Below are 144,179 nucleotides of genomic sequence, written 5' to 3'. Positions count from 1 at the left end.
CTAATGAACGTGGATGCCAAAATCTTCAACAAGATCCTGGCTAATAACTACTGGGTATTTACCCCAAAGATACAGACGTAGTGAAGAGAAGGGCCATATGCACCCCAATGTTCATAGCAGCAATGTCCACAATAGCTAAATCGTGGAAGGAGCCGAGATGCCCTTCAACAGATGACTGGATTAAGAAGTTGTGGTCCATATATACAATGGAATATTACTCAGCTATCAGAAAGAACGAGTTCTCAACATTTGCTACAACATGGACAGCACTGGAGGAGATAATGCTAAGTGAAATAAGTCAAGCAGAGAAAGACAACTATCATATGATTTCTCTCATCTATGGAACATAAGAACTAGGATGATCAGTAGGGGAAGAAAGGGATAAAGAAAGGGGGGGTAATCAGAAGGGGGAATGAAACATGAGAGACTATGGACTATGAGAAACAAACTGAGGACTTCAGAGGGGAGGGGGGTGGGGGAATGGGATAGACCGGTGATGGGTAGTAAGGAGGGCACGTATTGCATGGTGCACTGGGTGTTATACACAACTAATGAATCATCGAGCCTTACATCGGAAACCGGGGATGTACTGTATGGTGACTAACATAATATAATAAAAAATCATTTAAAAAAAAAAAAAGATCCTGGCTAATAGAATCCAACAGCACATTAAAAGGATTATCCATATTGACCAAGTGGGATTCATTCCTGGGATGCAAGGGTGGTTCAACATTCGCAAATCGATCGGTGTCTTAGACTTTATCCGGAAAGAAAAATTCAAAAATCATATGATTCTCTCAATAGAGGCAGAAAAAGCATTTGACAAAATACAGCATCCTTTCCTGATTAAAACCCTTCAGAATGTAGGGATAGAGGGTACATTCCTCAATCTCATAAAAACCATCTATGAAAAGCCTCGAGCAAATATCATTCTCAATGGGGAAAAGCTGGACGCCTTTCCCTTAAGATCAGGAACACGACAAGGATGCCCACTCTCGCCACTATTATTCAACATAGTACTAGAAGTCCTTGCAACAGCAATCAGACAACAAAAAGAGATAAAAGGTATCCAAATTGGCAAAGAAGAAGTCAACATGTCTCTCTTCACAGATGACATGATACTCTATATGGAAAACCCAAAAGAATACACTCCCAATGTATTAGAAGTGATAGAGCAATTCAGTAATGTGGCGGGACACAAAATCAATGCTCAGAAATCAGTTGCATTTCTATACACGAATAATGAGACTGAAGAAAGAGAAATTAGGGAATCCATCCCATTTACAATACCACCAAAAACCATACGTTATTTTGGAATTACCTTAACCAGAGATGTAAAGGACCTATATTCTAGAAACTATAAATCACTCTTGAAAGACATTGAGGAAGACACAAAAAGATGGAAAAATATTCCATGCTCATGGATCGGAAGAATTAACATAGTGAAAATATCCATGCTACCCAGAACAATGTACACTTTCAGTGCTATCCTGATCAAAATACCGAGGACATTTTTCAAAGAACTGGAACAAATAGTCCTTAAATTTGTTTGGAACCAGAAAAGGCCCCGAATCACCAAGGAACTATTGAAAACGAAAAACAAAGCTGGGGGCATCACAATGCCGGATTTCAAGCTGTACTACAAAGCTGTGATCACAAAGACAGCATGGTACTGGCACAAAAACAGACACATAGACCAATGGAACAGAATAGAGAGCCCAGAAATGGACCCTCGGCTCTTTGGGCAACTAATCTTTAATAAAGCAGGAAAAAACATCCAGAGGAAAAAAGACAGTCTCTTCAATAAATGGTGCTGGGAAAATTGGACAGCTACATACAAAAGAATGAAACTTGACCATTCTCACACCATACACAATGATCAAATCCAAATGGATGAAAGACCTCTATGTGAGACAGGAATCCATCAAAATCCTAGAGGAGAGCATAGGCAGCAACCTCTATGACATCAGCCACAGCAACCTTTTTCATGACACGTCTCCGAAGGCAAGAGAAACAAAAGATAAAATGAACTTATGGGACTTCATCAAGATAAAAAGCTTCTGCACAGCCAAGGAAACAGTCAGAAAAACTAAGAGGCAGCCCACGGAATGGGAGACTATATCTGCAAATGACACTACAGATAAAGGACTGGTATCCAAGATCTACAAAGAACTTCTTAAACTCAATACACGAGAAACAAATAAATCAAAAAATGGGCAGAAGATATGAACAGACACTTTTCCAATGAAGACATACAAATGGCTGAGAGACACATGAAAAAATGTTCAAAATCATTCGCCATCAGGGAAATTCAAATCAAAACCACAGTGAGATACCACCCTATGCCAGTTAGAATGGCAAAAATGGACAAGCAGGAAACAACAAATGTTGGAGAGGATGTGGAGAAAGGGGATCCCTCTTACATTGTTGGTGGGAATGCAAGTTGGTACAGCCACTCTGGAAAACAGTGTGGAGGTCCCTTAAAAAGTTAAAAATTGAGCTACCCTATGACCCAGCCATTGCACTACTGAGTGTTTAACCCCAAAGATACAGATGTAGTGAAAAGAAGGGCAATATGCACCCCAATGTTCATAGCAGCACTGTCCACAATAGCTATATCGTGGAAGGAGCCGAGATGCCCTTCAACAGATGACTGGATTGAGAAGTTGTGGTCCATATATACAATGGAATATTACTCAGCTATCAGAAAGAATGAATTCTCAACATTTTCTGCAGCCTGGACGGCACTGGAGGAGATAATGCTAAGTGAAATAAGTCAAGCAGAGAAAGATAATTATCATATGATTTCTCTCATCTATGGAACATAAGAACTAGGATGATCGGTAGGAGAAGGAAGGGATAAAGAAAGGGGGGTAATCAGAAGGGGGAATGATCCACGAGAGACTATGGACTATGAGAAACAAACTGAGGGCCTCAGAGGGGAGGGGGTGGGGGAATGGGATATGTTGGTGATGGGTATTAAGGAGGGCACGTATTGCATGGTGCACTGGGTGTTATACGCAACTAATGAATCATCGAACTTTACATCAGAAACCGGGGATGTACTGTATGGTGACTAACATAATATAATTTAAAAATTAAAAAAAATAAACTCTTGTGCAAAAAACAATGGATTCCAACTATTCTCACATAAATGTTCTTGTGTTGTCATTTCCCAAATTTCAGGAGAAAGAGAGAAACTGCATATTTCTAAGATCTCAGATCTCATGAAATTCTCATTAAAGCCCAGGATGGCACCAGGGGGCATGGAGAGGGTTGGGTAGAGAGCCAACTGGGTCTCCTGGGCCACACGTCCTGACCCACAGCACTTCTTGTCATTGTCATCCAGCAATTACGGGGGCCATTTTGCTTCCAGAAACAAAGTAATTCTATTGCATTGGGAGACCAATACGTATAAAAGGAGAGAAGATATGTGACGAACACCTCTCAATTCTAATTTCTCATTAGATGGTAAGAATAACTTTTTCCCCCCTAAATCAGAACCATATATGAGATGTTTTAGGATTACTTTCGGGCAATATGACAGGACAAATTTGAGAATCTAAGTACGTGTCTCTACGTGTGTAAATCTAAAGCTGAATGGGAATGCCACCTCTGATCTGAGCTAGGACCTTGAAGGTTGGGGTGACTTCTTCAATGCATACGATGTCACACAGTCCTGGGGGACACCCTATACTGGAGCTGGCTGAATCACTGCTTTAATCCTACCCTCCACGCCTCCACCTTGTCATCTCCTCTACCCCCTGCAAGCCATCCAGTTACAGACACAGTTCAGTAAGGAAGCCTGCCCGCTGCACCAGACACCCCAGCCCCCTTTTCTAGCCAGTTTGCCACCTCTGGCTTCTTCCTTTGAGAAAGTCCAGAGCTCTCACTGGCTACACTGGAATGCTTATCAGATGCAAAAATCACACGACAGGTTGCAAATAAAAGTTTTCAAAAAGGGTCATTCTTATCTGCCATCCTGCTACAAAGCCCCCACGACAAGGGTGCTCTGCCGTCGAGTCGGGGTGGGGGCGAGCAGGTGCACACTGCCCAGACTTCGGGCAGAGCAGGGCAGGGCCTGTCTATTTTATACCCCGCTTTCTGCATCACCTTCCTTTCAAAGAGAGGACTGTGAGAAAGAAAAATGTCTCAAGAGCACTGCGCCAGGCAATGAAACCTTTCAAATTCCGTTACTGTTGGGTATACACACACACACACACACACACGCTCTTTTGGCACAACTGTAAGAAAAATGACTTTCTGAGAAATCTAACACATATATTTTCCTTTGACGCATGCTTAATCGAATGACCACATAACAATATTTTAAAGATACCTATATAGCCCAAACAAGAGAAAATTACTATTCATTTTACCGTCTCACATAAGCAATACCGTTATCCAAGGAATTAGGAAAGCAGCCATAAATACTGCAGATGTGAAGCAAACCACGTTTCTTCCTATCATAGAATAAATATTCAGAAGTGATCTATGTTATTTACAATGTGCATTCTCTTCTCACTTGAGCCATGGGATGTGCATCTTAAGAGTGAACTGAATTCTGTTCTACTATTCCCACGGAAGCAGTTACTTACCATAAATATTTCTCTCTGCTCATGTCATTTCTATTCTGTTATCTGCTTAATTGTTAATTTAGGAATACATGTAGGAAAAAGTACTATCAATATTTCTTAAAGGTAGGCTATCTTCCTGATTACCAACCTCACCAATACATTCATAAAAGCATTTCTTAGCCATTCTATTGTCTTCAGCATTTTTAAACCAATGTTAATATTTTGGTATGAAGGAAAGCATTTCTCTTAGGCAGGGGGCTAGATTCTGAAGTCAAAGATAAAATAATAATTAACATTGCTTCTCAAGCAATCTCATTAAAAATGGTTCTCTCTTTCACCATTTAAAATATTTCAAGAAGGATTTACTTACCTGGGAATATTCAAAGTCGGTGATAGGAGCTATACTCTTGATATAGTCTGATCGAAATTGGTTTTCTGGGTTGGCCAGTGGAACTGGAGGTATGATAGTACTCATCGCTGAAACAATTGTCTAAAATGGAATGAAGAAAAAATATGTGGATAAATACAACATTTAGGCTCCTCATAGGACAACTAGATATATATACTTTCTGTCTATACAGTTTTAGAGAGCAGAGTATTTAACCTTTCTACTAACCCAACATTTAAAAAAAAAAATCCTTACCACAATAGCATCTTTAACATTTTTCCTGATGTCCAGAATTTTCTGTTTCTTTTCCCTATATTAAAAGAGAATTATTATTAATTTAATTTACCTTTAGCACTGACTTGAATCAGTTGAGTGGGATTTTAAACTTCCAGCGGCAGCATGGGGCTAGACTGGTTTTCCTAGAGGTCAACACCAACCCCCAAGACAACAGCTGTGAAGTTTTTAACTGGGAGAGGAAAACGTACCTTTTTTCCCTAATCTGTATATGAAGCAAACTTGAATGCACACATTACAATGTGTGGTTTTAAACAACTACACAAGTTACACAAAGCATGGCAAGGTTGTTATGAATAATATTGCATATAAAAACTATACAGCTAAACTTGTAATTATATTTTATTTGAATTATCCATACGTTGATAGTTCTGAATTGAAATAGAGGCAGACCAAGGATATAGAGAAAAGTATATACTGACATATTGGTTAAGTCTGCTAAGTGCAGTACGGATAACACAGACCCATACCGCAAGAATACCTAATAAATCATATTTTGTTAAGGAAGTTATGCTATCTTTTCATCTGGACGCTACCAAAAGAAGGATTTGCCTAAATATACCAGATTCAACAACAGGCTTCTACCCCCCGCCCCAAAGGTCTACTCAATGATCAGATTAACTCTTCAGAGAAAGCACGTTTGGAAATGCTGAAGAGACGTGAAATGCAGTTTGGGAGCTTGCATGCAGTTTGGAAGCAAAAGCGAAATTGATCACTCCTTACTCAGGATTAAATCCATTGACATGCAGGATCCTCATTTGTTTGACAATAGTACTCTTCCCAGACTCGCCAGCCCCTGCAAACACAGAAAAAGAACGCTGTACTCCGTGGCCCAATACCGTTGCCATCTCTCCTGCCAACCCAGACAGTAATTACTCTACTCCAGCGTGGGCATTTTCCAGTACACGCCAGCTGGCGACTGGAGGAGCGGGTCCCGGTGGCTGGCGGCGGTGAGGGCGGCCCCCGCCCGGTCCTGCCCGCCCGGCCCCCGCGCTCGCCGCGCTCCGGGCTGTGCGCTCCGCTCCGGCCGGGAGCCGCCGCGCGCCCTCCGGCCTTACCCAGTAGCAGCAGGCGGTGAGTCGCTTTGTAAGCCAGACGCTCCTTCTGCAACTGCTTCTCGATCTTCTTGTTGGCCTCGCGTCGTTCTTTTTCATCGACGCCCTGGTCTTCTGCCGTCTTGCTGTTGCCCAAACACCCCATGCCTGCCCGCTTGGATGGACTTCAGGCAGAGTTAGGTATTTGCACAAAAAGCAATAGAGAGTTGTAGATGTGTGTGGATCCTGGACGGCTTCTTTTCCTTGCCGCTGAAAGAGATGCTCTGGTCTCTCGGTGTTTGCCGATCAGAACAGGCGTTCCTTCTCCCTCCCTCTGCCCACCGCAAACTCCCAACTAAAAAGGATGCGAGAAAGTCGCGCGGAGCCAAAGAAATGCTTTTTAAAAATACAGGTTTAGAATTTTCTGCTGGACAAACCGCACAGAATGAAGGGAGACGGGGGCCGAGAGCACCGGGCTCTGCTGGAGCCAGCCAGGGTGGCGCTGCGCCCGGAGCTCGCCCCTGGTCGCCGCGCCCGCACCGCCCGCGCCACACTTGGACCCACTCAGCCCCGCCCCCGCCTGCGCGGCCTGGGAAGCGCCCTGCGGGAGCGCGAGGATGTCCGGGCCCTGCCGGCTGCTGGCCGACAGCGGCGTGGCGGGACGGAGCGCGCCGCCCGGTCCCCTCAAGGCGACCGTGGGCACCTGCCGGCCCGCTCGCGCCCCGCGCTGCCTCCGCCGTCGGACGCGCGCCCCCTCCCGGTTCCTAGCGACCCCCGGGCCTCCGCGCGGCCGGGAAGGGAGCTGGCCTGCTCGCGGGGATCTCGCTGGGCCACTAGCGCTGTCAGTGCTGGAGGGGTCGGGAGCTGACCTCTACGAGCCCGGCCGCGTGCCTCTCTCGCACCCCGAGCCCGGGAGACTGGGTCTGGGCGTGCGCTCCCCGCCGATGCCTCGGACGCCTCCCTGCTCCCAGGCAGGCGAGGACTCGCGCAGGATCATGCATATTCTATCAGGGAGGAGGATCTGTAAGAGGCTCACCAGTCACACCGCCTTTGTTCCGTTCATTTTCTAGACTATTCCAGCGCACCCACGCCGCCGCCTCCCTTAGCCTCTTGTCTTTATCTCCAGCCCCCGTTTCTCCTTCGCAGTTCTCTGAACAGCTCTACTACTTTCCTAGGAGACACTATGGCCTCGAACTTTGTCATTGTAGCCGTGGAACCGAAGAGGATAGAGACCCGTCTGCGTTCTCATTCACGGTGCTGAGTGCGAGTTCCCTCGTTACTGCTACCACCAGCCCACAGAGACAGTCGGTCTGCAGCAGCTTTGCACTCGCATTCTAGGACTTGCAGGAAGGACGGCGTAAGAGGCGACCCGGCTGAGAAGCCCCGGACTGAGATCACTTCCCCGTGCGGTGCTGTTATGGCACGGTGATGGTCTCCAGGCTCTGGGGGCCCGCCGCCTTGCGCACTGATTCTTTTAGGTGGCCTTGTTCATTTGTCTTCAAGTGCCCCAGTTTCCTCTAAACCCACATTTCTCTCGCATTCAGCAAGGCCTGATCTTCTTTGTAGAGATCAAACAGCACCTGGCGGGGCTCCCCGCGCTCTGCTGCCCCATTACCTCTGTAGGTCGCACGCACCCCGGGGGCACAGCAGGCCCCACTTGTCAGTGTATCTCATTCAAACCCAACAGCACCTCCTAACATCTCAGACTCCTTGTTAGTGCCACCATTTTTTTCTCCTGCCCCCCCCTCCCGCCCCCAGCAGCCTAGAGTTAAAAAGGGAATCTGATTCTGACCTGTCCTTCCTCACCTCCTCTTCACACCTCAGCTCCCGGCAGCCTGGCTTTGGCCCACCTCCCTGCACTGAGAATATTCTCATTAGGGTCATCAGTGGCCTCCCAGGCACTAAACTTCATCCATGAACTTTGGTCTTTACTTTCTTTGACCTCTCCGTGGAGCTGGCACTGGCCCTCCTTGGCGACTGTCTTGTTCTTTGGCTTGCATTGCATGGTGGTTTTCATGGCCTGCTCACCCTCTGGCTGGTAGAGGTGCCCAGGACCCCACCCACCCTTTCTCCCCTCGCACACATTCCTGGTAGGGCTGACTGTATCCTCCATAGTCTGTGCACGCAGCTCTGACTACGGCCACATCCCATCTCCAGCCCCGCTCACCCTCTTGTCCCCTGCCACTCCCAAGCATATCTTCACTTCCATCTCCCTGAAGTAGATCCTCCGTTCTACCTGCCAAGGGCTGAGCTCATCCCCTACGCTTACCCCCACACCTCCAGCCCTTTCCTTTCTCTTCTCTCTCTGTGATAAGGGTCCCCAATTTTCCAAACCAGAACATGGGACTCATTCCTGACTCCGTCTCCTTCCTGCAAACCCAAACACTTACTGTGTCCCATGGAGTCTGTTTCCGAGCTACCAAATATCTCTTTCACGCTGTCTTCCACTACCATGGTCTTAGATCACTAATCTAATGTGGATTTCGGCAATGACCTTCTGCTCACTTAATCTAGAACCCCATGTCGCCACAGGGACAATACACATTTGCCGTGTCTGTCCCCACCACCTACAAGGCCTCCACCACGCTCCTTCAAGACCGGGTTGGTGTAAACTCTGTGGCCTCAGGTCTCAAGTGGCTCCCCTTCCCAGCCCTGCCCTGCCCCTCCTTCCAGCCGCGTGGACTTCACGAACGCCCTGGCTCTTCCGCTGGGTTCACATGCTGCTTCTGTCCGGAATACCTGGGATATCTTCTTCACTTGGCCATCTCCTAATTATCCTTCTAGCCTCACTACCCCCTCCACATTCAGTGTTAGGCCCCCTTCCCCATGCTCTATTGTCTCACCAGCTCCTTGCACCGTACCGGTGTATTTACAGCTTTTTCCAAAGTCGGCTAGACCTTGGCCTCCATGAGAGCCGAGCCTGAGTCTGTCTTTTACACCCACTGCACCTGCGTCTAGTCCAGTGCCTGGCTGGGAGGAGCTGCCCCATGGATCTTTGTTGAATGGGTCACTGAATTCCTGAAAGCCAAAAGATAACCCCTGCTCAAAAGATGGGGTCTCATGAAAGGAGTTTTGTCATCAGATTTTAAGTTCAGGAAGCACTTGCCCAATTTGGTGCTGCACTGAAAATATCAATACTTTCTAAAAAACAAGAGCAGTCAATTATTCTTCTTGACATAGGCAGAAGCAAACATACAGTGCCATACTATACTCGGAGCTAGGTTCAAGGTTCTAGTTTTGTGGAAGGGGACTATTTATCACTGTTGCCAGGCCTTACACTTTGACCTCACACAAATGTTCACACATGGTAATATCAACCTGGCATGTACTGTGGGTAATGGGGGCAGTCAGGAGGCAAGAAAAGATATATAAAAATTGCATAGTATAGTGGGATGTTCATAAGGATTTGTCAGTTTTCTTAATGCCAAGATTTTTTTCCCCAAAGATTTTATTTATTTGAGAGAGTGAGAGAGAGACAGAGACAGAGATAGTGAGAGACAGCAACCGGTGGGGAGGAGAGGGAGAAGCAGGCTCCCCACGGAGCAGGGAGTCCGATGTGGGACTCAATCCCAGGGTCCTGGGATCATGACCTGAGCCAAAGGCAGATGCTTAACCAATGGAACCAGCTACCCAGGTGTCCCTAAGGCCAAGATTTTTATAAACAGTTGGAAGAAAAAGTTTCAAAACAAATCCCATGAAAACTTATAAAGGGAGAATAAAGTTAGAACCCCAAGGCTACACTTTTAAGGAAGCCCGATAATTCAGTTACCCTAAAAATACAGCAGAAAGTTCCCACTTGTTCAGATCTAGGAATTAGGGGTGTCAAAAAACAAGACAATTGTTAATTATTATCAAGTTGCTTATGCTAAGCCCCCCACCACCAAACTGAGAATCAATTACAGTTTTGACTTTCCTAGAAATGAAATCTTAAACCTGTCAGTCTGGCATCACCTGACGAGCACAAGTTAGGTGATCTGCTTCATACACCCCTGTCATCCCCTAAGGAAAAGTAACCTTGCAATAACTAATCCGCTTTTGAACCTAGTATAATTTCCTTGTTTCTGCTCCCTGCTGGTTATGAAAATCTTTCATTCTGTGCAGCTCCTTGGAGCTCCTTTCTTTTAGTTAGATGGGCTGCTGCCTGACTCGAATCACGTTTTGTTCAAATAAACTCCTAACTATTTTAATATGCCTGAGTTTACCATGAAATGGGGTTAAAGATAAGTTTTTGTATTTGGAATGCTAATAAGATTTAGATGATCATATATAATGAATAACACACCCAAGAAGTTAATGTATCAACGCAGTAATAATATATTCAGTGTAAAATAGCTTCTCCTAGTTGTTCATTGATTGCTGGCCCTGTGCTAGTCCTTCCCATGGGATAATTTCTGTAGCATTTGCAATAACCCTAAAAGGAACTATTTTTTTTAAATTTTATTTATTCATTCGACAGAGGTAGAGACAGCCAGCGAGAGAGGGAACACAAGCAGGGGGAGTGGGAGAGGAAGAAGCAGGCTCATAGCGGAAGAGCCCGATGTGGGGCTCGATCCCATAACGCCGGGATCACGCCCTGAGCCAAGGCAAACGCTTAACCGCTGTTCCACCCAGGCGCCCCAGCCTAAAAGGAACTATTGTCGACATTTACTTTGCAGTAGCTTTGAGGGCTGAGTAAGGGATGTATCTGGGCTATAAACCCTTGTATCCTGGCTGTAATAGCCGCAATAAAGGACCTACAGTGTGTTCCGCGACACGCTGCCAAACATTCTAAAACAGAAAAGTAACGTCCGTATACAGTGATGCAACATTTTTTATGAGAAATGCAAAGCCAGTTTTACCCAGTCTGTTATCAGGTAGGAAATCAAGACACCTTCTCCAGCCGCCCCCCCCCGCCCCGCCCCCCTTTAATCCGATCATCTGGCTTTTTCGTAGTCTGGTCTGGGAAATTAATCCTCATTCGTGTTTGAAACCATGGGATCAGAATCCCAGATCCCAGCTGGCTCACCTGCAGTGGCGGGAGCGGAGCTTTTGGGGCGCACCAAGAACAGCCTGGAGCCGCAGGCAGTGCAGGGCTCTGTTGCCAGGCAACGGCTGTGCGGCAGCATCGCCCTCACCCAGCGGCGCACACCCACCTGCGGAGAGCAAGGGCCGCCCTGCAGCTAGCTGCCTGCCCGCACGGGGGGCGGCGGCCGGCCAGGGGTGCGCCTGTGCCTGCCCAAGAGGGGAGGGGAGGCCATTGAGGAGAATGGGGAAGGCACAGAGTTTGGGGCAAAAGGACAAAGGTCACACGAAGTGGTGTCTTCCTCAGTCTGGTCGATATTGAAGACAAGGGTGTCTCAAGCGGTAGTGCATTTGGAAGTGTGATTATTTAAATTTCGTTTACAGTTAGTTTTGTGAATTTTCAATCATGATTTTAAGATTTGATTTTGTTTCAGACCCTCTGATTGAAGTTGGCACATGTTGGGGAAAAAACTACACCTGTTCTCTGGGGAGTTGGACTCAAGTCGGCGACAGCCATACGAACAGCATTTGTTTCTCCCTACAAGGAGGCTCCCTGTAGAAGTTCAATTAACAGTGAAGATGAAACATTCAAGGAACCTGTTTCGGTGTATGACAGGCCTCAATCATTATTTAAGAAAGGTATTAACTGGTTTTGTGGTGGCATTTTATACTTTCGAGGTGACTAAAGGTTAAAACGGCACTAAGATTTTCAGAACAGATATATCCAAAGTTTTAGAAGAAAAGGAACAAAATAGTCCAGGAAAGGTAACTAGGTCCTAATTCAATGCGAGAACTACGGGCTGCAGCCAGTTTTGCAAACCTGAAGCTTCCAGAACGGCCATTGGCCCCCCGGGAGGGCGTTCACGCAGCCCTCGTGCTGCTCCGCGCCGCGTTAGACGACTTGTTATGGGTCTCTCCCTTTTCTTTCTTAGTGACTTGGTGGAAACAACCTGTGCAAGATATTTTCCCTTCTTGGCAGTGGAACTCACTCCATGACCCAGTTACCATACACTTTAAAAATACTGGGGTAAAACGTCTTACATTTTTTATAGAAAATCCGGGGAACTTAATCCATTTACCCTCTCTGTACATAATACTCTGCAATCAAATACTTTAGAATTCATTGAAATGATTTGTCTTTTCTCCCCCTTACTCCTACAGCCGGGGTAATATTAAGTAGCTTTTGGAAGGGCCATCCATGAAAGGTAGTGATGCAGTCTTTATTTATTTTTTTAAGGTTTCATTTATTCATTTGAGAGAGAGAGACAGCCAGCGAGAGAGGGAACACAAGCAGGCGGAGTGGAAGAGGAAGAAGCAGTCTCCCAGCGGAGGAGCCCGATGCGGGGCTCGATCCCAGAACACTGGGATCACGCCCTGAGCCAAAGGCAGACGCTTAACGACTGAGCCATCCAGGCGCCCCAAGTGATACAGTCTTTTTAACTGACAACTTGAAAAACCAAAGCAGCAGATCAATAGGAAAGGGATGTTAACCATCTTTGACTCTGCCCAGTGTCCAGAAACCCAGGACTGAAATATCCTTATTGGAATCCACAACTCAGTGCCACAGACAGGAGTTTCATTATAGTAGAAAAACACCAGTTGAGAGACTACCGAATAAGCTAAAAGGAAACAACAAAAATCCCAATAAGCAGAATGGGAAATCTGCAAACAGAATGAAACGATTATGGTTTTGCAGTTCAAAACAGCAGTGAAAGCCACCAAATGGGGTTCAGGTTACGAGACAGAGGCATCAGAAGGGCAGTCTGTGGACTGTGAGTGTACTGTGAGGGAAACCACACATCCGAGTGGAAGCCAATACACGTTTTCCAAACAAATCCAGGAAGGGGCTCAAGGACTGGAGGAGAAGAGAAAAGTAGCCTTCAAACCATGAAGACTAGCACCCCTAGCTATTTAATCCCTATCTTCAACCTCAAATAGCCTAACAAAATAGGGGACTATATCTGATTTTCAGACACCCGTTGTTTAATTCAGAGATTCGAATACTGATGTAACGTTGCAAAGATTGTCTAAACAGTTTCAAAGATATTTCTTTCTTTACTAAGTAACAAACATCAGATATAAAATGTAGAGCTTGCACACAAATCCACCATATGTGAATAAAGTTTAAGTGTTTTTTCTTTCTTTTTGAAAAAGTTTTTATTTTAATTCCAGTAGTTAACATACAGTGTTATACTAGTTTCAGGTAGACAATATAGCGATTCAACACTTTCATATATCCCCTGGTGCTCATCATGACAGGTGTGCTCCTTAGTCCCTGGAACCTGTTTCACCCATCCCCCAACACCCGCCCCCCAACATCAGTTTGTTCTCTATAGTTAGGAGTCTGTTTTCCGAATAAAGCTTAAACCATAAGGGATCTTTTGTGATAAAAAATAATTTTAGCACTTAGTTCTAGATGGCATGAGTTTTCTATTCCTCGGATAACTATATTCCCCAATATAATTTTTAAAAAGATTTATTTATTTATTTGACTGAGAGAGAGAGAGAGAACGAGAGCACAAGCAGGGGGAGCAGCAGGCAGAGGGAGAGGGAGGAGGAGGCTCCCCGAGGAGCAGGGAACCCGGCGCGGGGCTTGATCCCAGGACATCAGGATCATGACCTGACCCAAAGGCAGATGCCCAACCGACTGAGCCACCCAGGTGGCCCATATACATATATATATATATAATTTTTTTTTTTTTAGGATTCAATCTCATGCAATCTCCAGGGTTATAAGAATGTGTCCAATGATTAAAAGTTCTCTTCAAACCTGTTTTTTATCTGATTTGGAACAAAAAGAGACAAATGATTCGACGTGCATTTTAAATGCTTACTGACATTCTCTCGGTGTCAGTGAGGCGCCCTCGTGCGAAGTCAGGTCTTCAGGAGGCATGGTGACGTGAATCCTAGTTTTAACACACCGATTCGGGTTGGACTGCCTACTTACCTCACAACTGTTCTCATACTTTAAGCAAATCCAGCAACAATATTCTGTAAAGCAAGATAACTAAGAGAATCCAATTTTGTGTCTACACAACATAGATTCAGGGCATTGAACTCGTCTTTATTTCTCCCTATAGGCCATCATCTGGAGAGATGTACCACCGAAAGGGTAAGAAGACTCTGAGGGCAATTTTTTACCTTCTTTTTTTTTTTTTAAGATTTTATTTATTTATTCGACAGAGATAGAGACAGCCAGTGAGAGAGGGAACACAAGCAGGGGGAGTGGGAGAGGAAGAAGCAGGGTCATAGCGGAAGAGCCTGATGTGGGGCTCGATCCCATAACGCCGGGATCACGCCCTGAGCCGAAGGCAGACGCTTAACCGCTGTGCCACCCAGGCGCCCCAATTTTTTACCTTCTTGAGCAGTTGGGGAAATAAGACTAGCATACTTTTGTCATTCAGAGGGCAATGTGTGACCATATGCAGGAACCCAGAGCTGAAAGGTGTGGTAGGGCCCTGGGGGGATGGGAGGGTCCACGGGATTGGCAAAAGTTTCACCAAGGAGGAGGGACCCCAGGAGTGTCTTGAAAAAGGGGATTGGACGGGGTAGGGAGAAGGAGCGCACTTCAGGCAAGGAAGATCTGCGAAAGGAGAGGAAGTAGGTCACATACAGGAGGCAGAGGGACACCCAGCACACGCTGTGTCTCTGAGGGGCGCTGAACCCAGTGAGCCACAGGAAAATATAGATTCTTGGTGTGGCAATTTTTCTTAAGGTAAAAGCTCTCCCACGGTTTGTGTGCTTAGTGGTTAAGAGCATGGGTTGCTGAGCAAGAATGGCTGGCCTCAAATGCCTCTTCTGCTGAGTGATTCTGTTTCTTTCTCTAAATGGGAGAGGACAATGGCATTCACCTCATGGAGCTATGGCGAGAATGATAGGAATCAATTCATCTTATCACAGTGCCTGGCAAATAGCAAGCTCCCAATAAATATAGCAATTATTATCATTAAACTCTAACACATAATCCATTTAACTTCTCTGCATGAAGCAGTGTGTTGTCCTCGAGGAGCTCCTACTAGAAACAACTAGGCAGGCACGCGAGCAGTGACGTATGGTACAGTCAACACGGATTTGTTGAGGGACTACCTATACTCAGCTGAGCAAAGTACTGGCAACTAGGGGGAACATGAAGGCAATGAGACATGTTGGAAATGGAAAAAAAAAAAGCACAGGTGATGGATGAATGGATAAACAAAATGTGGTCTACGTGTATGATAAAATAGTATTCTGCTTTAAAAAGGAAGGACATTTGGGGTGCCGGGTGACTCAGTCGGTTAGGCGTCTGACTCTTGATTTTGGCTCGGGTCATGATCTCAGGGTCATGAGATCGAGCCCCACATGGGGCTCTGTTCTGATCAAGGAGTCCGCTTGAGGATTCTCCCCCTCTCCCTCTCCCTCTGCACCTCTCCCCCACCCCTGCTTGCATGTACTCTCTCTCTTTAAAAAAATAAATAAATAAATAAAAAGCAAGGACATTCTAAAATAAACATGGATAAACTTTGAGGACATTATGCTAAGTGAAAAAAGCCAGTCACAAAAGGACATTTACTGTATGACCCCACTTCTGTGAGGGACCTCGGGCAGTCAGATTCCTAGAGAGGGAAAGTAGAATGGTGGTGGCCTGGGGCTGGGGAAGGGAGAATGGGGAGTTAGTGTTGAATGGGCACAGACTTTCTGTTTGGGAAGTTGAAAAAGTTCTGCAGGTGGGTGGAGGCAGTGGCCGCACGAAATGGGAATGCCCTTGAAGTTACAGAACTGTACCCTTAAAAATGGTGAATATGGTAAGTTTTATGTTATGTGTATTTTGCCACAAGAAAAACAAGAAAAAATTCACATGTAGAATCTTCATCATGACAATTGTGGGAGTGAGAGATCTTTCTTTATTGTGATTTCAGGATATTTGTTTTGACTTTTCGGATTATAGTTAAGGGACTTCAAGCCCTTTAGAAATATTTGCTGCAATTATAGTTTCTTACCAGCAGGTGGCAATGTAGAGCTGGAAGGATGTTTAATAGTGGTGCATTTATGTTCATTCGTTCACCGTTAAGTATTCTTTTGAAAGCCTACGCACACAAAGCCTTGAGATTTTAAGGATTAATTAGACATTATCTGCCATCTCAAGCAGTTTACTAGTCTAGTAGAGAGGGACAGACATGGAACCAAGTAAATGCGGTAAAGTTCTCTGAATTCTGTAGAGATTACTGCGGGAACCCATAGGGTGTGCGTGGTCAATTATAAAAGGGAAGAAAAAATATCATTTCCTTTCCTGGAGAAATGCATGCTTAACTTGGCTAGTCACCTTTCATCTTAATTTTAAAAACACGCTGGAAGGTGCTTTATGTCTAGCATCTCATCTGATCTTCACAGCAACCTATAGGATCACATTATTAGCCACCTTTTGCAGATAAGGCTGTTGGCCTGAAGGCCCCCCAGGGTCCTGAAAGGGGTGGAGCACCCGTCTGATCGCAAAGCCTGCGCCTTTTCCAGAAGGAACTCTCCAGCCTTTACAGATTGAAAAAAATCACACCATTCTTCTTCCACTAATTCCAAAAGGAAAAAATCAAACAAGCCCACTTCCTTTCTAGCTCACTTAGGCAGATTAATCTGCATATAATGACTGATGAATTAATTAACTCTTTGCCCAGTTGCCTTAGCAACTGGTTTCTTTTAGAATTTGGCTTGGTTACAGAGTTTAAAGCAACAGCATTCCTTTGACAACAGTCAAATTGTATATGAAATTAAATGGAACATAGACACATTTTACCACAGGTGGGAACTATGTAGCTTTCTCAGAAAAGTTGGAATGGCTCTTCCTACAGCTTGCAGGGCTGCTGGCAAAGAACAAGGGAGATAGAACCTAATATTTGTCTATCTTTGCCATTATGTAATTTTTTTACATCTGTCATTAAGTAGGAACGTTTCAACAGATTTAAACTATAAATAAATGAAAGACTGACATTCAAAAGGGGAGTCTTTGCAGATAAATCTCAATCTGATTTAGATGTATTATAGGATTGAACAATTACAGAAATATGTTAATGTTGTTATTGACAGCCAGGATTTTCAGAGAGGAAGAATGATGTACAAATACAGAATGAGGGAAGGCAAGGGAGAGCCTGTGAGGATGACCTGGATTGTAGTGGCCGTTGTGAAATCGTGCTTTCCAAAATATATATGTATATGTTGATGGTATGGGCATGTATGTGTGTACATTTGTATGCTGTGTACACATATATGTATATATACTTGACCTTGAACAATGCAAGGTTAGGGTGTCGACCCCCTGCACAGTCGAAAATCTGCGTTTAACTTTTAACTCTTCAAAAACTTAACTATAGGGGCTCCTGGGTGTCTTAGTTGGTTAAGCGTCTGCCTCCGGCTCAGGTCATGATCTCAGGGTCCTGGGATTGAGCTTCGTATCGGGCTCCCTTCTCAGCGGACAGTCTGCTTCTCCCTCTCCCTCTGGCCCCTCAAATAAATAAATAAAATCTTAAACAAACAAACAAACAGAAAAACCCAAAACTTAACTGCTAGTGGCCTACCGTTGACCAGAAGGCTTATGTTAACATAAACAATTGATTAGATATGTATTTTTGCATGTTATATGTATTCTATACTGTATTCTTATAATAAAGAAGCTAGAGAAAAGAAAATGTTATTAAGAAAATCATAAGGAAGAGAAAATATATTTATAGTATTGTACTGTATTGAAAAAACCCCCCGCATATAGATGGATTTGTGCAGTATGAATTTGAGTTGTTCAAGGGTCAAGGGTACATGCCTACATTTCTTCATTTGGTCTGTTGGAAAGGCCAAGAAGTTAAGTCACTCCAACAGCAGTGAGCCACCTCTTGCCCGGGTCTGACTCTTAGTCTTACTTATCACCACAAGGAACCAGGGCTCCTCGAAGAAATGGGTGATATCAGCCTGGGGGCCAGGGTAGATGCAAGGTAAACCTGGAACATGGTCATGCCAGAAAGTAAGAAAGTGCTTTAAAACTGTTGGTGGAATGTCACTGGGACACAAGAGCCAGACCGAAGGGGCTCTCATTTAGTCAAATCTGGGATGATATGAGCACCCAAATATTTAGGTACAGAAATGAATTCTAAACCACTGAAAAATATAGGAATATTATGTGTCCAATAACAAAGAGATAAGTAAATAAATGGGGGAGAAGGGAGGGATCTTGCTAGCTAGCTGCTAGAGAATGTGAACGTAATCCTGGAACGGGAGAATCAGCATTTGCAAACAGCATAGCGAAGTTTGGGTCAGGCAAGATCCAGACACAGAGGCTCCATCTAGGGGAACTTTTTTTTTTTTTTAAGATTTTATTTATTTATCTGACAGAGAGAGAGAGTATGACAGAGAGAGAGAGAGAGCATGAGAGAGAGCAGAAGTGGAGGGGAGGAGCAGAGGGAGAGGGACAAGCAGACTCCCCGCTGAGCAAGGAGCCCAATGCTGGGCTTGATCCCAGGACCCATGAGATCACTACCTGAGCCGAAACCAAGAGTTGGATGGTTAACTGACTGAGCCCTGCAGGCGTCCTCTCTGAATAAAAGGGGAAGGCGCCCCCTTCCACATAAAAAGTTAAGTAAAACAACACCACAGGGATTCTATGCTCCACGAAAGGCTCAAAAGCACATTAAGAACCAAGTGTCCCTAGGACATCTAGTTCTGCAGAGTTCTCTCCAGGCTGTGTGACCTTGTTCAGTCAACAACCTACACAACTGCGATATTTCTGTTCATGTCCTTTAGTGGTACATCGAGTGCCTGGAGTACAGTAATAACATGGTGTTATTGTTGGACAGCTAAGAGCATCTGACCATCCTCGGCCTCTGTGATTATTACAGCTCTTTTAGCTTTGCAGTTGAGTCCCTGAAAATCGCTTGTTGTCCTGCTGCCATCAAGCAGGTCCTCAGCTGCTCCACATGGGACTCACACCACACAATTCCCCGTTTGCCCTGGAAGGAGCTGCTTCTCATTCCCTACAGGGTCACGGGTCTGAGGGGAAAGCACTCTGAGGCTCGGAGGCAGAGAGGCTGGAGACATCATCCAACTGGGCTCTGCCCACAGAGGTCAGACCTTCCAGACATCATCCTGCCCCTCTGGGAGACTGGAATCTGGCCCCCAGAGAGGCATAACTGCCCACGGCAGACATGACAATACAAGTTATGGGCAGTGAAGCCACGGAGGCCAACAGTCAGGGGCACCTTGGTCTGGACGGTGCTCAGGCAGGACCCAAAGCCGCTCAGGAGGAGGCCCCTGGGGGAACAGAGAGACTACCAGTAGCCAAGGTTTGTGGGGGGAGAGGCTGTGTTCAGGCTGAGGACCTGTGACCAGGAAGTGTGCAGCCAAGTAGCTGGAAGAGACAACGGTGGCAGGCTGGGTCTGTGGGAAGTTTCAAATATTCAAATAAGAAACTTAAGTCAGGCCTGTTTCCCTTCCGTGCTGAGGCAGCCCCCAAGCTCACTACCTTATGTGCAGCAGAAAGGATCCTGTGCTGGGTGTTCTCCTGGTGCTGCAGACCCATGTGTCCAGGAGGCTGGCCTCTGCAGACCGCCTCGTCTGGGCTCCCTGCTCCCAGCTCCCGAGGGTGCAGAGGGGACAGACAGAAGGGCGGGGCTAGAGGACCCTGCCAGCCTGTGGTCTGGCTGTGGCTTTTGCCTTCCCCGAAAGCCACGGTTCCTGGCCCAAGGCCCTGAGCTTGGCTCCAACAACTGCTGTGGCCTCTGCCCCTCAGGCCTGGGCTGGTGATGGCCCCCTGCTGTTGCCAGCCCTTGGATGCCACGCCATCCCTTCTTGGTTTCCCGAACCCTCTGCAAACTTTGATAAATAACATCTTCATCAAGCACCCTTAAAGAACTTGGTTTGAATAGGGTATTTGTCTTCTGCCAGGATCCTGACCTGAACGGGGTCCTTCCTCTGAATTGACGTGTCCCTGTGCCAGGCCCATTGTTTGGGAAACAGAGCCACCTTGATTTGAGACTCCACTGCTATGTTGGGCAGGTGTCCCCATGCAGTGATCTGACGTGGGCCATGCTTTCAGAAGGAAGAAACCCCCCACACTGGAAAGGTGAGGGAAGGGACAGGTGGGGGGTTCAATCTACACGGAACTGGAGGCCCAGCCAGGGTGGCGAAGACAATACACATTACGAGGAAGAGTGAAAGGGAGAAACATTCAGAAAAACGTGCAAGAACCTGGGGGGTCGAGGAGAGGGAGAGAGAAAAAGCGCTCAAGATCCTTAGAATGGACTAGAAGACAGTATATACAATGTGAAGCATTTGCAGTCGTCAGTGCAAAGCAGCAAGCTATTCTTCTACGGAAAGGATTAAGATAATGGACAAGCTAATTTCGTAGTCACTACATCAATATTTGGCTACATGTATGTTTTTCAATTTTTAAATTTGAACTTACAAAACGTTGTAAGAATAGCATAAAATTTTTCTGCATACCCTTCACCCAGAGCCTTTCTTGTTATCATGTTGCTGCATGGGCTTAATCATACACTCTATGTTCTCATACTTTATAGGCACACTTTTTCCAGAACTATCTGAGAGTAGGAGGCAGACATTATGTCCTTGTCAGTGCGTATTTCCTACGAACAAGATTCTCTCATTGAACTACAAACATCATTACGGTCCCATTAGCTAAGCTGCAGTCCACATTCAAAGTCTACCAGTAGAAAGGATGATGTCCCTTAGAGCCATCCCCCATCCCTCTTTCAGGAGCTGACCCGCCATCACACAGCATGTGGTTGTCATGTTTATCTTTTTCAGTACATCTGGGAAACATCCACCCCGCAGTTCATGCGGGAAAACTATGAAGGATGCTTTTCATGTGCTGAAGGAGGACGTGACCTCCAGCAGCTTCTAAACAGCACGGCAAAATCTGCTCTCCGACCCGGGCCTGTCCCCCAGGGCCTTTTGCAAATAGGGGTTGCAAAATCCTGGCATGAATCTTTTAAGACAAATGCTGTACAAAGGTGTTGTCAAGGGTGCCTGGTGCTTTTTCCAATCCTCATTCAGGAGATAGCCTTTACTCTTACTTACCTTTCAAATTAGTTAAAAATAAAACGAATGCCTCCACATTAGAATTGAAACAGCACACAAGTATCTTTAATAAAAGCAATCTCAGCCCACCCATGGGAAGAAAACGTAAGGGTTCTGGAGGCATATTGCTGGCCCAGTGCAAGGAAAAGTTTGCGCTTTTGCTCTGTCCTTCCACATTCTCTTTTTACAATTAACTTGTATTCTTTTTTTTGAAAGATTTTATTTATTTATTTTTGCGAGAGAGAGAGAGAGAGAGAGAGAAAATGAGAGAGAGAGAGAGCACAAGCAGGGGGAGCGGCAGCCCGAGGGAGAAGCCGGCACCCTGCTGAGCAGGGAGCCTGATGTGGGACTCGATCCCAGGACTCTGGGATCATGACCTGAGCTGAAGACTGCCGCTTAACCCACTGAGCCATCCAGGCGCCCTAATTTGTATTCTTTTAAAGCGACCAATGGAGGACTGAAATTACTGGAATTATCCGTCGCTTGTAACCACCTCTTCAGTTAGTCCGCCTCCCTTACCAGCACCAGCCGCTAATACTCTCAGTGCCTGCCAACGGTCTCACTGGCCCAGCGCTTTCCTCTCCCTTTGTCTGGAAAGGTTTCCAACAGGATCTTTGGATATCTATGCAAATCCTCTCCCAACGCTAGGCCCCTGCCAGTGTCTCCTGCCCGAAGGGGACCTTGGTCTTGCAGTGACTCATCTCATGGAAATGCCAGTGGGGTTTTATTTTTTTAATTTTTTAAAATGTTTTTTTATTATATTATGTTAGTCACCATACAGTACATCCCTGGTTTCTGATGTAAAGTTCAATGATTCATTAGTTGTGTATAACACCCAGTGCACCATGCAATACGTGCCCTCCTTACTACCCATCACCAGTCTATCCCATTCCCCCACCCCCTCCCCTCTGAAGCCCTCAGTTTGTTCCCCAGAGTCCATAGTCTCTCATGCTTCATTCCCCCTTCTGATTACCCCCCCTTTCTTTATCCCTTTCTTCCCCTACCGATCTTCCTAGTTCTTATGTTCCATAGATGAGAGAAATAAAATGATAATTGTCTTTCTCTGCTTGACTTATTTCACTTAGCATTATCTCCTCCAGTGCCGTCCATGTTGCAGCAAATGTTGAGAACTCGTTCTTTCTGATAGCTGAGTAATATTCCATTGTATATATGGACCACAACTTCTTAATCCAATCATTTGTTGAAGGGCATCTCGGTTCCTTCCACGATTTAGCTATTGTGGACAATGCTGCTATGAACATTGGGGTGCATATGGCCCTTCTCTTCACTACGTCTGTATCTTTAGGGTAAACACCCAGTAGTGCAATTTCTGGGTCATAGGGTAGCTCAATTTTTAACTTTTTAAGGGACCTCCACACTGTTTTCCAGAGTCGCTGCACCAACCTGCATTCCCACCAACAATGTAGGAGGGATCCCCTTTCTCCACATCCTCTCCAGCAATTGTTGTTTCTTGCCTTGTTAATTTTTGCCATTCTAACTGGCGGAAGGTGGTATCTTAGTGTGGTTTTGATTTGAATTTCCCTGATGGCTAATGATTTTGAACATTTTTTCATGTGTCTGTTGTCCATTTGTATGTCATCATTGGAAAAGTGTCTGTTCATATCTTCTGCCCATTTTATGATTTATTTGTTTCTCGCATATTGAGTTTGAGAAGTTCTTTGTAGATCTTGGATACCAGTCTTTTATCTGTAGCATCATTTGCAAATATATTCTCCCATTCCATGGGCTGCCTCTTAGTTTTTTTGATTGTTTCCTTGGCTGTGCAGAAGCTTTTTATCTTGATGAAGTCCCACATGTTCATTTTATCTTTTGTTTCTCTTGCCTTTGGAGATGTGTCATGAAAAAGGTTGCTTTGGCCGATGTCGTAGAGGTTGCTGCCTATGTTCTCCTCTAGGATTTTGATGGATTCTTGTCTCACATCGAGGTCTTTCATCCATTTGGAGTTTATCTTTGTGTATGGTGTGAGATAGTGGTCAAGTTTCATTCTTTTGCATGTAGCTGTCCAATCTTCCCAGCACCATTTATTGAAGAGACTGTCTTTTTCCCACCGGATGTTTTTTCCTGCTTTGTCAAAGATTAGTTGCCCAAAGAGCCAAGGGTCCATGTGGGGTTTTAACTCCCTCCCTCATTGCTGTGGTTCGATGAATGCCTGGTTTCTCTACTAGAAGCAGCCCCTCCAAGGGCTGTTTCCTACGGTGCTTGTCAGATCCGTGATGTGACAAGCTGAGTGAGTGAATGAAAGAGAGACTCCAGGGGAGACTCCACTTAGGGATGGGTGTTGTCCCCCTGGGAACCCAAAGCCACCCCAAAGCCATGAGGGGGTTAGGATCCTCGGCTAGCCCATGAGATCCCCATGGTCCCCACAACACCCGTGAGGATCCCTGCCCAACTGTGTCTAGTTTTGTTCTGTGTGTGTTTGTCGGCACCAAATGGACAGAAAGCTCCTGACACTCAGCTCTCAGTTTTATTCATGTTTCACAATCATTTCCGTTTACCATATCCTAAATGATGAAAATCTGAAGCAGTATATTTAGGGACCTAGATTTCCCATAAACACTATTAGCATCTTTTTAAAGTCTATAATCCATAAAGGAAAAGAGTTTACGACTGCATACGAATGTTCCTGGCATCGTAGAATTCCTCCCCCTAATTAAGAATAATAGGAGATATCTCAATCTTCATCAAATATATTTCTGAAACATTACTTTGCATTCCTGTTTAACCAAATAAAGTGTTTTATTTTATTTTTTTTTAAAGATTTTATTTATTTATTCGACAGAGAGAGAGACAGCCAGTGAGAGAGGGAACACAAGCAGGGGGAGTGGGAGAGGAAGAAGCAGGCTCATAGCGGAGGAGCCTGATGTGGGGCTTGATCCCAGAACGCCGGGATCACGCCCTAAGCCGAAGGCAGACGCTTAACCGCTGTGCCACCCAGGCGCCCCCTAAATAAAGTGTTTTAAAGTAACTTACCTTTCCTTGATTTTACAAGATCTTCTAGAAACCAAAAGGAACGATCAAAATTCTATGCTCTCTACTGTTGTTTTCTTTCATATGATAATGAAATGGTTGCATGCAGGAGACTTTTTAATTTTTAAAAATTTTTTTTGAATTTCTTTTTTTTTTTTAAGATCTTATTTATTTGAGAGAGAGAGTGAGAGAGAGAGAGCATGCAAGGGGGGTGAGGGGCACAGGGAAGAGCAGACTCCCACTGAACAGGGAGCCTACTTCGGGGCTCAATCCTAGGCCCCTGGGATCATGACCTGAGCCGAAGGCAGATGCTTAACTGACTGAGCCACTCAGGCGCCCACAGGAGACTTTCCCTAAAAAAGGTTTTACTGTGGACATTTTCAAACATATGCACAAGTAGACAGAAGAGTATAATGAGTCCTTCGTAAAATAATCGACAATATTGCTTCATGTCATAAAACGTGCAGTCATGGTCAGTGTGGGAGAAGGTTCTTGACACTGGGCCTCCAGTTTCAGAGTTCCCATGCTCTAGTTCCAAGATCCTGATGGATAGCCATCCTCTCACCAAGCCCCAGCTGTGAACGATTGCTGCAGGATTAGTGGTGAAGTATCGCGAGATGAAAAACGTGATTTTCCTGGCTGCTGATGTTATTTGATCGGGTATATTGGACCAGAAATTAAAAACACATCCTATACTTACAGATACACACCCCCAACTCCAGGCACAATTCCTACACTCGAGTAGGAAAGTGACAAGAGTCTTTACTGATCCCATGTTGATTGTATGCTAGGAATGTGGTCATTTCTTTGTCATCCCCCCCTTTTCCTTTAACAGCTGAATTTAGAAAAGTACATGTTACAGTATCTATAAAAAGTATGTAAAGAAAAGTTTGATTCCTTTGAATCTAATGGATCATGTTTTTATTACACATGCAAATAATCAAGTCATTGCCTGTTCCCCAGAGCTGGCTGGAGCCTGAGAGCCATTTGTTTAGGCCCCATCACCATGTTTTCAGCCCTCAGAGCTCAGCGATGACGGTTTCAACCTAATGCAGTCTGTGTGATTTGATCCTTTTGCATAAAGAAAAGTTACTGCTCTTGCTTACTTTCTCAACTCCGCTAAGAAGGAACCCTTGAGCCTCTGGAAAGACAGTTGCATTTGTCCAAGAACATGAGACCACCCCCGCCCCCCCTCAACGTTTAATCTTTCCTGGTGAGTTGGGAGCATGAAAGTCCTGAAAAGTCTTGCAGTGCAAACCTCCCACAGCGTGGCACAGATGAGTCAAGGAGAAATAAGTACCACTTCTTCACTGCGAATTCTCTGCCAGCTCCTTACCTTCTCACCTGCCTGATACTTGGATTTTGTTTGTGTGGACCGTATCACTGATCTCCCCAAGTACTTATTGAGTGCTGATGACATGCCAGGTGTCTCAAGGAGTGAGAGACTCACACACTGGCGAGCTGTGGGTTCTGTTAAGGGTTCTATTCTTTATCCCAAGGACAGCGGAAGTCACTGAGCTGTCAGAGCAGGGCGGCAACAGGCTAAGTTTGATCTCAAAAGAATTAAAATATGTGGAGAACGGATTACAGGGAGGACAAAACCAGAATCAGGTGGCAGTTAGCAGGTAGTGTGCTTTCTCCGGGACAGAGGTGACGGGAGCAGTTTTGCAGAACCGACGGGTGTGTGACTTGACCAGGACTGTGCAGAATGACATGTGCACACAAGTCTTGGGGCTTGGATTTCTTTAGCACAGAAAAGATATTCCCAGAAGAGAAGAAAGAGAACATACAGATGAGGGGATGGGACTTGCTGCTGGTTTCACTTCAATTCCAGAATGCTGGTGGGTGTCCAGGTTAGCACCACCTGGGCCTCATGCTAGTTTTCCAATTAACAGAACACCAACTTGGGTGGCAGGCAACCAGGTAATCAGTATTGATTCCGAGGGTCCCTGGTACACAGGTTGCAGATTTCAAGAAACCTGTACCCGGAGTTCTCGGTGCTTTTCTGTTCGACAGCACCACCTGGCGGCTGGGTCTAGGAATAACCCAACCGTGAGCACAGAACTTCAGCGCCTGTCTCACTTTTCAAGTGCCTGCCGGACTGCCAGGCACTACCTACTTTTCCTTCTCAGCAGGACGGTGCATAGTTTCATCTCTCTTTCCTCCCATGTTTGCTATTTCTCAGGTGTCAGTTAATCAAAGCTCAGAAAACGGCTATTTCAAAAATACAGAGTCTCCGTTATTCATTCCTTCTTCCCCTTCTCTCTTCCTAATATTGTTTTTTCCCCTCTTCCCAAATGTCCCCGTACTTCTGCTTACGTTATTGCTGTTAGCTGTTAAATTATTGTGTCCGTTATCAGTTATTGGGTTCTGCTGACTTAACACTGACATTGATAAAAAACAGCGATCCAAAGTGTATTGACATCTTAATTTGTTTTGAAAATTCCATATATTCCCCCTAAACTTGAAAACATTGGTAAAGGTTCATATTTAGAAACTTGAAATTAAGACTCTTGATATTGCTAATGTACAATGCAATTGAAATTTTAACAATAGAGGCTAAAATTGACATTATTCACTATTGAGCAGATATCCCGTGGGCCAGCACATAAAGAGCAGCGTTGTGGGGCACCTGGGTGGCTAGGTCGGTCGAGCAGTGGAGTCTTGGTTTCAGCTCAGGTCATGATCTCAGAATCGTGGGATCAAGCCCCCCTACCAGCTGCATGCTCAGTGCGGACTCTGCTTAAGATTCTCTCCCTCTGCCCCTTCACCCCCTCTAAGATAAATACATAAATCTTAAAAAAAAAAAAGTGCAGGGTTGCATGTGGTTAACCACATCAAAAGGCTCTGATGTGCAGAATATTTAAGGAATGACTATAATGCAACAATCGGAAGACAAATAACCTAATTAAAAATGAACAAAGGATTTGAATTTAGACATTTCTCTAAAGAAGAAACAAACTATTGCTGTGCCTGGGTGGCTCAGTCGGTTGAGTGTCGGACTCTTGATTTTGGCTCCTGTCATGATCTCAGGGTCGTGAGATAGAGCCCAGCAGCAGGCTCCACACTTAGCCTGGAATCTGTTTGTTCCTCTCCCTCTGCTCCTCCCCCTGCGCACACGCGCTCTCTCTAATAAATTAATAAAATCTTTTAAAAAAAGACACAAGTTGTCAATCAGCACATGAAGAGAGGTTCAACACTGTTAGTCGTTAGGAAAACAATAATCGAAAGCACAGAGAAAACAATTTCACACCCACTAGGATGGCAAAATCCGAAAGACAGACAATAATAAGTTTTGGTGAGATGTGGAAAAACTGGAGCCTGTACCTATTGCTCGTGGAAATGTAAAACGATTCAGCTGCCTTGGAAACTGTTTTACACTTTGTCAAAAAGTTAGATTTCCCATACGACCCAGCAACTCTGCTCCTAGATATCTACCTAAGAGAAATGAAAACATATGTGTAGACCGTAACTTGTACATGCCAGCATTCTTCATAAGGGCTAACAAGGGAAATAACCCAGATGCCCGTCACCTGAATGAATGAACAAATAATGCGGCACATCGGTGCAGTGGACCATTATCAGGCCATGAAAAGAAATAACGTGTGCATGTTACACATGGAGGAGATCATGCTAAGCAGAAGAAGCTAACAGCAGAGAACACGTATTGTATAATTACATATATGACATGCCCAGAATAGACCATTCCATAAAGACAGAAAATAGACAAGAGTTTGCCAGGGGCTGGGAGGGGGTGGAAAATAGGTAGGGGATTTCTTTCGGGGGGAGGGTGAACGTGTTTTGGAACTAGACAATGGTGATGACTCCACAACCTTGTGAATAAACAAAAAGCCACCGACTTGTACAATTTTAAAAACAATGAATTTCATGGTATGGGAATTATATTTCAATTAAGAAAGAAAAAGAAAATTATATTTCAAGTAAGAAAAAAAAGATGACAGTCTTTCTGGATTGAAAAGAAAATGCATAGTGGGATGTCCATGTTCTCATTTCTGTTTTGTCAACGGTTATTTCTGATTTATTTTGTGCCAGATTCTTCCAGATTGTATAGAGGCCACAGAAATGAACCAGAATGGACATGGCTCCCATAGACTATAGAATCTGATAACAGATTTAAGCTATGTTTAGAAATATCTATAATATAAGGTAAAGGGTGTTATAAGGGAAGTACATATAACATGAACAGAGACTTCCAACAGAAGGGATCAGGTGGGTTTCAAAGAGGAGGTAACATTTGAGATGGCCTTTAAAATATGGGGAGGATCTAGGTAATATAGGGTGCAGGAAAGGAATTCCAGGGGCAAAGGACAGGGTAAAGCTGAGGAACCAGCAAGCAGAGGGCACGAAGAGGTCCAGTCTGGTGGGTTCACACTGCAGATGAAAGGGGGAAGTGGTTCATGAGAAATGGGGGAGTTTGCACCTTTAGGCTCCCTACTATAAAATAAATAAGTCTTGGGGATGTAATACATAGCATGGTGACCCCAGTTAATAATACCGCATTGTATATTTGGAAGTTGCTAAGAGAGTAGATCTTAAAAGTTCTCATCACAAGAAAAACAATTTTTTGGCAACTACGTGTGGTGACAAATGTTAACTAAATTCGTTGCGGTGATCATTTGGCAATATATACAAATGTTGAATCATCATGTACACCTGAAACTAATCTGTTACAGGTCAATTATGCCTCAAAAAATATTAAAACAATGTAACCTTACAATAAAGTTTGCCATCTTCACTCCGCACTCGTGATCTAACAGCATCATGGCCCATACCAACCACCTGCTGGGGTGCAACAGGAAAGGATGGGTGCCCACCAGCATTTACTCGTGGTGCTGAGGGTCCTCCTTGCTTGTTACCACTCTGGTCTTCTTCTGACATTCATTTATTTATTAAAGCAGTCATCATGAAAGACACTGGAGACCAAGTAGGAGACAGGAAGGATGAGGTCCCTGGTCCTAGGAGCTTTTTGCTGTCAGACACTAAGCAAACGCATGAATGAAAATATAATTGTGAAATGTGGTCAGTTATGTGAAGAAAAGAGACAGTTACCCTGGGGAAGAATAAAATGGGCAGCCAGGAAGGCCCCTCTGAAGAGGAGGTGATCACTGGGCTCAGATGTGAAGGATAAGATGGAGTTCATACAGGTGAATTGAAAAAAAAAAAAAAAGACCAGTTTTCCAGGGGTGGAAACTGCAAGCGTGAAGAGGTACCAAAAAGAGGGACAAAGGGACCGAGAGAGTCAGCTGTAAAGTATTCCTGAAATGGCAGGTACTGGTGGTATTTCTCACACACACACACACACACACACACACACACACACACACACACACACAAGGCAGGGGTGGGGAGTGATAAGCAATGTAGTTGGGTCATGAAAAAAATGTCCCATGTCTGTGTGTTAGATGATGCGACGGCCAACGATCTATGAACTTCTTCGATCCCACAAACATCACATTCTGAATGTCATTCCCATGGTTTTAGAAAAATGGCTTACATATCTTGTCTGCTTCCAAATACAAGTACAGAGACCAAATACCAAATACCAAATATGATACCAGAGGTATTTCCCTCCCAATGGTTCTGACGTTTCTCAGTGAGACTTTATATGCTGAATGGTCCACACACACCAATGTGTTTAAACTCTCAGAACTTTAATGATGCTTATGATTTCTCCCCAGAGAGGAAGCAGTCCTTCATCAGTAGGCTCCCAAGGAAACAATTTGCCTTCAAAATGCATAAGTGTTTTTAGCTCGCGATATTGATTGGTATTATAAAACTCACTGTCTAAGACAGGAATCTAGGAACGTTTTTCTTTCCTTACAGTGATGTAGCAAATATCTATGTTTCTGTTCATTTCATCACCGTAAGGAAATAAAAAATATAAAGAAATCGATAGGTCTTTTATCAAAGATTAATGGTGAAACTAAAGTCAGAAATAATTTTAGAAAATATTAAGTGAATTTATCTTAAAAAGCAACTTGGTACGGTGACAGATGGTAACTAGCCTTAGTGTGGTGGTCATTTTATAATGCATATAATGTTGAATCCCTGTCGTACACCTGTGACTAGTAGAGTACTGTATGTTAACTAGAATTCAGTTTTTTTTTTTTAAAGCAATCCTGAGGTTTGGGACAAGAATGACACTTAGAAACAATTCTAAACTCTCATTTGAGCTGTTCAGCCCAGACTCGTGGGGCTTCTTTTCCCTGGGTTCTTGAGACTCTGTGATGGCGGGGTCACTGGTAGCGTAGCTGAAATAGCAGCCGGAACATGGTAGAATCGAGACCTGGAAGGGACGGAGCGTGGATGACACTGGCTGCCGGGACACATGCTACTCCCTGCCTCTAACTTATATGAGCTCGAGTTGGAATTCTATCACTTATGATAGAAAGAGTCTGGCTTAAAACAAACCATGTGCAATTTCTCTACACAACTGGCCCAGTGAATGGCTTCTTATCAGGCTTTCTGCCTTTGAGTTTCAGGTTTATAACTTCAATTTGCTGTCCTGGTGTAGAGAGAAGACAGAGGGGAACAGAACATAAAAGGAGTAAAGTGGTAGGGGGTCCAATAAGAAAGTAGTTCACGGTCCCAGGAAGCCCGCCATTACGTAGGAGTCCAGTAAGTGTCCAAAGAGGCAGTTAGTTTGGACACAAAACTCCTCTTCCAATCCCGACCACGCGACAGAGAGTAGTGACATCACCCTTGCCCCCCCCCCCCATACCAAAGACCCACTTCGGAGTTTGGTGTTGAATCTTTGGGATCATTAGAACACATTCCAACAAATGGTAATTATCTTCTTTCTGTATTAAACATGTTAAATTTAGGTCTGATGTAGCAAGCCTAATTTATTGTCTCATTATATAATTAGAATCATCCTTGTTGAATTGTAACATATCTATGCTTTTAAAAAATCCTTTTTAAAATTGCAAACATTTATTAACCTTTTACTATGTACGTGCCAGGCAGTACTTTTAAGGGCTTCATAAAAAAAAAAAAAGATTTACAGTGAAATACATAGATCTAAAGTGTATAGTTTGATAAGTTTTTGGCTATCTTGAATAAAGTTGATATAAACATTCTGTACAAATCTTTACGTAAACACATGCTTCATTTTTCTTGGGTAAATTCCTAGGAACGGTATTATTGAGTCTTAGGATAGGTATATGTTTAACTTCTCAAAAAATTACCGACTAATTCTTTGAAGTAATTGTACAATTTTACTTGTACTGCCAACGAAGAGTGAGATTTTCGGTTCTAGATCAGGGCTCAGTAAACTTCAGTTTGCCACCTGTTTGTCTGTAATCCATGAGCTAAGAAGCGTTTAAATGGTTGTGAAACAAAATCAAAAGAAAAATAATATTTCATGACACTTAAAAACTCTATGAAATTCAAATTAAGTGTTTATAAACAAAGCTTTATTGGAACACAATCACATTCACGTGTTTCTGTGTGGTCCGTGGCTCCTTTCTTGGTACCATGTAGGCTGAGTAACTGCCACAGAGATCCTATGGCCTGCAAAACAGTCTATTTACCACCTACCCTTTAGAGAGAAAATTTGCGGAACCCTGTTCTGCATCCTGGTCAACATTTGGTATTTGCTAGATTTTAAGCCATTCTAGTGGGTGTGAATTGCTCCCTGTGATCTCAATTTGCGTTTCCTTGATGACCAGTGATGTTGGCAGCTTACTGGCTCTTCATAGCTCCTCTTTTGTGAAATGTCTGCTTCTAGTCTTTTGCCCATTTTAATTGGCCATCTTTTTATGTCAGTCTGTAGGATTCCTTTTTATGTTCTGGAAATAAGCACTTTGCACCTGTGCTCTGAGGACATTTCCTTCCAGCACTCAGCCTCCGCCCTGCACAGGGGTCTCTTCGAGGCTGGCCACAGTGCATGCATTTTCCAGGAATTCCCATGAGGTCTGCTGGCCTCCGCCTTCTGCACAGCTTGCTTCTGGTCTGCCTGCAGCCTGCTCTCCAAACCCCAGCACCTTAGCAATTCCAGACCACACTCAGCTCCCTTGCCCCACCGCACCACCAAGCTCCACCTCCCTGCATACGGTGGAAGAAATCCTGCCGGGTACCATGATCCTATTTTACAGATAAGAAATTAACTCGATTTTCTTTGCTTAAAGGGAATAAGAACGCTTCCTGGCTATTCTTGTCTAAGCCCTGGTTGTTCTGAAGGCACGTTGCCTTTACATCCTTCAGTAGGCAAATGGGTAAACAATACGTCCAAACAATGGCACGGTCTTCAGTGATAAAAAGCAATGAGCTATCAAGCCATGAAAGGGCACGGAGGAACCTTAAATGAACGTCGCTAAGTGAAAGACGCCCATCTGAAAAGAGTGCCTACTGTAGGATTCTGACTATGTGACATTCTGGAAAAGGCAAACCTCTGCTGTATTAGTCCGCTAGGGCTGCTGTAAGAAATGACCACTGGTGGAAGGTTCTCTTTCAGAAAAATTTCAATCTCAGCTCGCAAATTCACAAGAAAACTTGACCACTGCTAAGCCACCTACCTGCCGTGCGTGATTTCTCAGTGGTTCGGTTCTCCTCGGGCTCTAAGAATAAGCCTAACATGCAAAGTAGTACTATTTGTACTGGGAGGCTCCTACAGGCTCCCAGAGGCCTTGGATTCTGGCCTCCACACGCATCCAAGCACCTGAGGCCCTTTCTTCTTAATAGTGGCCCTGGTGTCTCAGCTTAAACTGTGAGGAGACTTTTATCCAGCAATCACACAATTCAGATACAACAGCCTGGCGTATTTGGTTACAGAGCTCTGTGTCGAGAGTTAGAAGTACATAGTATACACAGGAGACACTCAATAAATTGTAGCCTCCCCCCTCCCCCAGCGATAACGCTCCTCCTGGAGTCCTCCCCTTCTCTCCCACCCGCATCCAATTCATCAGCAAACTGTTCATCTGGCTTCAAAATCTAGCTAGAAACTGACCACTTCTGCTCACTCCATTGCTACCACCCTGTCCCAAGCTTCCACTGGCTATTTGATTTATTACGAATAGCCAGAGAAAAACCCAGGGTCTTTTTTGTGCCTTATATGTTCCTAAGTGGTTGGCCAACAGCCAGGCTTATTCCTTGAACGCACTAGGTTCGTGCAAACCTCAGGGCCTTTGCACTTGCCTCTCCCTATCCTGAGATGCTGTTCTCCATGTAGTTACCTGGTCCCGTCTTTTATCCCCTTCAGGCCTTGGTACAAATATCCATCTTCTCAACGCAAGCTTCCTGACCAAGTTATTTAAAATTGCAACCCCAAGCCCATTCAGCAGTCCCTGTGCTCATTAGTTGTCCATTAGCTGGAAGCAATGACAGAGTGCAGCAGAGGCGCCTCATAGGCGGGTCTCCGGACAGAGAAGTGGTTATGGAAACGGGGGGTGGAACTAAAATCCTAGCATCAACTTCCTTTTGTGGTTCTGTTTAGCTGCTGGCACTGGAGGTGCCCTTAGAAAATCCCATGATTCTGAGCTGTTTCTTTAGATCAAACTTGGGCTTTGTCCCCTGTAAGGTGTAGATATTCTGGGGAAAGGGAACACATCAGACCCTGCCCTTACAGTGTGAACTGAGGGAGATGGGAAGGTGGGGGCAGGAAAGTGAGGTCACCACACTCTGCTCTGTGTCCTGGTGCGTCACCTCAATTTTCATAAGGATCCTTCTGGAATGTATTCTCATCTTCATGTTATACTGAAGGAAAGGGAGCTCAGAAATGCTAAGTAACCTTCCAGGGGAGAGAGGGCCAGAATTCCGGACAGGTCCGGGCCCTGGGGGGCCAGCGGGGGGGCTCCCTGCTAGCTCACACAGCTGCTTTCTCTATGGGTACAAGCAGAAGACAAAATAAGAAAGGACAATGGCTCCTCCATATGTAAAGATCAAACTCTGACCCACAGCCTGCAGCACCCAGCCCAGGAGGCCAACCCGCGCTCTGTAGTAACCAGCCCAGGAAGTGAAACCGTTATCCCAATCCTACCTGCCCAGGAAGGCAAACAATAACCCTGTAACAACTGGCCCCAAATGGCCAGGACCTGATTAATAACTGACTGCTTCCTTAATTCTGCCCCCCCCTCCCAATTCAGGACCAACTGGAGGAAGACAAGTATGTAGTCTTAACCAATCAGGATGCCCTATTTCTAGTGAGCCCGCCTACAGCTTGCCCTCACTCCCAGCCTCTGTTTCTCTTTTTCCACGAAAAAGCCTCCTAGTTCCGCTGCCTGCCTTTGAGCCCGTCAGGACAAGTTCCGGTGTCTGACCGTGCTGCTGTCACAAGCCCTGAGCGAACAGCCCCTGCTCGCTCTGCTTTGGGTGCTCTTCATTTATTCGCAGTGCGCTCGCAGAAGCCGCTGAGTGCTGGTGCGCACGGCTTGTGGATGCTTTGGGTTGATGGAATCATTCCTGGTTAGTGCGAAGGACCACCACAGACCAGCGTCTCACAGCGTTTTGCAAGAAGCGGTGTTCTGTCAGGGTTCCACGGTGCCCACGGCTGGGAACTTCAGAGAGGATGCTCCCAGCACCCTGGGATGGGGGTCCTTCGCTCTCCTCTCTGTCGCCCCTGCCCGGGGAGGGGGCGCAGGGAACAGACTACTCAGTGGACAACACAGGGAGTGGGGTCTCTAAGAGGCGGCTAGTTCAGACTAGTGTGGAAAAGTCTGTTCACCCCGCAGCTGCGCTCCTTTGGAGCCTGACCCGGTGCTGTTGCGTCCTCCCTTCCCTTAAGAGGGAGCACTGGGGAGCAGAGCCCACGCTGGCTGCGGAGGGCCCAAGGAGGGAGACCAGACATTTCCAGTCAGACTGGAAACTCTCCAGAAAAAATGACAAATGTTCTGGTACCATCCTTTCGCCCCCATTGAATGACAAGTCTCTCATAATAAAATGTTGCTTTTGGTAATGGACGTAATCTTTACCTCATTTTATTAAGTGATAGGAGTGACTGAAATGCCCCACTTAAGAGCAAGGTGCTGGGGCGCCTGGGTGGCACAGCGGTTAAGCGTCTGCCTTCGGCTCAGGGCGTGATCCCAGCGTGATGGGATCGAGCCCCACATCAGGCTCCTCCGCTATGAGCCTGCTTCTTCCTCTCCCACTCCCCCTGCTTGTGTTCCCTCTCTGGCTGGCTGTCTCTATCTCTCAAATAAATAAATAAAATCTTAAAAAAAAAAAAGAGCAAGGTGCTGTAAGGAGAAACTGAAAGAAAAGACTGATATCAAGAAAGAGGAGGAGAGGGGCGCCTGGGTGGCGCAGTCGTTAAGAGTCTGCCTTCGGCTCAGGGTGTGATCCCGGCGTTATGGGATCGAGCCCCACATCAGGCTCCTCCGCTGGGAGCCTGCTTCTTCCTCTCCCACTCCCCCTGCTTGTGTTCCCTCTCTCGCTGGCTGTCTCTCTGTCACATAAATAAATAAAATCTTTAAAAAAAAAAAAAAGCAAGAGGAGGAGAGACAGAAACACGGGAGTGGAGCCCAAAGACCCCACCGCAGGCCACCTGGCAGGTTCTCGGGCTGGGGGAGGGCACAAGTAAGCGGGCTAGACAGCTGGGGCCGGCCCTCAGCATCTTGGGCTAGCCAGAGCAGGGGCACATTCACGTGGCGGAACCTGTCCTCGCCAGTCGATCACTGGCCGTCCCTGGCCCATTCCTCACTGCTCCCACCCTCTGTCCTAAGTCCCTGGGCCCAAAGTAGGTCCTGGGCTCCTACTGAGGGTCAGGGCACAGAGGGCCATGCCGAGAGTTCCTGTGGAAAGCCAGTGTCTTCCACCATGCTGTCTGACGAGTTCTCTTTAGCACATTGAACTTCTTTGTACAGAGAAAACCTATATATAGTAAAAAAAAAAAAAAAAAAAAAAGAGTAGCTCCCGATATACTGTGTGCTCCAGGCCGTGACCCACGGTGGGACCAACTGCAATCCACGGTGTTCAGGCTCTTTTGAAGAACGGCTATGCTGCTTTTCCCTTTTTTTCCATTTTGGCTTGAGTAACAGGACTTTGAAAACCCACCATCTATTTTCCTAAGTGAACCTTCAGCTACACTTGATTTAAATCAGGGACTACTTGCGCTTAGGAATTTTAGGTCCCAGGAGAGGCTGAGGCAGAAACAAAAGGCCTTCCTTGGGCCGCAGCAGTGTCTGAGGAAGCATGCCTCTCCGGGTCACTTGGGAGGCTGGCTGACACCAGATCACCCCTCTCCCTCCATCCACAGGTGACCACAGAACTCCGGCGTCTGTACCCGAGCGAGACCATTGGCCCTGACCCCCTGCGTCCTCTTACGAGCTGATCATTGCACCCAAACCCAAATGGCAGAGGTTGCTTCTGAGAAAATGCCATAGATCAGAAGAGGGCAGTGGATCTGAATATTAAATAAACATTGGCCATTAGGCACAGCAGAGTGCGTCAGACCTCCTGCCTCTCTGCCTGCTTCTTGGTTCCACGCGGCACTGAGAAACAGTTATGTTCAGCACGCTACAACATTAAAACATCATTCTACGATAAAGTGCCTGTTAAAAGAACTTCAGAGATAAAGAATTATGTAACTGTCCCTTATTGGTCCAGAAAGGAAAGTGATTCAGTAGCTGGCCCACCCCACCCCCACCCCACGGCGTCTGATTGGCTTCCTTTAGCACTTTGAACTTCTTTGTACGACAAAAACCTATAATAACCAAAGAACGAGGACACTCCCTCATGTTCCAAGAAGGTCACATAAGTCGATTACATCGTATCTGAACTGGACTTCGAAATCTGCGGTGGAAGCAGAGTTTTAATGCAACCATGGAAAATGTGCTGTTTTTGGCTTTTCATTTGTTCTGAGAGGAACCTTAATGTTCTGTATTCCAACAAACCACTCAAAATGGAAAAAAAAAAAACACAAAAAAACCCCCAACCCCTTAACTTTATAAACAGAAATATATTCAACAGGGGCGCCTGGGTGGCACAGCGGTTAAGCGTCTGCCTTCGGCTCAGGGCGTGATCCCAGCGTGATGGGATCGAGCCCCACATCAGGCTCTTCCGCTATGAGCCTGCTTCTTCCTCTCCCACTCCCCCTGCTTGTGTTCCCTCTCTCGCTGGCTGTCTCTATCTCTGTTGAATAAATAAAAAAATCTTAAAAAAAAAAAAAAAAAGAAATATATTCAACAAGTGTATTTTCACTCCTTGATGAGAAAGTGGTCTGGAAGTGGGACTTGGGGACCTCCCCCTGGCAGCTCCGTTGTGCCGCCTTGTCCCTCCATCCTCAGTGCCCCCTGGTTCCGGGCTGTGCTGTGTCGTATGGGTGCTTAATGTCCTTGTCTCCTGCATGAGGCCATGAGCTCCTGAGGACAATTTCGTGTGCTGACCCCCAGAAGAACATGGCATGGCACAGGGGCCATTAACTGCGATAGATTTAGTGAGCGAAGAGCCCACAGTACAGCACTGACATCTTCTGGAACATACTACTTGCTCCGCCGTCAAACAGCCGATCGATCTGCAGCCTACACCCCTCTGGGACAAGCCGGCTTTTGTCTTGTCCTAGGTTTCCTTCTCGGGGAGCTGTGGGCTTACAGTTTGTCTACACTGGCCTCTGAGGCTGACCAGCCCTTGCGGGCTCAGGGAGGGTGAAGCCCGAGCACTGCCGGGGATCAGCAAACCCCTTCTCATTCTGTCTTGCTCCATCCTATGGGCCCTAATCCGCTCTCTGTGTCTTGCTCTGCTCATCCAGAATGGTGATCTGTGCTGCAGGGCCGCCGATTTCGGTAGCTGGCCTACCTCTGATTAATTGTCTTTCCCCTAAAGAAGAAATACAATCTGGGGCTAAGTTCATCTGATGATTCTGACTCAACCTGAGGCCTCTTACCGAGAAGCCACTCATGGGGAAGGAAGAATCAGAAATTCAGGGCTTGGCCTCCCAGCTGGAACGTGCACGGAGTTGCAAAATTGTACTCTCTCGATGCTCCTAGAAGCTCCGGCAAAACACAGTCGCTTCTCTGCAGTTAAGTTAAAGGCTCCACACTGTGGCTTGGCATTTATTCTTACAACCATGCTCTTTCAAACTATTAAACAACAGTTCATCAGAATTATACCATCAAAAATTCCTCGCCCATACTGGGCAGGGAAGAGTTGCTGATGCCTGGACCCTGGGTAAGCTTTTCCTCTCACCCCGACCTGTTTTAAAACCACTCTGATGAAAACTTAAAACAAAATCTGATGCTGTCCTTACGACACTAGTAAATAAACAGAGTGCCCATTGCTTTAATGTGGACAGGTTTTGAGCGTCACATGACAGCTCCTGCATTTGACGATGAATATAATCCATAAAAAAACGAGATAAACTTTTGTTTTCTTCATGTCTCTTCACAGTCAGTCTCCCCTGATGGCGTAATTCATAAAAGGCGGCTTCTAGTATTGATTTCCGAGGCACTCTGATGGCGGGAGGTAAAAGGAGCACTGTCCTTCCCATTCCACACGGCTGTATCCTGCCACTCAAACTTCCTTCATGCTCTCAAACCGTCAGTGCTATTTGGTCAGCACCCCAGGTCTCTGTGACATCCTGGGAGCTGTGTGTACTTCTGGGTTCTTTCTGTAGCTCTCTGATGAATAGGAAAATCAGGTTGCCAGGCGCGAGCTCCTGGCAGGTTTCGGCAGGTTTCAGGATGCTTCTGCTGGGGTGTGCATGCAGGATGGAGAGAAGCATTATGCACTTATGTGCAAACTCCAACATTGCCCTAAGTCACTGAGTTCCTACCTTCCTTGTGCTCGCCTGTGAATAACACACCCGAAGGAAGGAGGGTACCTATCATATTGTTAGCCTTCTATGTAACCCTAATGATGGTATTATTAACCCGTGCTGTGTCCATTCACCACACAGCACGTGCATGCTCACACTGCTGTTTCTTTTGTGGCCTTCTGTCCTTTTCCTTTGACCACGCTGTGGATTTCTCCTGGGCTGAGACTGTGTTCTCTACCCCTTGGAATCTCCGTATTACCCAGAGAAGCCCCTGCCACATAGTAGGCTCTCAAAGAAATGTTGATGGTTGCTGAGCAGTAGAAACGATGCAATGAATAAAGCAACATTTTCCCTTGTAACTCAAGTTATGGATAGAATCGCTCCTTGTTTTCCTCTTACGCCAAGTATCCTTCTCCTGAGTTTTTCCTGGAAGACTCTTAGGTCGTGTTTCACTTCCTGGGAGAGAAAACTCGCTTCTCAGCTGCAGAAAAAATATGCTTAGTGAATGCCAATCCAAGGCATAGGGATGCAGGCCTTCCCTAGGTCTCTTCCGTTAGGGTTAAAGAGGAGTTGACCCGGTGGGATGTTTTCACACGTCCGTGTCCTCTATCAGCCAGCAGCTGTACCTGTAGCCTACACTGGCCTTCTGACGGCTTGCATCTTCTCTGCCCTGAACACGGCAAGTGAAGTGTTGATGGGGGGTCAGGCGGAGCAGATAACATCCTGTTTCTCTTCAGTGGCATCAAGTATGGCCCCTTTTGACAGGAGCAGCATAACGATGCTGTGACTGCTTCTGACCAAGACGCAGAGATCAGGCAGCCTTACAGAGCAGATGGAAGGGCAGCCTGGAGGGACAGGGCACGGCGTGCGGCTCCCCAGCACTGGGGAGGGGCTGAATTGCGGTGTGAGTGTAAAATCCTTCTTGGGAGGGAAAAATTTACCCCTGGTGCTGCAGATGGAAATGTCTTCAAGTGGTGCTTCTTTATTCATAAACCACAGCTTTCAATAACAGGACACGATCTTTCCTACTTTGGTCAACTTTTTGGACTTTTTAAGAGAAGGGTCTGATGCTCATGGCCCTGAGCTCTTCCTCTTGGGATCCTAATTCAAGGATAAGAATCTTTCTATTTCTCTATTAAGGGAATTTAAAAAAAAAGTAATTTTTTACTTTTTAATTTTTATTTATTTCTTTTAAAAGATTTTATTTATTTATTTGTCAGAGAGAGAGAGAGCACAAGCAGGGGGAGCAGGAGAGGAAGAAACAGGTTATCTGCTGAGCAGGGAGCCCGATGCAGGACTCGATCTCAGGACCCTGGGATCATGACCTGAGCTGAAGGCAGATGCTTAACCAGCTAAGCCCCCCAGGCCTCCCAAGATTTAATTTTTTAGAGCAGTTTTCGAATCACAGCAAAGGTGGCTGGGGAGTACAGAGATTTCCCACGTACCCCCTGCCTTCCTGCAGCCTACCCCTCTACCAACATCCCGCACTCCGTATCAACAGAGCTGTACATTTGTTACAGTGGATGACCCATCAATGATGCATCTTTAGGGGCGCCTGGGTGGCGCAGTCGTTAAGCGTCTGCCTTCGGCTCAGGGCGTGATCCCGGCGTTATGGGATCGAGCCCCACGTCAGGCTCCTCCGCTGGGAGCCTGCTTCTTCCTCTCCCACTCCCCCTGCCAGTGTTCCCTCTCTCGCTGGCTGTCTCTCTATGTCAAATTAATAAATAAAATCTTAAAAAAAATGATGCATCTTTATCCCCCGATGTCCGTAGTTTATCTTAGGGCTTTCCCTTGGTGATGTGTAGTCCATGGGTTTGGACAAATGGATAAGGGTGTGTACCCACCATTACAGTATCATACAGATAGTTTAACTGCCTTAACATTCCTCTGTGCTCTGCCTGTTCATACTTAGCGAGGGAATTTTTAAACTCTAGGGGGCAGTTTTCACCAGATCCCTAAACACAATTAGCGTCACTTCTTCAGCTGACGGTCTGATTCTCCTCTCTTTTTCAGTTAAAGAGTTTGTTTTGGTTTGAAACCAACTAGACAAAATAACTAAGTATTAATACATTTAGACATGAAGTACATTATTCTGGGTGCTGTGGGGGTAAGGAACAATCATTCAGGGTTGTTCGTTTATTCTGGTTGCCTTATTTATGTCCCGGGGTTTTGACAGTCTCCTGGTTATCTTTCAAGATCATGAGCGGATTTTAGGTCTTAGTAGTTTGGTCTTACTTTTGAAAATGCTTATGCTTGGAAACTTTTCATAGGCTTAATTAGCTAGAGAATTTGCTAGATCTCTTGGTTTCAACTCAACTGAACAATCTGCTTGGTGCTGAAGAATTTCAGGCTAAACTGCAAATGTGTCTGACAGTGTCAAGAGGACAGTGACGGGTGGTAGAGGGAGGGAGGCTGGCCCACATACCTGAATGCCAGACGGCAGACTCGTGGCCAACGCCAAGCCAGCCAGGGCTCACTCAGGAACCCTTGTGAGTGGAAAGATCTGATAATTCTTCTCCTGTCCTCTCTCTCTTCACCTGCAGGTGGCAACCACCTGTAAACTTTCTGTGGTTTCATCTGGATCCTTCCGAACTGTTTCCTTAAGGCCAGCTTTGAAAGCTGTGGTCACCACTCTTGTGCACACAGCCTCCCCCCGCCCGCCCCCCGCCGAATGGGCTCTGGGACGGCTTCACCATTCCCACGTCCAGAGGTCTTCAGCCTCCTGTACCACCTTTGCATAAAGGGCAAACCTAGTGGATTTCTTTTCAGTCTTTATTCTTGAACTTCCAGCTGAAACTCCTGGCTACTCCCTTCTTCCCGAACCTCTGTCTTTCTTGGCTTCTCCCAGCGGTCTTTGTTATTCTTTATACCTTTCCTTCTGCAGCACTCTTCTGAAAGATGGGAGCTCTGTGTTCTGTCTTGGGCTCTCTTCTCTTCTTACTGTGCACATTGTCCCGGGGTGGCCTGTCCCTGCCCCCCGGGCCCGTCGCCAGTGGGTTACTCCTTAATGTCTGTCTCCAGCTCAGGAGGCCCCATGGGGTCCAGACCCTCCGTGAATGCCTGTCTGCTTCCCCGACGATGCCCACTGGCTTCTCATGGGGGCTCACCTTCAACACATCCAAAGTGGAGCTCATTGTTCTCCTTCCTCTCCACCTGCTCCTTCCTCTTAAATCCTTTATGGTGGGGCATGTCATTGCCATTTTGCCTAAGAGAGAAAACTAAGAGTTCAGAGACTCCTCTCCACTTCTACTTTCCGTCATCTCCTCAGTCACCAGATTCAGTGGGTTCCATTTTGCCTCCGTCCCAATCCTTTCTGGCCCTTCTTCTTTGTTGTTACTATGTCAGCTTGTGTTCACCTCTTCACATCTCTTGACTGGATCATTGCAATGGTCTCAAGCTGGCTCTTTGCCAGTTTGGTGCAGTGAAGCCAGACCGCCTGGGTTTGAGTCCTGGCTCCATCCCAGAGTAACTGGGTGAGCCTGGAATGGGGTTAACTGTTTTAGGGTGTGTGATCTCATGTGACCATTTAGTTTATAATTTAGAGTGTGGGTATCACAGAGAGAAGTGGTTGAGCTCCATATAGAATTCAGAGACTGTGCCAATTTATGGAGCGTTCACCGTGTGCTAAGCTCTACGCCAAGCACGTTTACGTACAACTTTCTCAGCTAATTTCACTGAATCCTCAGTTACCGTGTGGCATCAGGATTATGATTGATATGGAAACTGAAGTCCTAAGCTAAGGTCACAAAGCTGGAAAATGGGCACGCTGCAATTTCAGACAAAGTCTGTCTGACACCAGTGCCTTGCTCTTAACCACCCTGCATCTCTTTGTGGATCATAAGTATATCCTCAAGTTTTGAGAGTATTCATAAAAATAGTTATAGATTCCACTGACACCCTTAACCACAGTAGAGGACATTCACTTTGAGTCCTTTTCAGGGCCAGTACTAATCATCTGTTTTAACAGGAATGGGCTTGCAAGTTGTTATGGACTGAACTGTGTCCCCTCAAAAGCGAATATCGAAGCCATGATCCCCAGTGTGACTATTGGAGATAGGTAATTAAGGTTAAATAAGGCCATAAAGGAGGAGCCCTAATCCAATAGGGTTTGTGACCTGGTAAGGAGAGGAAGGGAGACTGTGCCCTGTTCTGCTGTGAGAGGACCCACAAGAAGCTGGCCACTGTAAGCCAGGAAGAGAGCCTTCAACTGACACCGAACCCTCCTGGACCTCGATCCTGGCCTTTCCAGCCTCTGTAAAGTGTGAGGAAATCAATTTCTGTGGCTCGAGCCACCCCGTCTGTGGTATTATCACAGCCAAAGCTGACTAAGACCCAAGTCAAAGAGAGCAGCTTTGAAGGAGTGCTCTGACCTTCCGGTGCTGGGACAGGTCAAAGAACAGCTTGAATTCTGGGGATGGAATCTGGCTTCACATAAACAATGGCCGCATCGAGCCTACACTATTGTAGTGAATAGATTGTACAATAAAATGATACAGAAGTTGTGCCTAAAATGCCACAATGGCACAGGATCCCCTTCCAAGGCGGTAAGGAAGTGTGACGCTTTTGTGTCTTCAGGAAAGTGAAGGCATAGCCAGAGTAGCTGGGATTTCCACTGACTTTAAAAGCCCCGGTGCTATAGGGGGCTGGGGCAAAAGGAGAGCAGCGACCGGATGAGGATGTGGCACAGGTGTCCACGCAGCTTGAGTGCACCGCACAACCCAAAAGCTGCTGTCTTGGCCACTGTACGCGTTATCGCAGATGAAGAAAAAAACAACGGTGACATTTATTTGAAAAACAAGTGATCAACACCCCACAGCGGAGAATATTCCATGCTTTTGTCACCGCACCAAGCACTTCCTCTTGCCGCAGCTACAGACACAGACGGAGGGCGTTCTGGTTTATACTAATAGCCAAATGCAGAGGAAAAGCAGCACATGTCCCAAAGCGACTGCTCTTGAGGGATGTTTTCCTGGCAGGGAAATAGCAATCACGCAAAAATGTGACAGGAGGTAGTTGAATAAAGAACATGAAGAACTGGTGGCCTGTGGATGCATCGGGCACATAGAGTGTGTTTTATTAATTTGAGCCGACGCTTAAAAATAAGTAGTATCCGATGAAAATGGGCATTTCCATCTTTTTCTGGAAATTCAGAAGACCTGGCAACACTGGGCTTGCATTCTCACAGAGCAACAATGCGTTGAAGCTAGGACTGTCCCTTTTAGACGGGGCACGTTTTCTTTCTCTGAAACCTCCTTCTGAATTGTGTCCCCCCACCCCCATTCATAAGTTGAAGCCCCTAACCCCCAAAGTGACTGTACTTGGAGACAGGTCCTCTAAGGGGCTATCAAGGTTAAATGAGATCCTAAGTGTGGGTTCCTAGTCTGATTTTTCCCTCTTCCCTTGTGCACAGGCATACAAAGGAAAGGCTGTGTGAGGACACAGCAAGAACGTGGCCATCGGCAAGCCAGGAAAAGAGGTCTAAGGGAAACCAGTTCTGCTGGACCTCAAACTTGGACTTCCAGCCTCCGGAACCATAGGGAAAAAATGGCTGTTGTTTCCACCGCTCAGTCTGTGGCACCTTGTGATAGCAGTTCAAGCCTACTAATATACAGCTCACGCTCTGGAGAAGAGAGTTCTCTGAGAATTCCTCCCTGTGGCCCACTCTACACGCCTATCATCTGACCACCTCTCGAGACCATTCCCTCCCCATTCCTACTATACTGCTCTAGCTCTGACTCCAGGATCCCTTCAGGTGGCCTTTTAACTGGAACTTCCATCTTGTCTGCACCCCACCTCTGTTTCCCCTTAAAATCTAGCCACCCCATGCCTGAAAGAATGCTCCATCTAAGAGTTAAAACAGAACCACATCAGTCTTGCTGTTAAGCCCTCATGGTCACAGTGGCTCCCAGACTCCTGTGTTCCTAGCACCACATGGGGTACTAAGTCCTGTGCAGGAAACAAAGCTCAGGTCATCGGGATGGACCCATGTGGGTGTTGGCATGCATCAAAGCACCCATGAAGCGTGTGGGCTATAACAAAGTGCCAAATAAGAGGTGCAAAGAGAATTCAATATGGGCATGAGGGAGTTACACATTTATTCCCATTGGAGGACTCTGGGCGTGTCTCCTGGAGGAGATGTCATCATGGAAGATGGGACAGCCTCCGACTAGCGAGCATGGAGTAAGGAAGGGCCCTAAAGTGCATGCGTCCTTTCTGAGCCTGTGAGTTCTCCAATGCACATTCCAGAATAAGTGAATGGGGTCAGTGAGCAAGATGAATGCCTACTTAACTTAACGGCAGCAGAAGCAAACATTTGAGGACATAAATGGTCAGTAAATCGTACTTTTGATTCAAAGATTTCCAGCTAAATCCACTCTCAATCTTAACAAAACCAAGAACCTTTCTCAGTTTAATTAAAATCTATACAAAATCCAATAAACAATGTCATCCTGGGGCGCCTGGGTGGCACAGTCGTTGGGCGTCTGCCTTCGGCTCAGGGCGTGATCCCCGCGTTATGGGATCGAGCCCCACCTCAGGCTCCTCCGCTATGAGCCTGCTTCTTTCTCTCCCACTCCCCCTGCTTGTGTTCCCTCTCTCGCTGGCTGTCTCTATCTCTTCAAATAAATAAAAATAAAATCTTAAAAAAAAAAACAACAATGTCATCCTGACACAACAGTATGTGTTTTCCTGTTGACATTATCAGATGGAAGATACAATATACTTTAAGTCATTCAACATATGTACCAGAAGTTGGCTCTTTGGAGCCCACCATTCCCTTCTGTAGATATTCTCTTCCAGTTCCTTTTCATAGAATCATAAACTTATTAATTTTTACATATATGAAGCATGTTCTGCCTCACATATCCTTTTATTTAAAAAAATTTCTGTTCAACTGCACAATCACATGAAAACAACATTACATCGCCCCAACTCTAGACCTTATTTATTTTATTCTTCTTTCATTTCTTGAGACCACAATCCTCTCCTTTTTGAGTTATTTTAATATGAGGCACTTAAACTTTTTGGCTTGAGTAATTTCAAATTAGTTTCTTTCCAGAAAAATAAGTGGGTAGGAGCCTACTTTGAGCACTTGCATTTCTGAAGATCTTAGAAACAAGTAATGGTTTAATGAGGTATGAAATTCTAAGATTACATCTCGGTATTCTCAGACCTCTGGAAACATTGTTCCGTCATAGCGTAGAAGTTAGTACTGTAGATGAAAACTGTTTCTGATCTGGTCCTCTTCCCTTTTCAGGTAAAATGCTTGCTTATTTTTTTTTTCTTCTCTCCCCCCCACCCCCCGCCTCCCCGCCCTCGGCAAATTTTCCTTTACCTTAGAATTCAGCAGCTAGGTTTGTGTTGTTTTAATTATTCATTCTTGCACTAAGTGAGCTCTTTCAAACTAAAAACTTATTTGGTTCTCTAAATGTTAAATAAAAGCCCCTTCATTTATAACCAGGGATCTTACTCAAGTCATGGAATGGGTTCCTTTCCTATGCATAGCAGAATACAGAGGTAAACAGTTATTTTTTCCTTATATCTCACAAAATTGGGGTCAAAGCCCACATGTTAAATTTTCGTTGTTGTTTTTTGCCTTAACATTTAAAAGGCAACAAGCAGCCTCAGAAATTCATGATTTTTTTTTTTTTTGATTCTACAGTAGAGTGCATAGAAAATGCTTTCTGGTGTTAACTTGGAGAAGCACTGCTATGCTTGCTACAGCTAAAGCTCTGAGAAAACCCTAGCAAACCGTGTAGTAGTTTGTTCCCTTGAAAACGCTGCTGATTCGGTGCCCACTTTCTTGCAGGCCGTCAGCACCATGCGCAGCTCCTGGGGAGCCTGCCGCGCTATTCTGCTTCTGGTTCTGAAAGAGAAGCATATGTTCTGGGAGCACTGGGGTTGAAATTACTCAATGAAATAAAAGTGCCATATCTTCAGCTGTTGAAGTTACTTCTCCAAAGGGAACGAGCCACACCTACCGACAACTCTGCCCTAATTCTGTGATTGGAATGAAAGCTTTGCGGTCACGCTAAAAGGTCTTACAGTCTCCTGCCATTTGCGTTCTTAAAACAAAGTGCAGAATGACTGCACCGTTGCAGGAAATGAGATGCTCGCGTTAGCCATCCCTGCGGATTACAGACTGGGGAAGTAAATCAATTGAGGGGGGCGGGGTGGAAATTCCCAGAGAAGCTCATTAATTAGTAATAAATGGGCAATTGGCCAAAATCACGAGGTGTGGAAAGCAGCAAAATCACCCGGCAACGTGTTCTCGGCCGAATCACGAAAGTAAATATTGTCGGTGTAAAAATCAATGTAGCGACGATTTTAGCCTGCCCCAGCTCCCCGCACACTTCTGCGACCGTAGCCCACCCGGCGCGGAACGAGAGGGGCCCTGCGCCCGGGGCGGGGCGCGCGCCGACGACACCTACCCAGCAGCAGGAGCCGGTGCGTCTGCTGCAGGTCGCGCTTCTGCTCGCGGAGCATGCGGTCGATGCTCCTGCTGACCTTCCTCGCCTCCCGCTCTGCCTCGCGCTCCTCAGCCCGCGGCTGCTCAGGACGCCGCCGCCACTCCTTCTTCGGGGCGGCTTTGGGCCGCGCGCACGCCAGACTGCCGCCGGCGCCCGGAGGGAGAGGGGCCGGGGCCGCGCCGCCCCCCACCGCCGCCCGGGGCAGGGCGGGGGTCGGGGCCGGGACCGGGGCCGGGCCGGGCCGCGCGTCCTCTGCAGGCGCTTCCGAGGAGGCGCGGGGGACGTCCTCCGGATCCCCGAAGAGCAACGGCCGCAGACTGTAGCACAGACCCATGTGGACGCGGGGGTGCGGGGTGCGGGGGGCTCAGGCCGGGGCCCCGGCGGAGGGGCGGGAGGGGGCTGCACCCGGACCCGGCGCGACGCTGCCGTGCGGGCTGGGGGTGTGGCCGGCCCGGGCCGGGGGCCACGGCCCCTCACTGTCCCAGAGGGCCATTTTGCATTTTCCGCTGGGTGCAGGGGGTGGCGGCCGCCTGGACTGGAGATCACCTGATAACGCGGCGAGCGGGCCGAGCCTACAGGCCTCCGCGAGCCCGGCCCCCGTTACCGTAAATACCGCCTCCCGGGCCGTCCCTCGTTACCGTAAAAACCGCCGCCAGAACCGGCCCCCTTTTACCGTAAATACCGCCGCTAGGGCCGGCCCTCGTTACCGTAAATACTGAAGCTTTGGTGCTTCCGTTGTTGTACATACCACCGCCGGGTCCACTCTGGTTACGGTAAATACAGCCGCCTGCCCCGGCCCCCGAGACGGTAGGCACCGCCTCGCGTTCTGGTCTTCGGTACCGTAAATACGGTTGCCCGAGCCTAGCGTGCAGCTGCGGACAGTGCCGCAGTGGCGGTGGTGGTGCTGTCACCACCCGGAGCTGCCATTGCAGCACTTAAAAAACCACCGAAGCTTCGATCTGGGACAGTGGTAAATAAGACCGGGAAGAGATGGGGATGCTAGCTTTCAGATCTTGAACTGCCGGATGTATTACCTGGCAGAGATCACCGCACCTTGCCTCTCCTTTTTCACTTACATCGTACACACAAGCAGACATGTCTGCACGCTTTTGATCCTTACCTTAATTCTGTTATGCCTTTGATCTCGACAAAATCTCCAGGTCAGGAGGTCCATGACATCATTTTTAACAATTACACTTATTAAAACATTGAAAAGGAGAACATGTAATTGTCATACACTATTTTTGTTAAAGCGAATATATGTAATTGCACTTTCTATCCTATTTTTTAATCCACAGTACAGGGGAGAGAGAAGTGAGAGGCATATTCAGACCGGGTGCCGTTTCTCCAGGCCTCTTACGGATACAGCCCCACCAGACATCCCCATTGTCTATTATTTCCCACTTAATATCCATCATCCTATCGAACAACTGTTGAAAATTTCGATAACTTTTAAGAACTCTGCTATAACACGTGTTCTTTAATTTCTACCAAATGACATGAAATACTATAACTGGTAAATATATCTAATGTAAATTCCATTAATAGCAGCAGATTGGTCTCTTTAATACAACGCCCTACTCACAAAGATACATTGCACCAATTGGCACTCGGTGTAAATATTACATTTGATTTTTTATTATTTTTTTATATTTTGAAAGAGAACTTTTTATTACTTTTATGTACAGAAAATTCAACAGTATCCACTCATTCCAGTTTGGTGCCCAGTTCTTTAGCCTTTGTCTTTTCCAGCTTGGCGATGCGAGCCACTGACTTTGGACCCAGGACGTGGCCTCCCCAGTGACGGTGGATCTCATCGTATCTGCTATTGTAATTGGTCCTGATGGCTTCCACCAGCTTAGCCAGAGCTCGTCTTCCTGGGTGAAGGCCACATTGGTACAGATCTTCCTGTGGACCAGACACCCGAGCCTGGCCTTCCCCTTGATAATGCCGTAGGGAAACCCCATCCTATAACACAGAACAGGCGGGAAGACAGCCAGCTCAATGGGACCCACATCGTGTGCAATCACTACCAGCTGAGCCTTCTTGTTTCCCACTGAGGTGGTGACAGTATTAACCCCAGCTCAAAGGACAGGCGGCGTCTTAGTGCGCACATCCCCTTTGCCGGCAGCTTTCTTCATGGCCCAGGCCAACAATCTCTGCTTCTTCTCTTGCTCTGTCTCTGGTCTATATCTGTGGGCCAGCTTAAGCAGTTGCTGTTTGGCGGTCCCAGGCCTGGGCAAAGAGGTTAATCACAGGAGGCACTTTTAGACGTTTATAGAGAATAGCCCTTTGCCCCTGCAGCCGGATGTAACGGGGCCATTCCACAAAGCGAGTGAGGTTCCTTTTGGGCTGGGTGTCCCGTCCATTGCCAAAATTCTTGGGCCTTTTTCAAACAGGGGATTGACCACGTTCTTGGCCTCCTGTTTCTTCACAACAGCAGGAGACGGGGCCCCCTTCTCCGCCTTAGCGTTCTCTCCGATGGCTGGAGGAGAGAGCTACATTTTGATGACATTTTAAAAGAAGGAAATTAGAGATCTAGATTCACATTTATTTTAGGGCCCTGTTAATAACAAATGTATATACCATGTAATGTTTTGGACCTAATATTATCCCCCAAATCTGCCAAAATTAGCTGCACTTTTAGGTTTTTGAAGAGTAGAAGGAGGACTATAGAAAATCTAACTTGAGAAAACAGAAACCGCTATTATGGGCATGATTTTCACTATTCATTCACCTGCCCATCCACCGTTTCCCATTCATTTATTTAGTATTTATCAAGCGCCAACAATATCCTAGGCATTCTGGCTGGTATCAGGTGAAGCAAAAGACACTGATCTTTGTGGTGTTTATACACTAATGGGGTAGAAATAAGTTCAATCATATACACACAAGTTAATAAACTTATTATATATTTCAAATAATACAAATGCTGTGAAGGGAAGGAAGAGGGTTCTCCAAGAAGTAATAAGGGAAGGCCCAATTTAAATTTGGAAGGGAGGCAAAGAAAAGGAAAACACGGATTCAAAGGGATACATGCATCCCTATGGTTATAGCAGTATTATTTACAACAGACAAGATATGGAAGCAACCCAAGTGTCCATCGATAGAAATGGATAAAGAAGCTGTTTTTTTAATATACATATATATATAATTAATAATACATATTATATATTGTATATATTATATAATTTTATATGTAATATATGTGTAATAATATACATAATATATGTTGCATATAAAATTATATTTATATTGCATATATATTATAGTATTATATATACATATACACAATGAAATATTAGCCATAAAAAAGAATGAGATCTTGCCATTTACAGCAAGGATGGACCTAGAGGTTATTATGCCAAGTGAAATAAACCAGAAAAAGACAAATACCATACGATTTCACTCATATGTGGAATTTAAGAAACAAATGAACAAAGAAGAGAGACAAGCAAAACCCCGACTCTTAAACACAGAGAACAAACTGGTGGTTGCCAGAGGAGAGGTGGCTGGGGGAGGGGATGGGTGAAATAGGCGATGGAAATTCAAGAGTGCACTTATCATGATGAGCAATGAGTACTGTATAGAATTGTTAAGTCATTATATTGTACACCTGAAACTAATATGATACTGTATGTTAATTCTACTTCAGTAAAAAATCGGTAGGGGAAGAAGTTTGTGTGTGGTACAGGGAAGGGCTTTCAGAGGAAGAGATATTTGACCCGAGAAGAATATATACCAATTCCTTTCCTGGTGTAACTTATTAAACTGTATCAACTAGTATCACAAGAGATGGATAACATTTTATATATTAAAGCCAGTGGAAAACACAAACAAATATAGTATAGATTTTATTTATTTTTATTTTAGAGAGAGAGTGAATGAGCATGAGCTGAGGGAGGGGTAGAAGGGGAGGGAGAGGGAGGGAGGGAGAGAGAAAGAATCTTTCAAGAAGATTCCACATTGAGTGCAGAGCCTGACTTGGGGCTCGATCTCACAACCCTGAGATTATGACTTGAGCTGAAACCAAGAGTTGGATGCTTAACTGACTGAGCCACCCAGGTGTCCCTAGTATAGATTTTTAAAGTACATAAAGTAATTTGTATCTAGATTGGAATTCATTCACATTTAAGGACTTACTTAAGAGATAGAAGACAATGTTTTCTATTTGTACCCAATATCATAAACTGAAAATAATTCTTAAAATCCTGTTAAAACAAAGAATACTAGGAAAGAATTGTTGGGGGCCCATTTTGCCCACATTTCAATTACTTTCAACACTTTTAATTACATACCAAATATACAAAATTGGATTATGTGTTCTCTGCATAGGATAAATTAGAATAAAATATTAAATATTTATATATCACTTTCATTAAATTTAATGTTTTCCCTTTAATCTGAGGTTGATTTTTTTAGGAGGCATTCTTTATTTCCTTATTTGTTGAAAATTAATTTGAATTTTAAATTATAACTTTAAATTCATGTTCAGAAATTTGATGAACCATTTACAGAATTTGTTTTTGGAAAACTTGAGCCACAGACAATTAAAAAGTACTATAGTGATTATCAGAGAGGATAATGGAACTGAGGTAAGAATAGAAAAAGCTGTAGTATGGATTATAAGAATGGATATTCGTTTTTTTGTTTTGTTTTGTTTTTCCGAGGTTGATTTTTAATTCTTGAATAATTGGGCCATACAAGCAAGCAATTTCTAATGTCAAAGAACGATTATGAAGCTGAAAAAAAATTATGAGGGGACTCTAAAGTAAATGTAAAATTATAGCATGTAAGGTGTCATTTTATATTTAATCTTAACTGATGTCAATAGGATTATTTCAGTTGAAATTCATTTTCCTTTGAACCCCCTAAGAGCAATCAGAATTAGATATAGTGAAAGGATTCCGTCTAAGGTCTTTGTATGGAAATCATGTTCAGGTGACGAAAGTGGCATTTTATCATTACTCATTTTTGCACCTTTTCACACTGTTTACTTGGACACTTGAGTAAAATTGTAGAAATGAGTTAAGACCAATTTGGCTTCTTTCTCCCCAGTTGGAGCTATATTCGAATAGTATGATGTGTAGTTATGGAGGATTGATTAAACAATGATACATTCTCAAGAAGGCAATAATAATGTATCCATTAAAAATGAAAGAGGGCTAATTTCCTATAATGCAGGAATTCTCAGCCTTGGCACTATTGACTTTTGTGGCCAGATAATTTGTTGTGGCGGGGAGCCGCCCTGTGTATTGCAGGGCGTTTAGCAATATCCTTGGCCTCAACCCAGTAGACGCCAGTAGCACTCTTCCTCAATCATGACAATAACAAAATGTCTCCAGGTATGCCAAATATGGCCTCGGGCAAAATTACCCCTAGTTCAAAACCATGGTTGCAATAGATTGGCAGAGTAGCTCAGTTGGACTGATCAATTAAGAAATATATTTATAGCTCCCATTTTAATGTACTAGAGAGTAACCATAGCAAGTCTACCCTTGAAAGATAAGTACAATGGGTAAGATTTGTGATTTTAAGGCTTTTTGCTTAAGGACACTCCCCGGTTCACCATTAGTGGGCAGCAGAAAGCCACAATATTACTGACAAGATTGGCTACGTGATTTGTGGGGCCCAGGGCGAAATATGAATCCAATGTCTCTTGTTGAAAATTTAAGAATTTCGAGACAGTGAAAACAGAGTAGTAAATCAGGCATGAAGTCCCGTATGACTTTGCAGATAACATGCCCAGGAAGCTGGGCCGACTTATTGGCTTAAGATATCAGAGAATAGAATCTGGAGGTGGGGAAACAGCCAGAAAATTAGTAGTGAAATCCTAGAAGGAAGGGAACGTTAGAAATGTGAGCCCCACAAATCTGTATATAAAAACCATTCAAATCTTTGGCTGACTACTCACAACAATGCAGGAGGAGGCCCTGGGGGCCTGACAAAACACCTGAAAAACGTAAAGGGACAGAGCAAAGATTTCATGCTCTTCTTTCTTCAGGACAGACAGATTTTGAGTCCAGCCCTGTTAACTGGCTTATAGAACAAAACAGAGAAAAACAAAAATCACTCATTAAAGAGACAGAACAGAAAACGAAGTCTCTACAAGATAACATTTATGCTTCCCAGCGTCCAATAAATGGCATTAGACAAACACAAAGACAGAAAAATGTGACTCATAGTTAAGGAAAGGAAAAAAGCAATAAATTGAAGCCTAGATGAACCAGATGGAACAACTAACAGACAAGGACTTTAACGTAGTGATCACAAACATATTCAAAGAGTTAACAGAAGACATACACATAAGGAATGAACCCATGGATAATCTAAAGAGAGAAATCGAAACTGTAAAAGAGGAGCAATGGAAGTACTAAAAGTCCGAAGTACAAGAACTGAAATTAAAAAACAAACGTCACTGGATGTGCTTACCAGCAAGGTGAAGATAGAAAAAGAACAAATTGACGAAATTAAAAATAGATCAAGAGAAATGATCCAATGTGAAGAACAGAGAGGGAAAAAATAAGAAGAAAAATGAACAGCTTCTCTGAGGCCTGTTGATCAATATTATGTGGTCTAAACAAAGTGCAATTAGAGTCCTAGAAATAGATGAGAAAGAAATCGGGATAGAAGCAATATTTGAAGAAGTAGTGGCCCCAAACTTCTGATATGTGATGAGACGTTGACTTACAAATCCAAGAAACCCAGTGAACCACGGGCAGGATTAATGAAAAGAAGAGCACATGTAAGTGTGTATGATAAAAGCACTGAACTTCGAATATGAAGAGAGAAGTGTCAAAGCAGCCAAAGAAAACAGAGGCTTGATGTATAGGAAGGAGCATATGAAAAATGCTGGCTTTTCATCGGGAACAGCAGATGCCAGAAGGCATCTGCATAGTTGGAAGTGCTGAAATACAGAAAAATATTACCAACCTAGAATTTTATATCTTGCCAAGCTATACTTCAAGAATAAAAGTGAAAAAAGAAAGTAAGATTAAAGAAAATATGAGACAATAGGCATCAGCTGACCTGTTCTATGAAAAATGCTAAATGGAAGTCTTTGGGCTAAAAGGATAGGACACCAGATGGCAACTCAGATCCAGAGGAAAAATAAAGGTCAGCACAAATGGTAAATATGTGGGTAAGTCTGAAGACTATATGTATTCTTTTTTTTAAAGATTTCTTTTAAAAACATATGCCTATTTAGGGAAAAATATTAATATAGTGTATTGTGGGTTTGTAGTGTATGCAGATGAAATCTATGGAAATGTTACAAAGGGTGGGGCAGGCAAAGGGACAATACTCTCACAAAGTTCCAATGTTTTATGGAAAGTAGTATAATATTAACCATAAGTAGATCGTGAGAAGTTACCAATAGAATTTTCTACAGTGATGAAAATGTTCTACATCTTCATTGTTCTCTAAAATAGCCACTACTTACATATACTTATGGCACATTTGGAATGTGGGTATTGTCACTGGAGAACTAAACTTTAATTTTAATCGCTTAAAAAAACCCAGACTCTTAAATACAGAGAACTGGTGGTTGCCAGAGGGGAAGTGGGTGAGGAGATGGGCAAACTAGGTGAAGGGGATTAAGAGGTACAAACTTCCGATTATAAAATGAATAAGTCGTGGGAATGAAAGGTACAGCATGGGGAATATAGTCAGTGATATTGTAAGAGCATCGTATGGTGACAGATGGTGGCTGCACTTACTGCGGTGAGCACTGAGTAGTATACAGAATTGTTGAATCACTGTATCATACACCTGAAACTAATGTAACATTGTATTCAGTACTTCAATAATTTATAAAAATTAATGTAATTGGCCACATGTGGCTAGGGGCTACCATGTTGCACAATGTAGTCCTCGAGAAACCACTAAAAAAGAGTGAAAAGTAGGATACCTAAAAAGCTAGTTGGGGAAAAAACTGAAATACCAAAATGTATTCAAGTAAGCCCGAAGAAAGAAGAAACAGGAAACAGAGGGAAACAAACAAATGAACCAAGTAGAAAACAAATAGGAAAATGGCCAACTTAAATCCAACTATTTTAATAATTAAATGTAAGAGGACTAACCCTTTTTTTTATAATAATATTTTTTATTATATTATGTTAGTCACCACACAGTACATCCCTGGTTTTTGATGTAAAGTTCCATGATTCATTGGTTGTGTATAACACCCAGTGCGCCATGCAATACGTGCCCTCCTTACTACCCATCACCAGCCTATCCCATTCCCCCACCCCCTCCCCTCTAAAGCCCTCAGTTTGTTTCTCAGAGTCCATAGTCTCTCATGCTTCATTCCCCCTTCTGATTACCCCCCTTTCTTTATCCCTTTCTTCTCCTACCGATCTTCCTACTTCTTATGTTCCATAGATGAGAGAAACCATATGATAATTGTCTTTCTCTGCTTGACTTATTTCACTTAGCATTGTCTCCTCCAGTGCCGTCTATGTTGCAGCCAATGTTGAGAAATTGTATACAATGGAATATTACTCAGCTATCATAGAGGACTAAACCTTTTAATTAAAAGACAGAGAATGTCAGAGTGGATAAAAAAGAAAAGACCTAACTTTCTGCTGTTTATAAGGAACATACTTTAAATACAGACACAGATGGGCTGATAGTAAAAAGAGGGAAAAAGGTGTATGATGGTGTATTGGTTTCCTAGTACTGCAGCAACAGATAACCACAAACTGAGAAGTTTAAAACAACAGATACTCATTCCTTCACAGTCCCGAAGGCCAGCAGTCAAAATGAAGGTGTTGGCAGGGCCAGGTTCTCTGCAAGCTGTAGGGGAAAATCCTTCCTGGTCTCCTCCAGCTTCTGGTGGCTCCTGGTGCCTATTGACTGTGACGGCCTCACTGCCGTCTCTGTGCTCGTGTTCCTTTGCCTTCTTCCTTGTGTCTCTGTGTGTCCTTTTCTGTCTCTTATAAACACAGTCTCATTGGATTTAGCGCCCACCCTAATCTAATAGGACTCATCTTTACCCTTATCTTAATTATAATCTGCAAAGATTTTATTTCCAAATAAGGCCACATTTTGGGTTTTTTTTTGGGGGGTGGACAAATTTTTGAGAGATACTGTTTCATTCACTACATATGGAAATATTAATCCTGAGAAACCTGGAATGGCTACATTAGTATCAGGCAACATAGAATTCACTATAAGGAGATTTACTGAAAACAAAGAGCCCTACTTCATTGTGATGAAAGGGTCAATACATCAGGAAGACATAACAAATATAAACACTATAGCCAACAATTGCAAAATGCTCCTCCCAAGTTCAAGTGAAATGTTCACCCACATAGACCAGAACTGGGCTAAAAAAACATATCAGCAAATTGTAAAACACTAAAAGTCTTCTAGAGCATGCTTTCTGACCACGATGGAATTAAGTCAGCAGGACAGTAAGGTATCTAGAAAATCCCCACGTATCTGGAGATTAAACAATCAACTTCTAAATGATCCATGGTTCTTAGAAATTTTAATAAAATTAATAGATTCCTAGCAAGAAGTAGAGAAAACGCAAATTCTCAATACCAGGTATAAAAGAGGGAACGCTGTTACAGCAACTACAGAAGTCAAAATGACAAATAGGAGTATTATTGGCAAACTTTATGCATTTGATGATTTAGGTGGAATGGACAAATTCTTTTTAAAATACAATTTAATGAAACTAACACAAGAAGAAACAAAAAAAATCTGAATAGTGGTGTACCTAGCAAATAAATGGAAATTGTTACTGAACATGTCCCCACAAAGAAAACTCCAGGTATTACTTTACTGGTGAATTCTAGAAAACATTTAAGGAAGATAATAATACCAATATTAAGTAAACTCAGAATAAAGAGGAAGAAAGAAAATTTTAAAACTCTGTGTCTTGTTTGAAGCCAGCGCAATCTCAATACAAAGACTTGACTGATACAACATAGAACCGGGACATTTCAGGCCAGTATTGCTCATGAATGTTGTTGCGAAAAAGCTTTAAAAATATTAGCCAGCAATGTATAAAAATACGTCACAATCAAGTGGGATTGATCCCCATGATGCAAGGTTGATTTAACATATTCTCTGGATTTCCAAATGACATAACCGTTAATATACAAAATACTAGGGATACCTGGGTGGCTCAGTCCATTAAGTGTCTGCCTTCAGCTCAGGTCATGATCCCAGGACCGGTCCTGGGATCAAGTCCCGCATCAGGGTCCTTGCTCAGTGGAAAGCCTGCTTCTCCTTCTTCCTGAAAATACTAAGGAATAATCTTTAAAGCATTCTAGAATTAATGGGTGAGTTGAGCCAGGTCTCAGGATACCAGGTCAGTATACAAAAATAAATTATATTACTATATATTAACAAAATACCACCACCACCACAATTGGAACATGAAATTTAAGAATTCCGTCTACAGTTGAACCCCAAACTACAGAATAGGAATAAATTTGATAATATGTGAAAAACCTCTACACTGAGAGCTACAAAACATTGCTGAGAGAAATTAAAGACCTAAATAAATGGAGAGGTATAACACGAAAGACCCAGTATTGTTCTTTCTCCCAAATTAATTTATAGGTTCAATGCAATATCAATTACAATCCAGAAGCCATTTTCATAGGTGTTGATAAGCTGATTATAAAATTGTTATGGAGATGCAAATGACCAGAATATCCACAGGAACATTGGTAAAGAGGACTGGAGCTGGAGGATTCACACTATTTTTACTCGCTGTAAAAGGACAGTAATCGAGATACTGTGGGACACAAAGACAGGCAAATATGTCAATGAAATAGAATGCTCAGAGCACTGATGGTGCACTGGGTGTTATACGCAAGTAATGAATCATGGAACTTTACATCAAAAAGTAAGGATGTACTGTATGGTGACTAACATAATAAAAAAATATTATTAAAAAAAAAAGAATGCTCAGGGCAAAAGTAGACCCAGGCTAACATGGTCTATTGGGTTTCAACAAAAGTGCCAATGTAATTTAGTAAGAGAAAGGTTTTTCAACAAATTGTGACGGAACAACCAGATGTCCACCTTAGAACAAAATGGGCCTGTCCCCTACCTCACAACATACACACAAAAGAAATGGGGATTGAACATAGTCTTAACTATGAAATCTAAAACTATAAAGCTTTCAGAAGAAGACATAAGTGGATAACTTTGTGACATGGGGATAGACAGATTTCATGTGTCAGATGCAGAAGAATTAACCATAAAAGAAAAATTGGACTTCATAAAATTAACTGTTTAGCTAAGAGATGCCATTAACATGAGTAGACTGAAAGTATTTGCAATACATGTATTGACAATGAGCTCCCACAAACCAACAAAAATAAGACAACCCAAAAATGTGAAATACTTCAATGCTCTATGAAGGAAGATACGATTGGCCAACAAGCAAATCAAAAAGTGATGAACATCTTTAGTCATCAGCAAAATGCAAATTTAGATTACATCAACTAAAATGGCTAAAATTGAGAAGACACTCAAAACCAAGTGTTGGTGAAGATGTGGAGAAGCCAGAACACTAATGTTTTTCTAGTGGGAAAGTACAATGGACCCATCACTTTAGAAAAACAGTTTTGCAGCTTTACTTTATAAACTTACACATTTATCCTTTAAGCAAGTAATTCCACTCCTAGGTATTTATCCAAAATTAGTTTAAATATGTGACCACAGAAAGACCTATAGAAAGAAAACCTAGCAGGCTTATCGACAAAAGCCCCAAACTGGAAACAACACAAATATCCATCTTCAGGACAATGACTAAACAAATTATGGTATATTCATACAATGGAATATTACTCCTGAATAGAAAGAAACTACTAATGAATTTTACAACATGGATTAATCTCATTGGCATTTGGCTGAGTGAAAAAAGCCAACACAAAAGACTACATACTCTGCTTACTTGAAGTTCTGGGACATAACTAATTCAAGTTGAAAAAAATTGTAACAGTGGTTCTCTTGTGGAGAACATTGAATGAATTTTCAGGGAGATAAAGAAGGTTCAATAGGATAGGGATGTGAGTTATCCATTTTTCAAAATCGTACGACTAAGATGTGGGAGTACATTATATGTTATATTACTTATTCATTATATGTTATATATTACTTAAAAAAACCTGAAATCTGGTGCAGTGTGGGAAGAGGGTTGAGTTCCCGATGACATAAGAATGGCAGAATGTTTATAATTGTTCAAGCTGGGTGATTAATACATTTCAGTTCATTATACCCTTCTGTTTATTTTGTATGTATTTGAAATTTCTATGATAAAATGTTTTTAAAAACCATGAACTAATAAAAATTAAATATATCATGCAACATTATGATAATGAAAAAGGTCGACAAATTTAAGGACATACAAAATATTCATAAATGAAAAAAAGGAACTTCTACAACAGCACATTTTGAAAAGAAACATCTCAATGCATAGAAAGTCACTGAAAAACTGCATTCTAAAGTGTAAGCAATGTTGACTCTTAGTTGAATTACAAGTAATTTTTCTTGTTCGTGCTTTTTCCCATTTTTCCCCCCAATGAACACGTATAGCTTCATCATTCTATTGACATCTTTCTTGCAATTTGTGCAGGTAGTTGTTATCTAGTTCAATCCAAACTTGGTCTGGGCATTTGGTTATTTTGTATCTCCGTCAGTGCAGAAAAGGACCCTAAGACCCAGGAGGGATGTATTTGCTTCTCCTAACCAGATTCCAGGTAGCTGAGAAATTCAGAGTACAGGTAGACCTCGCAGATACTGCAGGTCGTTTCCAGACCACCACAGCAAAGCGAATACAGCAAAAATTTGAGTTAAAGAAATGTTTTGGTTTCCAGTGCATGTAAAAGTTATGTTTACACTATATTGTAGTCAGTCAGTGTGCACTAGCATTATGTCTAAAAGAATAATGTATATACCTTAATTTAAAAAATTATTTCTAAAAAACGTTAACCATCACCTGAGCTTTTAGTGAGTGGTAATCACTGCTCACAGATCACCATAACAAATATAACAATAATGGAAAAGTCTGAAATATTGAGAGAATTACCAAAATATGACACAGAGACATGAAGTCAGCAAACGCTGTTGGAAAAACAGTGCTGATAGACTTGCTCAACACAGGGTTGCCACAAACCTTCAATTTGTAAAAAAAACCCAAAAAAACAAAAAAAACCCCCCAATATCTGCAAAGCACAATTAAATGAAGGACAATAAAACAAGGTATGTCTATAGTGGGCTAATACACCCATGGGGTGCGCACAGTGGTTTGCTGGAATTCCAGTAGCAAATAAAAAGACATCTTGAAAAACTTGCATTTTCTTTTTTTTTTTAAAGATTTTATTTATTCATTTGAGAGAGAGAGACAGCCAGCAAGAGAGTGAACACAAGCAGGGGGAGTGGGAGAGGAAGAAGCAGGCTCCCAGCAGAGGGGCCTGATGTGGGGCTCGATCCCAGAACGCTGGGATAACGCCCTGAGCTGAAGGCAGACTCTTAACGACTGTGCCACCCAGGCACCCCGAAAAACTTGCAGTTTCTATCTAGATTCTTTTCGTATCTGTTCTGTGTGTTTCATCACAATCATGATATAGTAGTATGCCTGGGGATATGCACATGTTGTTTTGAGCTGAAATGTTTATTCACTGACCAGGCGAACAAAACTATTGGAAGACACTGATTTAGAGTATAATTGGACAGCTACTCCACTTGGGTATCTCTGCGGAAGGCATGCTGGGAGGCCTGGGTGGGAACTTCCTGGACTGTTGGAATGGGTTTCTGGTGGGGAACTGGAATGGCATGTCATTCTCATTGCCGGTCTCGGAGCAGAGACTAGCTTGCTGCTCACAGCCACAGTCAAATTGATGTCATCAGGATGGTCCCCAACGTGATGGAGGTAAAACAGAAATCAGGGCAGATTTACCCTCAACTCACCTAAATCCACATGTCCGATAGCATGTATCTTTTTTGTTGTCGTTTCATTTTTATTTAAATTCTAGTTAGTTAACATATAGTGTAATGTTGATTTCAGGAGTAGAATTTATTGATTCATCACTTACATATAATACCCAGTGTTCATCACCATAAATGCCCTCCTTAATGCCCATCACCCATTTAGTCCATCCCTCACCTACCTCCCCTCCAGCATCCTCAGTTTGTTCTCTACAGTGAAGAGTCTTTTATGGTATGGTATGCCTCCCTCTTTTTCCTTCCCCTTCCCCTATGTTCATCTGTTTTGTTTCTTAGATTCCACGTATAAGCACCCCAGTGTTTATAGCAGCATTATCAACAATAGCAAAAGTATGGAAAGAGCCCAAGGGTGCCTTGGTGACGCATTCAGTTAAGCATCTGACTCTTGGTTTCAGCTCAGGTTGTGATCTTGGGGTCATGAGATCGAGCCCCATGTCATACTCTGCTCAGTGTAAAGTCTGCTTGATATTCTCTCTCTCTCTCCCTCTAAGCCTCCTGCTTATGCTCTCTCTCTCTAAACTAAATAAGTAACTCTTTAAATAAATATGGAAAGAGTCCAAGTGCCCATTGATTGGTTGGATACAGAAAATGTGGTGCACACACACACACACACACACACACACACACACACACAATGTAGTATTACTCAGCCATAAGAATGAAGTCTTGCCATTTACAATGATGTGGTTGGAGCTAGAGTGTATTAGGCTAAGCAAAATAGCTTGTATCTTACAAGCACTTTTGATGCCCCCTTAAAAAACCTGCATGTAGCCAATTTAATTTCGCATTATAAAGCCAGTAATATTTCCTACACCAAATAGCTTTTTGTTCTAAAGTAATACCCGGGATGGTCCAACAATCTCTGCAGTTGGGGAATGAATGGATAAAGTGAAGCACAAAGAAGTGAAATCACGAACATCAAGGACACCCGCGGAAATGGACTTCTAGATATTCTTCGCGGTCAGACTCCGCCGAGAAAGCAACACTTAGCAAACTGAGAATGACCAAACTCTAGAGCTCCAAGAAGGAGGAAATCAGGAAATAAAGGGAGAACACAGTTACCGTACTTTAACGATCGATGGAATATTATAATGATACAATCCAAGATTAGATGTTTTCCTGCAATTTCGTCTGCCTATTCCAAAGACATCAGGTGGAATTGCGCATGAAGACGCTGCTCAAAAATGAGGTATTAGATGATTACCAGTCTTCATCTGCAACCACATCAACATGAAGCTGTGAATATCCTGGGTATGATGAAAATAATCCTTTAACAACGAAACACGCAGGGAGCATCCTGACAGCCTAATGAAACCTGGAATGCCACACAACTTTCAAACCTCTTAGCTTTCACAAACCGGGCTAGTCATCTTGCCTCTCAGACTCTGTTTCTATTGTCAGCCAGCAAGGTAACAGGACCCAGTTAACCACGGGCTCATCACCCACGGCGTGAACGTGTTGGATACTCTGCTTCTGTGTATGTGTGGTGGAAAGGTGTGTGTGTAAGTGTCTGGTTGCTTCCTGCATTTGAGCCCCGCCTGGCACATAGCGAGCACTCAGGAAGCATCTGTTGCTTATCAGCCACAGTGCCATCTGTGTGTGACACATCGTCTCTCAGAAACTTCTCTTTTTGTTTAGTTGTATTTTTATCAAAGTCATACACACATACTTTAGAGGCAAATTGTTCTCTCATTTACGAAAACGGCTTTCCTTTGCCAATCTTCCCACCCATTTCTGGCTCTCAGGAGCCAGCCAATTTCAACTTTCTTAGCTCTTTTTTTTTAATGTTTATCTTACTCATTAATTTACATGTTTCCACTGCTACTGCTTGATTGTTCAATTTCAGGCACAATCTATGGGCTTCCCATTAGGGACGCTGGGACTTCAGCTCTCATTAACAACCCCTGCTTGCTCCTTCTTCCTCTCACGTTGACTCTTTTTTTTTTAAAAAATTGAGGTGTAATTGACATGTGACATTCATTATGTGTAAAACATAAGGATTTGAAATTTGTATGCATTATGGAATCATCACCACAATAAGTCTGGTTAATACCTGTCACCATACACAGTTACAAAATTTTTCCTAGTAATGAGAACTTTTAAGATTTATTCTCTTAGCAACTTTCAAATATGCAATACAGTATTATTAATGACAGTCATCACGCTGTACATTACATCTCCAGGACTTCTGTACCTTTTGACCCTTCACGCGTTTTGCCCACCCCTCAAATCCCACCTCTGGCAACCACCAATCTGTTCCCTGTATCTATGAATTGCATTTCTTTTTTTTTTTTAGATTCCACGTGTAAGTGAGGTCATACAATAGGTTTCTCTGTCTGACTTCTTTTATTTAGCGTAAGGCCTTCAAGATCCACCCATATCGTTGCAAATCGTAGGATTTCCTTTTATTTTATGGTGGAATTATATTCCATTTTATATATGTTTTCTTGATCCACTCATCCATCCATGGACACTTGGGCTGCTTCCATGTCTTGGCTATTGTCAATAATGCTGCAACAAACATGGGGGTGCAAATATATTTTCACCACTCTTCACGGCCTCTCAAAAATCCCATAGTGTTTTGTTTTATTTTATTTTTTAAAAGATTTTATTTATTTATTTGAGAGAGAGAGAGAGTGAGAGAGAGAGCACAAGAGTAGGGAGCCCGATGCAGGTTTTGATCTAGGGACTCCAGGATCATGACCTGAGCTGAAGGCAGACACCTATCTAATCGACTGAGCCACGCAAATGCCCCGGTAAATTCTCTTTACAGTTGGGCCGCTTAGCTGTATTAGAATCCCTTTTCTGGGGCGCCTGGGTGGCACAGTGGTTAAGCGTCTGCCTTCGGCTCAGGGCGTGATCCCGGTGTTCTGGGATCAAGCCCCACATCGGGCTCCTCTGCTGTGAGCCTGCTTCTTCCTCTCCCACTCCCCCTGCTTGTGTTCCCTCTCTCGCTGGCTGTCTCTATCTCTGTCAAATAAATAAACAAAATCTTTAACAACAAAAAAAAAGAATCCCTTTTCTATTTCGTCTACTCTGGTTTTCTACATCCTCACCACTAATTCAAATCTATATTCCAACCTCCTCTTCCTACCATTGTAGGAATCACCTCTCAACACATTCACACTTGAGCATTATCAGTTCCACTGTCTGCTTTCATCTGGATTGGTTGCTCTCTCTCTCAGCTTGGTACGTGGATATTGCTGGCGCTCTCCCCCTTCACTAGGATATTCCTCATCCTAGGTATTATTTTCACCTCTTTTCTTTTGGTCTTCCCCTCCCCCCCATTTTATTACATTGTGTTTAAAAATAAAAATTAGGCTGTTATTAACATTTCATTATTTAGACAAAATACGTTATTTTTCTTAATCGTTCGCATTTTTTCCATAAGAAATGCTAGAAGCAGTATTACTGGCTGAAATGAATTAACTTATAACTTTTCTTGTAAAGACTATTTTTTAGAGCAGTTTTGGGTGCAAAGCAAAATTGAGCAGAAAGTACAGTGATTTCTCATACATTCCCTGCTGCCAGGCATGCGTAGCCTCCCCCATTACTGATATCTTTTTTAAAAATTTTTTTATTTTTATTTTTATTTATTTATTTATTTATTTATTATATTTTATTTTATTTTTTGATGTAAAGTTCGATGATTCATTAGTTTATTTATTTTTTATTCTATTTTATTTTATTTTTTGATGTAAAGTTCGATGATTCATTAGTTTATTTATTTTTTTATTCTATTTTATTTTATTTTATTTTATTTTTTGATGTAAAGTTCGATGATAGTTGCATATAACACCCATTACTGATATCTTAACTAGATTGATGTGTTTGTTACAACTGGCACACCTACTTTGATGCATTACTATCACCTAATTTCATAGTTTATGAATTATGGCTCATTTTCGTGGTGCGCTTTCTGTGGACTTTGACAGATATAGAACACATGTATCCACCCTTAAATACCATACAGAATAGTTTCACTGTCGTAAACATTCTCTGTGCTTTGCCCATTCATTTCTTCTTTCCCTGAATTGCTGGCAACCACTCTCCTTTTGTTGACCGTTGTTTTGCCTCTATCGAAATGTCCTATGGATGGAATCATACAGCGTGTAGTCTTTTCAGATTGTCTTCTTCACTTAGCAGTACACATTTAAGTTTCCTCCATGTCTTTTCATGACTTGATAGCAATTTTTTTTTTTTAGCACTGAATAATATTCCATGGTCTGGATGTACCACAGTTTATCTGTTCACCTACTTGTTTCCAAATTTTGGCCATTATGAATAAAACTGCCATAAACATCTGTGTGCAGGTTTTTGTGTGGATATCAGTTTTCAACTTCTTTGGGTAAAAATACCAAGGAGCATGATAGCTGAATTATATGTTATCACCTCACTTGTATGTAAGATTCTCTACTTTCTGGCTGCTATGAATTTCTCTTTCTTGCTTTACTCCCTCTGTTTTATAGAAAACATCTGCTAAAAGCTTTTTTAGAAAGGTACATTGTAGGGGCGCCTGGGTGGCACAGCGGTTAAGCGTCTGCCTTTGGCTCAGGGCGTGATCCCGGCGTTATGGGATCGAGCCCCACATCAGGCTCCTCCACTATAAGCCTGCTTCTTCCTCTCTCACTCCCCCTGCTTGTGTTCCCTCTCTCGCTGGCTGTCTCTATCTCTGTCGAATAAATAAAAAATAAAATCTTTAAAAAAAAAAAAAAAAGAAAGGTACGTTGTAAGTAAACTTGCAGAGAACTTGCATATCTAAAGATGCCTCCCTCAACATGCTTACTTGCTAGTTTGGCTGGATATGGAATTCTGTATTCAAAATATTTTTCTCTTACAATATTTAAGGGGTGCAGTTGATTTTTAGTTTCCAGGGTTGCTTTCAAAAATTTCATTGCTTGAATCATGGAACATTACATCAGAAACTAAGGATATACTGTATGGTGACTAACATAACATAATAAAAAATTATTATAAAAAAATGTCATTGCTGCTCTGATTCTTAATCCTTCATATGGAATCTGTTTTTAGTTTTCCCCTTGGAAGTTTACGGGCTTTTTTCTTGTTTTCAGGGTTCTGAAATTTCACAGTGTTAGTCGTCATGCTCTGGGTCTAATTGTATCTATGTGCTAAGTTGTTGTTGTTCTTTTCTTTCATTTTTTTAAGGTATTACCTATTAGATTCTTTCAATGCAGACACTTGATGTTTCAATCTTGAGAAAATTTATTTCTTGATTTTTTATTCCTTTCTTTTGTCTGGTCTTTCTAAGAAATCTAGCTGGTGATGGGTATTAAGGAGGGCATATATTGCATGGAGCACTGGGTGTTATACGCAAACAATGAATCATGCAACACTACATCAAAAACTAAGGATGTATTGTATGGTGACTAACATAACATAATAACAACTTATTATTATTTTTTTAAAAATTTTTAAAAAGATTTCATTTATTTATTTGACAGAGAGAGAGACAGCCAGCGAGAGAGGGAAGACAAGCAGGGGGAGTGGGAGAGGAAGAAGCAGGCTCCCAGAGGAGCAGGGAGCCCAATGCGGGGCTCGATCCCAAGACCCTGGGATCACGCCCTGAGCTGAAGGCAGAAGCTTAACGACTGAGCCACCCAGGCACCCCAACATAATAACAAATTATTATTAAAAAAAAAAAGAAGTCTAGATACATTCAGGTACTAGACTTCATGATTTTATTTTTCTTCTCTTATTTTTCCAGTTGTCTTTTGTTTTACTCTTTGCGTGATTTTTCTTTTTTTTTTTTTTTTTAAGATTTTATTTATTTGACAGAGAGAGAGACAGCCAGCGAGAGAGGGAACACAAGCAGGGGGAGTGGGAGAGGAAGAAGCAGGCTCATAGCAGAAGAGCCTGATGTGGGGCTCGATCCCATAACGCCGGGATCCCGCCCCGAGCCGAAGGCAGACGCTTAACTGCTGTGCCACCCAGGTGCCCCTGCGTGATTTTTCTTAACTTTATATCCCAAGCATTCACTGCTTAAAAAAAACCCCACAATACGTATTTTTTAAAAGATTTTATTTATTTGACAGAGAGAGAGACAGCCAGCAAGAGAGGGAACGCAGGCAGGGGGAGTGGGAGAGGAAGAAGCAGGCTCCCAGCGGAAGAGCCTAATGCGGGGCTCGATCCCAGAGCTCTGGGATCATACCCTGAGCCAAAGGCAGATGCTTAACAACTGAGCCACCCAGGTGTCCCACAATATGTATTTTGAGATATAACTCACAGCCATACAATTTACCCTTTTAAATTATACAATTCAGGGTTTTTTTTCCTTAGTATATTCACAAAATTGTAAAACCATCACCTCTTTCTAATTCCCAAACATTTTCATCACCCCCAAAAGAAGCCCTGTATCCATTAAAAGTCAGCTCCTCTCTCCTCCCAGCTTCTGGCAATAATTACTAATCTTTTTGTCTTTCTGGACTTGCCTATTTTAGACATTTGATATGAATAGAATCATATAATACATGGCCTTTTATGTCAGTTTCTTTTACTTAGCATAACGTTTTCGAGGTCCATCCATGTATCAGTACTTCATTCCTTCTGTTGTCTACTGTATTTTATTTATCCATTCATCAGTTATGGACACTTGGATTATTTTCCCTTTTTGGCTATTGTGAATAACACTGCCGTGAATATTCTGTACACATTTGTGCAGACACATGTTTTCATTTCTCTTGGGAATTGCTGGATCATATGGTGACTCTATGTTTAACTATTTGAGGAACTGCAGTGGCTGCACCATTTTGCATTCTTTTTTTTTTTTTAAGATTTTATTTATTTATTTGACAGAGATAGAGACAGCCAGCGAGAGAGGGAACACAAGCAGGAGGAGTGGAAGAGGAAGAAGCAGGCTCCAAGCGGAGGAGCCTGATGTGGGGCTCGACCCCAAAGCACGGGAATCACGCCCTGAGCTGAAGGCAGACGCCTAACAACTGCGCCACCCAGGTGCCCCACCATTTTGCATTCTTATCAGCAATATATGAAAGTCCCAATTTCTCCACATTCGCACCCACACTTGTTATTTTGTCTTTTTGATTATAACCATCCTAGTGTGTGTGTAATGGTATCTCATTGTGGTTTTGATTTGCATTTCCCTAATGACTGATGATATTGAGTCAAATTAATGATGTTTATTGATCTTTAAAATAAGATTATTTATTTGAGAGAGAGAGAGCACGAGCTGGGGGAGGGGCAGAGGGAGAGGGAGAAACAGATTCCCGGCTGAGCAGGGAACGCAATGCGGGGCTCAACCCCAGGCCCCTGGGATCGTGACCTGAGCTGAAGGCAGACACTTAACTGACTGAGGCACCCAAGCGCCCTTGATGTTGATAGATTTTTAAAGTCTGCTGTCAAACTCTTAATTTCCTACAGCTTTTTTCTTTGGTTGTCCTTTAGATAGGTATATAAAATATGAAACCATCCCACCTCTGTTTATTGGAGACCTATCTTTCCTTGCCTCTGTGAGCATACTAATGAGTATATTTTGTATTTTCTTATTCTTGCATTTATTTTTTCTAAGTTTCTTTTTATATGTTTGTTTTAGTGTCTTTCATTCTATTACATTTTCCTTCAAATTGTCCAGTCATCCTTTGAACTTAAAAGTGTATTGGAAGCTCTGTGCACATGGGCATTACTGCTCAACTGCGTGGTCTTTCCTGTAGGGTGATGTGGCTGGAATATTTCATGGCAGGGGAGGGGGATTCTTAATTAAGTATCTTTAGGTCTTTCCTTCTATATGATTAGATTCTCTGGAAGTTTCCTTCATGTTTTTGCCCAGAGAGTCTAAGCTTGAGCTTGGCCCCTAGCATTGTGACCGCTGAGTGGGGAATCTCATCATTCAGTGTGTCATCTTTCAATTAATCTTCCTATTTTCAGTTCCATAATCCCTCCTTCAGCTGTGCCCAGTTCAGACATCCTGACTTATCCTCTGCAAAGAGCAAGGTTTGGGGCCTCTGCCGGGACTGGTGAGGGGCAGTAGTTCAGCTATAGAGTGGGGGAGGGGATGTAGGGGCTTAACTGCTTTAAAAAAATTTTTTTAGCACTAAGGTTACCTTCATTTCTAGATTTATGTTCACGTCTGTTATGTTCCTGAGTCTTTGGCATTTGGGAGTCTAATGGCGTAAGTCAGGTGTTTTTCTGATTTGCCCACTGTTGCCTTACGATGCAGCTTTCTCTGAGTTGTTACATCAACTACAATTGAGCTGTCTGTTCTGGCTTCCAAAATTTTTCTTCACTCCTACTATCTTTTTCTTTTTAGTTTTATTTTAGTCTAGTGGGGTTTAGGGAGGCAGCAGAAGTTAAGCACTCTCGGTCAGTTTCGAAATATAGATAAGAATGAACAAGTATCAAATTCTCTGTGTACCTTGGGATCATAAAAGACATAGAATGCTTTGATATTAAATGAAGCCTTCCTGTGGCTCTATTTTTTAAAAAAAGACTTTCTCGTCTGGTGATATCGGTCGGATCCGGCCTGCTCTTTTTGGACACCAAAACTCATGATGTGGAGAACTCAGTCAAGGATAGCTCTTGTCTTGACCCCAAAATCATGGCTACAAGGACAGTTTGGTTCATCCAGAAATAGTACAATAATTTGTGTGTAAATGGTATTCAGATTTATGAAACAGTGATCTCAGGCCCTCCTAAAGCTATATATTCTTTGGATTAACACAGATGCAGTGTCTTCAATAAACATCTGTTGACTGCTCTGTGTGAGGTCTTGAATTAGGCGCCAGTGGTGGTGGGGAAGTAGGGAAGGGAGAAATACTTTTCTACTGTGAAGATAGTCCTTAATAGTCCTTCTTTGTGTAAGGATGATTAAGTCTGAGATCTTGCTTCATCTCACCAAGAAACTAGAAGAAAATCACTGAAGCCTTGTCTTCTCATGGCAAAGATGGAAACCAATGTTCATTTATACCTCTGTTCTCTGTCTTCCTCTTGGGAGGGGTCTCTGCTTCTATTGAAGGCTGTCCCTCTGCATCTGCTGGGGGATCATCCCTTCTCACTACCTCTAGCATTTGTTTTCCCCAATTACCACTTCTCTTTCCTGCACCACACATTTCTTACTTTCTAGTCAATCATTCCCAGTAGGAATTAGTGTCCCATTCATTCTTTGACCCCACTCTTTTAGGTACCTGTGCCCACGGTCCCCTGGAACCAGCTCTGGTCAAAGTCAGCAGGGACCTGCTTGCTGCCATAGCCATCCGGCACTTCTGTGTCGACATCGAGCTCAGCTACTTTTGATACAGCTCTTGGAATTGGTCTCTCTCATCTTTTGTGACCACTCTCTCTTGGTTGTTCTTCTCTGGCTGCTCCATTTCACTCTCCTTTGTTATCCCCACTTCTTTTACTTAGTTTCTAAGTGGTGTGAGTGCTCAGACTCAGCCCTTTCTCTCTTCCGAGGTCATGGTTAAAATCCGGCCCATGGTTTGAACCCTTCCTCCGTGTTGGTGACCCCAGTTTTCTACCTCTTCCCGAGTTCCAGGTTCCAATACTTATAAACTAATTGAAAATTCCGTTTGCATGTCTAATGGCCATCTCATTTTAACATGTGCAAAATGGAACTCATCCTCTTTCCACCACATGGATTCCTTTTTTTGTCTTCCCCAGCTCAGATAAGTGGACCACAGACCATCCATTGCTCAAGGCAGAAACTTAGGAGGCCTCCCCTGTTCCTCAGCTTCATGCTCACATAAGTCTGTGATCAAGTCCTGTCACTTCTACCTTCATATGTACCTCAAATATTCTGTCTCCACTGACTGCCCCCGGGGTCAAATGATTGCCTTCTTTTAGTTGGTTTTCTGCAGGAGCCTAATCTAGGTGATTTCCTGGCTTCCACCACAAAGTGGCTGCAGTAAACTTTTATTTTTTATTTTTATTTTTTTTATTTTTATTTTTTTAAAGATTTTATTTATTTATTCGACAGAGATAGAGACAGCCAGTGAGAGAGGGAACACAAGCAGGGGGAGTGGGAGAGGAAGAAGCAGGCTCATAGCAGAAGAGCCTGATGTGGGGCTCGATCCCACAACGCTGCGTTCACGCCCTGAGCCGAAGGCAGACGCCCAACCGCTGTGCCACCCAGGCGCCCCATGCAGTAAACTTTTAACAACATAAATCCAGTTAGGTCATTCTGTTTCTTAAAAGCCTTCAGGGATTTACCTTTGCATTGGGAATAAGTCCCACCTCCTTGCTCTGACTTACGTGCTCTGAACGACCTGTTTTTTTTATAATCAATTTCTTAATAATATTTATTTTGTTATATTAGTCACCATACAGTACATCTCTAGTTCTTGATGCAATGTTCCATGATTCATTACTTGCATATAATACCCAGTGCACCATGCAATATGTGCCCTCCTTAAATACCGATAGGCCAGTGATGGGTATTATGCATGATCTGGTTTCTACCTACTTCTCTGAGTCTTCTATTACTTCCCCATAACATGGACCACTGTCTCTGGCTTTCTGTTACTCAAACACCAAGTTCATTCCTGCCCCAGGGCCTTTGCAACTGCCCTTTCCTCTGCCTAGACAGCATTCCCAGGCAGCTAGAAACTAACATGACTGAATGGCTAAGAATAAGGAACAGGAATTGAATGGAGGCTCTGTGGGAGAAGGAAGCCAATTTTTCAAATTCCCTGTATCCCCTGTGTCTAGCTCAGTGAATGAATGAGCTAAAGTTGTTTTAAACACAGTGTCCAAAAGAAAGAAGAGATGGGGCAAAGCACTGAAAAGCATTTGGAAAGAAAGTGGGGTACCCTTCCTCCCACCCCATCTCACTTCCCATCCCCAGGGTAGATTCTCCATGTGTGGGGAAGGAGACACAGAAGAGTAAGGAGCAGTGTCCTGCTTCCTGGCTGCAACTCTGGGACTTCAGCAAAACCCAGAGGGAGATAATTATGAGGTCATGCTGCGGTTTGAAAACAGGGCCACAGACAGCCTTGTATGTCAGGAAAGTTGCAGAGTCAGCAGACCTGAGGAACGAGGAAGCCATGCATGAGAAAAGTCTCTGAGGGGACTTGGGAGTAGATAGTCACCACCCCTGAAGTCACAGCATCACATTTGTTCCCAGTAACATGGACAAAACCCCAAGAGTGGGGGTTAGGGATTGGAAGGTGGCATAAGGCTGGCTTTCCTGGGTTATGAGAGCACTGTGCTACCTCTTTCCAGCCCCCATTCAGTGACATCATGTTGGGAGTTTGAGATTGGTTATGGTGGGAGTATTTATATCATGGAAAATAGCAAATGCTGGAAATCAGGACTTTTTCTTTCCCAGGAACATCCTGGTTTACCAGTATACCACGGGGAACAAACCAGTAATTGACTCAGGAATTCACTCAATCTGGGTGAAATGAGGTCTCCAAATAGAAATTTGGTTGGATTATAGGAAAATTCCTATTATTCTCTGCATGCATGAGATAGCAATTTATTTTTCATTTTTTCATGCTGAGAATTGTCTTAGGTGGGGTCCCCAGGAGCAGACCCTGAGGGAGAGATTTGGATGCAAGTGATTTGTTAAGGCAGTTCTCCTATGAGAAGCGAGTTAGAGAGTAGGGGAAGTAAGGCAGGAAGGAGCCAAGCCAGGTGGGATTTTAGGTGACGTTCCGGCTTTGGCCTGATCCCAAGGGAAGCCCTGGAGCCTACGCTATACTTGAGTTTTGATCCTGCCTCGAGGCATGGGGGGCTCTCCTGCACCTTGGTGATCAGCCACTGACCACAGGCTGCTCAAGGGACCACAAACTCCCAGTTACTTCCAGCAATCAGCACATCTAGTTGAAGCCATTCCAGTACCCCAAAGTCATCTTCTGAAGAAGGTCGCAGAAGTAGAAGCTGGGGACAGGTTTGTGTCCTGAGGACACATAGCAGTGAGCACCTCCTCCAGGTAGCAGCCAGAAGATGCGACTGATTTATTCATACTCCTTGGTTCTTGGCCCATTATCATCACCAGTCTGTGCAAGGTCCCTATCTCATTTTATTTTTCCTGCTTTATTCCCAATCCCCACTTAATGTGACCCCATAGGTACCCACATTCATGTGTTGGGTGAAGATTGATACCAATTACAACACATGGACATATAGGCATGTTTGAAGATTACAGGTTTACCCAAAGCACCTGTGTGTGTATGCTGGGGGGTGGGGGAAGTTATAGTAGTTCAAGTAGGTTTTGGTTTTAGGAAGAGACCACGCAGGGCCAGAGAGGAGAAGGACCAAGGCAGAGACCTACTCCCTAGGGATATAGGAAATATGTTCTCCTTCAAAGGTTGGCCCGGGTGACTCCAGGAGGAGCCTGGGCAGTCTGCATCATGGTGGGTCTGCAGGGTATGGCATACTTTGGCAGAATTCTGGCAGCTGTCAAGAGCAGGGTACCCAGCTGATGTGGGTATGGGAGAGGAAAATTCATGGCAGTGCTCTCTGTGGAAGCCAGGATGGCTCTGATTCGTTAGAGTTGCTCTTCATAGTGGCGACACCCTTAGCTTACAGCAGCCAACTGTATGGAAGCAGGGTTGGAAAGTCATTGGGAAGGTTCCCAGTCCTGGGCCCCATAGAACTACTGCCTGAGTGACTACACAGTCCTAGGAATGAAATCAAACTCCCAGAAGGAAATCAGGAAGAACTGGGCCCCAGGAACCAAACAGATATCCAGCTCACTCTTAGCAGAGTGGTCCCAGGATGACTGGTGGCAAAGAACACTCAAGAGCGAGAGGGGGAGCCGCATGTGGGAGCTTAATTCTATTCCTTAAAAGATAGTTTATCGTGTTAGCAAGAAAACTCAATTCAAAACCTGCTTAGTGGTAGCTCTGGTCTACCATCCACCTCTGATGGGTGGGCTTGGTTTCCTGTTTGCCTTGCTCATGGGCCATGGTGCCCCTTCCAGCTGGGGTGCTCGGACTGGCACATCCCTATTGCGTGACTCCTTCCCTCTCCAATGCCTAATTGTGTTGGATGGAGCCTTAAATTTGGATGAACCAATGACAAAGTCGAGAACTAGTATCAAGCAAGTTAGTCATTTTCTGTTTTGATATGTAAGGTGCTGAGTCAGGGCAGCCAAGAGGACCCGTAATTGGAGAAGTCAGCCTGCAGAGAAGTCAGCCTGCAAAGAACATAACAGATGTTCAGGGAGGACCACAGGTAAGACAAGAGAATGTTGAGGGCTTCTCAGAGGTTGTTCCCAGGACGGTCGGAGGCCCAGCTGTGATTTTGGCTTGGGGTCTAGCAGACAGACCATCAGCAATGAAAGCCCTCATTCTTGCCTCTCCCATTTTCTCTATTTGGGGACTTCCTCCCCGTTCTTTCGAACAGCCTCCCTAGACCTTTCTACGTTGGGCCTGGTGCTCTACTTCTGTATTCCCAAAAAACAGTCTGTCTTTTCCACCAGACTCAGAACTCCTTAAAGGGGCCTAAATTCATCTTTTTAAGCCCAACTGTGTATTTTTGAGGTTGGCAATATGAAGAGCTCAAACAGAGTTTTAAAACAGAGTTCTCAGAATAAGTGGCCCCAGGGATGTGCCAGGGTGAGGACAAAACATATCCATCATTTTTGACAATGAGCAGCTCACTGTCTTTGACTGAAGACAGTGTTGGCCACGTGGTAAGGGAAGCCAGAATGCAGTGATTAAAGAGTGGTCAGGAGGGCAAGGGAAGGGGGAACAAACTGAGCAAAACTTTCAAGAAATTTGGTTGTGTGGGGAAGGTCATACCTGGGTGAGGGTGGAGGATAAATGGCACGGAGATGGGCCAGAGGTGAGCCTGGCTGGGGAGAACGTGGGCCTCCAGGGCAGAGCTCAGTTGCCCAGCAGCCCCAGTTCTGACTGTGCAAGATTTGAAGTGATAGATTTCTGGACACGGGGTCCAGATGTCACAACCTTGGCATTGAGGCAGAAGGGAATGGCAGACCCAGGACTGGACTTCAGACAAATCTTATGGGTGGTCAACCTAACCAAAACAACACTCCACAGTTTTTTTTAAGAAATAGTTTCTGTGTGATCCTGTGACTTTGACAAAGTATTTAAGTGTGTCTTCCAAAGGCTTGAGGCTCTGAGGGAGACCGTCACCAATGCTTAGCACTGTTGGGAATCTCTCAGAAAGGGAGTTAGCTCTGGGGGGAGAGAGAGCTGGCTAAGAAGCCAAGCAAAGCCGGTGGAGGAGGTGAGCAGCTGGTCCTGTGTGGGGGGCAGGGACCGGGAGGCAATTCCGTTAGTGGCAGTTGCTTGGAATCGGTTGATGGGCGGGGCAGCAGTTGGAACCCCAAAGGCAGTTGGAAGAGTTGGGTTCCACAGCAGTCTGTGCCTCATAGGTGCTGTGGGCCACCGGCCGGGCACGAAGTCAGAGGGACTGTCACCCACACAGCGGAGTGCTGACTTCCCGCTCTGCGCTTTACAGTCTTTGGGCCACAATTTGGGGTTGCAAGGGCCTGAGAAGGAGCAGAACTTGGTGGGGGGGGGGCAGAGTGCTCCTGCCGCAGTCGCAGGCTTGGGAGGAAGTTTGTCCTAGTGGGGCAGCGAGCAGGGCAAGGGTGGGGCGAAGGCCTGGGAAGACAAGTTTCCCCTTTTCTTCCCCCTCTATGGTCAGGCTGGCCCTCTGTGCCTAGAGCACCACCGGCCAGTGGAGCGAATGGGCAGACAAGCCAGTTCTAGAGAGATCCTTGGCTCGGGCAGCAGCATCTGTTGGGTGTGTTGGACTATAGCATTGGTCTCTATTCCCTAGGAGGCTGGCCGAAAGGGCAAAGAATGAAAGGGGTTGGGATTCAGACCCACTGTTCCCCAATTCCCACATCACTGTGTTCTCGGCATTTCTCAACGAGGGCATAGCTACTGCCTTCCGTGGTTGTTTTCCTGACTCCAATCTACTCTCCACAAAGCAATTTTAAAACTTAAAAAAAAAAAAAAACCAACAAAATTTAAACTTAAAAAACAAGAAGCAGTCCTGGCATTCCTTAATATCAAATCTCTGGAATGCTCTCTTAGGCTTATGGGGCCCTGTCCCCAGCTGCGGTATGTTGCCCTGTGGTCTGGGGCTGTCATCCGCTGATGGAGCCACCCCCTTGCTCCTGCCTCAGACCTCACCGTCTGCTGCCTCATCCTGGAAACTTTCCTACCTTTGTCTGGGGTCCTCCCCTTTATCTGGGTACCGCAAAACCACCGCTTCCTTACAGGTTTTCCTCCCTGGCGGGCAGTGCCCACCTGGGAGGCTCTGTCCCTGTATCCTGTTCATTCACTCACAGGCCCTCTCACACAGGGCTGAACGGATGTGCTCAGCATTGGTCTCGCCAGAGGCGGTGGCCGTCACGGCAGTTTCTCACCCAGCACCCAGCACCCAGCACGTAGAATGCAGGGTGACTCTCTGATGAGTGAGCACATGGACTGTCTGGTTTCACTCCGCCAGGAGGAGGGGCTCCACTGCTGTGTTAGTCTGTCTTTACACGTTTTGGTAGCTTTGATTTTTACAGTCTGAATCTGCAACCTCTCCCATCAGGCTTTCAAGGGTCTGGGTGTTTCTTCCCACTCTGGCCCAGGTGGGTGGCATCTTCCCCATCCTCTGAACAAGCTAGCTTTTCTGGATCATGTCTTCTGGCTGTGCCTTTTCCATATCGCACCCCCCCCCCCACTTCTCTTAACAAGCCTGTTGCTTCCAAAATTTTCTCTCTGATATTTTCTTCTCTGAATTATTTTCAGGATTCGTTTCGAGACCATTCACTTTTGTCAGTCCATCATGTATCATGTGTTGATAACTGTTTCTTTGTGTGCCTTGCTTGTCTGTCTCCCGCAAGTACTTTGTTTTTAAAAGGCAATGACTATAAATTTGTACTTTTCACAGTGCCTTGAAAGCACATATGTGCTTTCTACTAGAATGTAAGAGCGTGTGGTTTCATGAAAGCAGTGATTTTTAACATCGTTTTGACCACTCTTGCATCTTTGGGGTCTTGAGTCATGCCTGGGGCACTAATAAATATTAGTTGAATGAGTTAAAGTGTGGTGGGGAGAATATCCTTATTCCATAAAATGTTCATATTTTGTAATAATAAAAAAATCAACATGGAAGTAACACTCCATACTTGAGTTATTTTGAATGTTATTTCAATGTGTTGGCTAATTTCTGCTGTGTTGAATCCAACCAAATAATCTCACAGGGTTAATTTGCCACTTCCCATCAAAGAGGGCAATGAAAAGTTAGCATTTTGATTATAGAAATTTGCTTTACGGTCTAACATTTTAGGGACACAACGCTTGTGCTTGATAGTATATAGTGAACAGAATTTGGAAGAGCGAGAGGGAGTGGGATCCATGAGGAAGGAAGTGCTCTGGTCTGTAAGTCAGGACACATGTCCCAGACTGAATTTCATGATTGACCAGCTGTATGACTTTGGACCAAGAACTTAACTTCTCTGGGGGTGCCTGGGTGGTGCAGTCGTTAAGCGTCTGCCTTCAGCTCAGGGCGTGATCCCGGCGTTCTGGGATCGAGCCCCACATCAGGCTCCTCCGCTGGGAGCCTGCTTCTTCCTCTCCCACTCCCCCTGCTTGTGTTCCCTCTCTTGCTGGCTGTCTCTCTCTCTGTCAAATAAGATCTTTAAAAAAAAAAAACTTCTCTGGCACTCGCTTGTCTCATAAAGATGAGGGGGTTACATTAGGTTCTGTCTCATTTTAATACGGGGGGATTTATTTCTGGATCATATAAGCTGCTTCTGAAGGTCACCCTGATGCAGTAGAAAAAGTTCTGGACAGAGATCCAGGACCCCTGAGGCCCTGGGGTGACAATATGACATACCAGGACCTTAAGTAAGAGTAACCTCAGGTACTTAGAGGTACATCATGCAGATAAGACATGAAGTTAGCCCTTGCTCACCTTAAAATTGAGTTTCTGTGCCTATAAAGTCAATGAGCAGGGAACTTCGGCCTTGAGATCTAAATAGGGGGTAGCAAAAATGTGGCCTCCAAAGATTTCAAGGAGATAATCCATGTACAGAAAGGCATAGGGTTAATTTAAGCAATCTACAAAAGAAGGGCCGCAGAAAATATGAAGAATATGGTATTTTACATTTAATTCTTTATGCTGTGACAGGCTACATCCCATTTTCACCATTAAGTATATGGTATTGGAGTAGTTACTTGCCCAGTTCACTCAGACACGATACCCTGGACCTCATTTTCTGTAGAATTAAGGGAGTTGGAATTAAGGGAGTCCTTGGGCTCCCTTTCAACTCTACTGATCTATGATTTAATTTTGCATCCCTGAAATCATAGGTAGCAGATACATTTCGACCCGATCCTCCCCTCTGTGGTGTGGGGACTTGATACTCTCTGTTGGTGGGTCTGCAGAGCATGAAAGGCCACGACCACTACAAAGCTACGGGTTGCATGAACGCTGCTGGGTAGAGGAGCTCTGTCACCTCTCAGCTTGGGGCTTCCTTTATCAGTGACAGTTCAGAGAGAGATCTTTGTACATCCAGTGTACCCGTCTTGTTACTGGGAGGACACACTGGCAGATGTGATGCCCAAGAGGTTCCCAAGCTTGCTCGGCCCACAAATTCCCCTTTCACTCCCCCTGAAAGTGTCCTCATATAATATCTGTCATTTCCACTGAAGGACTGACTCCAGGTTCTGCCCCTGTTCCTTCCCTCCTCTGGTGAGATTAAAGAATGCCACAACAGTGTGAGCTTTTTCTTTTTCTTTGCACAGCCAAGATTGAGGCATGATTTTCGTAACCATGCTCACCTAAATTACTATTAGCAATTCTATTAATAGTAGCGATTAAGGCCATTTATAATAACCATAACATGGGGGTGAGGGGGTGGGGGGCGCTCATCCACTCCAGGGCTGGAGTGAGGGGGGAGGGCTCAGCTGCTTCCAAAGGCACAAGGACTATAATTGGGAAAAGGGCGGGTTCCCAAATAGGGGTTGGGCAAAGTGGTTACGTCCTTAGTTATGGAATGAGTGGAGCTGTTGCCTCTTCCCAAGCCCCCCGCCCTTCTGAGGAATGGGGGATGCTCTTGGAGAGGCTACATTGCTGTAGGTTGTAGCTGCTCTGATGTTTACTGAGGCAGCGGTGCTCGGTGCTCGAGGTTTCAGGCAGGGATGCTTAACATCCCGTGGGCCCTTATGGATTTTCCCATGAGTTCCTCCAGGGGCTGGCTTTGTTTTCGCAGCTCCCAAAGTGTTTTCCAAGATGCAAAAAACCATGTGACAGAACACTGTTTGCAACTGGGGTCACTGTATTTTCTTGTGAATGTTCAAAAACAGATTTGGTGCCATTTTGTGTCCCAAAGACTGCCCAGTGAAGTCAGAGACCCAGGGTTTAAATCTCTGGCTTTTGACCCCCTCACTCATTGCCGGGGTCTCCCCGAAGTGAGTATACCACTTCTAAAGAGAGACGTGCATTCCAGAAACCTCAGTCAACTTCTTCACTTTGAGTGACTATTTTAAAAAGTTGTTTTCTAGAAGCAAAAAATTAACAGTTCATCTTGGTAAGGAACTCTAAAGGATCCCACAGCACCAGTCTGACACGAGGTGGGCTGGTGGTTGGATAAGTCAGAGGTTGTGACTCTGTGAGCTTCCCTGGGATGGGGGCAGTTCTGGGACACAGACTCCTGGGGCCTGTGCTAGTAAGAGCAGAGTCAATATTCCTTGAACTGAACTGAAAAGGACAGTTTTAAAAAATCTTATCTTTCATCCTTCATCTTACAATTATATTAGAGGAGTTTTGTGGTCAAAGTACCTATATTTTGGGAGCTGTAATTTAGAAATAGAGCATATCTACCCTTTTGCCCACCTTGCTCCCCATCCTTCTAAAACACAAAGGGAGAAATTCTTAACTTTCTAAGGGAAACATTACTTAAAACATTAGTCTGAATGATAATCAGATCCATAGCCAATCTCAGGAAAATCCTTTAATGTTTCCTAACAGACAGAATATATCCCTGTTTCAAGTGCATATTTCTGTGCAAATGAACTCCCGTAATGCCTGCTGTAGGAAAGTCACTCTCCCCCTTGGGGTGGAGAAGTGTGTAAGCTGGTACCTCGTTCGTCCACCCCGACCAGCAGAGATGATTTGGTTGGTTCACACAGTATTTCCAAGAAAGTTTGAATTGGTTAAAGACATTTCAACATTGGGGCATTCCACACAAAAACTGGTGTTTCCGGCTTCCCTAGAAAAATCCAGAAGACGGGGCAGCCTTGGGCACGTACGTGCACAGGGCAGAAAGGGGCCTTTGCGGGGTGATGGATGCCATGGGGCGCTGCCGATGGGGGTAGGTTGGACTCCTCCACGCCTCCCAGCTGGGCCTGCAGTTACTTGAACCTGTGACTCTTGCGGCTAGGGTCTTCACAGGAAGAAGGGGGGGGGTAAACCCAGGGCAAGTCATTAAAGGTTTTCAATGAACTTTTTGGTGGAGAGTTGAAGCAAGAAGCAATAATGAACTATGACAGGGCAGGAAACCTAAACTTTGTACCCTTGGCTTTTCTTTGTTGTTTCCACATTTACTCGTGTTATTAAAGTCCTTTAGGAGATCTCAGCCTTTGCAGATAGGCTGAGGGTGAAAAAAAAAAAAAAGTGTGTCCTGAGCCGGAGAGAAGGAAAGCTGTCTTTCATTGTGGACATCCAGGCCTGGCATGCTGGCTCAGGGAGGAGCCAAGAGCCAGAGAGGCAGTGCCACGCACGGCCTCCTTGCTCCCTGCCGCCCGGAGACGGGAGGCTGCTCTTCACTTATTTTTTAGGGTCAGTTTTGCTTTATTCTCATTTGTCAGAGAGAAAAGCTGGTTGGTGGAGACGGGGTCAGAGAGGAGGATAAAAGAAAACCCTACGGAGGAAAGGAAAGCTCATATGCGCAGAGACAAAAAGTTCCCTTTTTCTTATTCTTAGGAAGATTTTGAGTGTTTTCTCTGGGCGGGGGGGTGATGCTGGATTGGAAGCACCAAGAGGGTTATTCATAACTTTTTAGGAGAGACGGGATTCACAATATGGCTTGGGAATTCACTTCTCACTTATTCGGGGCGTAACAGTTCAATTTTGCTCTTCAGGATGAAGCTTGAAATAATTTTATAGGTCGTGATTTGGCTGAGGCCCACGTGGGCATTTAGTGGGTGCTCCTGTATCCTCCCTCAGCGCTTGCGTCAGTTAATGGGTTACTAGTGCCCGTCCCAGGCACACGCCACCCGTGTGCTGGCTCGGTCCTCTCACTCAGGCACAGTTCCCGTCAGGGAAGCCCAAGGCCTCACCCTCTGTCACCTCCACCCTGCACCCACCCTCAGGTCAGACCTGGTATGTTCTTGCTTCTGAAGAACAAACATCTATTGAGCTCTGCAAGGACAAACAATCTGGCCCTTCCTGAGGTTCTGAGGAGGTAGGAAGGGACTCCACCCTTTTCTCTGTCTTGCACTTTCTTGAATCCCTGTCACACCTCTTTCTTCTAGGTCTTCTTCTCTCCGAATGTTTTCTCCAAAGTCCCTTCAAGCCTACTCCCTTTTCTTTCCTGTCTGACTTCGGAAAATCCCCTTAGCTTGCCTTCTTGTCAGGAGAAACAATAGAAAAATTTAGTAAACCCGACTGCCTGTTCTCTTCAGCAGACCCCTTGGGTTTGGAATTGGAAGGGCTTAGTTCCTCCTAGTGAGGAGAAGCAACAGTTAGTTATTACTTGTTAAGTGATTATCTGACTGCTAGCTTTCGAGTGTCCTCCTCTAGGCATGGACCCCAATGGGGAGACTTGTTTTTTGAGCAAAAATAAAGCCCAAACCCCGTATTTCTGTGTATAACCAGAAGTAAAAATAGAATAATAATAAAAAAGTAAAGCCTTATTTTTAATGTAAGACCACAACTGCCTTGTGTGGAGGGGACCCTGGTGCGTCTTGCATGGACGGTGGGGTTTGCGCGTGCGGCCCTGGGCTGAGGGAATGGGAAGGCTGGAAAGCTCTGCTTTAGGGGTGGGAAGGGGAGACTCTGGAGCCCATCAGGCTGGATACCGAGGGGATGGGAAGGGACCTAGAACAAAGGTCATACCTATTGTGGACTCTCAGATTTCCTGTCAGGATTGGGACAGACACTCGTATTCCATGTTCGCAGCTGAATAATTTGTAGAATCCATATTGCTCACCAATGCTTTTGTGCAAGTTGGTTCTTTTGGGGAAACTTGGAGAAAATGTGAAGTTTCATGACTTGCGTTGGTGGGGTGTGGGAGGCGTGGGGCCGACCCTGGAGTGTGGGGACCACAGGGGACGGAGAGCTTGAGCACCCATGAAGTAGGGACTTGTCTGGGGTCTCCACAGTGGTTAGGAGGCTTAGGTTTCCCATGGCTGCTTTGAGGGGGTGGCAGGAGTTGGGGTGGGGTTCCAGGTCCTTCTGTGGGGTCCAGGCCTTAGAGAGGGCTCTGCAGACATAAGAAATCACCTTAGTGCTTCTCACAGTTGCTCTAGATTTTCAGGGTGTGAAAGAATAAGGATGTCTGGGCTGTTGTCAGGGAGGCAGTTGGGGAAGGGGGTTGAAGGGAGTCCAGTGTCCACGCCGCCACCAACGTCTTGGTGTCTGAAACACTTTGGCAACCCTAGCATTTTCTAGAGGCTTCTTTTCCCCCTAGCTTAGAAGTTTCATTTAGTTTCAGTCTCACCAACTGCAATTCTGCCTGCCTTTCCCTTTTCGGAGGGTGGTTAAAATGTGTTTTAGCTGCCCAGCAGGCCCGGGCCCGGTTCTGCCCCCCCCCCCCCGGGGGCCCTGCTGCCTGGGCCTCGTCCAGTGCCTGCAAACCAGAAGTAAGGACGGGGTTTCTCTACCCCACAGGGTTGCTGTGAACAGCAAAGGAGACAGTAAGCACAAGGTGCTGCTTTAAAAAGAGTCCCAAGGGGCTATGCAAAGGGCACCAGCTGTGTCTGGGACCCAGGTGAAGAGAGTAGTGTGACACTGAGGTGGTTTAGGGCGCGATGCACTTCCTACTTTGTGAGTCTCGAGCTCAGAGCTCTTGGACGGTACTCTGGCTCACGGCGACGCCTCCCGCCTCGCGGAGAGCCCCGCTGATTCCACCCTGTCGCAGTCGGCCCTCTCCCGTCGGGGCTGGCCAGAAGCATATGTGAACACTCACACCTCACCCCTTACACCCAGGCGGATAGCATTTCGGTGGAAACCTGGCGGTGAACTCCAGGTAGTGCATTCACCTCTCCGGTTCTCCCCCACCCCCGCCCCCACCCTGAACAGGGCCCCAGAGCTGAGTGCCTTTGCACTTGCCCTCCTCACCTTTTGGAAGGCTGTTCCTCTTCTTCCCAAAGGAGCAATCTCTCCCGTGTGCTACCACCTCTAACAAAAAGTGAAAATAATTATTCTGCCTGTATATTTAGCTCCTGTATGCAAAATTGACTCGGGATCATAAAAAGCTGCCTTTCTCTGCCGAGGCCTGTAATAAACACGTGTTGTACATTTCAGAAATCAGACGGGCCTGCGCTTTACTTCTGACACTTTTGGCTCTGCTCCCTTGGGCAGGAATCTCGGCCCCCTCACCAGTTTCTTTCACCTCCACGCAGTCCCTCCCCTGGACGTGGCATGAGTCTTTGTGGCAGTATATATGCCGATTCCTATTCAGTCAGCTTTGTGCCTGGAAGGTCAGAGGACGCCCTTCTCCTACACCAAATCCCAAGTCCCCACCTGGGCTTAAGGGCTCTGCGTGGTCTGCTTTGTGCCTGACTTTTTGAGCTCAATTCGGACTCTTCTTCTCCTGGGTTACCTGCTCCTTTGGCCTTCGTCCTGTATGTGGGGCATGTCAACCTGTGCCTCCTTGTCCCTCTGCTTGGGAAGGCTCTTCCTTTGGACCATTTCCCTTGTGGTTACGAGATGCATCAACTCACACATCACACCTCAGAGAAGAGATGGTATCCAGCCCCCCGCCCCCCAGTCTTTGAGAGTGGTGCAGACACTGTCCACCACACCACCCTTCATGAGCTCCGCTTTGACTCCTCTTACTTACTTGTCTGCTTTTTGCCCTGTCTCCCCCATTGGGTGGGAAGCTCAGTGAGGTCTAGTTTAGTTCACGCCAGTGGTGCCTGGCACATGGCCACTCAGTAAACTCTAGTGGACAAATGTCTTGTTTCTCCAACTAGATTGTAAGCTCTTGAGCAGTGGGACAGCTTGTCCTTCCTTTGACTCCTTCTCCATAGTGCCTGGCACATAGGAAGTGCCCGGTGAGCGCCGCTTCATAGCTTGTTGAATGTGGTTGACTGTCATTTAGGGGACAGCGACTGAAGAGGAAGGCATCTAGAGTCACAAGTTTCCAAGTGCCGCTGTAAATGTGCTCTCACATGCTATGTAAACATGGGGAGCCCGTGACATGGGACAAGCTTTGATCTGGATTCTAGTTCCACTGCTACCACTAACCAGTGGGCATCCTTGGGCAAGTTTTTTTACGTATTCTTCAAGGGAGCAAGTCCCCTAGACCCCCTCAGCTCTCACCCCTGTGAGTATGGGAGTAAAGTGAGGGGCCACCTAAGGCTTCCTCTCAGCTCTAAATTCTGACCGCCATCCTTTGAGGCCAGGACCATCCCCAGCATCAGGTGGTTTCCGCTTGGTTTTTTGAACATTTACTAATATCCATAGCTTAATCCTATGCAATAAGAGGCGTCGTTCTTTCCAGGACAGAGAACAGGTGCAAAGGTCAGCGGCATAGAGATGTCACTGAGAAGTTGGGTCGGAGGTGTAGGCAAGAGGAGGGCCCCGTAGCTGGAGAACGGAGGTGGAAGGCTGGGTCCTGCCCTGCGGTTTCTTGCGGGTTGCTCCCGTGAATGCTTGAAACGCGAAATGCGCGTGGTTCATTTGTGAGAACTGGCCTTGAAAAGCAATCTGGTGACGGAGGTGAGGAGGGCAATGAGTGGGCAAAAGTTGAATTTTGCAATCAAGTTAAATTCCAGGCCTCGTCGTGTACAGCTTCAACACACCCTCCACAGAGGGAAAGGAAAAGCTGATTCGCGAAATTGTTCCAGTGAGCGCTTGGGCTGATGCCCGCCGCCCCCGCCTCCCCTCGCTGCGCACGAATTGTGGGGGCTTTCTAGATGGCTTTAGGACATATCCCTTGTGAATGGCAAATGTGTATATGAATAAAAAATGAGTCGGGCACATGCCCAAAGCTCGTGGGGGGACGGCGGTGCCTGTGCACCTTCCTCAGCTGCTCGCACTGGCGCCTCTGCTGGGTCCCACCTACACATTTCTCTTCCCTGGGCTCCGGGGCTAATCTGAGCCGGGGCCCCGCCGGGGACCGTGGTCGCAGGCCACAGTGGGGGGCTCTGAAAGGGTTCTTGTGAGCCTTCTATCCAGGGTGCTGGGTGCCCCGTGTGCCCACCGAAGGCACCGCGGAGCGCATTGGCCTCCCCCTTTCTTTTTCCCTGTCAAGTCACTGCAGCTCTTTTGAGTGCTGTGCGCCTCGCCTTCCCCACGGAGCACCCCAGGCCCCCCCACTGGCACTGGAGCTTGTGTGCCGAGGGTCCCGACCCCCGGCCTAACTTCTTGGTCCCCTTGGCAGGAATGTGCTGGCCCTTCTTCCGGCTGTGGTCAGAGTCCGGTCACGCCTAGATGGTTTCTGTGAATCCTGGGCGGCCGCCTACACCGCCTCCCAAAGCCGGGTTCCTCCCCTGACCGCTGCAGCCGACGACTTCCACGTTCACAAGCCCCGAGTGGCCAGAACGGCTGCGCCTCTTTTTGTAGACTTACCGGGGGGATGCGTGTGCTCGCCTGGGCCGGCAGCTTTGGTCGCTGCCAGGGCGCCATCAGGACTGGCTTCCTTTCCCTTCCTCGACACGTTCAAGGTGCTGAAGCCACGTGGCATTTTTGCTGGCGTCCACACTGTGCTTAGTGAAGCGTCCCTGAGAAGGGAAGTTACCTCCTGTTTGAAAACCATCCCAAACTATAGCTTGAGAGTATGGGAGGTTGATATGAACTTTATCTAAGAATGTTCGGAGCTTTTAAACAAATTAACTTAAAAATAAAATTGACTTTCTTTAGAATTGTTAAGTTGAGAAAAAAGTTTAAGCGTGTTACTACGTGTCAGCCAATGAGATCTTCAAGATCAAATTTTTTAGATGGATTGTGCCTGCTCATTATGCCAGGTATGAATGTTTGGGGAGTTATCTGTGTTTCTCATCATTTTTAAGCCTTGATCTTTTGGCCATTATACCTTTATTTGGGCACATGACGAGCCAGAACTTTTGTGGAAAAGAGCTCTCTGGAGAAGGTTTCTGAACCAAAGAGCCGTTTACCCACGTGTCAATTGCTTTCTCTATTCACAATAGTACTTGAGATTGGTTACCTTTCCCCCAAGAGGGCGCCTGGGAGCCTCAGGCAGAAAGGTGGTTAGAAGTCTGCTGAGGTGGGTCTGGTCCGGACGCACCTTCATGGTGTTCTGTTTGACAGTGTATAGCCTCTATGCCCACACTTCTGATGACAGGGAACTCATGACCTCTGAAGAGGGACAAGCACGTACTTGGTGCTGGCAGGTGTTTTCCTGAGCCCAAGTGCGTCTTCTCATACTTACTCTCTCCCACTCTCCAGATTTACTTCTTCCCTTTGGGGCCCCGTGGAAGTCAGTCCTGGTTTTTAGCCTGGGTTCTCTAGAAATCAAGGCTGGAGGCAGAAGGAAGAGGGAGCAGGGATAAAAAGGAGGGCGGCAGGGGAGTCCATAGCAGGGAACTTGCCGCTGTTAATCACGACTGATGCCCCAGTCCACGGGACCGTGCCTCTGAGGGGCCGCCCCAGCCAAACCCTGAGATGTCCCCTCGGCAGTGAGAAAGGGGAAGAATCCAGGTATTGGGTCTGGTCTCACGCTGGGGGTCCAGCTCCCTTACACGCCAGGCTCCACCCACTCATGTGACCTCCCCAGGGTTGGGGACAAGAGGCACGTGGGCAGCACCACTCTTAAAGTTCAAACCAGGACCCCTTTGAGAGTGAAAGGGTCACGTGAATTATGTCTAAACAATAGGCGTAAACTGGGGCTGGTCTGGGCAAACTGGGATGCATGACCATCATCCTCAGAGCCCATGAAGAGCAGGATCCGGGACTCATGAGGCCTCGAGGCTCTGCAAAGGTGCCTAAGGGGCTCTGCTACAACTCTCATCCACATGGCAGTCTGAGTTGAGGGTTCATTCATTCCACAAATATTTATTGAGTGTCTGCTAATACCAGCACTGCCCTGGGCCCTAGGGAGGCAGCGGCAGTGTGCAAAGCCAGGCACAGGTTTCTGCTTTCTGGGAGTCTATAGTTTAGGAGAGCAGATATCCACTTAACAATAACTAAACAACTCTTTAATTACCAGTGTGGTGCTGTGGAGAAATGCTGTAAATACACAGAAGGGTATAACCTCTTCTGGGGCAGGTGGCAATCAGCAAAATGTCCCCGTGGGAGTAAAGTGAAAGGTGAGATTCTAAAGTGTGAGCGGAATTAGCCAGGCTGGGCTGGGCAGAGGAGGAAAGCCTGAGGGAGGGAGAAGGGAAGAGGCAGGGGAGGAGAGAAGATTGTCTCAGTCAGGGGGGATCTCATGGCAGAAGATTCCTGGCCGGGAGGACTTTGGTGCCCAAGATGGTATGAAATGCCCCCATGGGTCTGGGACCCAGGATCCAGGGGGAAGACTGGGTGGTGGTGAGACCACATGGGAGGGCCATGTTGCTCCAGCCTGACACCAGGCTAAGGATCACATCTTCAGTGACTTAAGTTGAAGCTGTGTCCTCACTACCAAGTGCGGTGTGGCAGCATGTGCAAAGGGGAAAATCTTTAACATGCTTTTGGGAGTGTCCTACAGTGAAAGTTACAGGTGCTTTGGGTAGGACGGAGGGAGTGGAGATGGAGAAAAGTAGATGGGTTGGGGATATACTTAGGAGACAGGATAGGCAGAGCTCAACAACCCATTGGGTGCAAGTGGGGAGGTACAGGGAAGCAGGGAAGGGTCAAGGATGAGCTCTGGTTTTAGCACGAAGAGCTTCAGCATGGAGGTGCCCTTTCACGAGGGGAGAGGGATGGAGAGGGAGGGAGGAGCTGTTTGTGTGGGAGGAAGAGACCCAGCCATTCCTTTTGGATTTGTAGAGGCTGGGGGCAAGTGAGACCTCCCCATGGAGATGGGAAGTAGGTAGCTGGGGTGGAGGTCTGCCACCTGGAGCAGATATTTGGCCTGGAGTTAGGGACTGGGGCTTTATGAATCTGTGAAGCCACGGGAGAGGTTAGACCTGCGAGGGAGAACTAGAAAGGAGTGTCCAGGATGGAGTCTTGGTTTAACTCTACTGTTTAAAGATCTGGAGGCGAAGAGAGAGCTCTCAAAGCAAATTTAGAAAAAGGGGCCAATCAGAAGGTGAACAGAGAGAGCGGTCACTTGGGAAGCTGAGGGAAGAGTGTTTCAAGAAGGAACAAAATAGTTAACTGCGCTCAAGGCTTCTGAAAGGTCCAAAAGATTTAAACCAAGAGGCTGCAGGTTTATCAACGTGCAAAGCCATTGCTGACCGGAAGGAAAAAAGAGAGTTTTAGCAGAGGGCAGTTCGATCGGAGGGGCTTGAGGAGTACGGGAGCCAAAGAAAAGCAAACAGTGGAGTGTGGATGAATTGGAGCGAGGCTGGGACAAGAAGAGATGAGGCGCGTTTGGTGGGGGCCACCGGGGAGGGCTCACTTCGGGAAGGTGAGAGAAGGTCCAAAGGCTGCTGGCAAGGAAGCTTGTAAGGAGAGGCTGAGGTTATATGGGAAAGAGGGGAAAGTGAAGTCAAGTGCCTGAGAGGACGGGGCAGGGAGGGGACTATGAAGCAGCCAGAGATGTGAAGGCCGAGTGAATGCGAAAGGGCTGCCCATAGGTTCAGATAAGATGGTGGCAGGATAGGACAGAATTCCTGGCTGTAGGCTTCGTATTTTCTTTGAAACTTTGAGAGAAGTTCACCTGCTACATGGTAGCAAGAAAAGCTGGAGGTTGGAGGGAACAGTTGAAGTATTAAGTTCCATGATGCGAAGACGAACCAGACGGGTCCACCGGCTTCTCGATACCGGCTGGCCGGGACGCTGGCCGGCCGAACTGGCCGCACAGGTGGTGGCCACTTTCTTGAGAGTTTGAGGCACGATGTTCCTGCCTTCTCATTAAAAGGCGTTCTGGACTCAGTCTATTAATGAGCATCTGAGATGCTGTTCTCACTTTTTTAGCTTCTCCATTCATTTCACAAACTACTATTCTCTGCTACCTGTCTCAAGATCTGAAATTTGGCTTAAAAAAAAATCACTTTCTGGGAATGGCTTTGACATCATAGCTGAAGCGACAAAGCCTTTAGAACAGAGTACATTTTGTTCTTGCTTTTGCAGTTGTTCATTGGGATGGGGGTCATTTCATCAGGACAGGAAGGCCCCAAATGCACACAGATCAGAGGTGGCAACGGTCCTCATCTCTCGTCTGTGCTCCTTTGTTGTAGAAACGATGGTCCTGTTCGAGGGCCACATCTGGAGGCTTGAGTTTGCTAAATGTGCTCTACACCTGGACAAGTCACAGAGACTTTTTTTCCCTCCAAATTTTTATTTAAATCAGTTAACACACAGTGTAATATTGGTTTTAGGTGTAAAATTTAGGGATTCAACATTCCATACGTCACCCGGTGCCGCTCATAGCAAGGGCACTCCTTAATCGCCGTCACCTGTTTCACCCACCCCCTCTCACCCGCCTCCCCTCCAGTAACCATCAGTTTGGTCTCTATAGTCAGGAGTCAGTTTCTTGGTTTGTCTCTCTCTTCCCCCCTCCCCCACCATGTTCATTTGTTTCTTCGATTCGAAGGTCAGGTGGCAAATACATATACACTGGAATATTACTCAGCCATAAATATGAAGCCTTGCCACTCACAGACAATTTTTATGAGAAGCTGTTTAAGGGACACTATCCCTCCTGGGAATGCCAGAGATCCAGGGGATTTAAAAGTCTGGAATAAAATCTGTTGCAAACCACTATATTGGTGAGTGGCCTAATTCTAAGTTCTGTTCGGCTAAGATGCCCCAATAATGGGCCTATGCCCCTTGTGGGAGAGAGCAGTGTTGATCTGAAAGCTGTGGTTTAGTGCTATGGGACTTCCGGTGAATTCCTTTAGGAGGAGTATAAACTTTGTGCCCTGGAGTTAAGATTATGGTGTAGAAGAATAACAGGCCTTCATAAACGTGAACACTGCTGCATGCCCTCTCTTGACTTCTGACTCATAACCTGGCCAGGCTAACCTCTGATTCCTGGCAGGAACCTTCCACTCTAGCTATGCAGATTAGATGAGGTTGAATCCGCTCGAACTGCCCGCAGAGCACTCGGGGCTCTGTACCTTCTTTCACCTCGGCACCCTCAGTTCCTTGAAGACCAGGACGATGCCTCCTACGTGTTTGTATTCCTAGAGTTTCGCACTCCTCCTTTCTTGATGTACTTACCTTCTCGAGTTTTCAGAAGAGTTGCTCGGTTGTAACGACTAGACTTTGAAGTTGCTAATTTCTAAAGCTGGGCCTTTTCCCTTTTGTTGTGATATCAGCAAATTCTATTTTCTCTCTGCTTTTAGTAGACAAATAGCAGCATTCTCATGATGCTCCCATTGTCTGGACCCAGCTCTCCCATTCTCCTCCTCTCCCCTCCTATACCTCTCTACTGCTGAATTAATAAGAGATGAGCCAAGAAGTGTGAGCCGCTTGTGTGGTTAAAGGTGACTGATGCCACGTGAATTTCAGCCCTAAAATAACAGGCACAGGCAATGTAATGCATGGTGGTGTAGACTGCCCTCTGCTGGTATCATTCAGAACTGCAGAAAGCCTTGTTCTAACCCACTCTGTGTCACATTAACGGAAGAAGAAACAGCTTTTCACAAGTCAAGAAGCTTAGCCCCTTGGAAATCCGAAGACATGGAATGTTAATGTCCCTTGGATCCCCTCGGATCCCCTCTCCAGAGCCATACACTTGATTTTAGTAAATCACTTAGCATCACTGGGAGAGGTTGTATTGCTTTAGAAACCGAATGGTCTTTCTACTTTACAATTTTACCAAGTCCTGGCACTGGGTAAAGCCGTCCTTTGAAAAGTCACACTTACCCTAGAAGCCAAAGCGGTGGCTGTGTGCACTGAGGGAGACAGGGGTGGCCCGTGCTGGAGAAAGGGTGCTGGGCTAAGCTGGGGAAGGACAGCCTTGGATTCCTGGCTCCTTCCCCAACCTGAGTTTTAACTTGTGAAAAATAGGGTGGTTTGACTAGATGATTTCTAAGGACCCTTCCAGCTTTGTGTCTACTGTAGACAGCACCATCCCGGCCCTCCAGGAGCGTATAATCCAGGTAGCATGTTTCCCGGAGCCCCCAGGGGTCACTGTGGTAAAGCACGTGCGTGGCCTGCAGTGGCTGGTTGCATGAAGTGATCTGACATGACAGATGGCTGGCCATCTCTGTGACTGGACCTGAGTGTTGGCACGTGCGCGCGCGCACACACACACACAAAATCACACTCATGCTTCCCTCCGGCTTGCTGCCCCTATCGAGTCATGTTTGCTGAGGTCATGTGGGCATCCAACACTCCATGGCAATTCCTGTGTACGTTCCCACATGGCTTTCGCTTCCATTGAGCACAAAAGCTCTTTCAAAGCTTCCCTCCCCCAGTCCTTTGGTCCTGCCACCTGTCACCAAACTCCTAGTGGGTGATTTTGCCTCCCTCCCGCTTCACAGAGGAAGACAGAAGCTATTGGTAAAGAGCTCCCCTGCCCTGCCAGCCTCTCTCTCACGGCTGGCCGACTCCTGTCAGTATTTAACTCACTCATGCTGCCCCGTCCAAAAAACCAAAACACAAAACACAAAGCCAGCCTCTCCGAGGATGCCACATCCCCATCCTGTATCTTCTGTCTCCTCCCTTTCACAGCCAAATTTCTTGAAAGCAGTGTCTACATTCACTCTCTCCCTCTCCTTCCCCCCACTCATCCCTTGCGCCACTCCGTTGGGCTTCCTTGCTCCTCTCCACTCCCCTGAAACTCTCACCACTGACCTCCATGTTGCTAAAGGCAGTGGACACTTGGGCATTTCCTGTCTTCTCATGCCTAGGTGGTTCCCCTCTCCCTCTGTGAGCCTCTCTCTTCCCATGACTACTGTTACCCTAGATGCTTCTGGTTTCTCTCCTCCCTCTTTGGCTGCTTATTTCCAATGTGTGGGGTCCTGCCACCCTTGTTTTTCCTTTTGGGTTCTGTCCTAGATACTTTTCTGTTTTGCTCCACACACTCTCTTGTCAAAAGGAGAAGGAAACAGAGTGGTGGGGGTGGGATCAAGAACAGAGAGGGAGGTGTCTTGGATAGGTTGGTTATAAAAAGCAAAAGGGGAGGGAACTTGGTCCTGTTTCCAGTTCAGAACTGTTGGTGGGGCAGTGGTGGTGGTGATCAGGTTGGATGGAACAGTGTAGGAAAAGAGAACAGCACCAGGTGGCAGGCCTGAGCCCCATCAGCCCCTGTGGGACATTGGGGGCTGGGGCCCGGACATGCGTGCACATCCTCAGGGGCCAGCAGGCCGAACCCTCTAGATGGCTGCCAAGGTGGGGGTGGTGATGGGACCCCGTAGATGAACGTGGCTAGGGTGAGCTGCCTGGAGAAGGAATGGGGTGGAGACTGTATTGTAATTGTGACAAGGGGACCCCAAGGGGCCCATAGCACCAGCAAGGGCTGAGCTGGGGTGTATCAGCCAGAGCAGGTCGACAGGCCCTTTGGGAAAAATGCCAAAGGAGAAGCCTCATTTTCCAGCTGGATACAAGGGGCAGGACCAGACCACCTCGCTAAGTGAAACCAGCTTATGCATTCCTAGTGCCCAGTCCAAGGTGGAGGTCAGCAGAAGGCAAGGCCTCCATGCCCTCTAGGGGTGCTTGCATGTTTTCATGGCATGGTCATTGGTTTCCCCCAGAATGAGTGATCCAGGAGAGCTCAAGGGAAATCCCAAATGTCTTTGATGGCCTAGTCTTGGAAGGAATACGCTGTGATTTCTGTTGGTTACACACACAGGCCCTGCTCGCTGTGAAATAGGAATACACCAGGGCACCAGCACCTCTAAGCCCTGACGACCTCGTGGATAGGGGCATGGGAGTGAGAGAACATAGGACATCTTATCCACCCCCAGAAGTCATCCAAAAGAACTCCTTTAATTATTTGGGCAGAGACTGTAGCAACATAAACTGTCAAGTTGAAAGTTTACTGGTCCTTATTCTTAAGGAGGTGTGGGATCATGAGAATATCCAAGTAGTTAACAGAGGATAAAGAACCCATGTTTTCTTTGCACACTTGGGTATGAAGTGAGAAATTTATAAATTTTACAAGAAATTTGAAGGGGCCTTAAAATGCTTGAAAATATACTAGGAAGATCGGTAGGGGAAGAAAGGGATAAAGAAAGGGGGGGTAATCAGAAGGGGGAATGAAGCATGAGAGACTATGGACTCTGAGAAACAAACTGAGGGCTTCAGAGGGGAGGCGGGTGGGGGAATGGGATAGGCTGGTGATGGGTAGTAAGGAGGGCACGTATTGCATGGTGCACTGGGTGTTATACGCAACCAATGAATCATCGAAGTTTACATCAAAAACCAGGGATGTACTGTATGATGACTAACATAATAAAAAAAACATTAAAAAAATAAAGGTTTATAATTTTTTCCACAGGGAAAAAAAAATACACTCGTAATAATGATAAACATAGTCTATGGGTCAACACAAAAACCCCTGTAAGACAATGTAATGTTAAGTGAGCAAAGAATACACCTTGTGTGTTTGCTTTTAACCACTGAAAACTATATGCAGTTGGGTAGAAACTAGGAAAAAAGCACAGGGAGCTGAAACTATCTCTTTGACAGGCACCTGGATAGATTTTTACAAAGTTTGTATTAATAAAATGAAAGTATTATAAATTCATTTTATTAATTATGGTTTGTTTTAAAGTGATGAGTAAAAATCATATTTTTGCTTTGTTTTCTGGTGGGGCAGCCCACTGCACACTTCTTTTTTCTTTCACTGGAATGAGTGTTTCCATTTGAAAACCACCCAGAATATAATTTTCACTGGCCATTGCTTTAAAAATCTTTCTTAAAAAACATACAACTGACATACCATTTCCTTCTGCTCTGAAACATTGTAGAAGTTTTAGGGTGCACCACAGACTACAGAATAGAAAGTATAGGATGATCTCATTTGTGCACAATAGTCAGATGTTTCCACCCCACCTGCCCCCTCTGTGTTACTGATTCCTGACTATGGTCTACGCTTCCCTTGAGTTTCAGTAAATTTATTTCTTTTGTGAAATATATTTACTATGAAATGTATTATTTATCTATTGCTGCATAAAAAATTACCCCAATGCTCAGTGGCTTTAAACAGTGGGCATGTATGTATTGTCTGACATTGATTGGGGGGGGGGTCAGGGATTTGGGAGTGGCTTAGCTTGAAATTGCTCACGAGGTTGTATTCAAGGCCTGGTCTAGCCCTGTAGTTGTCAGAAAGCTTGTGCAGGGGGTGGAGGACCCAGCTTCTGCCCACTGCTAAATCTACAGCTTCTCCCACATTTTAGATTTTGGTTATAGTAGCATCCCATTACCAAGTTCCCAAGTCTATTAGTTATCTCTGGCTGCATGACTGCATAACAAGTTACCCCAAAACTTAGATGCTTGAAACAACAATTTCAAGGTCTCTTTTGAATGGCCAGTAAGTGAGGGCTGACTGTTGCTTGCTGTGTGGACCTTCTTCAAAGTACAGCTGCCTGTATTTTTCCATGGCATGGTCATTGGCTTTCGGCTGAGTGAGTGATCCAGGAGAGCTCAAAGGAAGTCCCAAACGTCTTTGATGACCTAGTCTTGGAAGTCATATGCTGTGATTTCTATTGGTTACACACACAGGCCCTGCTCGCTGTGAAATAGAAGTACACTAGGGCATAAATACCAGGAGGTGAGGAGCATTGGGGGCCATCTTGGAGACTGGCCACCATAGTTCACCCTCTGGCCTCCAATGACTCATGTCCTTCCCACATCCAAAATATACTCATCTCTTCTCAAGGTCCCTTGTTAAGGGTTTCATCCCATTAAAGTATCTCCTCAAAAAAAAAGAAAGAAAGAAAGAAAGAAAGAAAACCAAACCTAGGATCTCATTATTTACATTAGGGCCAACTGTGGGGCTACTCAGGCCCAGTTGCTCACAGTCTGAAGATCTGTGAGTTAAAGAGACAAGTTATTTGCCTCTCACACACCCAATATTCAATGGTGGGGCAGCGGGCACGGGATAACTGTTATAGACATTCCTGCCAAAAAGCAGGGAGAAGGGGGCCACATAGGAGTCACTGGTCCATAGCAATTCTGAAATCCATTGGGATACATTTAAAAAATCACTTTAAAAGGACTCAGTCCTACTGCTGCCTTGGAATGAGTCTCTTTGCCTTTTGGCTTTGCCATCTGGCTCTTATTTCTACCCTAATCATCTTTCCTTTCCCATGAGAGGCAGCCTATGCTTGCAACCAAGTAGTTTCCCAGTCTTCCTGTCTGTAGATGTTTGAGGTCCAAAGTCTACTTTTCATTTTGAACTGTCTCTGCCCTTTCAGTCCAAGCTGGTGGTGTTTCTGCCACAGCGATTCTCTTATTAAAGTTTTTGTGGGTCTCCTGCCATAGTGTGTTTTATTCCTTGGACGAAAGCCACACCCACAAATCTCTTCCAGATAAGACTTTATCTCTACCTTAGGCTGCTACTGACTGAGAAATCGAAAGGCAATGCCTTCAAAGTCCTTAGAAGTCCCAGACAGTATGGGGCTGAACAGTTCTTTGAGGTCATAACAAAGGATTTTTCAGTTCCACTCTCAGCTTCACCTTTAGACCACGTTTTCTTGAGAGGGCCCTGGATTTGTTCTTTGCCCAGAAGCCATTTCTTAATTTTAGCATCCTTTCCATTTGGGGAGACTGGGGGTTTTCAAATGCAACCATTCCTGGATCCTTCCTGTGTAATTGTCCCTCCTCTGGCTTATCTCTGCCCTGTTGCATTTTGGTCTGAGCAGTAAGACAAACACCAGCACACCTTCAGAATTCAGTTCCGTCACCAGCTCGGGAGGTACATTATATGCTCCACGTTCTGTAGATGACAGTGTTGATCATCAACTTTCTGCCACTACACAACCTCTTGTTTCCAATAATAGTCTCCTCTGCTTCCTTGAAGCCCTCACAGGCAGCCTCCTCAAATGCCACCAGCTTTTGCTAACAGTTTGTTCCAAGTCCTCTAGGCTCTCGTTAGCCCTCTTCAAAGTACCCTCCCCCCGCTGCTGCCCGCTGCCAAGCACACAGCTTCTCCCACCTTGTAGGTTTGTGTTTTAGTAGCACTTTACTTCCATGGTCCCCGATTTATTAGTTACCCACTGCTGCATAACAAACCACCCCAATACTTAGATGTTTAAGGCAATAATGACCATTGATTATCTCTACCCATTTTCTGTGGGTTGGGAACTAGGGGACGACTCAGCTGGTGGTCCTGCTTCAGGGTGTCTCATCTCCTGGAGTAGCAGTTCAAATGTCAGCTGGAGCTGCGGTCATTTGAAGGCTTTCCCAGGACCAGCAGATCCAGTTGCAAGATGTCTCACTCACCTGGCTGGCCAGTTGTTGCTGGCTGTACACAGGAGGCCTCAATTCCTTACTGCGTGGATCCCGGGCTATTTGAGATTCCTCACAACATGACCGCTGGCTTCTCTCAGAATGGGTGAGAATTTACTTTTTGTGACCAAAACTTGGAAACCACACACTGTCATTTCTGTAGTGACAGCCAGGTGTTCTTACTGTGGGAGGGGACATGCAGGGGGGCACTGATGCCAGATAGCAAGACCAGGATGGGGGCGCTGAGGAGGGATCTTGGACACGGGCTGCCACTTGAACTATGTGAACAAAACAATGTAGACACACACATACATTTATTGAGGTGGAGAAAAAAAACACCCCCAAGGAAAGAGTACACATGTGTGTGCACACACACGTACATGTGCACACACACACACCCACACACAAATGTGTCTAGAATAAAAGAATAATAAAATGAGAAATAGGTACTCTCAGACAAGTACAAGAAATAAAACATTATCAATAACTTTAACTTTCAAGCCTTTGTTCCCCACATCTCATTCCTTTCCCAAAATGGGAAGGTATTGAACATTGTGGTTACATGACCTCTGCTTTCTTCATAGATTTTTGGAGGGGTAATGTTCTAAATATTTAACAACCAGTATGATGTGGGCCTGATGACTGGGATGAGGCCCTAAGTGTTCAGCACAGCTGTGCCAGTGCATACTGGCTAATACCAAGCTTGGTGGTGGTATCTCTAACCAACAGGTTTCATTGAGAATGTTTTTAGAGTTTGCTTTTTTCATTTACTGTTTTATTTCTGGGATTCATTCATGTGGAAACATGCAGCTATAGTTCACTGCTGTGTAGTGTTCCACCGTGTGACCATCCCTTACTTTGTTTAGTCTCTCTCCGAATGATGGCCATTAGGTTCTTTCCAGTTTTGTTTTCTTTCCTCCTATTAAGACAATGCTGGTATGAGATTATCTATACATTTCTTCCAATATACTTGTGTAAGAATTGCTCTAGGTATATAGCTAGCAGTGCAGTTCCTGGATCTCGGAATATATATGTGTTCAACTTTAGAAGGTAATGTCAAACCGTTTTTCCAAATGGATGTAGGAATTTGTATCCTGATTACCATTTAAAGAGTTTTCTTTGCTTGACACTTTGGAATCGTTAATTTTATTATTATTACTTTTTTGTCTGATGGATGTTAAATGGTAAGTTAGGTTTCCTTTAGTTTCTGTTTCTTGATTAGTAATGAAGATGATGATCTTTTCGTATTCTGGGTTTTTAATCATTCCTGTTTCTCCTTTTTTGGATGTCAGTTCCTGCCTTTTGTCTACTTTTCTACTGGGTTATTTCTGTTTCCCACTCTCCCCCCCCCACAAGTCCCACACTTTATATGTTTTATTGAATCAGATAATTGATATTCAAATTCAGTGACTTAGTCATGTCATTAAAGACATCAAGGGCTGTTCTGGCCTGTCCTGCCTGCCTTCTGGGCCTCCCTTAGGGTGAGTGGTTGCAGCAATCCTGAGCCTCACGTTCTCTGCACTGCACCTCCAGAGGCAGCAGAATATAATTGACCATGGACATGTCAGAGAGCTCAGGGATTGAGGCCAGGGATTATCCCCTGTCTGGTCAAAGATGTGTTTCCTATACTTAACATTCCTGGTACTTTGTGGGCTCCCACAAAGTATGTGTTGCAGGAATGAGCAGAAATTGCTTCCTTCCTAGGAGATCCTGCCAATCCTCTCCACCTGCCTCACTGACCACAGGTGGGTCCTGTGCAGCTTCCTGAGCAGTCTCGAGCCAGGAAACACCTTGCATGGACAGGTGCGGGCTTGATGAGTTGGGCGGATATAATTTCGCCTTAGAGCTATTGGGATTTTCAGTCTCCAGATTCCACAAAAGAAGGAGACGGGTCACTGTGGAATCTGTTCCAGGGAAAGGGCCATAATATCCTCTGGGAGCGGTCTTGCATTCCATTTACAACAGGAAATACGATGAGAACTTCTCCAAGGGGACCTCACCTACCCCATCTTCTTCTCTTTGTACTGATGGGTCTACAGCTCTCTGACTGTTGGTAGGAGCCAATGCTGATGCTGGGTGCGGTCAATGGCAGCAGAGCAGAAGGAGGATGGAGTGGTGGGAGGTTTTGCTTGATACCCTATACAGCTCTCTGGACTGATCAGTGTTTTCAGCAGAATGTTTTCCTGCTCTATCTAGTAGTTTCCATTTTTCAGCTCTTTTCTCTTTGTGAGGATCCACTTCCTTTCCAATTGTGGAAGTCAAATATCTTTTCACCAGATCCACAGTTTGCCTCAATCTATCTCCAGTACTTCCCTTCACACTAGAGAGGATTGCAAGCTCTAAGTGTTGTGAGTAGCAAGTCCTCCCCACACACAAGATGAGTCTCAGGGCCAAGACAATGGAAGTTCCTGTCTTACACAAAGAGATCCTTCAAGTGTGCCTGTTTGGATAGTCTCTGTTTTTGGCTTTTGTCACTTCTGAAGATGGATAAAAATTTCATTGAAAAACATGGAGAAGGAATTGGAAAAAGGAACATTTTCCCTGAAGGAAACACACATTTCTTCTGAATGTGACCTGACATGATCAAGGAAATAGTTTATGGTGATGGCACACCTACTTAGAGATGACCTATAGTCTTTTATGCTCATTTTCCAGAGTTTTACTGAGATGCAATTATATAAAATAAATGGCATCTACCTTAAGTGTATAGTTTTATGAGTTTTAACATATGGATATACCCATGATACCATCACCACAATCAGAATAAGGAACATATTTGTCACCACCAAAAGTTTCTTCATATCTCTTTGTAATCCATTCTCAGGTAACCAGTGAACTGGTTTCTGTCACTATAGATTACTTTGCATTGTCCAGAATTTTATATAAATGGAATTGTACAGTAGGACTTTATTTTTGTCTTCCTTCTTTCACTCAGCATAATTATTTTGAGATTCATCCACCATTGCATGTATCAATAGTTTTATTTTTTATCACTGAGTAGTAATCCTTCTCATGAATATACCATAATTTATTGATTCACCTGGTAATGGACATTTCGTTATTTTCCAGACTTTGGCAATTGCAAAGAAAGCTGCCATAGTTTTACTGTATGGTGACTAACATAATATAATAAAAAATATTATTATTAAAAAAAAGAAGGCTGCCATAAATATTCATGTCCTACTCTTTATTTGGATACACACTTTGATTTTTCTTGGTTAAATACTTAGGAGTGGAATAGCTGGGTCATAGGGTAGATGTTATGTTTAACCTTTTAAGAAACTGCCCAACTGTTTTCCAAACTGGTTGTACTATTTTGCACTCCCACAAGCAGTGGAAGAGTGTTGCAACTGATCCAAATTCTTGGCATCATTTAATGTCTTCCGTCTTCTTAATTTTAACCATGCTAGTAGGTACGTCATGGTATCTCGTTGGAGTTTTAGTTTCTATTTCCTTAATGACTAATAATGTTGAGAGTTTTCCCATGTGCTGTTATGTTATTCATATATTTTCTTTGGGAAAGTGTCTGTTGAAATATTTTGGCAGTTTAAAAATTAAGCTATTTGTCTTTGAGCTGTAAGTGTTTTTTATATGTTCTAGATACAAGTCCTTTGTTGCATTTATATTTTGGAAATACTTTCTCCCAGTCCTTGGTTTGTCTTTTCATTTTCTTAACATTGTATTTTGAAGGTCAAAAGGTTGGAATTCTGATGAAGTCCATTTTATAAATTTTCCTGTGTTACAGTTTCTGCTTATGATGCTCTGTTTAAGAAATATATGTTAAGGGGCGCCTGGGTGGCACAGCGGTTAAGCGTCTGCCTTCAGCTCAGGGCGTGATCCCAGTGTTCTGGGATCAAGTCCCACATCAGGCTCCTCTGTTATGAGCCTGCTTCTTCCTCTCCCACTCCCCCTGCTTGTGTTCCCTCTCTCGCTGGCTGTCTCTATCTCTGTCGAATAAATAAATAAAATCTTTAAAAAAAAAAAAAGAAATATATGTTAAGCACAGTTTACTAGGTATTTCTTTTCTGTTTTCTCCTGAAAGTTCTACTTTTATAGTTAGGTCTTTGATCGATTTTGAGGTTAAATTTTGTGTATGGTGTTAAGGGTCAAGATTTATTTATTTATTTATTTATTTATTTTATATTTTAATAATATTTTTTATTATGTTAGTCACCATACAGTACATCCTTGGTTTTTGATGTAAAGTTCGATGATTCATTAGTTGTGTATAACACCCAGTGCACCATGCAATACGTGCCCTCCTTACTACCCATCACCGGCCTATCCCATTCCCCCACCCCCTCCCCTCTGAAGCCCTTAGTTTGTTACTCATTTTATTTATTTTTGTACATGACTTTCCTATCAGTTCAGCATTTTTTAGAAAGATTGTTGTTTCTCCCATTGCCATGTCCCACAGTTCTGTTTCTGGAGTCTCCGTTATGTTTGATTGATCTATGTGTTTATCTTCATGCCAATAGTACTCTATCTTTTCACGGATTTCTGCCCTTTATTATTTTTCTCTTGATCGTTCGGATTTAATTTGCTCTTATTTCTTCTGATGGATGCTTAGCCCATTGACTTGATATCTTTATTTTTTTCCCCTAATAGGGGTGTTTAGTGCTGTTCATTTCCCACTGAGCACTGCTTTAGCTGAATTACAAAATTTTTCATATGTTGCATTTTTATTTTCATGCAGCTCAGAGTACTTTTAAAATTTCCTTTTGATTTCTTCTTTAGTCCAAGGGTTATAAAGAGTGTGTTTATTTTTTTTAAATATTTGGGGATTTTCCACATACCTTTCTGTTACAGATTTTCAGTTAATTTCACTGTGGTTAGAAAACATTCTTTGCTTGATTTGATTTCTTCAAAATTGACACTTATTGTATGGCCCAAAATATGATTTTTCTTGGTAAATGTTCCCTACACTCTTGAAAAAAAGATATTTCTTTTTCTATAGTCTCCATTATGTTTAATTGATCTTTATGTTTATCTTCATGCTATTACTATGCTGTCTTTTCATTGATTTCCACTCTTGTCTCTATTATTGATTTTCTTACTATGTTTGGATCTAATTTGCTCTTGATTCTTCTGATTTAGTTTGCTCTTATTTCTACAGTTGTTTGATGGATTGTTCTACAAATGTCAATTAGTTCAAGTTGTTTGAGAGTGTTCAGTCTTTATGTACTTATTTTCTTCCTACTTGTCCTTTTCAGTTATTGAGAATAGAATGGTAAGTCTCCAACTGTAATAGTGGATTTGTCTATTTCTCTTTTTCAAGGCTCCATGTATTTGGAAACTTATTGCATTTAGAATTATTCCATCCTTCTGATGAACTGATACATTTATCGTTATGAAACATCACTCTTTCTCCTTGGTAATAGTCTCTGATATAAAATCTACTTGTCTGATAGTAATAAAGCCTTTACAGCTTTCTTTTCATTAACATAAGCAGAGTAGTACATATTTTTTATCCTTTTACTTTTAACTTATTTATATTTTATATTTAAATCGAGTTTCTTGTAGATAGCACATAGTTAGATCATGCTTCCCTCCCCCATTTTGACAATATGTGAATTTAATTGGGGTGTTGAGACCTTCTGCATTTAATGTGATGAAAGACTTAATTGAGTTGAAATCTTTTGGTTTTTTTTCTGTTTGTCCCATCTATTCATCATCTCCTTTCTTCTCATTTCTTGTCTTCTTTTGGTTTACCTGAGTAATTTTTTTTGTGATTCTGTTTTATTTCCAATATTGTCTTATTAATAATACCCTGTATAGTGTTTGCTTAGGGTTTAATGTGTACATCTTTAACACAGTCTCCCTTCAAATAATATAAAAATAATTATTATGTATGGAATGTTTGAGTCTCGCCCCAGATTCATATGTTGAAGCCCTAATACCCAGAGTAATGGGAAGTAACCAGGGTTAGATGATGATCTTAGTGCCCTTATAAGAAGAGGCACCAGGACCTCTCTACATGCACACACATGTACACGCACCAAGGAAAGGCCATGTGAGCACATAGTGAGAAGGCGGCCATCTGTAAGCCAGAAAGAGTCCTCACCAGAACTCAACCACTCTGGCACCCTGATCTCAGACTTCCAGTCTCCAAGACTGTGAGAAAATAAATCCTGTTTTGTTTAAGCCACCCAGTATGCAATATTTTCTTAGGGTAGCTCAAGCAGATTAAGGCAATGATCTTACAATTGTATATCTTCATTTCCCTCTCCTAGTCTTTGTACTAGTGTATATAATTTTACTTCCAGATATGTTATAAGCTCCACAATGCATTATGTTTTCCTTGAAGCATTCAATTATTTAAGGAAATTTAAAAACCTAAAACGACATCCTATTTGCTCACGTTTTAGTAGTGTAGTGTGGTTTTCATTCTCTGTGTAGATTCAGGTTTCCATCTGGTATCATTTCCCTCCTGCCTGAGGGGAAGTGATATTGTTGTTTTCCTATAATGTTGTTCTGGTGATGGTGAATTCTTTTAGTTTTTATATGTATGAAAAAATATTAAATTTTCTTTGGTTTTGAAAGGCTTTTTCCTTAGAGTGGAATTCTAGGTGAATAATTTTGTCCCTATCATGTTTTAAGGATGTTGCTCTATTACATTCTGGCTTACATATTTTCTGCTGAGAAGTCTTCTGTCATTCAAATTTTTATTCCCCTATACAGTTTTTGGTCTGGCTGGTTTTAATATTTTCTCTTTACTATTGATTTTAAACAATTTGATTTTGATGTGTTATGGTGCATGGGGAAGTCAGGGTTTATTGAGCTTATTGGAACTGTGGGCTAGTGAAAATTTATAGCCATTAGTTCCTAACATACTGTTTTCTGTCCTCAATAATTTCTGTTCTTTTTTGGGGACCACAATTATGTTCCTTAAAGTTGATCTATAGATAACTGTTACTCTGTTTAATTGTTTAAAGTCTTTTTTCTTTCTGTTTTCCATTTTGGATAGTTTCTAATTGTTGGCATATTCAAATTCACTAACCTTATTTTCTGTAGTGCTTTATCTTCTGTTATTCCCAGGCTGTGTATACTTTTTGTTGAAAATTTTATTGAGCTAATTGTTGATTCATATGCAGTTGTATATTTGCCTATTTTTCACCAAAGTTTGCACTTTGCAGAATTATAGTACAATATCACAACCAGGATATTGACATAGATACAATCTACCAGTATTATTTAGATATCCCCAGTCTTACTGATATGTGTGTGTGTATCAATGTGTAATGTCTTTCAATAAAGCTTTAAAATCTTCCCCATAAAGTGATTGCATATTTTTATTAGATTTATTTGTAATTACCTTATACTTTTGGTTGCTAATATAAAATTAGGTTTTCTAATTGTTTCTTTCACAAAGTAATTTTTAATTGAGTTTTAATCTGCTCACTTGCAGATAAAAATCTATTCTAATAATTGCTTTGTAGACTTTTTGATATTATATGCAGACAATCGTCTCAGTGAGAAATGATTTTGTTCCTACATTTCTAGTTCTTTCATTTTAGATTTATTTACGTCATTTTAATTTATTTTCCTGGTTTTATTATTTTGGCTATGACTTCCAGTAAATGGATGTGGTGATAGCAGGCATCCTTGTGTTATTTCTAATCTTTGAAAACAACTTTATTGAGGCATATTTTACATACCATAATATTGCCCAATTGTCAATTTGATGATTTCCATACATTTACAGGGTTGTGCTGATTTGCAATTAATCCCCACTTCCACCCTCTGTCTTAGGCAACCACTGATCTATTTTGTCTTATAAATATAGAGATGCTCAAAATCAATGGTTATAAGAGAAATTCAGATTAAGGGGAAATCACAATTTAACCATTAGATTGGCAAAAGCTAGAGAACTGCAAATGCTAAGAATTGGTGGGGATATGTGGACAGAGGAGTCCTTGCAGGCTGCTGGATGGACTGTTGATTGATGTAGTCATTTTAGAAAGCAATCTGCTAGTACATCGTCAAGTACTCACATACTCTATGACTCAGTTCAACTGCTTCTGGTATTCATCCCAGGGTAATTTCTGCACAGATCTATAAGAGGTCATCCTTTGGAATGTTTATTGCAGCATTTTTATGGGAGCGGGGAGTTAAAAGCTACTTCAGTGTCTGTGCTAACAAAGTGGATAGGTAATGTGTGGTGTCTGCATTAGACACAACAAACGAGAGGTACATGTTATATGTGTGTATCTTAAAATGTTATAGCTTAGTGGAAAAAGTAGGAAAAAATGAGATGCAATGCAAAAATGCAATATAATACCTTTTATGTAAATAAAGATATATGTTCTCAAGTTAAAAAAACATTAAAATACAAACAAAAATAATAATATGCTATTAATGAAGGAGTATAGCTGACTCACCCTGCTGAAGTACTTGAGATATGAAACAAAGCCCAGAAATCTAGCTTGTTAGCAAGCTTTGTAGGGATAACTGGGTAACTGACTCTGGTGGGCCAGGAGGGTGCAATCCAGAGAGTCTGAAGTGACCTGCCCTCAGAAGGTTTCACCACAATTCTCTATGTCCTGGTCATGTGATCTGAAAACTTTTATCCTCCTGTCTTCATTTGTTCCTAATGCTTTTTTAAAAATAGTTTCTGCTTGTAGACTGTCTTCTCTGTCTTCCTTCTTTTATTTAGGTGAGAAAATTCTGTTTGACTTAACTGATGTGGTGTCTGCTACTGTACTTTCTGACAATCTAATCCTGTTATTCACAATTGTCGGAGTAATGATTGCGAGCACTGTAGAGTCCCATTTCTTGGTTTACTTTTTCATTTTTCTGATGCATATCCTGTAGTAGTCCTCTCAAAGAAGGGTACATGGAAAGTAAATTGAGACTTTACATAGTTGAATTCATTTATATTCTGGTGTAGTTTATAATTCTAAGACAGAAGTCACTTTCCAACAGAATTTTGAAAGCACCACTGAGTTCTAGTAGCCAGTGTTGTTTTTGAGAAGGTTGGGTACCATTATGGTTCCCATGTGTGTGTGTGTGTGTGTGTGTGTGTGTGTGTGTGTGTGTGTTTTAATCCTTATTCTGAAATCATTTTAGACTGACATAAAATTTGAAAAGGTAGTACAGTTTCGGTATATCCTCTACCCAGTTTTCCTCATTGTTAACATCTTACATTACTGTGATACATTTCCCAAAAGGAAGAAGCTGATATTAATACTATTACCTCCAGGCTTTATCCAGATTTCACCAGTTTTCTATTAATGTCCTTTTTATGTTCCAGGATCCAATCCATGGTAGCACATTGCATTTTAGTTGTCAGATATCTCCAGTCTCCTTTGGACTTTGGCAGTTTCTCATGACATTGGCAGTCTTGAGGAGTACTAGCCAGGCATCCTGTAGATGATTTCCCAGTCTAGGTCTTTCTCACAATTAAAATGTGGTTGTGGATTTTTGGAAAGAATACGATAGAGGTGAAGTGCTTTTTTTTGGTTACATCATATCAGAGGTACATGCTATTTATGTCTGCCTGCACTAAGTATGTTAACCCTGACTTGGTTAAGGATTTATTTACCAAGTTTTTCTTGTCTGTCAGATGATGGACATTTGGGTTGTTTCTGGTTTTGGCTATTGTGAATAATGCTGCTATTTGTATACAAGCTTTCATGTGGAGAATGTTTTTTTTTTATTTCTCTTGGGTCTATACCTAAGAATGGTATTGCTGGGTCATACGGTAACTCTATCATTTTGAGGAATTGCCAAACTGTTTTCTGCAGCACTCGTACCACTTTACATTCCCACCCTTCAATGTATGAGGATTCCAATTTCTCCACTTTCTTGATAACACTTGTGTTTCCCTCTATTATTTTGATCATAGCCATCTGAGCGGGTGTGACAATGGAATCATTTTGTGGTTTTATTTCCCTGATTGCTAATGATGTTGAGCATCGTTTCATGTGCTTATTGACCATTTGCTTTATTTGACCATATCCTCTTTGGGGAATGAAATGCCTATTCAGATCCTTTACCCATTTTTAAACTGGGTTAATTATCTTTTTACTATCAAGTTGTATAAATTCTTTATGTATTCAGGATACAAGTACCTCATTTGACATAAAATTTCTCCCTTACTTTCTGGGTTATCTTTTTACTTTCTTGAGGGTGTCCTTTTATGCACAATGGTTTTTAATTTTGATGAAAACCAATTTATCTTTTTTGTCACTTGTGCTTTGGATATTGTATCCAATAAGGCTTTGCCTAACCCAAGTTCACAAAGATTTACTCCTATGTTTTCTTTAAAGAGTTTAATACTTTTGACTGTTACATTTAGGTGGATTTTTTTTTGTTATGTCCATTTTATGTTAGTTTTCTGTGTATTATGTGAAGCAGGGGTTCAAATAATTTTTTTTAGTGTGTATGTATGTAATTGTCTCAGTACATTTTGTTGAAAAGTTTATTTCTTTTTCATTGGATTTTCTGGATGTCTTTGTCAAAAATCAATTGATTATAAATATAAGACCTTATTTCTGGATTCTGGATTCCATTCCATTGATTTATATGCTTATCCTTATGCCATTACCACACTGTCTTGATTCTTGTGGCTCTGTAATAAGTGTTGAACTCAGAAAGTGTGAATTTTTCAATTTTGTCCTTAATTTTCAAGATTGTTTTTTCTGTGTTGGGTCCTTTGAAGTTCCATGCAGATTTTAGAATCAGGTTGTCCAGAAAGTCTGTTGGGATTTTGATGGGGATTACACTGAATCCATAAATAAACTTAGGAAAGATTGCTTTCCAAATAATATTCAGTCTTGCATTCCATTAGTTTATATTGGATGTCTTTCCAATTATTTTGATCTTTTATTTATTCAACAATGCTTTATATTTTTCAGTGTACTTATACTTCTTTTGTCAAATTTCACTGTATTCTTTTCGAAGTATTTTATTTTGTTGCAAACGTCATTGTTAAAGTCATTTTCTTGCCTTGTCTAGCTAGAACTTCAAGTACAATATTCAGTAGAAGTGGTCGGAATGGGCTTCTTAGTCTTGTTTCTGATTTTAGGAGGAAGGCCCCCAGTCTTTCACCACTGAGTATGACATTAGTTGTGAATTTTTAGTTAATGCCTTCATTAGGTTGAAGAAATTCCTTTTTAGTCCTAGTTTGTTGAGTGTCCTAATCATGAAAGGGTGTTTGGATTTTTTCAAATGGTTTTTCTGTATCTAATGACGTGATCAGGAGTCTTTTCTTTATATTAATATGGTGTATTACATTGATTTTTGTGTGTTGAACCAACTTTACATTCCTGGGATAAATACCACTTGTTCATGGTGTATAATCCTTTCTATAAGTTACTGGATTTGGTTTGATAATATTTAGCTGAGGATTTTTATATCTGTATTCATAAGGAACATTGGTCTGTAGTTTTCTTCTTTTTTCTCTTTTTAAAAAATGATTTATTGCTGGTGATGGGTATTAAGGAGGGCACATATTGCATGGAGCACTGGGTGTTATATGCAAACAATGAATTATGGAACATTACATCAAAAATTAAGGATGTACTGTATGGTGTCTAACATAGCATAATAAAAAATTTTTTAAAAGAGAAAAAAGATTTATTTATTTATTTTAGAGAGGGGGAGGGGCAGATGGAGAAAGATAGAGACCCCCAAGCAGACTCCATGCTGAGCACAAAGCCCGACATGGGGCTTGATCCCATGAGCCTGAGATCATGACCTGAGCTGAAACCAAGAGTTGGTTGCCTAACCAACTGCACCATCCAGGCATCCCTGTAGTTTTTCCTTATGATGCTTTTATCAGGTCTTTCAGGATGATACTGGCATTATCTAGGTTATGCAATTTGTTGGCATTCCCTTATAAACCTCTTCATTCCTGTAAGGACTATAGTAATGTCTCCTCTTCTGTTGCTGAGTTTAGTAATTTGAGGGTTTTTGTTGTTGTTGTTGTCATTCATTCTGCTAAAGATTTGTTAAATGTTTATCATTTCAAACAAGTACTTTAGGTTCCATTGATTTTTCTCTATTGTTTTCTATTTTCTGTTTCGTTTATTTCTCTTTTAATCATTATTATTTTTTTTCCTTCTCCTTACTTGGGTTTAGTTTGGGTTTTAGTTTCTTTTTCTACTTTCTTAAGGTGACAGGTCAAGTTATTGATTTGGGTCCTTCTTTTTTATATAGGCATTTACAACTATACATTTTCCTCTGAGCTCTAATTTTATTGTATCCCACAAGTTTTGGTATGTTGTGTTTTCCTTTCATTCATATCAAACATTTTCTAATTTCTTCGGTAATTTTTTGACTCATTGGTTAGAATGTTTAATTCCCACATATCTGTAAAGTCTCCAATTTCCTCTTATCATTGATTTATTATTTCATTATCATCAGAGAATATACTTTGTGTGATTTTGATTTTAAAAAAAAATTGGAGATTTGTTTTGTGGATAACCTGGCATATAGTTTATTCTTCAGAATGTTCCATGGGAACTTGAGAAGAATGTGTATTTTGCTCTTGATGGGTGGAGTGTTTTGTAGAGGTCTGTTAAATCTGATTGGTTTGTTCTGTTGTTCATGTCTTCTATTTCTTTACTAACCTTCTGCCTAGTTGTTCTACCCATTACTGAAAGTGGAATATGGAAGTCTCCAACTATTATGTTGAATTGCCATTTCTCCCTCTATCCTTTCAGTTTTGCCAAAATATGTATTTTGGGCTCAGCTGTTAGCTGTATATATGTTTATAATAGTCATATCTTCCTAGTGGAATTGACCCTTGTATCATAAAATATCTTTCTGGTAATATTTTTTTACTTAATTTTTTCCTTGATATTAATTTAGCCACTCCAGTTCTCTTTTGGTTGACATTTGCATGGTATATCTTTACCCATTCTTTTATTTTCCCCCATGCCTTTGGATTTAAAGTGAATCTCTTATAGACAGCATATAGTTGGATCATTAAAAAAAAAAACCATTCTATCAATCTCTGCCTTTTAATTGGAGAGTTTAATACATTTATACTTAATGTAATAAGTATTAAAATAGGATTTATGTGACCATTTTGCTATTTATTTTCTTTTTTTTCTAAAGATTTTATTTATTTATTCGACAGAGATAGAGACAGCCAGCGAGAGAGGGAACACAAGCAGAGGGAGTGGGAGAGGAAGAAGCAGGCTCCCAGTGGAGGAGCCCGATGTGGGACTCAATCCCAGAACACCGGGATCACGCCCTGAGCTGAAGGCAGACACTTAACCGCTGCGCTACCCAGGTGCCCCTGCTATTTATTTTCTATATGTCTTTTTTGTTCGTTAGTTCTTCCATTATTGCCTTCTTTTGTATCAAATAGAAATTTCCTAGTATATCTTTTAAATTCATTTTTAATTTCTTTAAAAATATTTTTTAAAATATCTTATTGATTGCCCTGGGAGTTACTGTTAGTGTCTTAATTTATAACAATACAATTTAGATTAATACCAACTGAATTTCAATAGTATGCAAAAACTACTCTTATATAGCTGTTTCTCCCTCCTTTATACTATTATTGTCACAAATTACATTTTTAAACATTGTGTGCTCATTAACATAAATTTTAATTACTTGTTTTTGCAGTTGTCTTTTTAAAATCAAATAGGAAAAGGAGCTGCATATAATAGCTACATTTATACTATTCTAAAATGTTATATTTACCTTTAGTGGTGCAGTTTCTTTGTGATTTTGTATTACTGTCCAATGACTTTTTTTTTTTTTGCAACCTGAAATATTTTCTTTAGTATTGTTGGACAGCTTTGCTAGTAATGAATAACTCTCCCAGTTTTTTTTCTTTTGTTTATAGAAGAATGTTTTAATTTCTTTTTCACTTTTGAATGAGAGCTTTGCTGGATATAGAATTCTTAGTTGGCAGTTTTTTCTCATTGCTTAGAGAATTTCATGTTAATTGATTTCTAATTTGCTTCCATGGTAGTTGGATAATGCATTTTGTGACTTGTGTACTTTTTTTTTTTTAAAGATTTTATTTATTTATTTGACAGAGATAGAGACAGCCAGCGAGAGAGGGAAAACAAGCAGGGGGAGTGGGAGAGGAAGAAGCAGGCTCATAGCGGAGGAGCCTGATGTGGGGCTCGATCCCATATCGCCGGGATCACGCCCTGAGCCAAAGGCAGACGCTTAACCGCTGTGCCACACAGGCGCCCCATGACTTGTGTACTTTTAAATTTATGTAGACTTGTTTCATAGTCTTGAATATGGTCCATCTTAGTATATGCTCTGTATGCATTTGAATGAAAAATTTATTCTACTCTTGTTGGGTGGATATCTATAAATGTTAATTAACTCAAGTTGGTAGGTAGGGTTATGCAACTTTTCTATATCCCCACTTACTTTTTGTCCCCTTGTTTTTGTCAATTACTGAGGATTGTTGAAATCTCTGACTATAATGGTGGATTTATATGTTTCACCTTATTTTTAACAAGTTTTGCTGCTGTGTTTTGAACCTCTGTTATTAGGTACATAAACCTTTGATATTTGTACATCTTCTTAGTGAACTGATTCATTATTATGAAAATATCCTCTTTATCCTGGCTAATAGTCTTTGCTCTAAAATATGTCTTGTCTGAAATTAATATAGCTACTCCACCTTTCTTATGATCTGTGGGAGCATTACATCTCATTTTTCGTCCTTTCATTTTGATTTAATTGTCTGTATATTTAAAGTGTTTTTTTGGTAAGCTGCATGCACTTGTGTCTTGCTATGTTTAAATCCCATTTGACATCCTCTGCCTTTTCTTATATTTCAGTGTACTTTATATATTAATATGTGAATATTATTATGATTGAATATAAATCTATCATTTTGCTATTTGCATCATCTTGGTATTTGTGTCATCTACTTCTTTTATTTTATTTTATTTTTTTGTTGTTATTGTTTTTATTTTTTATTTTTTTTAATGATTTTTTTATTATATTATGTTAGTCACCATACAGTACATCCCCGGTTTCCGATGTAAGGCTCGATGATTCATTAGTTGTGTATAACACCCAGTGCACCATGCAATACATGCCCTCCTTACTACCCATCACCAGCCTATCCCATTCCCCCACCCCTCTCCCCTCTGAGGCCCTCAGTTTGTTTCTCATAGTCCATAGTCTCTCATGTTTCATTCCCCCTTCTGATTACCCCCCCTTTCTTTTTTTTTTTTTTAAGATTTTATTTATTTATTTGACAGAGACAGCCAGTGAGAGAGGGAACACAAGCAGGGGGAGTGGGAGAGGAAGAAGCAGGCTCCCAGCGGAGGAGCCCGATGTGGGACTCAATCCCGGAACGCCAGGATCACGCCCTGAGCCGAAGGCAGACGCTTTAACGACTGCGCTACCCAGGCGCCCCTACCCCCCCTTTCTTTATCCCTTTCTTCCCCTACCGATCATCCTAGTTCTTATGTTCCATAGATGAGAGAAATCATATGATAGTTGTCTTTCTCTGCTTGACTTATTTCACTTAGCATTATCTCCTCCAGTGCCATCCTTGTTGTAGCAAATGTTGAGAACTCGTTCTTTCTGATAGCTGAGTAATATTCCATTGTATATATGGACCACAACTTCTTTTTTTTTTTTTTTTAAGATTTTATTTATTTATTCGGCAGAGATAGAGACAGCCAGCGAGAGAGGGAACACAAGCAGGGGGAGTGGGAGAGGAAGAAGCAGGCTCCTAGCGGAGGAGCCTGATGTGGGGCTCGATCCCATAACGCCGGGATCACGCCCTGAGCCGAAGGCAGACGCTTAACCGCTGTGCCACCCAGGCGCCCCTGGACCACAACTTCTTAATCCAGTCATCTGTTGAAGGGCGTCTCGGCTCCTTCCACGATTTAGCTATTGTGGACAATGCTGCTATGAACATTGGGGTGCATATGGCCCTTCTGTTCACTACATCTGTATCTTTGGGGTAAACACCCAGTAGTGCAATTGCTGGATCATAGGGTAGCTCAATTTTTACCTTTTTAAGGGACCTCCACACTGTTTTCCAGAGTGGCTGTACCAACTTGCATTCCCACCAACAATGTAGGAGGGATCCCCTTTCTCCACATCCTCTCCAACAATTGTTGTTTCTTGCCTTGTCAAATTTTGCCATTCTAACTGGCGTAAGGTGGTATCTCAGTGTGGTTTTGATTTGAATTTCTCTGATGGCTAATGATTTTGAACATTTTTTCATGTGTCTGTTAGCCACTTGTATGTCTTCATTAGAAAAGTGTCTGTTCATATCTTTTGCCGATTTTATGATTTGTTTGTTTATCATGTATTGAGTTTGAGAAGTTCTTTGTAGATCTTGGATACCAGTCTTTTATCTGTAATGTCATTTGCAAATATCTTCTCCCATTCCGTGGGCTGCCTCTTAGTTTTTTTTGACTGTTTCCTTGGCTGTGCAGAAGCTTTTTATCTTGATGAAGTCCCATAAGTTCATTTTTTCTTTTGTTTCTCTTGAATTGGAGATGTGTCATGAAAAAGGTTGCTGTGGCCAATGTCGTAGAAGTTGCTGCTTATGTTCTCCTCTAGGATTCTGATGGATTCCTGTCTTACACCAAGGTCTTTCATCCAGTTGGAGTTTATCGTTGTGTATGGTGTGAGAGAGTGGTCAAGTTTCATTCTTTTGCATGTAGCTATCCAATTTTCCCAGCACCATTTATTGAAGAGACTGTCTTTTTTCCACTGGATGTTTTTTCCTGCTTTGTCAAAGATTAGTTGCCCAAAGAGCCGAGGGTCCATTTCTGGGTTCTCTATTCTGTTCCATTGGTCTATGTGTCGGTTTTTGTGCCAGTACCATGCTGTCTTGGTGATCACAGCTTTGTAGTATAGCTTGAAATGTGGCAACATGATGCCCCCAGCTTTGTTTTTCCTTTTCAACAATTCCTTGGCGATTTGGGGCCTTTTCTGTTTCTGCACAAATTTAAGGGCTGTTTGTTCCTGTTCTTTGAAAAATGTCATTGGTATTTTGATCAGGATGGCATTGAAAGTGTAGGTTGCTCTGGATAGCATAGACATTTTAACTATGTTAATTCTTCCGATCCATGAGCATGAAATCTTTTTGTGTCTTCCTCAATGTCTTTCAAGAGTGATTTGTAGTTTCTAGAATATACATCCTTTACTTCTCTGGTTAAGTTAATTCCAAGATAACGTATGATTTTTGGTGCTATTGTAAATGGAATGGATTCCCTAATTTCTCTTTCTTCAATCTCATTGTTCATGTATAGAAATACAACTGATTTCTGAGCATTGATTTTGTACCCCGCCACATTACTGAATTGCTCTATAACTTCTAGTAGGGATGTACTGTATGGTGACTAACAATGCAATAAAAAATATTTAAAAAAAGAATAGAGTTATGAAAGAAGGAAGGAAGACTGACAGAGTCACTCACGTAGAGTGGAAAAGACATGGAGGAGGTAGGGTTTATGCACGTCTCCTGTTTCAGTTCCATATAATCGAAGATCCAGTGGTCGATGAATGAGAACACATTTCAAATGTGAAAGATTACTCCAGGAGGAGTAAGCATTGCTAAGACAGTCCTGCAAAATGCAGTTGAAATAGGGTTGATGCACATCTTCTGTTTTGGTTCTGGGAGCTGTACGAACTTTGGACTTTTGTCAGTGTTGCAAATGATCACTGACCTCTGGGCCACCTCCAGGACCACACCCTCCTGCTTTGGTCTGAAATAGACATCAGGGAACACCTGGTAGCCAAACCGCCAACCATGTATTAGTTTAAGGTCGCTAGCAGCAATCCTAATTCTTTCACAGCTTGTGTGACCTGGTGGTTTTGGCCTCTTTGAGCCTGCACTCCCTGCTGGCAGTGCGGAGCACACTTTCAGTTTGGGGGTGACTCTGTGTCTCCCAGAGTGCCATCCCTAAGACCCCCAACTCAATGCTGTACTTGTTTTACAGATGGTTCTTCTTGGCTCACATTCCTTGGCCTCGTGGGTAGGATGCAACACGTCTGACCTCTGCGTCTTCACAGCAGATTCCAGTGCGATACGTACAAGAGTGGTACACCCTGTCATCTCCCCGGTGGTTCTGCATCACAGTGGTTAAGTTGTCTTGGTTCTGAACCTCCCAAATAAGTTCACGCTGACTTGTCCTCAGGGCCACTACCGAAGCTGTATATAGATCCCCAGTGCCATGCTGGCTCACTTTCTCAGAGCAGCTTTGGAGAACCTGGGTCATCTGTCTTGTTATGCAGCTGTGGGAAACAGCGGGGGGAGTTGTATGAGTTCATGAGAGGCACGTGGTTTTCCGCAGCTCTTACAAGAGGTCTACAGGTTAGTGTTGGGTGTGTCTTCTGAGGTCTTGAGGTGATTTCCCTGCAGGACCCATGTGTGTCCTGAAGAATGTGAAGCTCCCCACAGACCCCCTGGGGCAGAGTGAAGGCTACATTCTGAGGGTCAGACAGCCCCTCCCCTGACTGTCCTCCTCTGGGACTGCTGAGTCCCCGTCCTGCTTGCCTGTCCCATTCCCAGCCTCTCTGAGAGCCCTCAGCATGCCCTTCTCTGTGGAGGAGCCTTTGCACTCGTGAGTGTTGCAGGTGGCATGGCAGAGACTATGTGTTCCTGTGGAGACAGGAGGGGAAGTGACTTTGCACAGTCCACACTGTGGGTGGGGCATGAGCGAGTTGGGAGCAGAATTGATAGAACCTCAAACTCACATGAAGAAATGGGGCCATGAGGTGACCCCCTACCTCCTACAAGGCTTTTTGGAGGTTCAGGGGACCCAAGGAGTTGGGCAGCTCCCAACTGACTGGCAATCATCCATATCTCAGCTTGATACCTGGACCTACTAGTGTCCACAGGGGTCCTCCCCTGGGCGAGGGGAGCTATGTTGCTTGCACGAGACCAGGGGACTGTCCTGTTCGCTCCTTTCTCAGCTCCCTGAAGGGAGAGATAAGGCCACTCCATCAATATCTCATGCCTACTAGCGATGTTCTGGACGAAGCTCTCTGCTGACTTCTGCAGGTTGGGAGGGCAGGACTGGGTCCTGCAAAGTGAGGGGTCAACAGCTCCTGGGGCCCTTTTCCAGAAGAGCCCAGTGCACTCACCTTCTGGGGTCCAGTCCCTAGAGGTACCCACTGCCCTCCGTCCCAGTTCAGCAGCTGCTGGAGGACACAGCCCGACCACCACGGGGAGTTGTACGGCTCAGGCGGAGGTTCCTCGTGGGATGTGCTCGGGGCACCCAAGTGCCTGCAGGGACTAGTCTGACCTTCCTCTCGTCTCCTGTTTGTGCTCAGGCACCGGGGCAGCACCCCAGGTTTTGTGTGCCTTCCTGAGGTGCTAACAAGTAAGTCAGGGAAGCGACGGAGAACATATGTGCAAGTTTGCCTTCCCCCTTTCCTGCCCAAATCATCACTTTCCTAAGTCCTTCTCTTCTGAAGGACAGACTGCTTCTCTTGTTTTAGCTCTCAAGTCTCTGGAAGGAGAGATTCTCGAGAGCTGAAAGGAAGAAAAGAATCAGGCATGTCCACAGACTCCCAGACTCCCTCCCTTCCTGAGGCCCCTCAGCAGGGTGGGCTCTGCCCTGCTGCTGTCAGGGCTGCTCCCCAGGCTCAGTGGTGAGGGGTCAGGCTGATGCGAAGAAAGGGGTGGGGACGGCTGCAGAGTGATTTCATGAACAATGCAGACGCAAAGCCTCAGTGCCTGCAGGAGACCAGGTCCACCAGGGTGGGCCCTCGTGAAACCAGGGAACAAGGAAGAGCTAGGAAGAGGTGCTTATGGACAGACAGCAGTGAGAGGAAGTGCAAGAGATGGAGGAGGAATTGAATTATAGGCACAATGTTGTTCCTTCCCTGGGAATCCTCTTCATCCTTGAAGTTATCTGTCAGTGCACAGTGGATCGAGGATGCTGTGTGTCCTTGGGAGAGGACAGAGGACAGGAGGTGAGAACCTCTGGCTCCTGCTCTTAGCATGATGGGCTCTGGCCTCAGTTTGATGGGTCCTCAGCTCTGAGTCCTCCCTGGCCTTGGTCCCTTTATCTCCATAGGGTGGAAGTGGGTCTCTGGTCTCTCACTTGCTTTTCCCACCTCGGCTTCTCTCCTTGACCAGGAATGAAGTCTGTTTCATCCTGTCCCCCCGTAAGCCATCACTGTCCCCATGACTGTCTATGCAGGACTTTGCCTTCCTCCCGCCTTGCTCCTCTCCTCCCTGCTCCCCTTCCTCCTCCTCTCCTCATGATGCCCCATTCCCTTCCCCCTGCCAAGCTCTACCAATCATATTGTTCTCAAATAGGGGACAACCAAGGAAGGAGAGGAGATATGCTGGCTCCCACAGAATCAATTCCCTGATCCCTCTGTGTCGGGAGCAGCTGTCCTGGGTCTGGGATTGCTGGGGAACTCGAGGGAGAGAGTGCCAACCGCCTCCACATATCCAGTGTCTCAGTGACTGAGATGACCTTCCCAGGGAAATGCTTCAGGCTGAAACAATGTCACCTGTTTGCACAAGTGGTACAGAGGTTGAATGCAAAGGAGAGCACAGTAACTTGTCCATTTCCCCTGAATGTTTGAGTGCCGCACTGGAAAATGGCTACAGTGTGTCCACTGAAACACATGGTGCCTGCCGGTGCTCCGCTGAGCCTTACAGGGCAAGGACCTCGGCAGGGCGGGCAGAGCCCTGGGCAGGCCTGAGGAAAGTTCCCAGGGTGGGCATCACTGGAGAGTGGGGAGCATGGCCAGTGCTGTGAGCCTGGACTGGCGGTTGTGAGATGAGTAGTGACTCCCTGGCCCTGCTGCCAAGAGGCTCTGTCCTATGCCTAGACGACCCCTGGTGACAGGTCAGTGGGGCTGTGACAGCAAGTGTGTGGAACAGGCCCAGCGGCACGTTCGCACAGGACTCTAGAACCCCGGCCCGCCCCAGAGGGTCTCCGGGGTGGTAGCTGCACAGGGGCCTCTCTCCCCTGGAAGCACATTCAGGGGTCAGACTCGGGTGGGGTGTGAAGGCTGCCATAAGCTAAGGGACATGGGAGCCTATGTAGTGATGCCGGAGGAAATATTCTTTAGCCCCCCCAGCTCTGGGAGTCCTCTTGAAGGTGCAGCAAACAGGACAGAACCACAAAGGTTTGGTCCAAGTCCTGGCAGTTATGAGGGAGAGGGTTTACTCTCTTCCACCTCCTGGCTCACAGCAGAACTTAGCGTCCAGGTTCTCGTGTGTGGGAGAGGGTTGTTGTGGCCCACAAGTCATGCCATTGTAGGTCAATGGCAAGAACGACATAGAATGTCTCGTGCACAATTCCCGAGAGGCACTGACCAGAGAAACCAGGCTTCGACATCTGGCAGAGGCAGAGGGAGGAAGTGCAGGTGTTATGGGAAAGATCATGAAAATAGCAAACCAAGGAGTGCTGATGACAGAGCAGAGCACACCAAAGACCCATGGACACAATTTCTGCTCTTTTCAGTTAGAAAATATGAAATGAACAAATCATACCTGTCTCCAATGTTTCCCTTTTCCTTTCTGATTTCTTACCCACCTTCTTCATTCTCCCGAGTGGCAGGTGCAACCCCATGTTCCCAGAGCCCTCTCCCCCACTGTTCTCTACGTCAGTGCTGTTCCCTACCTGAAAAGTCTTCCTCTTCCTCACTGCTGGAGTCGTGTACACTTTCCACTTCCAAATCTGTAGGAACAGAAACAGGAGAAATCCTGTTATTAGAAAGAAAGGCTCACCCGTTCATCCCACTTTAGCTGAGAGGTCTATGGGTCATGCAGCACTACCTGACCTTTCTCGTACATTGTCAGATGTTCACGGGGCTGCTGGAGACAGAGCCCTTCAACGAGACTAGGATCCCAGTTGCAAACCTTCTGGTGAGACCAAGATGCTGTAGGAATATCCTCAGAGTGTCAGGTCTACACGCCCCTTCTAGCTCTCCCCTCCAAATGTCAGAATCTGAAATTCCAACAGCTATGGGCTGCTTGGCATGTGGCTGGTGTGAGGGAGCAATTGGAGGTTTTATTTTATGATTTGAGTGTAGTTCATTGAGTTAATGAATAATTGTGTGAAATGGATTGCAGACAGACTCCTTCAGGGATAGCACAGCACTAGAATCCAACGATGAGCTAGATAAAACCCCCGCTCCCCTGCTTGCTTCTCTCCTATGAATTGCTGGCCTGATTCGACCACTTACATGGAGGTAGTTCCTGGGCTAACCCACACCTGCCAGGCACTACTGGAGGCCTGTCGACACTAAGAGACCAAGGGGAACACCCAGTTCCTGGAATAAATGCATGGATTCAATGCAGCAGCTACCAAGATGACAATGTCATGGTATAAAAATAGAAAAACTGCTAAAATATCTATGGCACCGCCAAGGAACACAGACAGCCAAAACATTCCTGAGAATGAAGAACAAGGTGGTGGCTCCAAAGACGCCGACTCTAAAAGACAGTGGACAGCGTCACTATGCAGACAGGATGGTGCCATCACAAGAATAGGCAGGGACACGTTGGAGCAAAATAGAGAGCCCCCAAACAAAAGCACTCATTCGTGGCATAAGGAACCTTGACAAGACTACACGTTAGGAAAAGCATACTCTCTGAAACATCTAATGAGAAGGAGAATGAGAAGCCAACCTACATGTTGGAGAAAATATTTGTAATTCTTTTATCAGAAAAGGATGCTCATTTAAAAAATGGGAAAAAAATAAGAATGGCATTTAACCCAATTAGGGAATAGGGAAGAGACTTAAATAGACTTTGCTGCAAAGGAAACAAATGAGTGGTCAACAGACATATAAAAAGATATTCAACATAATGCATCACGAAGGCAGTGGAAATCGAAAGGACGATATCCGTTCATCTGTTAGGGTAGCGGGGATCCAAACCAGAAATTCAACCCCGGAACGGATGTTGGAAGGATGCAGAGAACGAGAGCCTTTGTATGCTACTAGTGGAATGCAGAATGGTGCAACTATCCTGGAAAAGTGTGTCGAGGGTCCTCCAACTGTTGTTGCAAAAGGAACTCACATAGATCCAGCACCGACAGGGTTCGGCGGGTGGGAGAGAGGGGAAGGGGCACACAGGTAGGTGGAGAGGATGATGGGAAGCTGCTCTGTCCAGGTGCTGAAGAAGATGTCTGCACAGGGGCACCCCAGCAAGGTGGCCACATGCTTTCTCGTCCCCCACGAAGGAGCTCCTATTAGGCTAAGTGTGGCCATGTGGGCGCAGGTAAGACTGCTGCTCCTGAACTTGAATCTTTGCAGTCAAGCTCCAGCAATGAGAAACTATGATGTGCAGATGGAGGATTTCTAGGACAACCTTCTTTCGATGGGACGGTTTTTGGAGCCAATGAATGACATTTTAAAACCAAGCAGTCTGTTTGTCCTTGTTTCTTTGAGGAAAATAGGTGTATGATAATCACATTCTATTAAAATACATGTTTCTCACAAGATTTAGGCACCAAAGGAAAACGGAAACCCAAATTTGGCTCTGTGTACATTCATAGTGACTGAAAATAATTTGTTTACCTGCAAAATCCTTCAGAATAAAACAAGCCCCTCTTTCACGGGCACATGGACAGGGAAGCAAGTGGTGATGCTCCCATCGCACTGTCAAGGTTTGAGGTTCTCTTTCCCCGCCTTCCAATGCACAAAGCGCCCTTCCTTCCTCCTTGGAAGAGGCCCAGGTACCCACAATGACGCTCAGTCCCTGAGGCAGACCTCATCTCTCCTTTCCTATTACACTTGCTTTGCCCACCTCAGAGAGCCACGCCTAGGATCAGTGGTGGGCGTGTGATTTTCCACGTGAGAATGACAGTTTTATTCTTAGACCCAGTACCTGAAGGTAAATGGTCGATCTCAATGGAGAAAGACAGAGGGAACTGGCCCCAACTAGTCCTGGCAGCTGGTCCTTTCTCAGGTTCCTCCCAGAACTGAGTGTGGCACGAGGCGGCCACAGAAGCCACGTGCAGAAGGAAGGAGTCTGTCCCAGCACGGAGTGCTTCGGATTGAGGCTTGGGAGGGCCTCATTGCGGGGCCTCTGATGAAGAGAGTTGTGTGTGAGTGAAGGGGCAAGAGCGGCGTACCGTGCCACGAGACCTACCACGAGGGAAGAGTCATAGCGTCACTGACTCAGTAACAGGGATTATGAAACGCGAATTTGTGTCTTCTGTGCACAATTATCCTCTTCCTAGGGAGTGATGAGATTTGCTTTCCAGGTTCCCTGATGTGTATTTGCAAGTAATGAACACATATTTAAACTGTACCTGTTGAAGAGATTTCATATGCATAGACGTACATGATGTGATGGTGATGGGGAATGTCACTGAGAAGGTTGACAACATGAGGGGCAATGTTTAAGGGAACATGAACCTACAGGAACACACCCTTCACCAAACTAACACACACACAAATCCTAAGGATCACAGCACATGCACTCAAACGCAGACGCACTTCCTGCCCCGCACACAAACCCACACCACCTACGGACAGCACACTAGCTTCCAGGGACAGTGCCATTGGGCCACAGGTCTACACTCGGAAAACCCCTTTCTATTTCAACTTCCCCTATGCTCACGCCAGCAGGACCTGGCATCAGGGTGGCTCTCAATATTGACCCTGCAACAAAGCCCCACCTTTCCCATTTTCTAGATGGTTGCAAACAAGTGAGTGACTCTAGAATAGAGGATACGTACCACCCTCATTTTTCATCAGGACCACCTGCAATTTCAGAGAAGAAAACGTTATGAGGATCAGATCATGCTTGTCCTGTTTGCACAGCACTTTTGTTATCTTGGTGATGGGAGAAAACCGGATGGGAAAGGGTGATAGAGCCCAGCGAACCCCAAAACATGAACAGAACAAAGTCAGCCGTGGACGAAGGTGTCAAATCTTCATGCAGGATGCATGTCCCGGGTCCATTTGACAAAATCACTGGCAAGGAGGAATAGCTGCTACCTGGGAAAAAGCTCCCTACCCTGCAGACTCTTGCTGATCCTGCTGTTTTTTACATGTCTTTGGAATCAGGTAACAGTTGGTACCTGATTCATCTCAGTGAACATTCTCCCCACCTCAGTGAACATTCTCCCCACCAAGGAAAGTGTAGATAGCAAGCGGGATGTTCATGCTGAGATTTGTGTGTCTGACTTCGATTGCTAGAGGAAAAAAGAATGTTGTAGCTCACACGAAGAAGGGCCTGCTTACCTCGTTGGTGGAACACTGGGCGTCTTTCCCCCTGCTGTCCTTGGAAAGGTCATCCATGAGGCCATCTGGGGAATCTAGGTAGATATGCACAGAGACTGTCAGGACACTGTTGGGGCTGCTCAGGAATTGCTTGGGGAGTTTTCTTTGGTGTGGACATGCACATGAGTGTACAGAGATGGCTGGTTAGTCCGTATGGCCTGATCTGCTGCTGGATCAGGAAAGGTCAGGGAGAGGAGCAGGAAAGTAAAGAGAAACATGGCCTCTGAATCTGAGCTACAGGGAACTGAATCAGGGTGAAATCGTCAATTTGAAAAGGGGGCAATCAGTAATATGCATGCTACGCTTTCCTGACAGTCCTATGAACCCCACTGACTCTTTGAAGTTTAGCAAAACTGCAAATGTGTGGTGCACATTTTCAAGGCAGTTTCTTTGCAGGATAAATATACCCTGCTCCTACCTATATCTCATCTCTTCTAGAAGGTTGTAATTTATTAAAAGAACCCTGTGTTGCAGGGCTGCATCCAACCCTAGGAAAACTACCCTACAATTTTATATTTTTTCCCTAATCATTTATCATAAGGAAAATCAAAGATCCAACATTTCAACATACATTCCTGCATTTCAACGTAGCCACCATAGACAAGGTGCTGTTTCATTCCAGTCTTCCTTTTCTGTGCAATGTGTGTGTGTGTCCTTTGAGTCAGTGGGACCCATTCTCCCCGGAGCCCACCAGCAAGTGGCAAGTTTGTTACAGAGGGGAGGCCTGGCGAGAGCAGAGACACGGTGTAACCTGGCCGTGCAGGGGATTTGCAGCAAGTTGGGTCGGGCACCAAGCTAATGATGAAGCTTCACTGAGAGTTCCCATTTGCCACTGACCCTTCCGTTTAAGCGCTTTCAAGATGTAAGCGTTTTTGAAGGCTAATGATGATTTTCTGATAGGCTAAAATATCTTCCCGAATCTTCTCTGCTTTGACCATGTATGAGAAATGTCCCCTACTACGACAGATGTTGGCCCCTTCATTTCTGCCCCATCCCCATCTGAGGAAAGGGAATCCTAAGCAAACCTCCAGGTGTAGCTGTGGTCAGGGAGGCATGTGGTGTCCTAGGCAGTGTGCACAGTGGGGATGAGGTTTACCTTAGGAAATCTGACGCTTGCGTCAGTGAGAAATGTCTTCTGATGAAACACACACACTCAACACTCCCACTGGCACAATCCTGTCGCATCGACTCACACAGAAACAACCCCCAACCCTCATACACACCAGCCACACCCCCTAAAGGACCTACTTGTGTCCGGGGACTGTACAACAGGGTCCTAGGTTTTTACAGGGCAATCCGTTTTTCTCACTCAGTCCCCGCCTCCATTCCCAGTGGGATCCCAGAATCAGGGAAGCTCTCCGGAAAAAAGAAGAGAAAGCCCTGCCTGATTCATCAACCAGATGTGTCCTCACGAAAAGACGGATCTTAGAAGATGTACCTTGACACTGTCTGGTTGCCTCCTCCTGCAGTTAGAAAAAAGGAAACACCATGAGGATCACACCCTCGTCTGCACACCATTTGCACACATCTTTTGTTCTCTGGGTGACGTAAGCAAGCTGGATGGGATACAGCGTTGAATGTCAGGTCTCACGGGTCCATTCTGGCCAGCAAACACAAAGTCATTTTCCAGATCAGGAAATGATCTGGAAAATGCTCGCAACCATGCATCGTGTAACTAATTGGTGGTGACGTTTTTAACGCCCCTCTAAATACAGTGTCCATGAGTGATAGAGACTCGCTACGACCTCTCAGCACCAAGGAAGTTGTATATGCCCTCTGGGACGTACGTGCTCGCATGTTCATGGAAACAGAAGCAGAACGATGGTCGTATCTGAGGCACAAGACGTGAGTTTACCTGAGGGAGAGTTGGAGCTTCTTCCTCGGCCTTTGAACCGGGTAGCTCTTCCACCAGGTCCTCTTCCACCAGGTCCTCGGGGGGAGCTGGGAGGATACAGAGCCGCTGTTAGGACCGGTGTCGGCTGTTCAGGGACTGCACGGGGAGTCTGGGTGGATGAGGACAGGAGGCGAGTGCGTGTGTGTGGTTGGTGAACATGTAGGGACTGCACGGCTGCTGGGCACCCTCCTTGGTGGACAGAGGAAGGGACGGGAGAGGAGCAGGAAGGAAATGAGTAAAGGGATTTTGGTGTTTCTAGCGAGGCGGGCCTGATCAACACGAAATAGTCCATCAAATACGGGTAAACCCTACAGTGCCTTCTGCGTGAGGACTGAGTCCCAGAACCTCTCTCGACTGAAGTGCCACTAAGCTGTCACTCTCTTCTTCTTTGGAAATCAGTTCTTGCCCCAGGATCTGCCTATGCTGCTCCTGTATTCATCATGTCCTTGTAAGATTTTGCCCTGGATGAAAAGCAGCCTTTATTGCGGGGCAGCATTTGGTCCTAGGGAAGGTACCTCAGTAGTTTCCTTCACTCATCATTTGTCCTAAGGAAACTCCGATGTGTAGCATTGGAAAATATGGACACCCTACGTTGTAAAACATAGCCAAGTCAATGAGTTTGATGTATTCCTTCTACTTTCCTTGGGCTGTACCATGTGGGTGTGTCTATCAAGACAGTGGTGGTCCCAACCGGCCCAGGCCATCGGACAAATGGGAAGTTCCTTACACAGAGGAGGCCTGGAATGAGCACTGGCACTCTAACCCTGCTGTGCAGGAGATGTGGAAAAGCGGTATTGGGCACAAAGCGTACAACCAAGTTTGACCTTGAGTTCCTATTTGCCCATGGCCCTTGGGTGTGTGCATACAGACCTGCCACCCTGCTAAGGCTTCTGGAAATCTGATGAAGCACACTAAATGACCTCCCTGGTTCTTATCTGCCAGTGGTCCTGTATACGCAATAACCCCAGCATGACGGATGTTGCCCTGTGCTGTCCCTCCATGGGGCCTCCCATTTGCAGCATCTATGGGCTTGACCAGGATGATGTGGCCTTTCTATGTCTGCTCCACACCAGTGGCCAGGCCACAGCCAGTGCTTTGTGCCCCTAGAGTTTCCCTGCTTTATGTGACCATGGAGGCCACTGTGTCATGTTGGGCAGTGTAGGGGGCCTTTGTAGAATCTAGGACGTGAGCTAAGTAAGCAATGCTGGCGCTCCTTTGCTGGCCAGCTCCCTTGCAAGCTCCTGACCCCGTGGCTGAAAGATAAGTGCAGGTCAATAGTCCCAAGCAACGTGCCGACCGACACCTGGGTTCACACCTTGGCTCTTCACGTAGGGAGTCAAGGGTTTTGATCATTCATCTCTGTGCCAACCCCGTCTCAGGAAAGGAAATGGAAACATCCTCCATGTATAGCTGTGGTGGTGGTGGGGGGGATGAGTATGTAAAGTGTGCCATGGTGATGGGAGTGTTTCAGAAGGGTGACACTTTTATTGCGATGGAAGTGTGAGAAGTACGTCCTGAAAAATGCACACACTCACGTTCACAATCCTAACACACAGACTCACACACACAGGCCCTTCACCCCACGTGCACACAAGTCACACCTTCTGCACGCCATAGTTCCGCCAGGCCCTGTAACACACGGTCACAGTGCCTTACTGGACAATCTCTCTCAATTTACCCCCACCTCATTCGCAGGAGGAACCCATAATCAGGGGGCAAACTTCTTTTAACCCTAGATTTCATCACCAAGTATGATACTCTTAAATACGTACACTGTTCGTTTCTCCCAGCATCTACCTGTGATTGGAGAAAATAAAACACAATGAGGATCACACCATCCTGTCCACTGTTTGCACAGCTCTTCTGTTTGGTGAGGACTTCAGGAAATTGGTGGGGTACAGCGGTTGAGTCAATGTCCCCCCACCCACGTTAAAGAGGACACATTTAGTGATGCTTGAGCTTTGCACGGCAGATCTCTGAGATCCACTGTGATCAACAGATAGAACATTCTTTTTCCAGGAGAAACATGTTCTGCTGAAGAAGGTGTTCGATCCCATACAGTTTGTCACTGAGGCTGTCCTGTTTCGTCGCCCTTTTTTGTGTCCCCTGTCAGTGGGTAACAGACTTCCGCTCGGCATTCCTCCAACAAAGGAGACTGCCTATCTCATGTCTGAGGTATCGTGCCAGATTTCCATCCTGCAGTGATTGAAGAAGAAGGAAGGAACATCGCTATCTCAGAGGAAGAGAGGCGCACTTACCTGAGGGACAGATGGGGCCCCCTCCTCTGTCCCGTCCGTGGGCAGACCCTCGGCCTGGCCCTCCGTAGGATCTAGGAGAACACAGAGTAGCTGTCAGGATATTGGTTGTGCTACTCAGGAATGACTCAGGGAATTTTGCTTGATGTGGACATGGGGCCACAGGGGATGTATGTGATCGGTGAACGAGGAAGGCCTGACCTGCTGCCGGGCCAACCTCCTTGGTGTACAAAGAAATACAGAGGCAAGGAGCAGGAAGGGAAAGAGAAAGGGGGCCTTTGCTTTCAAGCCAAGGGGATCCCATCAGCGGGAAATCATCCATCTCAAACAGGGAAACACTCAAGGCACACTGTGTTTCATGACGCAGTCCCCTGAGCCCTCCCGCCCACTGTGAAGGCCAGCCACACTCCCACGTCTTCACCTCTCACGGGACCAGTTAGCTTTCATCCCTGCGAATCTGCTGCGACTGTATCTGTCCTCTATTGCCTCGGGGGACTCGGTGTTTATGTGATGGACTCTACGTGGTGTTTACGCTTTCAGTAATTACTAGGTGTGTGCTCAGTGACACCATTTGCATTCATAACGCTTTGTAGTCGACACTACCATCTGCATCCCAAACATTTGCATCCTGTCTTGAGGGACCTCTGTACGCATGCACCAATGACTGCACTTCCCCCTTCCTCCCTCCATCGTACTCTCTACTTTCTGGGTCTATCGATTTCCCTACTCTAGTTTCCTCAAAGGTGGGACCGTGTAATATACGTCTTTCTGTGTGTGCCTTGCTTCCAATAGCATATTAGTTTCTCATGGTGCATCCATTTCATAGCATATTGAAAACTTTAGTTTCTTCTTAGGGCTGAAGAGCACTCCATGATGTGTATGTATCCCATTGAATGTGTGCTTTCCCCACAGGACGGATTTTTTTTTAATGATTTTTTATTATATTATGTTAGTCACCATACAGTACATCCCCAGTTTCCGATGTAAGGCTCGATGATTCATTAGTTGTGTATAACACCCAGTGCACCATGCAATACGTGCCCTCCTTACTACCCATCACCGGTCTATCCCATTCCCCCACCCCCTTCCCCTCTGAAGCCCTCAGTTTGTTTCTCATAGTCCATAGTCTCTCATGTTTCATTCCCCCTTCTGATTACCCCCCCTTTCTTTATCCCTTTCTTCTCCTACCGATCGTTCTAGTTTTTATGTTCCATAGATGAGAGAAATCATGATAGTTGTCTTTCTCTGCTTGACTTATTTCACTTAGCATTATCTCCTCCAGTGCTGTCCATGTTGTAGCAAATGTTGAGAACTCGTTCTTTCTGATAGCTGAGTAATATTCCATTGTACATATGGACCACAACTTCTTAATCCAGTCATCTGTTGAAGGGCATCTCGGCTCCTTCCACGATTTAGCTATTGTGGACATTGCTGCTATGAACATTGGGGTGCATATGGCCCTTCTCTTTACTACGTCTGTATCTTTGGGGTAGATACCCAGTAGTGCAATGGCTGGATCATAGGGTAGCTCAATGTTTAACTTTTTAAGGGACCTCCACACTGTTTTCCAGAGTGGCTGTACCAACTTGCATTCCCACCAACAATGTAGGAGGGATCCCCTTTCTCCACATCCTCTCCAACAATTGTTGTTTCTTGCCGTGTCTATTTTTGCCATTCTAACTGGCGTAAGGTGGTATCTCAGTGTGGTTTTGATTTGAATTTCCTTGATGGCTAATGATTTTGAACATTTTTTCATGTGTCTGTTAGCCATTTGTATGTCTTCATTGGAAAAGTGTCTGTTCATATCTTCTGCCCATTTTTTGATTTGTTTATTTGTTTCTCGTGTACTGAGTTTGAGAAGTTCTTTGTAGATCTTGGGTACCAGTCTTTTATCTGTAGCATCATTTGCAAGTATATTCTCCCATTCCGTGGGCTGCCTCTTAGTTTTTCTGACTGTTTCCTTGGCTGTGCAGAAGCTTTTTATCTTGATGAAGTCCCATAAATTCATTTTATCTTTTGTTTCTCTTGCCTTTGGGGATGTATCATGAAAAAGGTTGCTTTGGCCGATGTCGTAGAGGTTGCTGCCTATGTTCCCCTCTAGAATTTTGATGGATTCCTGTCTCACATCGAGGTCTTTCATCCATTTGGAGTTTATTTTTGTGTATGGTGTGAGAGAGTGGTCAAGTTTCATTCTTTTGCATGTAGCTGTCCAATTTTCCCAGCACCATTTATTGAAGAGACTGTCTTTCTCCCACCGGATGTTTTTTCCTGCTTTATCAAATATTAGTTGCCCAAAGAGCCGAGGGTCCATTTCTGGGCTCTCTATTCTGTTCCATTGGTCTATGTGTCTGTTTTTGTGCCAGTACCATGCTGTCTTTGTGATCACAGCTTTGTAGTACAGCTCGAAATCTGGCATTGTGATGCCCCCAGCTTTGTTTTTCCTTTTCAACAGTTCCTTGGAGATTCGGGGCCTTTTCTGTTTCCATACAAATTTAAGGACTATTTGTTCCAGTTCTTTGAAAAATGTCCTTGGTATTTTGATCGGGATAGCATTGAAAGTGTAGATTGCTCTGGGTAGCATGGACATTTTAACTATGCTAATTCTTCCGATCCATGAGCATGGAATATCTTTCCATCTTTTTATGTCTTCCTCAATGTCTTTCAAGAGTGATTTATAGTTTCTAGAATATAAATCCTTTACGTCTCTGGTTAAGTTAATTCCAAGGTAACGTATGATTTTTGGTGCTATTGTAAATGGAATGGATTCCCTAATTTCTCTTTCTTTGGTCTCGTTATTCGTGTATAGAAATGCAACTGATTTCTGAGCATTGATTTTGTATCCCGCCACATTACTGAATTGCTCTATAACTTCTAATAGTTTGGGAGTGGATTCTTTTGGGTTTTCCATATAGAGTATCATGTCATCTGCAAAGAGAGACATTTTGACTTCTTCTTTGCTGATTTGGATACCTTTGATCCCTTTTTGTCGTCTGATTGCTGTTGCAAGGACTTCTAGTACTATGTTGAATAATAGTGGCGAAAGGGCATCCTTGTCGTGTTCCTGATCTTAAGGGAAAGGCTCCAGCTTTTCCCCATTGAGAATAATATTTGCAGTAGGCTTTTCATAGATGGCTTTTATAAGATTGAGAAATGTACCCTCTATTCCTACACTCTGAAGGGTTTTAATCAGGAAAGGATGCTGTATTTTGTCAAATGCTTTTTCGGCATCAATTGAGAGGATCATATGGTTCCTGAGTCTTTTCTTGTTGATATGATGTATCACGCTGATTGATTTGCGAATATTGAACCACGCTTGCATCCCAGGTATGAATCCCACTTGATCGTGATGGATAATCCTTTTAATGTACTGTTGGATTCTATTAGCAAGTATCTTGTTGAGGATTTTGGCGTTGATATTCATTAGGGAAATCGGTCTGTAATTCTCCTTTTTGAGGGGGTCTTGCCTGGTTTGGGGATCAAGGTAATATTGGCCTCATAGAATGAGTTTGGTAGCTTTCCTTCTGTTTCTATTTTTTGAAATAGCTTTAGGAGAATAGGTATTATTTCTTCTTTGAATGTGTGGTAGAATTCCCCAGGAATACCGTCCAGGCCTGGAGTTTTGTTATTTGGAAGGTTGTTTATCACTGACTCAATTTCTTCATAATTAATTGGCCTGTTTAAGGAATCAATTTCTTCCGGTTTCAATCTTGGTAGTTTATAGGTTTCCAGGAAGGATTCCATCTTTTCCAGATTGCTTAGTTTATTGGCATATAGCTGTTGATAAAAATTTCTAATAGTTCTTCCAATTTCAATGGTGTTGGTCGTGACCTCTCCTTTTTCATTCATAATTTTAATAATTTAGGTCCTTTCTCTTTTCTTTTGGATAAGTCTTGCCAGTGGTCTGTCAATTTTATTGATTCTCTCAAGGAACCAGCTTCTAGTCCTGTTGATCTGCTCTACTGTACTTCTGGTTTCTGATTGATTGATTTCTGCTCTAATTTTGGTCAACTGCTTCCTTGTGAGTGGATTAGGCCTGTCCCTCTGTTGCTGTTCCAGCTTCTTGAGGTGAGAATATAAAAACTGCATTTTAGATTTTTCTATTCTTTTGAGTGAGGCTTGGATGGCTATGTATTTCCCCCTTAGGACTGCCTTTGCAGTATCCCATAGGTTTTGGACCATTGTGTTTTCATTCTCGTTGGTCTCCATAAATCGTTTAAGTTGATTTTTGATTTCCTGGTTTACCGAGTCATTCCTGAGCAGGATGGTTCTTAGTCTCCAAGTGTTTGAGCTTCTTTCAAATTTTTCCTTGTGGTTGAGTTCCAATTTCAGAGCGTTGTGGTCTGAGAATATGCAGGGGATAATTTCAATCTTTTGGTATCGGTTGAGACCTGTTTTGTGTCCCAGAACATGGTCTATTCTTGAGAATGTTCCATGGGCATTAGAATAGAATGAGTATGCTTTGGTTCTGGGATGTAGTGTTCTATATATATCTATAAGGTCCAACTCGACGAGTATGGCATTCAAAGCCTTTGATTCTTTGCTTAGTTTTTGCCAGGGTGTTCTATTTCTGATAGTGGAGTGTTGAGGTCCCCTACTATTAATGTATTTTTATGTATATGTCTCTTTATTCTGGTTAAGAGTTGGCTTGTGTATCTTGCTGCTCCCCTGTTGGGGGCATATATATTTATTATTGTCATATCCACTTGTTGAATACTTCCTTTAAGAATAATATAGTGCCCTTCTGCATCTCTAACTATAGTCTCTAGTTTAAAATCCAATCTATCTGATATGAGAATTGCTACCCCAGCTTTCTTTTGAGGTCCATTTGCGTGAAAGATGTTACTCCATCCCCTTACTCTCAGTCTGAATGCATCTTTGGGTTCGAAATGAGTCTCTTGTAGATAGCAAATGGATGGGTCATTTCTTTTTATCCAATCTGCAACCCTGTGGCGTTAAGGGAGAATTTAAGCCATTCACATTGAGACTGAGTACTGAGAGATATGATTTTAATGATGCCATGTTGCCAGTAAAGTCTTTGTTTGTATTGGTTGTAACTTTATTTTCTGTATCATTCTTGGGGCCTTTTTACCTTTATAGAACCCCCCTTAATATCTCCTGTAGGGCTGGTTTCATGGTTACGAAATTGGCTAGTGACTGTCGATTCTGAAATGTCTTTATTTGTCCATCAATTCTGAATGACAGCCTTGCTGGATAAAGGATCCTTGGCTGCATGTTTTTCTCTGAAAGAGTTTTAAAAATACCCCCTCCCCATGCTTTCTCTCATTCCAGGTCTGTGTAGACAGGTCTGACGTAATTCTGATGCCTTTGCCTTGGTACGTGAGAAATTTCTTTGCCCTGGCCGCTTTCAATACTGTATCCTTGGATCTAACATTTGCGAAATGCACTATGACGTGACGTGGCGTAGGTTTGTCGTGGTTGAGCTTGGGAGGGGTCCTCTCTGCCTCTTGGACACGAATGTTTGTTTCCCTCGCTAGATTAGGGAAGTTTTCAGCTACAATTTGTTCAAATATCTCTTCTAGACCTCTGTTTTTCTCCACCCCCTCGGGGATGCCGATGATTCTAACATTGGATTGTTTCATTGAGTCAGTAATCTCCCGTAACCTACATTCGTGGGCGTGGATTTTTTTAAGACCAGCTTCTATTTTCATTTTTTCCTCTATTAACTCATCATCCAATTCACTAACACGTTCCTCTGTTTCGGTGACCCTGGCCATCAGAGCCTCTAGTTTTGCCTGCATTTGGCTCATAGAATTTTTAATTTCTGTCAGATTCGCTCTCATTTCTGTTCTTAGGGATTCTATATTCTCAGTAACCTTTTCGTTAATACTTATTTCAATTCTACTCATCATTTTGACCATTGTTACTCTGAATTCCATTTCTGATAATTTGGTTACATCCATATCCATTATTTCTGTGGCAGAGGCCACAGACTCACTGTCTTTTCTTTGCTGGGGGGGGGGGCTTCTCCTTCTTGTCATTCTGATGAGGAGAGGTTGCGGGGTTGTCCAGAGCCCAAATTATTGACTGGGTCCCAGGCCGTGCCCCTTGTTTTATAGGGATCTTGGGGATGTGGGCTTCTTCTTTAAAGATTTTATTTATTTATCTGAGAGAGACAGACAGTCAGCAAGAACGGGAACAGAAGCAGGGGAGTGGGAGAGGAAGAAGCAGGCTCCCAGCAGAGGAGCCCGATGAGGGACTCCTTTCCGGAATGCCGGGATCACGCGCTAAGCCGAAGACAGGCGCTCAATGACTGCGCCACCCAGGTGCCCCGGGTTGTGGGCTTCTTGATTTTTCAGCCTGCCTTCTGTGTTCTGGGGGAGGGGCCTGCCGCGCCGATACTCAGGCAACCCTGTTTGGGTAGAGTCACCATGTCCCCTGCGAGGGGGGATGGGGATGGGCACTCTCTGAGCCGGTATTTCCAGGCTTTTGTTCTATGGCGGCTTTCCCTGGCGGTTTGCTGTGCCTCTTCTGAGAGTCAGAGCAGCAGCGGCCGAATTTCAGCCTCTGTCACAGAACAGAGGGATTGCGGCCCGTTCTCTACTAATGTTCTGGCCACTTTAACTCCGTTACTGTTGGTGCTGCTTAACCCTGCAGCGACCCGGGATGTGCGCCCCACACCCGGCGTCCCAGCCCTCACTTCCAGGGCTGGCGCGTCTCTGTCCTTTGTGTTTCTAACGCCGCCAGCCGCCCCGCGCGCTCCGGAAGCTCCCGGTGTCAGTCTGGATCCCGTGAGCGCACCGGGATTCCGGTGTTCCGCGAAATGCCTGGTGGCGTGCGCTCCCGGCTCACGGTCTCAGTCTGCTGTTTCGCGGGTGGGGTGCCATCCGTGAGTCCGCCCGCTCCCCCGTGCAGGTGGCTACTGCTTCCCGCTGCCCAAACTCGGCGGCTCCCTCCCCCTTCCATTTATCTTCCGATATCTGTGCGCGGTTTCACGGCTCCCCGCTTCGTACCTCAATACTCATCACTGGAGATGTTCATTTGTAGAGATCCAGATGTATCTTCCTGTGTCTCAGGCTGATTCCGTGGTTGTTTAGGCTGGTCTGGTACCTATCCAGCTCGACTCAGGGGACCGGCTGGAAAAGGGGTCCCCTACTCCTCTGCCATCTTACCTCTCTCCTAATCTCCCAGTTCTAGATATGGTCTCTGCTTACTAAAAATCTGAAACCCGTGGTTCGTGGAGAGATGTATATTGACCTGTGTTCCAAAAATAGCTAAGATCCATACATTCAGCTAGTAGATACTTTCTTCCTATGACACACGGATCCACTTTCAGGGAGAAATGCATCTTGACTTTGACACTTAATGGCGATGGACTTAATAAATTTAAATGCATACATATGAAATCATAGAAAAATCTGTCTCAGCATTTTTCTCTTCTTCTGTAATGTCTATGTCACTAAATGAAAGAATGATTCTGAAATCAACTTAATGAGTAAATTGCCACAGTACCGTCCTCGGTGTCCCTGATCAGGTACACACGGTGATCCAGGCAGAAACGGACTCTCTTCTGTGTTGGCCTGGCAGGGGCCGGCATGACTGTGAGGGGCTCCTCAAATTTAGGTTCCCCCTCCACACAAATTCCTGGGAAATGCATAGAAAGAGAGAGCAGTGTTGGCATCTTGTTGTCAGAAGACCATAGGAAAACAAGTCATAATTTACTCCCAGTTCAACCTTCGGCTCCCCCTACTCACCAGCTGCCTAGCAGACAGTCCTCCCTCAAAGTGGGACCTAGGACGATGTTGCAGTGTGGTGTGCACTGAAATCCCCCAACTGACAGGTTTTCTGGGCAACCACTGTTGTTTAGCAGAGATATTAGAGAAATGCAGCTACGCACAGAGACCACACCTGATGGCCTGGATTCACATTCCATTTAGCAGCCACACATACCTGAGAGAGTTCTTGAGAGCCCTCTGTGACTTAGTTTCCTGGTCTGAAATGTGGACATAGTCATACCTCCTATTCATTAGCGTGCTGTGAGGATGGGAAATGTGATTGACCTCAAATAAAGCCTCGGACGTAGTAAAGGACTGATCCTTCACCATTGCTCTGTAGGTGTTCAGGTTCTGAATGCCTCCAGAATGAGCTAGACACCCGGTAGTGGGTGAATCCAGACATGGGACTGGGATGACTGCACTGCATGGGGGGAAGGAAGCTCACTCTTTATCCTTCACATGGGAACGATGCCTTAGAGCTCACAGAGTATATGTGTCATCTACTCCTGTCATCCCCACAGCAGCACTGTTGGGAGGGGAAACAGGGGCTGTGACCCATAATTTACAGTGGAGGGCGTTGAAATATAGGGAGTTGGAAGTGAGTGTCCAGAGGGGCCACGCTGGTGAGTGACGGATCCGGCAGATGAATGTAGTTGGTTCCCTGAGGGGAAGAGATCCTGAGCAACTGACACCAGCCCAGGGCCCCTGAGAAAACTTCCTGAACCTCTAAACCAATAGCTGCCCTCAATTTCCCAAATCCACTTATGCCAGTGTTTCTTTGGGAGAGAGTGGGCGCCTGCAGGAGGTGTCTGTGCCACGAGAACAATCTCAATCCTAACCCACCTCTCTGTTTGGGTCCCTGACATCAACTAATGATGCAGGTCCGTCCAAATTGAGCCCCAGTGAAGGACCAGGGAAGCGCAGCTCGGGCCACCTTCCCCCAGCTCTTTGCAATATCAGCTCAGTCAGCCAGGGCCTTCCTGAAGGCCAGTTGACCACCCACTGTGACTGGTGGACTGCTGGCTCCCAAGCTGATTCAAAATCCAGGCCATTACAAACCAACTGTCACGCTATGACCCTGCCAAGAATTCGCTTGCCTTCAACTGACCAATCCCGAGAAGCAGTTCATGGGAATTAGCATGACAGTGGCCATCTGGGCTGGGGATGGTTGCTTTCAGGAACGAAGTCTGTGATGCTGACCGTCCCTACTGTTGATCTCCGGAATGGTCTGAGGGGCCTGGACTAAAGTGAGGCTCCAATGTTTGGAGTGAACTAACTAACTAACTAACTAACTTCCTTAATGGCGATGGACTTAATAAATTTATTTTTTTATTTTTTTATTTTTTTAAAAAGATTTTATTTATTTATCTGACAGAGAGATAGAGACAGCCAGCGAGAGAGGGAGCACAAGCAGGGGGAGTGGGAGAGGAAGAAGCAGGCTCATAGCAGAGGAGCCCGATGTGGGGCTCGATCCCATAACGCCGGGATCACGCCCTGAGCCGAAGGCAGACGCTTAACCACTGTGCCACCCAGGCGCCCCGGACTTAATAAATTTAAATGCATACATATGAAATCATAGAAAAATCTGTCTCAGCGTTTTTCTCTTCTTCTGTAATGTCTATGTCACTGAATGAAAGAATGATTCTGAAATCAACTTAATGAGTAAATTGCCACAGTACCATCCTTGGTGTCCCCGATCGGGTACACGCGGTGATCCAGGCAGAAACAGACTCTCTTCTGTGTCAGCCTGGGAGGGGCCGGCATGACTCTGAGGGGCTCCTCAAATTCAGCCTCCTCCTCCACACAAATTCCTGGGAAATGCATAGAAAGAGAGAGCAGTGTTGGCATCTTGTTGTCAGATGCTTGCTTGCTTCCTTCCTTCCTTCATCCCTCCCTCTTCCTTCCTTCCTCCTTCCTTCCTTCCTTCCTTCCCTCCCACCCACCTTCCTTCCTTCCTCCCTCCCTCCCACCCACCCTCCTTCCTTCCTTCTTTCCTTCCTTCCCTCCCTCCTTCCTTCCTTCCTTCCTTCCTTCCTTCCTTCCTTCCTTCCCCAATTCCACTCTCTATTCTCAGGTCTCTTCATCCTCTCTAGACACTGTAGGGTTAGGGGACAGTCTCCTGTCTCCTCTTAGGGAGTTCCCTCCATACATACACAGAGCCTTGAGAACCCACCCCAGGACTATCTCTGAAGATCTTCAGACAGTCCATTCCTCAGCTGTGAAATGTTCATCCCACCTACTCGATGGCATGGTCCCTTCTCATGCACTCGCAGGCATCATCCAGACAGACGGGGAAGCCCTCCACATCAACCCATGAAAATACCACAAGATATTCCAGTCTCTCTCCTTCTATAAAGCTCTGGATTTAGACTGTTCGCACTTGCTTTCAGATTTTGTCATCTACACTGAGAAGAGTTGACCTGGAATTCCTTTCTCTATCATGGGTTGCTGGGATGGCATCAAGATCCTCCCAATCCACCGACAGCAGTGTGCTGTATTCCCTGCGTGTGTTCTCTGGATGAGTGTGGACAAAATTGACATTCAGAAACAGTCCAGTTTTCTGAATTTAGAATTTCTGAATTTAAGGAAGCCAGCTTCATTGAAAAATCAAAATTAACTAATACGGAAAACCTAGAATTTTCATCTAAAACTGTGGACAAATTGGAGTGTGGAAATGAAAACAGAAATTTAAAAAAAGAAATTTCTCTAAAAGTGAGGCAGCCAACGTGAGAGAAGAGAATTCAGAAAATCAGTACGAACATACCTTTAGAACAACAGTTCAGATTTCCCATCGTGGGAAGCTTCACACCTGCTAGCCAAAGTGCACGGGCTCGGCTCACAGAGTGACAGTTGAAATGGAAAGAGAGGTGTGCATCATAATCAGGTTGCCATGGCGATGGCTCATGCTAGAACTTTCAGAGCCCAAGGCAGCTCTGCACACTGTCGGTTGATGGAGGGAAGTGGGTCAGGGTTCGGTAGGTGGGTGATGGGTATGAAAGAGGACACTTGTTGATATCAGCACTAAATGTTGTATGTAAGTGATGAATGACCAAATTCTACTCCAGAAACCAATACTGTACTGTATGTTAACTTAAAAAAAAAATAAAAGGATACCCCTGTCAGGGACACATAGGTGACTTAAATTTTCATTTTACATCTGCTATACTATAAAATTTTATTAGTAAAACACTGTTTAAAAAAGTCTGAATTCGGTCAGTTTCGGTAGGAGAAGGAAGGGAAGAATGAAGGGGGAATGAACCATGAGAGACTATGGACTCTGGGAAACAAACTGAGGGCTTCAGAGGGGGGGGGGGTCGGGGACTACGATAGGCAGGTGATGGGTAATAAGGAGGGCACGTATTGCATGGTGCACTGGGTGTTATATGCAAGTAATGAATCATGGAACATTACATCAAAAACTATGGATGAGAAGGGGAGGAGTTAAGATGGCGGAGGAGTAGGGGACCCCTTTTTCAGCTGGTCCCCTGAGTCGAGCTGGATAGGTACCAGACCATCCTGAAAATCCACGGAATCAGCCTGAGACACAGGAAGATACATCTGGATCTCTACAAATGAACATCTCCAGCACTGAGTATTGAGGTACGAAGCAGGGAGCCATGAATCCGAGCACAGATATTGGAAGATAAACGGAAGGGGGAAGAGCCGCCACACTTGGGCACTGGGAAGCGGTAGCCACCTGCACTGCAACTGGGCAGACTAGAGAGCAGACTGAGACTGTGAGCCTGGGAATGCGTGTGCAGCCAGACTGAAAACCGGAGCTCCGGAGCGCATGCGAACCCTACTGAAACAGGGAGCTCAGGAGTGCGCGGGGGCGCCAGACGGCTGGCGGTGTTAGAAAGACAAAGGACAGAGACGTGCCAGCCCTGGAAGTGAGGGCTGGGATGCCGGCTGTGGGGCACACAACCCAGGACGCTGCAGGGTTTTTAACAGCACCAACAGAAACAGAGGTAAAGTGGCCAGAAGAGCACTGTGGAGAGGGACTGTGATCTCTCTGTTCTGAGACAGAGGCAAGGATTCGGCCACTGCTGCTCTGACTCTCAGAAGAGGCACAGAAAACCGCCAGGGAAAGCCGCCAGAGAACAAAAGCCTGGAAATACCAGCTCACATTGTGCCCATCCCCATCCCCCCTCACAGGGGACAGGGAGTCTCTACCCAAACAGGGTTGCCTGAGTATCAGCGTGGCAGGCCCCTCCCCAAGAAGGCAGGCTGAAAAATCAAGAAGCCCACATCCCTAAGGTCCCTATAAAACAAGAGCACACTGCCTGAGTCCTGGTCAATAATTTGGGCTCTGGGCAACCCTGCAACCTCCCCTCATGAGCATGACGAGTAGGAAATCCCCCCCGGCAAAGAAAAGATAATGAGTCTGTGCCCTCTGCCACAGAACTGATGGATATGGATATAACCAAATTATCAGAAATGGAGTTCAGAGTAACAGTGGTCAAGATGATGTGTAGGCTTGAAAAAAATATTAACGAAAATATTAACGAGAATGTAGAATCTCTAAGGGCGGAAATGAGAGTGAATCTGGCAGAAATTAAAAATGCTATGAATCATATGCAGTCAAAACCAGATGCTCTGGCAGCCAGGGTAAATGAGGCAGAAGAACGAATTAGTGAATTGGAGGATGGGATGGTAGAAGAGAAAGTTAAAACGAAACTTGGCTCAAAAAAATCCATGTCAAGAATCAAGGTTACGGGAGATTACTGACTCAATGAAACGTTCCAATGTCAGAATCATCAGCATCTCCAAGGGGGTGGAGAAAGAGAGAGGTCTAGAAGAGATATTTGAACAAATTGTAGCTGAGAACATCCCTAATCTGGCAAAGGAAACAAGCATTCGTGTCCAAGAGGCAGAGAGGACCCCTCCCAAGGTAAGTGACCACAGACCTATACCATGTCATGTCATAGTGCAATATGCAAATATTAGATCCAAGGATACGGTATTGAAAGCGGCCAGGGCAAAGAAATTTCTCACATACAAAGGCAAAAGTATCAGGATTACGTCAGACCTGTCTACACAGACCTGGAATGAGAGAAAGGGTTGGGGGGGGCATTTTTAAAGCTCTTTCAGAGAAAAACATGCAGCCAAGGATCCTTTATCCAGTAAGGCTGTCATTCAGAATTGATGGACAGATAAGGACCTTCCAGAATCGCCAGACACTGACCAATTTCGTAACCACGAAACCAGCCCTACAGGAGATATTAAGGGGGGTTCTATAAAAGTAAAAAGGCCCCAAGAGTGATACAGAACAGAACGTTACAATCTATAGAAACAAAGACTTTACAGGCAACATGACATCATTAAAATAATATCTCTCAATAATTACTCCCAATGTGAATGGCCTAAATGCTCCCATAAAATGCCACAGGGTTGCGGATTGGATAAAAAGACATGACCCATCCATTTGCTGTCTCAAGAGACTCATTTTGAACCTAGAGATACATCCAAACTGAAAGTAAAGGGATGGAAAACCATTTTTCATGCCAATGGGCCTCAAAAGAAAGCTGGGGTAGCAATTCTCATTTCAGACAGACTGGATTTTAAACTGAAGACTGCAGTTAGAGATACAGAAGGACACTATATTATTCTTAAAGGATGTATCCAACACGTGGATATGACAATTATAAATATCTACGCCCCCAACAGGGGAGCAGCTAGATACACAAGCCAACTCTTAATCAGAATAAAGAGACATATAGATAAAAATACGTTAATAGTAGAGGACCTTAACACTCCACTATCAGCAACAGGTAGATCACCTAAGCAGAAAATCAACAAGGAAACAAGAGCTTTGAATGACATACTAGACCAGATGGACCTCATAGATATATACAGAACACTACACCCCAGAACAACAGAATACTCATTCTTTTCGAATGCACGTGGAACGTTCTCCAGAATAGACCATATACTGGGTCACAAAACAGGTCTCAACCGATACCAAAAGTCTGACACTATTCCCTGCATATTCTGAGACCACAATGCTTTGAAACTGGAACTCAATCACAAGGAAAAAGTTGGAAGAAACTCGAATACTTGGAAACTAAGAACCATCCTGCTCAAGAATGATTCAATAAACCAGGAAATCAAAAATCAATTTAAACAATGTATGGAGACCAATGAGAATGAAAACACAACGGTCCAAAACCTATGGGACACTGCAAAGGCAGTCCTGAGGGGAAAATACATAGCCATCCACGCCTCACTCAAAAGAATAGAAAAATCCAAAATGCAGTTTTTATATTCTCACCTCAAGAAGCTGGAACAGCAACAGAAGAACAGGCCTAACCCTCGCACAAGAAAGCAGCTGGTCAAGATTAGAGCAGAGATCAATGAATCAGAAACCAGGAGCCCAGTAGAGCAGATCAATAGAACTAGAAGCTGGTTCTTTGAAAGAATAAATAAGATCGATAAGCCACTGGCAAGACTTATCCAAAAGAATAGAGAAAGGACCCAAATTAATAAAATTATGAATGAAAAGGGAGAGGCCACAACCAACACCAATGAAATAGGAAGGATCATTAGAAACTTTTATCAACAGCTTTATGCCAATAAATTAAACAACCTGGCAGAAATGGATGCCTTCCTGGAAACCTATAAACTACCAAGACTGAAACTGGAAGAAATTGATTTCTTAAACAGAAGACCAATTAATTACAAAGAGATTGAAGCAGTGATCAAAAACCTCCCGAAAAACAAGACTCCAGGGCCTGATGGATTCCCCAGGGAATTCTACCAAACATTCAAAGAAGAAATAATACCTATTCTCCTGAAGCTGTTTCAAAAAATAGAAAGAGAAGGAAAACTATCAAACTCATTCTATGAGGCCAATATTACCTTGATCCCCAAACCAGGCAAAGACCCCATCAAAAAGGAGAATTACAGACTGATATTCCTGATTAATATGGACGCCAAAATACTCAACACGATCCTAGCCAATAGGATCCAACAGTACATTAAAAGTTTTATCCATCATGACCAAGTGGGATTCATCCCTGGGATGCAAGGGTGGTTCAACATTCGCAAATCTATCAGTGTGATAGATTATATCAACAAGAAAGGAGTCAAGAACCATATGATCCTCTCAATAGATGCAGAAAAAGCATTTGACAAAATACAGCATCCTTTCCTGATTAAAACAATTCAGAGTGTAGGGATAGAGGGCACACTCCTCAATTTCATAAAAACCATCTACAAAAAGCCTACAGCAAATATCATTCTCAATGGGGAAAAGCTGGAAGCCTTTCCCTTAAGATCAGGAACACGACAAGGATGCCCACTCTCGCCACTATTATTCAACATAGTACTAGAAGTCCTTGCAACAGCCATCAGATGACAAAAAGGGATAAAAGGTATCCAAATCAGCAAAGAAGAAGTCAAACTGTCTCTCTTCACAGATGACATGATACTCTATATATGGAAAACCCAAAAGAATTCACCCCCAAACTACTAGAAGTTATAGAGCAATTCAGTAATGTGGTGGGATACAAAATCAATGTTCAGAAACCGGTTGCATTTCTATACACGAACAGTGAGACTGAAGAAAGAGAAATTAGGGAATCCATTCCATTTACAATAGCACCAAAAATCATACGTTATCTCGGAATTAACTTAACCAGAGAAGTAAAGGATGTATATTCTAGAAACTACAAATCACTCTTGAAAGACATTGAAGAAGACACAAAAAGATGGAAAAATATTCCATGCTCATGGATCGGAAGAATTAACATAGTTAAAATGTCTATGCTATCCAGAGCCATCTACACTTTCAATGCCATCCTGATCAAAATACCAATGACTTTTTTCAAAGAACTGGAACAAATAGTCCTCAAATTTGTGCGGAACCAGAAAAGGCCCCGAGTTGCCAAGGAATTGTTGAAAAGGAAAAATAAAGCTGGGGGCATCACGTTGCCAGATTTCAAGCTATACTACAAAGCTGTGATCACCAAGACAGCATGGTACTGGCACAAAAACAGACACATAGACCAATGGAACAGAATAGAGAACCCAGAAACAGACCCTCGGCTCTTTGGGCAACTAATGTCTGACAAAGCAGGAAAAAAACATCCAGTGGAAAAAAGACAGTCTCTTCAATAAATGGTGCTGGGAAAATTGGACAGCTACATGCAAAAGAATGAAAATTGACCACTCTCTCACACCATATACAATGATAAACGCCAAATGGATGAAAGACCTTGATGTGAGACAGGAATCCATCAAAATCCTAGAGGAGAACATAGGCAGCAACCTCTACGACATTGGCCACAGCAACTTTTTTCATGACACATCTCCAAAGGCAAGAGATACAAAAGAAAAAATGAAATTGTGGGACTTCATGAAAATAAAAAGCTTCTGCACAGCCAAGGAAACAGTCAAAAAAAACTAAGAGGCAGCCCACGGAATGGGAGAAGATATTTGCAAATGACATTACAGGTAAAAGACTGGTATCCAAGATCTACAAAGAACTTCTCAAACTCAATACACGAGAAACAAATAAATCAAAAAATGGGCAGAAGACATGAACAGACACTTTTCCAATGAAGACACACAAATGGCTAACAGACACATGAAAAAATGTTCAAAATCATTAGCCATCAGGGAAATTCAAATCAAAACCACACTGAGATACCACCTTACGCCAGTGAGAATGGCAAAAATTGACAAGGCAGGAAACAACAAATGTTGGAGAGGATGTGGAGAAAGGGGATCCCTTTTACACTATTGGTGGGAATGCAAATTGGTACAGCCACTCTGGAAAACAGTGTGGAGGTCCCTTAAAAAGTTAAAAATTGAGCTACCCTATGATCCAGCAATTGCACTACTGGGTATTTACCCCAAAGATACAGAGGTAGTGAAGAGAAGGGCCATATGCACCCCAATGCTCATAGCAGCATTGTCCACAATAGCTAAATCGTGGAAGAAGCCGAGATGCCCTTCAACAGATGACTGGATTAAGAAGATGTGGTCCATATATACAATGGAATATTACTCAGCTATCAAAAAGAACGATTTCTCAACATTTGCTGCAACATGGATGGGACTGGAGGAGATAATGCTATGCGAAATAAGTCAAGCAGAGAAAGACAATTATCATATGGTTTCACTCATTTATGGAACATAATAAGTAGGAAGATCGGTAGGAGAAGAATAGGCAGAAGAAAGGGGGGGGTAAACAGAAGGGGGATTGAACCAGGAGAGACTATGGACTCTGGGAAACAAACTGAGGGCTTTAGAGGGGAGAGGGTGGGGGAATGGGATAGGCTGGTGATGGGTATTAAGGAGGCCACATATTGCATGGTGCACTGGGTGTTATACGCAAGTAATGAATCCTGGAACTTTACGTCAAAAACTAGGGATGTACTGTATGGTGACTAATATAATAAAAAAAATATTATTATAAAAAAATAAAGTATATTAGAAGGTATGGTCCTATCCAGATCAATTATGTACCTCTCCCATTTGTTCAGTCTTCTTTTACATCCTTTGGTGACATTTTAAATTTTCTCCATGAAAATCTTGATTATTTCTTGTTTAGTTACTTCTAGATATTTTAGTCTTTGTTGTCACTGTGATTTATTTCTTTCTGTTTTGTTTTTTATTTTATTTTTTAGAAGATTTTATTTATTTATTTGATAAAGAGAGACAGAGATAAAAAAGAGCGAGAGAGAGCACGAATGGATGGGAGAGGGAGAGGCAGGCTCCCCACTGAGCAGGGAGCCGGACACAGGGCTGGATCCCAGGACCCCGGGATCAAAACCTGAGATGATGGCAGATGCTTAACCAACTGAGCCACCCAGGTGCCCCTAGTCTGTTTTTTAAATGGCTAATGACAGTGGATAAGAATGTTCCTGTGTTTTTCTTTGTTGATTATCAGATTATTCTCTGCAATTTTTAAAGTACAAATTCTCTGCCTTTGTAATAGAATCAACCTGTTCGTTGTTCTTGCTCTTGTTGTTGTTGTTGTTACTGTTTGCTTTGGCCAGAACCTGAATCACAACATTGAATAAAATGAGCGATAATGAGAAAAAAAACCAACAACTATGGATGTACTGTATGG

At 44.3% G+C, this 144,179-nt stretch overlaps 1 pseudogene; it reads right to left on the bottom strand.

Annotated features, from left to right (window-relative positions):
* Positions 1-49,214: 49,214 nt before the first annotated feature.
* Positions 49,215-133,923, bottom strand: LOC123803536 (large ribosomal subunit protein eL8-like; annotated as a pseudogene).
* Between the last annotated feature and the right edge of the window lie 10,256 nt (positions 133,924-144,179).

The sequence above is a fragment of the Ursus americanus genome, chromosome 30 (assembly GCF_024610735.1).
Source record: "Ursus americanus isolate L20-20 chromosome 30, mUrsAme1.1.p, whole genome shotgun sequence".
In the NCBI taxonomy this organism is placed as follows: domain Eukaryota; kingdom Metazoa; phylum Chordata; class Mammalia; order Carnivora; family Ursidae; genus Ursus; species Ursus americanus.
This window is presented reverse-complemented; position numbering and strand designations above follow the sequence as displayed.